This window comes from Dendrobium catenatum, unplaced genomic scaffold (genome assembly GCF_001605985.2).
Source record: "Dendrobium catenatum unplaced genomic scaffold, ASM160598v2 original_scaffold_34171, whole genome shotgun sequence".
Lineage (NCBI taxonomy): Eukaryota > Viridiplantae > Streptophyta > Magnoliopsida > Asparagales > Orchidaceae > Dendrobium > Dendrobium catenatum.
Window position 1 is genome coordinate 1 of NW_021352629.1, and position 131,888 is coordinate 131,888.

The following is a 131,888-nucleotide window of genomic DNA, read 5'->3' on the forward strand; positions in this document are numbered from 1 at the left end:
GGTCACGGATGTAGAAGAGCCTTTCCCCTTGGAGATCTCCCATAAATTCTTCTAGGGCCACAGGAGGAACAAGATGCAGCAATTTTGGAGCAATCGTGTGATCTCCCTCACACCTTCTTCTCCCTCACAATGCTCACCTTCTCCTCCTCTCTCAAACCCTAAAGAACTTCTCAAGAGCTCTCTCCCTCGGAATCCCTCTCTAGCCACGTTCTCCTCTATCTGATTCACTCGCCAAAACATTACAATTTTGACACCTAAAAACGGGCTCCAAAATCCCTGAAATCTCAAAGTAGTCGTTACTGTCATACAGTATGATATGTATGAACAGACTTCATCCTGGTACGAAGTGGTACGAATAGTTCAAAAACATTTATACAGTACGATATTACATCGTACGGTACGATCCATAACAATTCTGTTCGTATAGAACGATAGTCGGGGTGATCAAACATCATCTCTGTTCATTGTATGGTACGATTGACATCGTACAGTACGATGAAACAAAATCCAAGAGATCGTCCAGGAAGATCTTCGGGACGATTATAATTCGTCTATGTTCATCGTATTGTATGACTGGGTTCGTACAGTACGATGTTCAAATTATAATTAAGCCCAAAATTCTTGCACTAATCACGGGTTAAATTAAGTAAATATTTAAAATAAATCATACAGTACAAAGGTGTTCGTACAGTACGAGCGGCGTAAAATAACTTACTTAAGTTAAAATGACGGCTAGGGTTTTGGATTTGAACATATCGTACAATACGATTATATTCATATGGTACGATCTATTCACAGAATCATCCTACAAAGCTCTGATCGTACGGTACGAAATAACATCGTACAGTACGATCTACAGAGAAAGAAAAACTCTAAATTTTTTATTTAAAAACACTCTCCCCCTATGCGTTTGCATGGTTGCTCAGACTTTTATGCATTTTGTGGCCAGACTCAAGAAAATAAAAATAAAATAAACAATAAAATACATTGTAGACTCATACTCCTAATTTACCCATTCTTGAGTCTTCCTGTCGTCTTGAGTAGCTTTTGATCTTCTTGAAATGTTAGTACTCACGAACAATAGCAAATAAAATAATATTCAATCAATAGATAATTCACACGACATTATTTCTCATCATCAAAATCTCAAACTCGGATACATCATCAAAGAGGTCTTCCTTCAAAAATCTGGAGAATACTTCTAGTAATAATATTTTGATTTTTATCGTTCGAGCATTTTGATATCTTATTTCATCAAAAACTAAATATCTTTAGGTGGAGGTTTGGCAGATGCCTCCAAAGTTATTTCTTCTGCTCATGATGGTGATAGGAGGAGATCTGATGATGTTGCATCTATAATTACATATGATAGCTTGGCAGCGATTCACAAAAAATTTCATATGCCAAATGAGGTGCTAATTATTGCTCCAAAGAGGTTCAATAGGGTGCATGCTCCTCCACAAGGATTTGTAGTAGTATACAAGATAACGCTGCGTGCTGGTTTAAGGTTTCCTTCAGCACCCGAGTTACTTGACATTTTCAAAGCATGCAAGGTTGCCTTACCCCAATTTTTATGTAGAGCGATAACAATTATAGTGGGCTTGATAGTATTTTTTAGTGAATGTGGAGCGACACTAACCAAATTTACAAGTGATTCTTATGGCCAGATTTCATGCCAAGCTAATAAGAAATGGTTAGATTTTGTAACGAGGGACCCTTCAAAGAATTGGTGTAACTCAGTCTTTTTTGTGAAGAATGAGTGGGATCTTCCTGAAAAATGGGATAAATTGAAAGAGATGCCAAGTTATTTACATGTAAAAGAGGAAGATGTTGTGAGAAATTTGAATTTTCCTGATATAGAAAATTTTCAACAGGAACTGTACTATATTAGTCGATGTGTGACAGAGGAAAGTCTTTTTAAAGTTGACTTTTCTATTCAGTTAAGAAGATCCCATGCAACTCAGTTGAAAAAATCTGAGAAGGTTCATGAAACAACTTCTACTACTCTTAATCGTTCAACAAGCCATCCTTCAGAAGGTCAAAGAGTAACTGATTCCTCCTCGCTAAAGAAGAGAAAAATAAATGATAAAGTGATTCTACCGAGAGAAGAAGGGGGAAGCAAGGAAGCTGCACATTTTCTGACTAATGATATAGTTTCTCTTGATTCAGATATTGAGGCTCGACCCTTAAGAATACATATCCGAGAAGACGTATTGAAGCATATTTTTAGCGGGCGATGACATGCTAATGAAATCGTGAGTTATTTCAATCTCTCTTTTTTTTTGCCCCTCCATCTTTTTTTTTAACATAATTAAATTTTTATTGCAAATGATTCAAAAGATGGATCTCGAATCCAGATTTGAATCAATTTTGGATAATTAGAATAATGAATTTGTAAAAAGTTAAATATTTACAATAAGAGTATAAATGAAGATTAGATGCAACGACTAAAAAATATCATCATTGGAGAGCCAATTGATAGAATATAGACTGAATTGGCAATATTATCCACCTCTCTCTCTCTCTTTCCAAAATCAAGAAGCTAACCTTTCCCGCCATGAGTTGATTGAGGCTCGTGCAGAGATTAACCAGCAAAAGGAAGCTTTCAAAATGCTTGCATTATAGTAGAAAGCTATTGAGAAAGAGATCAAAAAGTTGCAAGATCATCTTCAAAAAAAAGAAACAACCACTTTGGATATTGAAGCCATATTATTGAAGGCTATTGAATAATTTAAGAAGTATGCAACTTATCACTGAAAGACTAAAAGTCGCATTCAAGAGGCTTATGAAAAATTATTTGATATTGAAGTGAAGGATCTAGAGCATCAGAGTCTCGAAGAAGGCTTTACTCATGGTTTCTTGAAAGGTGTTCGGTTGGTTCACTGTAAGACTGGGGTTAATATTGAAGGGCTTACCCCCCAGTCAAGCATCTGAGGATTTTTCCCTAGATTTAGATGATGTAGATATTAAAGTGAACTAAAAATGTTATTTTCAATGATGATGATGACGTTGAAATTATATGAGATGTTTATTATTGGTTGTATTTCATTTATTTTTTCTCAGAGATTTTTATATATCCATTTTGTTTCTAAAGATGTATCTTCTGGCACATATATTAATTTTATAAAATATTAAAGTTTTTATAAGTATTCAAAAGAAAGTTCTCTTAAGAATTTATGATTCATTTAAAAGAAAAAAATTATTTATTGATTTGAAAGAATTGAGAAGCAACCTTTTAGGATATTTAAGCTATCCAAGGTTGTGTTGTCAAAGCTCTACTTGATAACATTAACCTGTGTGGAAGAGGTTGGATCAAATCCATATAGTATTGATCAAAAGAAATTATAGATATTCCTTTTGGATGTTAAACCTACCCAAAGTTGTGTTGTCAAATTATTGCCTGATGACATTAACTTGTGTGGATGAGGTTGGATCAAATCCCTATAAGATTGATCAAAGAAATGATAGATATCCTTTTAGGATATTAAACCTATCCAAAGTTGTGTAGTCAAAGTATTGCCAGTGTTGAGGCCAGTGAATAGGTTGTTAAACCTAAGTTAATGTCCCACAGCTACCAAGAGGGGGGTGAATTGGTACATAAAAAAAATTATCCCTCTTTTTAACTGAGTTGAACCAAAAATAACTTTAGTGAATTTTTATAAAAAAGTTTTTCAACCACAACCCTTTTTTTTTTAAAACAGAAAAATGCGGAAAATAAAAATAGTAAAAAATAAACGACACAAGATTTATAGTGGTTCGGTCTAAACCAGACCTACATCCACTCCCCAGAGGCACCCTCTGAGTATTGCACTAATACCAATAGTGTCTCTCCTTTTGCACCCATAGTAAGGCGGAGAAGCCTTTATAAACACTCTTTCCACCACTACCCGGTGCGGCAGAGAATCGTCATCCTTTTATACTATCCCCAGTCTTGGCAGAGAACTGTCATCTTTTTACACTATCTCTAGTGTTGGCAGAGAACCGTCCGTCCGTTCACACTCTCCTAGTGTGGGCAGAGAACCCTTCATCCTTTCACACTCTCCTAGTGTGGCAGAGAACCCTATCTCCTTGACAGATCTCCTCACAAGAAATCTAGAAGGAAAAAAGAAAAGAGTGAAGTAATCTCAAATCAAAAGTAAGAAATCTTACCTTTGAACACCAAGCAAAGCCTTCACGCTCCTGTGGAAGAAATCCTTCTTTGAATGCTCTCTCTCACTCTCTCCTTGAGTTTTCTTTCAATAGGCACGAAGATCAATGACCAAAAAGATTTGGTGGTAGTCTAATTTGGACTATATATAGGAAATATAAGAAAAACTGCCCAAAAACTATAAATTTTCAATTATGTACGCAATGGATCGTCCCGTACGATCGTGGATCGTCCCATACGATCAGTTCACAAAAGTTATTCCCCCATATGTGTGTGTTGTGAATATTCACTCAATTACAATCACTCCCTCTCAATTCAAAAACATTTTTAAAGCTTTTAATTTACAAATAATTGGATGCTGAATTTGATTTGAAGTCTTCATAGTTTGGAGTTGATTTTCGTGAAATGTTAGTACACACTAGAGTAAAAATAAATCTTCCAAAAAGTGTTAGGAGATATCTATACATAAAACAATAATATTTGTAATCATCAAAATAATACAAGTTGCAAGAATGTAAAACATGCAAATAGCAACTCTCTTAATAGCCCGATGATATTAACTTGTGTGGATGAGGTTGGATCAAATCCCTATAGGATTGATCAAAGAAATGATAGATATCCTTTCAGGATGTTATACATATCCAAAGTTGTGTTGTTAAAGCATTACCTTATGACATTAACTTATGTGGATGATGTTGGATCAAATTCCCCTGTAATCGATCATATGTTGATTGAGATACAATGAATATTATGTATTTCTCAAATCAACATTATGTTTTGTATTTTATTTAGGACCAATGTTATGATCCTGTTTAGAAAAGAGAAAAATGATGATAATAATCAATCCAAATTTTACTATTTTAAAAACTAGTATAATAATTTTATGATATTAAATAGGAGGGTTATATAATAGTAAATTGGAAAATAGTTTTAATGACAAATACTGATAATATTTATGAATATTCCTAATATTCCAGGTCTGTGGCAGCATTTTTCCATCAATATCTTTTAGCTTGAATGTTCCTGATTTGACCTTGGCCGCCACAATATAAGGTCCTTCCCAAAAGGTTGAAAGCTTATTATGTTGTGGGCCTTTTCCAGCTGCTTCAAGACTATGTAAAACTAAATCTCCGACTGAGATACATCGAAGCTTCACCTTTTGATTGTAGTGTTGAGCTATTCTTTGATGGTATGTAGCAAGTTTAGGTGATGCCATGTCTCTTGCCTCGGGAAGAAAATCTAAAGAGTTTCAATGTCAAAAGTCTGAACTCTGAGGATTGGGACTTTGATATCAATCGGGATGATTTCTTCTGTGCTAAGCAGAGGTTGTATAGAGTTTCTCCATTGGAGTTCTAGCAGTAGCGCGATAAGCCCAAAGAACATTTGGGAGCTCATCAACCCACTGCCCCCCAGCCTTTTCCAAGATGTGTTTTTAGTCCTTTAAGTATTGTCTAGTTTGTAACCTTTATCTATCTATTTGCTTGAGGATGAGCCACAGTTGTATGCACTAGCTGTAAATGGAGGTCTTTACAAAATCCTGCGAAGATTGTTCGAGTGAATTGGGTTCCATTATTAGTGATGATTTTTACAGGAATGCCAAAACAAAAAATAATATTTTTCCATATAATTTGTTTTGTAATTACTTTGGTAATTTTGCTAGTGCTTCGGCCTCCACCCACTTGGTGAAGTAGTCCACTGCCAAGATAATAAATTTTTGTTATTCAGTAGATATTGGAAAAAGGTTACATTATGTCGATCCCCCATTGAGCGAAAGGCCATAAGATTTAAAATGACAAAATTTCAGTGGTTGGTAAATGAGTGATATTGTAGTGGAATTGATAATTATTACACTTCTGAGTGAACTTTAGTGCATCCTTCTTTATTGTCGATCAGTAGAATCCTTGTCTAAGGATTTTGTTGGCCAATGCTTTTCCTCCAAGATGTTCCCCACATATTCCTCAATGAACTTCTCATAATGCATAATTAGCCTCTAAAGGTGGAAGGAACTTAAGGTATGACCCACTGAAAGCTCTTTTATATAATTCTTCACCAATGATAGCAAAGTTAGCTGCATGCCTTCGGAGTAGTATTACATTTATTGGATCTTCATGTAGCACTCCTTATAAGAAAGATAATATATGATAAATCCAATAAGGTTCTTTTAACTTGTCTATTGATTGTATAACCCATGATTCTTTGATACTAGGAAAGTGTACTTCTTCGATAAACTTTCTCTTAAAAAGATCACCGGTTAGCGCTGTAGAAAGTTTCTAAAGAGTATCTACATGGGTATTTTGTTCCTGAGGTATATGAATAATTTTAAATTTCTCTATACTGGTGAGAAGTGACTTCACCATATCACAATATTATGATAATTATAGATTTTGAGCCTCAAATTCTCCTCCTACTTATGAGACTATGAGCTGTGAGTCAGTAAGGACTATCAAATTTTGCACTTCATATTCTATAGCTAGCCTCAGCCCGTCAATAAGAGCTTCATACTCATTATTAGTTGCAAGAAATTTTAGCCGTAGTCCATATTCAATAGTAGCATGATTAGGAGGGATTAATAAAACTCCAGCACTAGCACCATAACTTCTAGAAGCTCTATTAACATATAACATCGAACAAGGAGAAGAGGAATGGTGAATTAGTGGTTCATCGGAAATAGGAACAGTGCACTCAACCACAAATCTGCCAAGACTTGTGATTTTATATATGGTCTGGGTAAGAAGTGGATGTCAAACTCTTCCAATTCAATTGACCATTTGATTAACCTTCATGAGGCTTCAAGTTTTTTAAGAATACTATATAATGGAAGATTTGTGTAAATCCCAATTATATGAGCTTGAAAATACAACCTTAATTTTCTAGCAGAGAATACTAATGTCAAAGTTATCTTGTCGGCCAATGGGTAGAATCCCTCAATCTCAGAAAGAATTTTACTGACATAGTATATTGGTCATTGAATAGCATTTTCCTCTCGGACTAGCACTGAGCTTATAGCATATTAAGAGACAGCTAGATATAAATATAACCTTTCTTCTTGATTGGTTTTGACATAAGAGGGGGCGAGGTAAAATAAGTTCGAAGATGTTTGAAAGCTGCTTTACATTCACCTGTCCATTGAATTCCCTTATTTCAGGCATTTCTTAATATTTTGAAGAAAGGTAAATATTTATCTCCTAAACGAGCCAGGAAGAGAGATAATGCAGCTATTATTTCATTCATACATTGAATTTCTTTTTAATTCTTTAGGGGCACCATATCTCTCGAAGATTTGATTTTTTAGGGTTAACTTTTATACCTCTTTGAGTAACCATGAATCCCAAGAATTTTCTAGATATGACTCCAAAAAAACATTTTGCAGGGTTGAGTCATATGTTGTAATGTCGAAGGAGGCTAAAGCATTGCTCCATATAAAAAATATATTATGTCATTTCAAAAGTTTTAACCAACATATCATCTACATAAACTTTCATTGAACGGTCTATGAGGTCCTTAAAAACCTTATTCATGAGGTGTTGATAAGTTGCCCTAGCATTCATGAGTCTAAAAGGCATGACCCTATAATAATATATCCCCTTATCAGTTTGAAAACAGTTGCTTCCTCATCGGTAGGGTCCATTATTATTTGATTATATCCAAAGTATGCATCCATGAAACTTAACATTTGATGTCCAGACATTGCATCAATTAATTGATCAATATGAGGACGTGAAAAACTATCATTTGGATAAGCCTTATTGAGATCTTTGTAATCAACGCACATCCTCCATATCCCACTAGCATTTTTAAACATCATGACATTTGAATGCCAAGTTAGATAATATACTTCTCTTATGAATTTTGCTTTCAAAAGTTTATCCACTTCTTGCTCTATAGCTTGCTGGTGATCTGGTGTAAAATTTCTCTTTTTCTGGATGATTAGTTTATATGTAGGATTTATCCTGAGAGAATGCATAATAATCTGCAGGTCAATTCCAGGCATATATGCTGAACTCCATATAAAAATATCTTAATTTATTCGTAAAAAAAAATTGTATATTGTATCTTTTCTCATCAAAAAGCAAAGACCTGATATGCACCATTCTAAGTGGATCCTCTTCTAATATGGAGACACAAATTAAATCCTCCACCAAGGAAGCTCTATAAAGGACATCTTTATTTTGTAGATTAGAATTTTCAATGCTTAAAGTAATAGACGGGCGACGTTGAGCTTACTTGAGATAACAAGATTGTGCCTCCTGTTGATTTCCTCGCACTTCTCCAATCTTTGTTGGACTTTAGAATTTCATCTTTAGGTGAGACACTAAAGCAATAGATTTAAAAATTGATTACAAAGGTCTCCCAAAGATAGCATTATATGTTGATTCCGACTTAACCATAACAAATTGAACTGAATGAGTAACTTATCAAGGAAATTCCCCAAGTGTGATAGGGAGCATAATTGTTCCTTCCACCCTTACTGGATGATTATTAAATCCATACAATTATCCAATGGCAGGTTGAAACTTTTCTCTAGTTAACCCCATACTAAGAAAAGTTGAGTAATATAGGTCATCAACAGAACTCCCATTGTCAATTAAGATTCTTTTGATGTTGTAACATGGATCTCTAATACCAGTATTAATGACAAGTGGGTCCTGGTGTAGAGTATGAATCTCTTCTAAGTTAGAATCCCCAAATGTGATTGAGTGATCAGATCATTCCTTCTTTAGAGTTGTTTCCTCCGGGCTGGAGAGTAAGAATTGAGAGGATATTAAGGGTCCTCCTGTAATAGTTTTAATTTTTTCAACTATCTGACAGTTTGAATGTTGTTGCCTTTATTGATGCTGATGCTGATGCTGTTCATTTTGTCGATGTTGATTTTGTCACTGTTGATTCTGCCCCCCAGTAGAATTAGCCTCATTTTGTGTAGGTGGGTTTTGAGTGAATTGACGGAGATATCCCTGTTGAATTAGCCTTTCAATTTCTTCCTTTAATTGTTTACATGCTTTAGTTGTATGTTTGCAGCTTTGATGAAAGTGATAATAATTATCTTGATTTTAAAAATTTGGCTTTAGTGGATGGGGTCATTTAATATTTTGCTCATGTTGTATAGCCATAATAATATTAACATGAGTTGTATTTAACGGAGTGTACTCCTTCTTTGGCCTATAATCCCAATTTTGCTGAGGGGGCCATGGTGAAAGATCTTGATTCCTCTTTTGAGACTTTTGGGCTCCAGCTTCGTGGCCATTCTTTCTCTTATTAGAAGGTTATTCAAATTGTTTTTAATGAGCATTGATGGTATCATCGATAGTAATTTGAGCTTCTACTCTGTCAATTAAGTCAGCATAAGAATGAACTGTCTCAAATATTAATGAAGAGTAAAATTGACAGGGGCATAACCCTCTAAGAAAAACACCTCGTAGTAATTCTGGATCTACTCCTAGGATTTGTCGAGCTTCAGAAGAGAATCTTTAAAAATAGTCTTTCAAAGATTCTCCTTCATTCTGATGGATTCTAGAGAGATGCGATGAATCTTTAATAATTCTTCTATTGGCAACAAATTATTCAACAAAGAGTTTTGCAAGATGAGCAAAATTATGGATTGTATATCTAGGGAGTGCGTAGAACCAGGTGCGAGTTTGACCCATTAGGGTGGTAGGGAAAACTTGACAAAGAATCATATCAAAAGCTTACTATATGTGCATAATTGTTCGATAATGATCAACATGTTCATAGGGATCAGATAATCCATCATATGAATCAATGTTTGGTAGCTTGAACCCTATTAGAATAGGGTGTATAAGAATTTTGTATGTTAGCGGAGAAGATTCTTGAAAGCTTCATTGGATATTAAAATGATTCCTATCCCTTATTAGGAATTCTTCTTAGACGAGTCATCGTAGTTCATCTCTTATGACATCACGAGGAGTATCTAGAGTGGGTTGAAGCTTTTGTATGATGGGCTCTAGGTGGAGGATGTGTTGAACTAACATCATCATCTATTTCTGGATTATATTGTGGAGGAGGAGCGTGAGCTTGATGATGGACATTTTCAAATTGCTCACCCATTTTATGTTGTTTGGGATGATGGAGAGGAGCTTCATCATTTTGAGACGGCATCCTCTACTGACCTGCCTACTCCAATATTTTGAGGATCCTTTCCTGCTGCTCCTTGATCCTACGTATTTAATTTTCCAAGGAATAAGGCCCATCCCTTTGATAATTACAATGTCCATGATTTCCAAATGGGAATCTTGATGCATATTAGAGCGAGAGAATCTATTGTTGGTATTGCTTCGATTATCCATTAAAGAAATATTAGGAATGTCTCTTTCATAGACGGTGCCAAACTATTGCAGACTAGAATATACATAATGATAGAGTGAAAAATATAACGTCTTAGCAGTATATGTATATCTAGCACACCAACATATAATTAAGGGAGAGAAACACCAGGAACATTTTTACGTGGAAAGCCCGAAAAGGAAAAAACCATGGGCCTGGCCCAGATGAGAAAATTCTACTATGTTTGGGTTAGTTACAAAGTTTGATTCACTTCTTTACTTGGAAATGCTGTAATTATAACAGGTTAATAATCAGACAGAAATCTGGTTATGATTGATGAACAGATAGAAATAGCTAGTGGTTGGGAAAAGCATCAGCAAATGATGATGGTCGGCAAGAACTCTGGTGGTGGTCGAGAGGAATTTCGATGGTGGTCGGGAGGAACTCCAGTGGTGGTCAACAAGAACTTCGGCAGTGATCGGTGACAAGAGAGCGATGGTGGTCGGTGATAAGAGAGCGGTGGTGGTCAGTGACAAGAGAGCTCCCAAATTCCTCCCTTCCGTTTCTTATTCTCCTCCCCCCTCATGAAAAGACTGGGGGAAATTTATAGTTTTTTGAGAGTGGCATGGCTTATAAATATATGGAGGATCAAGGTTAAAATGGGAGTGGTTTGAATGGATGGCCAATATTGATCCCCTTGATTATGGATCGTTTATTGGTCAATTGGATGCCTTAACAATTTTAGAACTCAATGATCTTGGGCTTGTTGGATTTGTCTCATCGAGTCACTCGATTCGACTATAAGCATGTCATGTTTGAAACTCATTTGGTAATCCAAATTATAGTTTGAACCTCCCAAAAGTGCTTTGAACCCTTTATTTGGGCTCATTTGGGCTCAGATTGGACTTATTTTTGTGTCGTTGGGTTCGTCTTTTCGAGACATTCAGTTCAACTATAAGTTTACTGAAATCGGAGTGTGGAGGGTCCCCGATTTAATTTTGGAAGCTTTTAACTCAATTTTGCTTCAAGATTCATGCCTGATTGAGATAAATGTTTTATGACATATCAATTATTAAAAGTTATTTTAAGTATATAGATATACATTAGGAGTTAAATTAACCCTCAAATCTTATCTTTATAACTAAAACATTTTTGCTATAATTAAAAATAGAGAGATTATCAACTTTAAGATCTTAAACTTATCAATATTTTAATACTCACTAACATTGTTTAGTACGAGTTAATATTATTGGTTAAGATTAGTGTAGGCGTGAGTCAATGCACCTACCTTCACTTGTTCCATCTACTTTTAATGGTGTGCCGGCTGTTATGCTCTCTGATGATGAAGTTTTGAAACTTGCTTCTCCTTTTTGTTTCACTTTGGTGGATAAATTTGGCCTCTGACGGCCTAATCTGGATGTGATTCATGCTTTTTTCGGTAATATGAAATTGTTGGGCTTCTATTCGGTTGGTCTTTTAGATTCCAAACACATTGCTATTCAGCTATCCAACGATCTTGACTACAGTCATGTTTTTGCCTATAGAAATTATTTTATTCTTAACTGCCAAATGCGAATTTTGAAGTGGATGCCTTTCCTTGATGTGAAAGAAGAAACTCCTATTGTGCCTATTTGGATTTCATTTCCTAATCTTAGACTTCATTTTTTTAATGCTAAAGTTTTGTATGCTCTTGGATCGATTTTTTGCCGCACTTTGCAAACAGATCAAGCTACTGCTTCTAGAACCCGTCCGTCTGTGGCTAGGGTTTTAGTTGAAGTTGACATAACTAAGAAACATGCTAAGGAAGTTTGGGTTGGATCTAAAGCATTTGGTTATTTAAAAAAGGTGGATGTTGACAAAGTTCCTGATTTCTATAATCACTGTAAAACACATGGTCATGCGGTTTCTGATTGTTTTAAATTACATCAAGAGCTTAAAAAAGTTTCGAACAATTCCACTGGAAAGGTGGCCGCTACTGTTACTTCCACAGAGAAGGTTGATGTCTTGATTCCTTTGAATTAGGATGACACCCCTTCCACTATTGAGAAGGTTGGAAATGAAATTTTAACTCCTTCAGATAATGTTATGATTTTGGCTAATACTCCTAGCAACTCACCTAAGAGAGCTTTTCCTAATGATAAACCTATTGAGGATGGTATTGAGCTTCCTAATATTTTCATTTCTATTGATTCCATGCTTCATAATGAAGAGAATCCCAACTTCTTGCTTAATGTGGATACTAATGATAAGGGAAAGGATAGTGTGGAGGATTGTAAAGAAGGGGAATTTATCCCTAGTAAAATTCATGACCCTATTAATGTGGTTCACATTGAAAATATGGAGAAAGAGGGCTATCCCAATATTGCCTCTTAATCTGCTAATGTTGATTGTGCTTCTAAAACTAATGAGGAGGAAGGAGTCTTTAAGGAGAAAAAAAAAATGGCAAAGTTCCTTTACCTGATACACCTTATTCTACTAGGGCTCAAGCTAATACAAAAAATTCCAATGATTAAAGGGGGTTATCCCAATATTGCCTCTTCATCTGCTAATGTTGATTGTGCTTCTAAAACTAATGAGGAGGAAGGAGTCTTTAAGGAGAAAAAAAAAATGGCAAAGTTCCTTTACCTGATACACCTTATTCTACTAGGGCTCAAGCTAATACAAAAAATTCCAATGATTAAAGCCCTTATTTGAAATGTGAGGGGGATTGTGGGGTCTGATTCTAAGACCCGTGTTAGAAACTTATGTCATGTGCATAACATTCATCTTTTGGTTTTAATTGAACCTTTCATCTCTTATGATAAAATTATTAATACTGCCTCTCGTTTGGGTTTTAACATGAGCTTTACTAATAGTTCTAATAAAATCTGGATTCTGTGGAATAGTCACCTCAACATCACTATCATCTTTAATTTTCACGAAGTCGTTCATGTGCAAATTTCTTATTTCAATTTCATTTTTAATGCCTCTTTTGTATACGTTGCTTGTACTAGAATAGGTCGGATCCCTCTTTGGGAGCTTTTATCAAATTTTGTCCACCACTCTAATGGTCCTTAGTGTGTGGTTGGTGATTTTAATATCATTTCTAGTGCTAATGAAAGGATAGGGGGTAACCCCACCTAATGTGAATGCTATGAATGATTTCAATCACATGATTTCTAATTGCAGCCTATCTGATATTATATTGGTTTTTCTGGTAGTGCTTTTACTTGGAGTAGATCTTCTTTGTGACAAAGACTTGATAGATTTATCTTTAATAATGAATGTATAAGAGATTTTCCTATGACTCAAGTTCAGCACTTGAGTAGAACTTTATCTGATCATGCTCCTCTTATGATGAACATTTCTGATAATAAAATTAATGCTTCTTCAGCCTTTAGATTTCAAAACATGTGGATTCCCCATTCTAATTTTTTAAATGTGGTTTTTAATAATTGGCAAGCCATTATCTCTCCTGACAATAATATTAAAGGCATGGCTCGCCTCTGGGCTAAATTGAGTAGACCGAAATAAGTTCTTAGATGGTGGAATAAACATGTTTTCAAAAACATTTTTGCTAATATCAAGGAAGCTAAAGATCAAGTTTTGGAGTAGGACAAATTGTTTTTGGATAATCCTATTGCTGATAATATTTCCAATCTTGATAATGCTAAAATCCATCTTTTCCAATTGCAAAACCAGGAAGAAATTTTTTGTAAACAAAATATGGAAGGGGATATGAACACTTCTTTTTTCATGCTTTAGCTAATAAAAACAAAATTAGAAGTCATATTTTCAGAATGGTTGACAATCTTGGTTGTGTTTATGATTCTGATGAGTTAATTGTTAATTATGGTGTGAATTATTTTAAAGAGATTTTTAATAGTTCTACTTTAACCATCCCTATTTCGGATTCTGATGTGATCCCTAATGTTGTGGATGAGGAAGATAATCGTTTACTCACTCAAACCCCTTCGTAGGATGAAATTTGGAGCAATGTTAAAGATATGAATGGCGATTCTGTTGCTGGCCCTGACGGTTTTACTACCAAAATTTTTATTAAAACTTGGGATATTATTAAAGTTGATGTTGTTGATGCTATGATTGATTTTTTAATGGCAATCGTTACCCTAAATTCTTTTCTTCCACTAATATTGTGATTATCCCCAAAAAAGAATCTACTACTTATTGGAATGATTTCAGACCTATTAGTCTTTGTACTTTCTTTAATAAACTTGTGGCTAAAATTATTGCTTTTATATTAATGCGCATCTTGCCGAGAATTATCTCCTTCAACCAAACTGGGTTTGTGAAAGGTAGGAGTATATCTGATAACATTTTGCTGGCTCAAGAGATGGTTCAAGATATTAATGCCAAAGCTACTAGTGGTAATCTTATTTTTAAACTCGATATTGCTAAGGCTTATGATAATTTGAACTGCAATTTCTTTATAAAGTGTTATCTCTGTTTGGCTTTAATTAGTCTTTCATTAAGCTTATTAAGAATAGTATTGAAAACTATTATTTTTCTGTTATCATTAATAGTCGCAATCATGGCTTTTTTAAATATGAGCATGGGCTAAGACAAGGGGATCCATTGCCTCCTTCTCTATTTATTATCGCCATGGAATATCTCTTTAGAGGCCTTGAGGATCTTTATAGAAGGGTTCCTAACCTTCTTTTTCGTATTGCTGGTGGTATTCCTATTACTCATCTCAGTTTTGCTGATGATTTTATTATTTTCTCTAATGCCTCTATTAAAAATGTTAAAACTCTTATTCAATTTTTGTCTCATTTTCAGAATATTAGTGGCTTATCTATTAATAGGGATAAGAGTAATTTCATTACTGGTAAGTATGTGAATCAATGTAGAATCAATAAGATTAAGAGAGTGTGTGGCTTTAATTCTTCTTTACTTCCTATTAAGTATCTTGGCGCCTCTCTTTTTAAAGGCAGAAAAAGAATAATTTATTTGATAATATTTTCACTATTTTTCAAAAGAAGCTTCTTAATTGGTCCTCTAGTTTTCTTTCTTTTGGGGGAAGGTTGGTTTTGATCAAAAGTGTGTTATGTTCTATTCCTATATTTATTTTTCACTCTTCAACCTTCCTCCACGGTTTGTACTAGAATGGAAAGAATGATCAATAAGTTTTTTGGGGAGCTAAAAATAACAAGTCTTGTATTAATTGGACAACTTGGAGCAAAGTCTGTGGGGTTTACAATGAGGGCTCTTTGAATTACAAGACTATTCTTGACACTATGCATGCTTTTTCTCATAAACTTTGATTTGCTTTTAGATCTAATAGCAGTTTATGGGATCAATTTATGAATACTAAATATTGTAAAGAGCTTAATCCTTTGGTTTGTCACTATAAATCTTTCGATTCTTTTATTTGGAAAAGGCTTTGCAATATTAAATGGGAGGCTAAACAATATATCCAATGGGGCCTTGGAAAAGGTGATGTTTCTTTTTTGTAGGACAATTTTTTGGGTACGTCTTCTATTGATAGTTATCTTAATACACATACTATTGATAATACTAGAGTTTTTTCTTTCATTCATAATGGTGATTGGAACATTCCAAAACTCTTGGAGGTTGTTCCGAATGACATTGTTAAGAAAATTGTGCAAATTCCTTTACATTTACAGTGCAAAGATAAAATTCTATTCAACTTATCCTCATATGGTAATTTAAGTATTAAAAGGTGCGGGAGGCTATTAGATTCAAAGGTGAGTTTTCCCAAAACTTTGCTTCTCTTTGGCATAATAATATTTCATTATCTTACTCTATTTTATTTAGAGATGTCTTAAAGGCTATTTACCCGTGGATAATCTTTTGTGGAAAAAAGTTTTATCTTTGCTTCTAAATGTCAATGTTGTTTTAATATTGAAAGTATTAAGCATGTGTTTAATAATGGTGTGATTGCTCAAAAAGTTTGGTACCATTTCTTTAATCATGCTGAGATTGGGTTCTTTAATACTAATTGCGAGGTTGCTGGTATCTTTAAACTATGATTTTCTAAAGCCAAAGGTCATATCCATAACTTACTTCCTATTTTGATTATTTGGTACCTTCGGAAGGCCAGGAATGGCTCTAACCATAATGTGATCAAGATGGTTACTTATCAAATCATTAACAATATTAGAAATAAAACTTTGCAGTTAAACTCTGTCAATTTTATTTATATAACAAATTTTATAAACTGCCGTCAGTTATCAACTTATTTTGGCTTTAATAGTGAGATTGGCTCTTTAGATAAAGTTGATCGTGTTGTGCGGTGTCTTAGGCCCACTTTTCCTTATGTTAAACTTAACTCGGATGGGTCGGTTTGTTCTAATGCTGCTAGTTTGGGTGGGATCATCCGCAACCATAATGGTAGTCCTATTGCTGCTTTTTTCGGCCCTCTGAAACTTTGTTCTGTCATTACTACTGTGCTCTTAGGCTTACTTCATGGTTTAAACATTTGTTTAAGACTGGTTTTTGATCATGTGCTCATTGAGGTTGATGCTAAACTCTTAATCCATATTATTACTGATGAGAATGCTGGTAATCCTCACATTTTTTACACTATTAGAAAAATCAAATTGTCTTTATCTAAGCTTAATTACTATATTTCTCATATTTATCATGAAGGTAACGCTTGTGCGGATTGGTTGGCTAAACATGGCAATCAACTTAATATTTATCAATATTTTAATGTTTGTAATCTGCCTTCCCCTCTTAAAGGGCTTATTACTCTGGACAAAAGCGGGTTTCCTTACCTTCATCATGTTTGATTATCCTGTTCTGGTGTTTATGGCTCTTTCTGGCAAGTTTCCATTGGTTTCTTTTCCAGATTCTACCTGTAGTTATTGTGGTCTTCCCTATTTAAACTACTGGAAGCGTGGCAGTTTTTTCTATATTGTCTTGACTATTATTTTGTGGTGGCTGTTAAGTGTTTATTCTTTTATGCTTTGGGGTTTACCTGGGGGTGCCAATTTTCTATGGGAGAATGTTTTATGGTTGCTCTCTCAGCTGCAGGTGATTGCCATTTATTCTTGGCTGGTGAACTTGATTTTTCTGGCTCATTCTAGCAAGCTCGCCCTATCTATGAATTCGGTTATTACCTGTAGTTTTTGTGGTCTTATTTGTTCTTGTTTATGGGATTTTGGGACTCTTTTATGTTTTTTCATGCTTATTATGTTGTGGTGGCTATTAAGGGTTATCTCCACTCTGTTTTGGGGGTTATCTGGGGTGTTATGGTACGTACCTATTTTAGCAATAGGGGATTGCCAATGATTCTTGGCTTGTGAACTTCTTGGATCTGTTTTTTTCTTACCCCCTTAATTTCTATTTCTCTAGTTATGAGCTGACCCCCTTTCTGGTATTGTTGGGTTAACTATGAGGTTATTTACTCTTAACACTATCTCTGTTATGTATGATGCTCTCTTCCAGGGTATCAATTTAAATGCCGGGGGCATTACCTTCATTTTAAAGCTTGGCCTTTTTCTTTTGTTTTCTTGTAACTTGGTGACCGGTGACCTCACTTCTTTTTCCAATTGCTTTAATATTTATTTCTTACAATTATGCTTCTTTATTAATGTTATGTTTTGGAGTTTTTCTTATATGCAACATTTCTATCCTGAATTTTGGGCTCACAAATTTTGCAAGGATTTCATGACTTCTACTTTTCAGAGCTCCTTGAGGTTTGCTTATTCTGTTTATAGGAAGACTGTGATGAATGTTATTATTTTAATCTTCCTTTTTGGGGGTTGCCTCTTGCAGCCCTAGAATGTGCTTAGTTTTTTTTTTTTGTAATTCATAGTATAAGGAACCACCGACTCTTAGGTTTTATTTTGCTTTCTCTTGTAGCTCTTTTGAGCATTAGCGAGCTGAAGGTTCCTTCTAAGGACCTTGTAATCTTTTTTTTTTTGATATTAACGAGTAGGCCCCTCCGATGGTTTTAACCAAAAAAAAAAAAAAAAAGATTTTAACCAAAAATAAATAAATAAAATAAAATAAAAAATAACTCCCTATATTAAATCCCTAAACCCTAAACCTCGGCATTATGCCTACCCCTATTGGTCTTATCACCTTCACATGCCTCAATCCCATCCTTTACACTCTATTAGTCTAGTCCTTTGCCACTGTTAGTCTTGACGCCTTTGTTTCTGCTAGTCTCTTTGTTAGCTTTATCACCATAGCCTTCAAGATTCCTCTAGAAGCCCTCAATAACAAAGAACTAATAAAATCGCATGGGAGCCATTGTTGGATCTCATATGATTTGAAATCAACAGATGATAGTGAGATCTAGTGCATGAGCTCGCTAGGAGAAGGGGAGATAATGAGCTTTGATGAGCCCTTAATGATAGTAATAGGGCGTAAGATGATATAAATAGTGAAGTTATATGTGAAAGATGTAAATGAGTAAATTTTGAATGGTATGCATGAAATTACCTGTCATTTAATTATAATGTATCGAAATTGAATTAATCATAATCTAAGATATGTTTCCTAATTAAATTTAATTAGTCACATGATAATATTAAGTAGTAATATGATTAAACTTGAACTGATCATGATGTATGATAAAGATTTTACTATATAATCAACTAATAATTTATTTTTTAATGAGTAATAGATTATTAATGGTTGAATATATATGATGAAGCTATTATCTATTGATAGATAGAGAGATTTGAATATGTTCAACAATAAATAGACAATCCACTATTTGAAAATAATTTGAGAGATTCTTAATGAGAGAAATTGATCCCCACATAAGAAGTCATCTCCCTTAAGCACTTTAAAGTCATAACATATGTGTAATTGGTTTTTAATAGTCTTGTTTATTGCTCTTGATGGAGAGAGATTTGTTCTCGAAAGTGATCTTAAAAATGGTTAACCAATGAGTTGTGCTAATAGTAGTTGGCTTCTTGCACATAGCAAATGATATAATAAAAACCCATTGGAAAAAAAAAAATGATCGTCTCTTCTTGTGAAAATTACTACATTGGTAATAATTTGTAGAAAGAAAAATTTTAAGTATACTATTGTGCGTGCTATACTTGAGATTAAGAAAATAAAATAAGTTTTTTTTTTCTAATTTTATTAATTAAATACTTTTTAAAATAAGAAATTTACTTCTTTTGAATGGGTCATAACTTTTTTTTTTTGGGGGAAATTTGGGGCCTAAGCCCAATTCATTAATAAATGAAGAAATAACATGAAAATAAGGTCTGCAATCACCACAAGCCGGTGGCAATCCTCAAAACCATATCAGCTCAAAAAACAGCTGCTTAATAAAGAAAAACAAAATAAATAGGGAAAAAGACAAAATTGGAATGACTCAGAATAGTAAAACCCAAATCGAACTTCCAAACAGCAAAAATCATCCAAAGGGATGTGTGGGTCCCCTGGTTGCCAATCGACCGTCCAAGGGGATGGGTAAAGGGTTGCGTACATCATCGCCCTTCGAGATAGAAAAACCTGGTTGCCCAAAAGGACCATCCAGAATTTGCCCACGAAGCAGCAGGGTCATAAACCAGTTCAGGATCCACCGAGACAGAGAGGTGTACAGAGCAGAAACCCAATGCAGAATTATGTCCATTTGACTGTTTTAAGATGAACTGCCCTTTTGATCTTGGCAAAAATGGTGGATAGACATTCAAAGGAATTGCCAAAGAGCCTATCGTTCCAAGCTTTCCAAAGAAAATAAACAGCAGCACAAAGTAGCAGGAAGCAACGGTATTTACTGTTCTTGTCTAAACCCCAGTCATCAATGCATTGGAAAACTTGAGCAAGATTATGCCTTAATAGCATTCTACCCATGTAGGGAAAAATCTTAAGCAGCAAATTGAATGTAAAATCACATTCAAAGAACAAATGCGAGTGATTCTCCTCAAAATTATTGTAGAAAATGCATATGGGATTAACAGTCAACCCCCTGAGAGTCAAATTATCAGCAGTTTTAAGCCCTTTTTTAAAAGCCATCCAGGTGCAAAGAGAGTAACGTAAAGCATAGTGTTTATGCCAAACCATATTTTGCCAAGGAACAGCCTGAGTGTCTGTATAAAAACAGCTATGGAAGGTTTTAAAACCAGGTTTGCTTTTTTTGGTCCAGTGGCAATCCCCCTCAATGCCGGAAATAGGCACAGTTTTTATAATTTCAGCAATGTGTGCCGGTATAGTTTGAGGTAGAGACCAAATCCCATTTTTTAAAACAGAATTCATTGCTAAATTATGGGGATAGATCAGATGATCCAAGTTTTCCAACTTAAGTCTGTCAGCTATAGAGGAACCAAAACACCAGGGTTCCCAAAAGAAGGTAAGAGAGGAATTACTATTGAGGCTAAAATTAATTGAATCCGGCAAATTAGCAGCCACCCCACAAAGGAATTTCCAGAAATTTCTGGCCTTTTTAATGCCAGTATTCCAAAATGAAGAATACTTAGCTTTCCACCAATTAAAAAGATAGCTTTTTGAGTTGTAAAACCTCCAAATTAAAGAACAACCAAAGCCGTATTACAGCGAATTAATGGTAGGAATGCCCAATCCACCACAGTGTTTAGGCAAGCAAGTGTTCTTCCAAGATATGATATGAAGTTTCTTCTTATGAATGTCCCCATGATATAAAAATTTAGAGCAAATGCTATTAATCAACTTGCAACAACCTTTAGGAATGATTGTGCTTCTAATCCAATATGCCAAAATATTGAAAATAGTGTGCTTAAGGTATTGAAATCTACCAGCCAGGGATAGATTATTTGCTTTCCAGCCATCTAAAGAGACTTGAATTTTTTGGATTAGGGGTTGAAAATCAGCTTTTTTAAGTCTCTTGCTAAAGATGGGAATGCCCAAATATTTGAAAGCAGAATGGACTAAAGGGATGTTTAAAGTTTCTGAAATAGCCTCATCATACTGCACGTTATTAGAAATTAAAAGAGTGCTCTTGGAGGAATTAACATGAAGTCCAGAGATAGCAGCAAAGTCCTCAAGTATGCTATTAAGAGAAAGGGCATTTTGAATAGAGGCCCTGCCAAAGACTAGCAAATCATCGGCGTAAAGGAGGAGGGAAATGGAGACATTACCAGTTTCAATACCATGGAAAGGATGGTTAGAAGAAGCCTCCTCGAAAAAATCCGAAAGGTTATCCATAGCCAGGCAGAAGAGGTAAGGTGACAGAGGACAGCCTTGCCTCAATCCAGAAGTAGAATTGAAGAACCCTTCAAGTGCACCATTGATAGAAATCGAAAAATGGATATCATAAATACAACCTTTGATCCAGGAAACAAAGAGGGGAGGAAAGCCCTTAGCAATCATATCCTTAGCATTAATAAGAAAGTCCCTTGAGATAGTGTCAAATGCTTTGTGAATGTCGTACTTAGCACAAAACATTTTCTGTTTATCCTTAGCATTAAATCCAAGAGAATGTCCGAAGCAAGCAAGACATTATCCGAGATATTCCTATCATGAATAAAACCAGCTTGGCTAGGATGGATGATGTAAGGCATAACCTCTCTCAATCTGTTGGCAAGAATTTTGGCAATAATCTTATAAAAAGTGTTACAAAGAAAGATAGGCCTATAATCTGATATGTTGCTAGCATGAGGCTTCTTAGGAATAAGCACAATGGCCGTAGCCTTGGCTTGCCTAGGAAGAGATCCCGTAGAAAAGAAGGACCAAATAGCTTCACAAAGCTGCCTGCCAATAATATTCCAAGAAGACTTATAAAATTCAAATGTATACCCATCAGGGCCCGGTGCTGAATGATTAAGAGAGGAAAAAATGACATTCTTGATCTCATCCACAGAAATAGGGGCAACCAGTTGATGTACAAGAGAAGTGGGGAGTTTATGAGAGTGGGTGCACTGCTCCATTGTTAGAAGGAGGAGTAGTGGTGTTAAAAAGCTTTTGAAATTGCTGAATAATAGCTTGGGATATGTCTTTGTGATTGTTGAGAATACCATTATCAGTGGAGATGCCTTTAATAAGATTAATGTTATGCCTCACATTGATTTTGGAATAAAGAAATTTTAGATCATCTTCCCCACTGGACATCATTTAGCTTTAGCAACGTTGGATAGTCCAATCTGCCCAATCCGCATTTCTATCAGCAAGTTTGTGGTTGATAAGCTTTAAAGCCAGGTTGAGTTCAGGATCAAGGGGAGATGCCTGAAGTTGAGAAATGATGTTGTTCTGATTGCGTTAAGCTCATTGATTTCACTATTCAGAGTCGTGGAGGAGGCCCAACTCTTAGTTTTAATCTTAATCTTCAAGGATTTGAGCTTATGATAAAAGGAGTGGATAGGGCTGCTGTGAAACTTTGAGAAAAAATGGAGATGAGCTCATCCCAAAATTTCGGTTTGGACACCCAATAGTTTTTGAACTGAAATCTATGTTTCAGATTAAATTTAATGCCCTGCTGCACCACAATAGGCGAGTGGTCTGAAATATAAGGATCATCCACAATATAGAAGGAGTTAGGATATCTACCCATCCAGGCATAATTAACCAACATCCTATCAAGTTTGATATGGATGGGGTTATCGGTTCTCTGATTAAACCAAGTAAAAAAGTGTCCCACCGAAGAAAGCTCATGCGCCCCAATGTCAAAAATGAGATTTTGAAAATCTAAGAGCTTATTGTCCTGGAGTACCGATCCTCCAGCTTTTTAATGGTTAAATCTACAGCAGTTAAAGTCGCCTAGGATGATCCAAGGTAAGGAAATAGAGCTGGTAATTTCAGATAGATCATTCCAGAGAGTTCTCCTATCCTCCATGAAGTTGGAAGCGTAAACCACAAAGATGAAAAATTGTTCTTTGCTATTCGTAGTCACCAAACCATGCACCAGCTGACTAGAAATAAAAATATGTTTAAAACTGACCGTATTAGTATTCCATTTAAGCCAAATCCTGCCCGGTGAAGCACATGCAAAGTTATCATAAAAACCTTCTAAAGGGAAGATGCGGTGATTAGAAAGGAACCAACTATTAGAGAGGTTGGTAGGAGTGATTCTGGTTTCCAGAATGAACAACATGTCAAGGTTGAATTTATTGACTAATTGTTTGCAACACAGGGTTTTGTCTGGACTGTTGAACCCACGAGTATTCCAGGCAGCCATAGAAGGGAGACTGGTCATTGGGATTTTGAGGTTGAGGAGGTAGCCTTTTTGGCTGTTTTGGATCTTGTGGTTTTTGTGTTGACAGAAGTGGCCATATTTTGCTTTTCTTTCCCCATACTGGAACTGCCTGCAGAACCTCCACCCGCTTCAATCGAGTAATCATAAGCAAGGGAAGGGAAGGTATCACGGTTAAGGGTCAGGTTAGAGGTGGGGTCATTTTGGTCAGACAAAATGGCAAATTTGTTAGCAATAGGAATATGAGGTGACTTAGGAGGTGCAGCATCAAAAAATGGAGTTGGATTGAGTTTGGAAATTGGGGATGAAGGAGGAGATTCTGTGGTTGGGTTATTGAGGTTAGGGACAAGGGCTTGTGACGTGGAGGGGGTAGAAGTAGGCAAGGCGGAAGGGGCCACAGGTTGTTCGGTAGGGTTGGCCAAAGGAGGTGCTGGAGGTTTGGGGATATTGAGTCTTGGAGTTGGATTAGGATTACGTGGTTTGCGGCTTGAGCTTCTACCACGAGTTTTTGGGGGTTCGGCCTGAGAAGGTTGGGGATTAGGGTTTTTTGGACATGCATTAGAGGCATGCATAATGGAATTGCAGCAGGAGCACTGGCTTGGCTTCCAATCATAAAGAACAGTAAGGGGGAAGACTTTACCATCAACGGTATAATAAATCTCATTAGGTAGGGAAGAAGTACTGCAAACCTGGACGCACACCCTAGCGAAGGTGAGCCTAGTCTTGGCTGCCGTGAGCGCGTCAACCGCCAGAGGAATACCAACACAGCTTGCGATCTTGGAGATCCCCTCCGGCGTCCAACAGGAAAGGGGAAAGTTTTTAATTTTGATCCAAAGAGATATTGACGGGAACTCTTCACGAACTGGGACAAACTCCGGCGTCCACTTTTGCAAGATGAAAGGCTTGCCAAAGCAGAACCAGGGTCCACCCGTCCAGGCCATATCATAGTCTTCCCTGTTGTTGAACTTGAGAAGGAAAAAGCCATCGTCCAAGGTCAGCAAAGAGAGCGTAACCTTGAGCGACCATGTCTTTTTGATAGTAGAAAGAAGGGCTCCGTAGTATGGTCGGCGGCCGATGGAGTATCCTACCAGAGAGAGAGCCCACTCAGAACTTCCGGCGTTGAACTGTGCAGAAGTGAAGTGAGCAGTGGCGTTTTCGGTAGGATGATGTGAGATCGAAGAGGTGAACTCATTCGATACAAGCGGCTGGGTGGCGATGAGGCTCTTCCAATCTCGAGGTAAACCCGCAGAGGAGGAAGGAACGGAAGGATGTGGGAGGAGCGGTGGGAGAGTGGAGGAGGACATCCCGGCGGAGATCCTCCTCGGAGGAGCGGAAAGGGAGGCGGCCAGGGAACGAAACCCTAGCAGAGCGAAATTCCTTTCCTAAAAAAAAACCCTGTGCGCCAGACTCAATTAAATTGGGGTCATAACTTTTAATGCTCATTTTTAAACATAGGCTTCTAACACCTATTGTTCAAGTATATTATTCAAATGTGGCTATTACGTTCTTTCCTTTTCTTCCTACTATAATTTAAGAGGATTGCTAAAGGTAAAAGAGTTAATCTTCTAATTTAAATAATAATTAAAAAAAAAAAACATGCCTTGAAAGAAGTAATGCTCGTTGAAGGCTTCGATAAATGATCACAATATTGTGGTAAGTGGCGAAGAAGGTGCTTGAAATATGACAGTTCAAGCAATTTAAAAAATTTGATATTACGCAGTGGTAGAGTCATAATGGGGGCCCTGGAGGCATGGACCCCTACTAACCCATTAATATGTAATTGGAAAGCCCATTGAAAAAAAAAACTCAAACAGTAAATAAAGCCCACAAAGGGCAAAGGAAGCATCCTTTAGATTCAAACCCATCCTTTCTAGATTCAGCAAAATGCTTTTAACATGTGGGCCATGGAACTATTCATATTGCCACTTCAACAATTTTTACCTAAATTATGATAAAATTTGAAACTTCTCTTCCTCACATATATATAAATAGAATGAATATTCAAATATTTAAGATAAAATAAAGTAATCATAAATTTGTGCTTGCACTAATAAAAATTTCAAACGCATCCCTTTCAGATTCTGCAAAATGCTGCTACCATCAGGGCCATGAAGTGTATTACTATAAATATTAATATTTCTGAAAGATCTAAATATTACTTCACTATGAACTATTAAATAGAAATACAAAAAAAATCATTAAAAAATAATTAAGATTAATTTGAAAATTATTAATTTGTGCGTGCAATATTAAAATTTATGGCTTCGCCCCAAATAGTATATATCTAATAAGGAACTATCTCTCATAATACAAATATAGATATTTTCATATAAAAATATATATATTTCTTCAAATAAAAATATTTGAGGCATATTTGTCTGAATATCTCAATTATGGAGTATAGGTATGAATGAATAATTTAATTTTCAATATAATGGCTCACATGTCGGGACTGACCTGGTTGACATTGCGTGAACCGGCTTGATGTGCTCCAATGTTCTCGTTCTATGGATCCAACGGCGGTCATGACGCGTGGTCTTAGCGGGTAAGCGGGGATTGGAAATGCAATTTTTTAAGAAAAAACAAAAAGAAAACGGAGTACAACGAGCGAGCGAGACAGAGAGAGAAAGAGAGAGAGACCGCGGAAGAGCATTGTGCGTTTTTTTATTGGCTTAAATATCACTCGCGGTCGGCCGACTAGAATATTTCGCGCACCGATCTACCCCTTGGGATTTCTCCAGCGATCATCGGATCAATCATGACGACTGAGGACCGGAAGTTGGAGCCGGAGGATGACGACGTGGCATACAAAACGAAGGTCGTCCAATTTCTTGGCCGCCCCACCCCAATCGTCCTTCAGAACGACAACGGCCCATGCCCGCTCCTTGCCATCTGTGAGTTTTCATCCCTTTCTTCCTTCAAGTCGCTGAAATGTAGCTGTCAATCCCCGTCTTATCCGCTTTTACTCTTGCTGTCTGTTGGGGAGATTAATTTCTCTGCCATTGGGGGTTTGTTGTTGGAAAGCAGTTTTTATGAACATTTATTTGATTTGGATTTCTTTGTTGTCTTGGTGCTGCTCTTGTCGCGATGTTTGGTTGAACAGGCAATGTTCTGCTGCTTCGGAATAGCATTCATCTGAACCTGGATGCACCGGAAGTGCCGCTGCAGAAGCTGCTTTCTCTTGTGGCGGAGAAACTCATCGATTCAAACTGCAGCGTGCAGGTTTGATCTTATATAGATTGATTGGAGGAGGATAGTTTTTTTTTTTTTTTTTTAGGGATTTGTTGTGACGTTGTTTTGTCTACTGGGAACAGGACAAGGACGATGGATATCTGATCAACCAGCAACAGAACATTGCGGATGCTATTGATCTTCTCCCTAGGCTCGCTACTGGGATTGACGTGAACCTGCAATTCAGAAAGTATTAATTCAGTTTATCATTTCAGTTTTATTTAACTAGTGTTCGTAAGAACTGCCATTAAATTTTTACTGCTTGCTCAATGTTTTTAGGGTTAACGATTTTGAGTTTACGCGTGAATGTGCCATATTTGATCTCCTAGATATTGGAATTTATCATGGTTGGATAGTTGATCCACAGGTATTGCTCTTTATCTGAATGTACGTCGGCTTATAATTTTGAGTCTTCTGTTATGCCAACATATTGTGAATTCCTTTTACATCAGCTCTATGATTTTTGCAATTAGTTTCTAATATCTGATGTAACAATGTCTGTTCTGTTAAATGTTTGTGCACGTGCTTTTCATGTCTCTTCTAAAACTGTTATTTTATTTTTAATACAAAATTTAAGTTTGAGTTTAGTGCTTTGTCTTAGAAACCTATTTGGTGACTTCTCAGTGTCCTCATGTTGCTATAGCAACTGAATTAAGCAAGGTAAATGTTTTCCCAGGTTTCATATTGTTCAGAACCTATGCCTCTACCGTCAGAGAGTCATTCTATTAGATGGTACGTAAACTGTTGTTAGAAAATATATTTAATTGAACAACGTGCTTGTACATCTTGTGGTTTTGAGGGCCAATTTTTAATTGAAAATTGCACTTAAATTTATGTTAGCTCAAGAGTGATAAGCAATGTTGTTCAAAACATTCACATCTTAGGCACGTGGCATTGTACTTGGGCTAAGAGTAGCACTATGCATCAATTTAGTGCCTAGCATGCCAATTACTTACAGAAACATGCATTTGGGCTAACAATAGAAATCTTGTTTGAATGAGGCTTAAAATTTTATTTAATTTGAATTAATTAGTACATTCTTTGTGATTATGAGAGTATATTATAATAATTAGGAAATAAGAAATCATGTGAATTGACGAAAAATAACATTTATAATTTATGCATCATCTTTAGTGTGTTCTAACATTTAGTTTAATAGTTTTGAGTTGAATTGACGAAAAATAACATTTATAATTTATGCATCATCTTTAGTGTGTTCTAACATTTAGTTATGACGGTTTGTCATACTTTGCCTCACTGGACAAGGACAAGTTGTATTATGTTACTTCTGAAGGTTTTATTTTTTGAATTTGAGCCCATAGTTACTTCTTGAAACTAAATTTGGGTATTAAATTTCTAGGATTCTGATACTGCTGCTGCAATTGGTTCTAAATCTTACAATGCGCTTGCTGGAGAGCTGGTTGCATTTGAAGCAGGAAAGTCAGATTTAGAAAATAAGAAACCATGTGATAATGATTCTGTCGATTTTGTCGCTGCAACAACTGCAGCATTAGGAGTGCCATCACCCTCACTTTCAAGAGGCATATCTTTTGATTATTGCCAAGAATCATTGCCAGTTGATCAAAGAAAAGGTAAAGGTGATAGAGAAGAGGAAGAGGAGCTGATGAGGATCTTGAATCTGTCAAGAGCTGAAGTGCCAAGTCCTGCTAGTGATTCTATTTCAGCTGTTCCTCACAGTAAAGACGGAACTAAACCTTTTGCATTTGAGATTTCTACTAAGTCAAGTGTACAAGATAATGTGGATGATTCTGAAAATTTCGATCTGTCAGATAAAACTATTCCCCAGGAATGTGATGCATCTAGTGATTGCAAGGATGATGTATTACACACACTAGTTTCAGTAGATGATGATGCTTTACCTCTCAATGGAAATTGTGGAAGTAGCTCAGAGCAGAGAAATCATGTAGTTTCTACTTATTCTTCCATTGCCAGTGATCTAACAAACAATATAAACCAAGATCCATTAGTTCTGTCGACAGAAGCTAATGGTTCTGATGAATCTGGGGGTAGTGTGTCTTCTTTGATGACATCGACTGAGGATTCATTGACATCTCAGCTTCAAAATACAACTGATGATGATGCAAATCATTGTGTTCCAGCAGATCTCATTGATTCAGCTGCTCAGCATTCAAAATTTCAGCCCCAACTTGAAAGACAAGAACTTTTGGATGTTGCTGAGATTACTTCTAGTCTAGCAATTAGTGAACCTATATATGAAGGAGAAGACCACATTCTTGATTCTAGATTATCGGCTTATGAGGATCAAGAGCCAATCTATGAAGGTGAGATGGTTCTTGCTGAACAGGCTATTGTAGCTGGAGAAGATGCTGGTTCTATAGATTCGAATGATCAAGTTACTGAGCGGCAATGTAAGATTTAACTTTTTTAATGTCACTTAGTTGTTTGTTTACCATGTTGTTCGTTTCCTTCTTTAATATTCTTTAATCAAATCATTATGTTATTTTACATTAGATCAATTGATTAAGAGCTTTCTCGAAAGTACAGCAAGCCAATTGACAATCTATGGGTATAGTTTTATTGCCTTTTATACCAATGAAAATTTTCTATTGGATATAAATGCTGGGAGAATTATTCCTTATATTATTATTTTTTGGCAGCCTTTTTTGCTTACAAGAAGGTTTGAAGGAAAGAGAACTCTGTGTCTTTTTCCGTAACAACCATTTTAGCACTATGTTTAAGGTATGGTGAGCTGCTCTTTTAATGCGGTGATTTTAATTCATTTTACTCTCTAGTAAGTAACAGAGTAGAAGAATCAGATCAGACTTTCAATCTGATTGTGGAACCATTACAATTTCCTATTTTGCAGTTCAATGGAGAACTTTATTTGTTAGTCACAGATCAAGGTTACATGAACCAACCTGACCTAGTGTGGGAGAAGTTGAATGAGGTGAATTATATTTACTACGAATTCCTTCCTTCCATATGCACTACCATTTTCCACATCAATCCTCTCTTTTCTAAATTAAGATTTCCACCTACCAACAAGTCTTTCATTGACTTTTATTTGGAACATTTCAGTTCAATCTAATTGACTGTTTAGCTTTGTTATTGATGTTTGTTTCGTTTGACTGAAATGAAGGTCAATGGAGACACAGTTTTTATGACAGGAAACTTTACACAATTTAATGCTGATAATCAAGTCAATGACTCATGGAATGAGCAGAATGCCATCAATAGCACCGCTGTATGTGTCCTTTTGATACTTTCCACTTCATCTAGTCTATTATCAGATTACTTTAATTAACATGATTGTTTGCCACAGGATTATCTAGCTACACTTGAAGGATCGGTGCCATCAAATACATCATTCAAGTATGCTTTCAGAGTTAACTTGGACTTGACATTTTTGTAAATTTGTTATCTATATTGATTTTTTTGAAATAGTGGTGTATTGCCGTTTGAAGTACACTAAAATTTTCAAATTCTGTTTCACTAAAACTTCTGAGCATATCATCTACCTGAGCCTTGAATTCTTTTCATCCTTCTTGAAAAAATTGTAATAATGATCAACTCTAACAACAGTTCATAAAATTTTCATTTTAATTTCATGATCTAATCATTACTGGCTTGTTTTAAGTTGTTCTGACAACTTGTCCTATGCTGGAATGCACTATGGTTATGATCAATATAAATTACCATTTATCATTTCTTTTTGAAGGCGATTATTTGCACATGGTTATTTTGACTCCATGTCTGCCACATCTAGCTTCTCTTTGGATTTGTGAATTGAGGCATGCTGACTGTTCACCGTAGCCATCTCTTTTTTCCCTCCTTCCATTTTTATGCAAGCTTGTAACAGAGTAATATTTTGATGTCTTTGTTTTTTACTATTGTCTGTTCCTTCCTGCTTCTCCATTTGTCCTCCATTACCACTCCTTCACATCAAATTAATTTTTATGTGAGTTCAAGTTTCCCTTTTGGTTTTTTCTATTGCATATCATTCATGTTTAGAGTAGCCCTGTGGTATGGTTTTAAGTGTTCTACTATAATATAGGACATCTCTGTTTGTAGGTACATCAGTCTTATGCAATTCTGTACTGGTTTTTTTAAAGTTTTTTAATCGTGAATATTTTCCTGGTCTGGCATATTGCCTACTGTAGAACTGTTTGGAAACCTAATTTACTAAAACTTCATCTTCATTAACTAACTCTTTTGTGGTGTACAAGTATAGATCACTTATCTCAATAAACATTCAAATTGATTGTATGCTGGATACATTCAAATAATATCTGATTACCCAAATAATAGATCACTGTATTCCTTTTATGGAGAAAATGATCTTGGGAACAGTTTTATAAATTACTCTACTGAAGATTAAGCACTAAGCAATATAAAATTCGAAACAATTTAATGAAGTTACATTAAAATTATCTAAAGAACATAAAATAAGGGCTTAAATCGTTGTGACTGAAGTTATGCTAAGCCAATGTTAGCTAAGCTAGCTGATGGCATTCTTAAGCCTTAAGCGGGGTTAAGCAGTATTATTGGTGAGAAAATAGGAACTTAAGCTGAGATAAGCTTCAGAATATGGTTGGTTGGATTCTGGATTGAGCCCTTGTTATTTACCCACTTAATTCTGATTATGAGATAATGATGATTAAATTTTCTTTGACAAAATTGCACCATCTCTGCATAAATATACCAATTACAACTAAGTTTAATCATGGTTTAAAATTGCGCAATATGAGGCTCGCCTTTGCGCAATTCCAGTAAAAAACGCCTCGATGCTTACGCCTCGAGTTTTTTTATGAAGCTTGCGCCTCAACTTGGTTGAGGCCGGTCTTGAGGCCCGCCTCGCCTCACTGGCATGAGGCTTACGCCTCACGCTATATATATATTAAAACTTACATAAATCTTGAAGTAAATGTCCGACATTGGACTCTATAGGAGAGGAGGAAGGGGAGAGAGAAGTTCATCATAATGATGATCCAAATGAAGAACCCCTTAGTGTGACAGTGCTAATGACTTATGAGTTCTTATGTGATATGTCATTGCTATTTATTTTTGGAAATTTGAATTATATGTTAAAGAAAAGAATACTGGGATTTGGGAAAGATAGAATTTTGAGTTGAACTATATTTCATGTTGTCTTATTATTGGAATATTTTGATCTCACTTCATATCTTATGTTGTTTTATGTTTTATATTATTCACTCATTAGTACATAAAAAATTTATTATTTTATGTTTATGCAATCTTTTGATTTTAAGGCTTACGCCTCGCCTCACGAGTGAAAAACGCCTCAATACCCGAATACGCAATTTTAAACATTGAGTTTAATAAGTAGGCCAAACACATCATTTAAGATAGTTTGTATACCAAATATCTTACAGATATTCTAATATATGAGTTCATGCTCCAACAAACTTGTTTGTCAGAAAACATAGCAATTTATCTTTGAGCATTATATAAAACAAGGTCATGTTTCAACATTGTAAAATGCTCGAGGTGTGAACAAAGGAAGATTGGAGAGACATTTTGTGAGACGTCAATTAATTGTTAGCCTAGTACAATACGTTTTTCATCCCCTAATTGTTGGGTATGAGAATGGAGGAAATTAATTAGTGGATTAGTGTTTCACAATTGCCAAATGCATGAAAATAAGCCTCTATAACCATTGAAGTTGATAGATTATGCAGGTAGATCATGACTATGATTTGCAACAATCTTGCTGCATAGATTAATGATACGATTGAAATAAACAATAAATATTATTATATGTTACACTACAATTTATGTGATTTTTATCCGAGAAGAAATATTATTGAAAATAAAAAGCCCCACAAAAGGGGTGATGCAAAAATGTTCCAAAATATAGAATTATTGAAGATTGTGAGCCCATGGACAACATACCATGGCAAGAGGCACAAGTAGATTGGAACTTGGGAGTAAAGACGAATAGACGACTCAAAATTGAAACCTTAGGCCAAAAAGGTTAGAAGGTTCCACACAATGTGATAACAATGGAGGAGGGTCAATGATAATCAGCAATAGCAGAGAAACACACTAGGAAGAAACAAGGGCTAGAGGGCTAGGGAGTTCGTGAGAAGTAAGACACAAAAAATAAAAGGTAGAGTGAATGATATAAGCCGAGTTCAAATGGGCCTTTTTTTCAATGCACTTAATCCCTAAGCTCCACAATTTTGCCAAAAGATATGTCACTTATGATTTTTTTATCCTATTTAATGGGGTTTTAAGGGAGTAAGGAGGCTTAAGCTTGATGTAAGCCCTAAACCAAGATGCCTTTAATATTCTTTAATTCAATTAATAAATAAAGGGAAAAATAAAGAAAAGAAAATTAAAGACATGTTGACAACGCACATTTGTAAAAATCATATGGTTGTCATTTTTCCAAAGCATGAAGAATCCAAGCATGAATATAAATTTATATTTTTCAACAGCTTTTTTCATCTTCACCAACAAGAAAAAAAATCATTATCTCACCACCCTAGGCATGCTAAACTGAAGAAATTTTATTACAAAGCCAAGTCAACTTAGGTGGCACACCCAATATGAGTCTGGATATTTACCAGAGCAAATTGGATTGCAGGGGAGCCCTCCAAGAGGGTCGTGATGATTGAATATTTCGTAAATTTATTGAACTAGGAGGCACTCATAAATGTACTCAACAAAGTAAGTTTCTAGTATTTTTAGAAGGTTCCATGATCAATTCCAAATTTGGAGGATATTCCTGTGCATGGAATGCAAATTAGCAAGGATGGAAGACCTAAAAGCAAAATTATTATTTTGAAATACAATGGTAAAGGAGGCAGCCTAACATAGGAGTGTTCAAGGTTGAATTCAAGTGGATATTCTAATCTCCACATAAAAAGTGGAAAAAAACCCAACTCTTCTAGAGGTAGCGGGATCAACTAAAGGTGGAAATAAAGAAAAATCAAGTTAATCTTTAGATTTCACTCCATGAAATCTCTCTCTCTCTCTCCCCTATCTACTCATATCAAAAGAAAAAATTCTCAGGAATATTCTATAGCTATTTTCTGAATGGAAATGGGGATCCACTAGTGGAGCCGTCATCCCTCCCCCCCCCCCCCCCCCCACCACCCCCCCCCTCCCCCCTACACACACACCTACTCATATCAAAAGAAGATAAGTCTTCAAAATATTTTTTAGGTATTTCTTTTAAACATTTAAATAGTTCATGATAAGCATTTAAATTAGATCTTATCTTATGAAATAATTTATTTTTTATATTAGATAGGATACTTTGCTTATGTTGGTTTTTTAGTTTGTTTGCAATTTTTACTACGTAAACCTTTGTATTTGTTGTTTTGGAATCATGGAAGTTAAAAATATTTCCTTCAACTCATTTAAATAAGATCTTATCTTATGAAATAATTTATTTTTCATATTAGATAGGATACTTTGCTTATGTTGGTTTTTTAGTTTGTTTGCAATTTTTACTATGTAAACCTTTGTATTTGTTGTTTTGGAATCATGGAAGTTAAAAATATTTCCTTCAACTCATTTAAGTCTCTCCTTTTCATCCATACCCATTTGCTATGTAAACTTACTTTTCCTCCCCGTTTCTATATTTTAGGCTTTGACTTAGCATAGTACAGTTATCTTACTATTTTTTTCATCAGCTGCAGCTTTTAGAGAAGTATTTGAGATTGGTAATTATTAGTTTCTCTTTGTTTTGAGTCAAATAATGAATTTTCTCACTATTGTATATTGAAATTAGAGTGGATCTATAGAAATCATTAAAATGATTAATGGATCGATAAGGCTTCTCTGATTGTCAATTCTCACTCTAAATTTCTAAAAGTCGATTCCTTGTATAACCTGGGTTCTAAGTTTTATCTAGCACCTCACCTAAAGTCTTTTGGGCCATTTACCTTATATTCTCTATTTTGCTTATTGGGCATTCTAAATTCTGGAGTATCATCACTCTAAATAAAAAAACTTTGTGGTGATTGTATCTATCGAAAAGGCTAGACTTATAATATTTCTTTATGGATTTTGAAAACCTCCATCAACTAAAAGTTTACATGGTTTGCTTTGAAAATAACATATCTATGTAAGATATTTGATCTCTTCTAGTCCACTCGTTTTGTAATGATTAATAAAATGCATCTCATGACACCAACACTTTTGTCAATAAGTTCTCCTTGTTCCTCTTTCATAATCATTCTCTTCAATGTTTTCTGTTCATTTATCCCTTAAGATGAGTATAACATGAGAATCTTGTTCAATCAAAATACTACTTGAGTCAAATTAATGTGATAGTTACCCTTTTAATGACATATAGGCAAGCAATATTATTATTCGCAGTGTTTGTAGGAAGGGATCTTTTAGATGATTTTGTTACAATTCTAGGTGGTGTTATTTTGTGGACTTAACAAACGGACTAGTAGAAAAATTATTATCTGTCTTAGAGAGTCCATCTTTCAAATTATTTGTTAAATTAATAGCTTCCTAATTATTGGTGACATTTAAATTGCTTAATCTCTAAGGCTTTCTGATGAGCCTTCTTTAAGTGTGAAGCAGCATATAACTTATTTTTGTTATAGAGGTCTAGTTCCATCAATGAATGATTTTCTAAGACTCTTCAGAAACATTACAAGTATTGGACACCATAAAGATTTGGTCGTAGATTGATTACTATGTTCTTTGGTTTATGTGTCGCTTGATAGGTAATCCCTTATGGTATGTTGACAAATATTTTGTTATGTTTTATGCTAACCCTAGTGGTTTGGATGGTTCATCTAGATTCTAGACAATCTAAATCAAGCTACAACTATTACATACCAGTTTTTATTAAATTTTAATTGATGGCAATCATCCATGTTACGTTGGACGAAGAAGTCCTTAATGTGGATAGTCAATCCAAGAAAACATTTGGATCGTGCTTTCCTTTGAATGTTGGAGCTTCTACTTTGACCATTTTTTACAGCTAATTATAGTCATAATGTAGACCATATTTTGGGTTGCACAGATTAATTCCTATCATATTATCTTTAAGTTGGACAGTGATCATTAATGCCTTCATTTAATTTCTCTTTATAAAGTGTATTGTGATGTGCATGGGTTTTATATCTATGTGATATTCCTTATCAAAATGACCTGTTATAAGGAGTGTTGCGCAAGATCTTGTGGTTTCTATTAGGGTGATATTGTTGATAAATTCTATTTCCTGGATTAGTCACAATATTAACTCTAGCCACATTTTATCAAGGAGTTGCATCTTTGACCCAAATGCGTAAATGTGAGCTACAACTAACTTTTCTAAGATTTCATAACCTATATCATTTATAAATTGAGTTCTAATAGTTGCTTTAAAAAAAAAAGTCTCTTTCTGATTTAGAATTTCTAGATTGATTCAGTAGGCTTCGATGAATGCATGAGATTCCTTACCCAAATCTTTTTGGGTTTCAAGTGTGTTTTCTCAATGTTTAAATTTGGTGAAATTTATTATCAGATGGACCATGAATAGATTAAAGCTTATGAAAGTTTTTTTGTATATATATATATATATATATATAATGAATGCACCAAAATCTTTGGTGTAATTGCATTACTAATTTCTATTTGTTATCAAGCTGTTTTTTATTTGCAAAATATAGTGATAGAACTATTTAACTTGGGTAATAAAAAAGTTTGTGGAGAGCAATATATATCAATCATACAACACTTGGAAGCAAATAGAGTAAGATATAATGGAAAAACGGTAATCTAACATATTCGTTTTTCAAAAATGGTCACATAGGTAACACATTTAGTGCTTACGTGGGTATAAGATTAGGGACTTGCTAATAGGCTTGCAATATAATAGTAAATCTATCTAAATAAGGTCAAAGTTTATACCTTGGGAAGTGGCCATTCAAGCACCATTTTTTTGGCAAATCTTCTTGGATGATGCAATGAATTTTAAATGATGCTTCTTCGAATATTTCTTTTTCAAAAATAAATCAAATTTTTGGGAAAAGACATGAGAGGGAAGGGGGTAAAGAGTTTTTTGGGTGATAGAACAGAGTGTAGAGAAGAAAGATTGTAAATGAGAGTGAGAGTTAACAATCGTGCACGTGAAAGAGAGTCTTAATATATGAAAGGGAGCACACACATTGAATAGTTTATGAGATTTCCTTTTAGGTTTCTTGGCGGGCTATTTTTTGAATTCTTATTATTGTAGATTGACTAATTTCTTGTTTTAGGTGTGTTCACTCCTTTATAAATAAATTGTCAACCCTATTTGGTGAGAAAAAAATTCTCCTTTTTGGTTTTGAGAGAGAGAGTTAGAAATTGAGAGGGAAATAATTATAAAGGTGAAAAATTGATTCTTAAAATATTTGAATAAGGGAGTCAGATTGAAGGATTTTATGAATTTTCCTTTTATATTTCTTGGCGGACTATTGCTTGGATTCTTGTTGTTTTATATTTATTTCTTATTCCAGGTGATTAGACTTGCTTTGATAAGAGGAAAGTGATTTTATTCTCTTATAAATAATCTTATTAGAAAGTACTTGAAGATTTCAAGTAAACCCTAATAATAAAATCAAAAATAGCGAGAAAACTGCACAAATTTAATGGAAAATTGAAGAAAAACATAGTTTTATTGCAAGAATCAAACTAACAGAAGAAAAATAGCAAGGTATAATTGATCCTCAATTCGAGAGGAGGACCTATCTCTCCCAATCTCGAGATGCCGCTAGAGCCCAATACACAAACTCCAAGAACAAAAATAACCCAAATAATTTGTATAACCCTAACCCTAATCCCTCCATACTTCAAGTGTACAATTAAACATCTAGCCCGAATTACCCCTTAGCCTTAGCCGCCCCCTCTGTTGCCTCCAAAGCTATTTTAATTTGAATTCATGAGTGGGTCCCATCCCATCTAAGGTGGCAACCATAAGAAGGCGAACCATTTTGGTCCACCTCTTGTATACGTGAGTCGGCCCTTGGCTATGGGCTGGCTGGATCGGTATAGCAGGGACCAGTCTAACAATACCCCCTCCCAAAGAATCACTTTGTCCTCAAGGTGAAAGGAGTGGAACTGATGTTTCACCCTCTATAAGGCTCCTACGTGGCATCATAGTCTGGTAGGCTCTTCCATTTTATAAGGACTTCCTTATTTCCTTCACCTATTTGACGAACCACCATCAACTCTAAGGAATCCAATACCACCTCAAAGTTCTCTATCAACATCATTGGTAGCTCAGAACTCGCTACATGATCCATAATTGCCCTCCTTAGTTGTGATACATGGAAAACATGATGCATAGTTGATGTCGATAAAATTTTTAGCTGGTATGCCACCACTCAAATCCTCTCTAATACCTCAAATGACTCAAAATACCTTGGTGCATGCTTCTCATTTCTCCTGTTGGCCACAATCATCTACCTGTAAGGTCAGAGCTTTAAGAACACCATTTTCCCTACCTCAAATTGGATGTCCTTCCTATGCCCATATGCCTGTTTCTTCATAATTTGTTGGGCCCTTAATAGATGCCTTTTAAATTCTTCTAACACCCGGTCTCTCTCCTCTAAATACTCCTTTACTGAAAAAACTGGGTGCTATATCAGGTGAAGAGGATCTTTTCCATACAATTCTTTGAATGGGGTCATCTGAGAAGCAGAATGATAAGAAGTGTTGTATAAATACTCTGCCCATGCCAACCAGTTGGCCCACAACTTGTGTGCCTCCGACACAAAGCATTGTAGCTATGTTTCCAAGCTCCTATTGACCACCTATGTCTGACCATTATCTGCGGGTGGTAGGCGGTTCTCCTCTTCAGTATTGTCTCCTGTAATCTGAATAACTCCCTCTAGAAATGACTGAGGAACACCTTATCCCTGTCATATACTATAGACTCCGATACTCCGTGTAGTCTGACTACCTCCCTGATGAAAGATGATGCCATATGTATGGATGTCATAGGGGAATGAAATGGACATACTTGCTCAATTTGTCTACTACCACCAGAATCACTGTGAACCCTTCTGATCGGGGTAAGCTATCTATGAAATTCATGGATACCTCCTCCCATACCTGACCTAGTAGAGCTAAAGGCTGTAGTAATCCTCCTGGAGACATGGCCATATACTTGTTATTCTGACAGATCTCACCTCTGAATAACCCCCAACAGTGCTCCCATAGAACTCCTGGAGCAGGCGTGAAATATGTATTGATGTCCTTGACATCACAAATCTTCCCTGGTACAGAAGCATCTCACACTCCAATGAATACCCTGATTGGCTACTCCCCTTCTTCAACAAATGAGCACTAATCTTCCCCAACTCCTCATGCCGCGCACTCTCCTCCTTAATGGCCTCTCAATCTAGCATCAATGAGATCGACACTGTTATCGCTTGTAATTCCCCCATATATCTAGACAATGCATCTTTCACCTTGTTCTCCATTTTTGGCCTATATTGGCTTTCAAAGTAATACCCCAACAACTTTGACAGCCATCTCTGGTGCTCCTCAGTCGCCATCCTCTGTTCCAACAAGTACTTCAAGCTCCATTGATCTATCCTAACGATAAAATATTGGCCTAACAAGTAGGGTCACCACTTTTGGATGGCTAACACAATTGCCTTCAGTTTCCTTTTATAGAATGATTTCAGTTTAGCCCTGGCTGTCAATTCCTGGTTGAAATAGGCGATGAGTTGACGACTCTACATGAGTGTTGCTCTCAATTCATACCCTGAGGCATCTATCTCCAATATGAAGACCTGAGTGAAGTCTGGTAGGGCCATGATCTGTACAGTAGTCATGGCCTTCTTTAAGCTCTAAAAAGCTGCTGTGGCTGCCTCTCCCATAAGAAATCATCCTTCTTCAATTGTTCTGTCAGTGGCCATGCGATGCTGCTGCACCACAAACCTCCTGTACTATCCTGTCAGTCCTAAGAATCCCCTCAGCTCTCTAAGGTTCTTAGGCACTGACCATCTTAACATAGCTTCAATTTTAGCTTGATCTGTTGCCACCCCCTCCTTATACACAATATGCCCCAAGTACTTCACACTAGCCTTGACAAAACAACACTTCTTTAGGTTGGCCCTCCGTTGGTGCGCCTATAACACCTCTAACACCCTCCTCAAGTGCTCCAGTGATCCTCCTCTGATCTGTTGTAAATTAGGATATTGTCAAAGAACACCAACAAAAATCGCCTGAGATTGGGTCTAAAGACTTTGTTCATGAGGGACTGAAAAGTGGCTGGGGCGTTAGTGAGGTCAAATGGCATCACTAGAAACTCATAATGCCCTTCATGAGTTTTGAAAGTAGTATTTGACATATCTTTCATCCTATTCTGATGGTATCCCGACTTCACATCTATCTTGGTGAAGATAACTGCCCCACTCAATTCATCTAACAGCTCATATATCATTGGGATGAAAAACTTATCTGGCACATTTTCCTTATTCATTGCCCTGTAGTCTATATAAAATCTCCAACTCCCATTTTTTTTTAACCTTGGGCTAAAAAGGGCTAATACTGGGCCTCATAATTCCTGCTTCCAACATCTCTCTAATCAACTTCTCAATCTCATCCTTCTGAAATTGAGGATAGTTGTATGGCCTGATGTTGATGGGTGATATCTTTTTTCAAGATGATAGCATCCTCTTGCTCCTTTGGTGGTGGCTGAAAAACCTCACTTAATTATTGAATCAATGGTTGTATTGAAAGAGGAACCTCCCCTCCCTCTTCCAATCTGATCCCCTCCAACCTATGTAGTTCCATCAGATAACCTTCCCCCACTTATTGCATACTCCTCACCATGATTTTAAGTGATATCATGGCTTTGGAGAGCCCTCCATCTCCCCTTATCACTATTCTCCTCTCCACCACCAGCTCCATCGTCAATGCCCTCCAGTTGACCTTGGTGTCTCACAAGGTCTGCAACCACTTCATTCCCAAGATGGCATCAGTGCTCCCTAACTCCAATTAGAGAAAATTCTCTCACCTGAACCCCCTGTATGGTCAACATTACACCTCTACAGATCCCCTTTCTCGTCTCCACCTTCCCTGTACCCATCATCACTCCATAACATCCTGTATCCACCAATTTCACCCCCAATTGGTTCACAACCTAGTTGGAGATTAAATTGTGGGTAGCCCCACTGTCTTTCAACACAACAATCTCCTTGTCTGCTATTTTCTCATTCACATTCATTGTATGATTTGGAGTGAATCCTACCACTGAATTCAGGGAGACTTTCGCCATGTCCAGATACAGCTTGTCCTCCATCTCTCCCTCTACCTCACTCTCACCTATCTCCTTAGCTTCCTCGTCATCACAGACTGTGAGAACCTGAAGAGTTCAGTCCCTACACCTATGTCCTAGAGTATACTCATCACATCTGAAGCATAGCCCCTTCGCCATCTTCTCCTGCATCTCTCTTCATCAGCCTTTTGAAGTTGTCTCCACTTCCTCCTACTGGATTTTCCTTTTGAGTCTCTCGAAGATGGCCTGTTGCAGGATGCTTGGGTGCTAGAAGAGTAGTAGTCATCCTGTAAGAGTCACCTGAACTGCTACCCCTGGCTCTCTTCTCTTGGTAATTCTGATCTTCCACCAATTATGCCAGCTTCATTGCCTCTCCCAAGTCATGTGGCCTCATGACCCTCACTACAGCTCTAATCTCGGATTTGAGTACCTGCATCTCTACATGAAGTTACCTCCTAAAGCAGTCTCCGATAATCGCTCCACTCGACTGGCCAAGTGCTCAAATCTCTTGCGGTAGTCTGCCACTGATCCGTCTTGCACAAGTGCAAAGAATTGCTCATAGAAGCCCCCTCCTATGCTGGTTCGAAAACGTTCCAATGAGCTTTCCTTGAATTCCCTCCAACTCCGTATGGGTCTCTTATGGTCCCTCCACTAGTATCGATAATGCCTTCCCCTCCAAACATAAGCCTATTGACATCAATTTTTTCTCCTTCATTAGCCCATTGATGGTGAAATATCTCTCCACCTTGTAAATCCATCTATGTGTGTCCTCCCCTTAAAAATGGTCCTCTTCAGCTTCCGCACCTTTGAATCTCCTACATTTTCCCATATTCCTCCGTAATTTCCCCTTTCCCAAGTGTTTGGCTCACCCGAAGTCTTCCGATCTTCCCTTCCACACTCATACCCAAGCCCTCTTCACTTTCTCCCCTCCTTTCTCCAAAATCAGCACCTTCTTACCATAATCTCCTTTTCTCTCCTAGCCAGCACCCCTTGATACCTGACCCCCATAACCATACCTCTCTCCATACCTTCCACATTTCTCCTCCATGATTTCCACATCATTGTCCCTCCTATGAAATTCATAATTGGTAGTTATCCATACCCATCCTTGTCTCTAAATTTGTTTTTTTAATATCTTCTTCACCATCTCATGAAGATCGAAATCTGTCTTCCACTGATGAAATTCGATCTTCCACCGTTGCTTTCATTTGACTCATCTCCCCTTTAAGACATTCCTCCAACGCATCTACCTTCTTGGCCTCCATCAATACCCAGATTTTTGTAGGTTCAAAAAATCTGGATATTGACCCAAAAAGCAGCAAAAATCCCTTCGGCCAAAAAATAGCCGCTAATTTTCTAGAAAATAGCCCACAAATGGTCCCAAAATCAGCTATGATACCAATTTTTTGAAGTATTTGAAGATTTCAAGTAAACCCTAACAATAAAAGCAAAAACAACAAGGGAACTCCACAAATTCAATGAAAAACCAAAGAAAAACAACAATTTTTTTGCAAGAATCAAACTAACTGAAGAAAGATAGCAAGATACAATTGGACCTCAATTTGAGAGGAGGATCTATCTCTCCCAATCCCTAGACGTCGCTAGAGCTCAAGACACCGAACTCCAAGAACAAGAACAACCCAAATAATTTGCATAACCCTAACCCTAATCCCTCCTTCCTACTTAAAGCATATAATTAAACATCTACAATTAAACATTAAAAAAATACAATTAAACATCTACCCAAATTACCCCTTAGCCGTAGCTGCCTCCTCCTTTGCCTCCAAAGCTATTTGAATTTGAATTCATGAGTGGGTCCCATCCCATCTAAGGTGGCAACCACAAGAGGGCAGACCAGCTTGGTCCGCCTCTTGCATAAGTGAACCGGCCCTTGGCTATGGGCCGGCTAGACCAGTCCAATAGGGTCTGATCTAAGAAATCCCTCAACCAAATTTGGTGACAAGAAATTGGCCCTTTTTATTTCTATAGAGAGAGAACATAGAATGGATGTGAAGGGTAGCACACGAGAGAGAAAACAATAGCCAAAAATAGAAAGGCAAATAATTGGTAAGGGAGAGAGGGATTGTTATAGGAGGAAGAACATATTAAAGAAAATCCTTCTTTACTTAATAATAAGCTAGTCAAATCATTACTAAAAAATTTGAATTCAAAACAATTTGAAGAGAATATAAGAAAATGTTGACCTCTGTTAATCAAAACAAAACAGAGGAAATATAAAAAAAAAATCGTACCTCTTCGCACGATCCTCCCACGTCGCTGGCACGCCGGGGTCGTATCTCCCACGATCTTCTTAATGCCAAAACGAGACAATCCTTCGGCCTTATTCGGCTCTTCCTTCCCTCTCCCGCTCTTTCTCTCTCATTCTCGCTCTCCATCTCTCGCTCTGCTCTCTCGTTACGACGTCTCTGCTCCTTCTCCTTCGACGACTTCCTGTTTGATCGGAAGTCACGACATTTTGGCGGAAGAAACGACGGGAGCTCACTGCGGCAGTAACTTTCTCCCTTACGCACGCTTCTCCGGCTCCTCTCAGCTGCTTGACGTCGCTGCTTTGACGACTTCCCCCTGTTGTCGGATTGGAGGCTGCAACATTTTGATCGGACGCAACAGGAGCTAGCTCGCTGTTGTTCGACTTCGCCCCTCCTACGACATTCCATTCCTGTTGGGATCGGAAGTTACGACATCAAAATCGGAAGCAACAACGAGAGATCGTCGGCTTTGAAGACCCTTTCTCTCTCCCGAGTGCTTCTTCGGCTCCTTCCTGGTTTTCCGACTTGGCTCCTTTGGCGACATTCCTAACGGATCAGAAGTTACTACATTTTGATCGGACGGAGCAACAGGAACTCGCTACTTCGGCGCCCCCATTACTGTTCGACTTCGTTGCTTCGACGATTTTCCCTTCCCGTCTGATCGGAGCAAGCGACGGGAGCTCTTTGTGAGGGTAACTTTCTCCCCTTCTTGCGCTTCTTTGGCCTGATCCTGGCCGAACCAGAGAGAAAGAGAGAGGGTGGGTGTTTTAATTTTAAGTATAATTAATTATAATTAATTGAGTTTAATTATAATTAATTATGTTAATTATAATTCATTATAATTATTTAATTTAATTATAATTTATTATTTTTAAATGATAATTAATCAATGAAAATAATTAGTTATAATTAATTAATTTTAATTATAATTAGTTATTTTAATTTAATTAATTATTATTAATTATAATTGATTATAATTAATTAAATTAATTATGAATTAATTATTTTTAATTATAATTAATCGATATTTATCATAATTAATTATAATTAATTAAATTTAATTATAATTAATTATTATTAGCTTTTATTAATTATATTAATTGTTAAAAAAAAAGAAATCCCTTGCCTGCCCCTTTGCTCGTACACGAGCCTCAATCGTCACGACTCCGCGTCGGCTTCAAGGTTTCATTTCTAACTTAAACCCCGTTCTCGTGTTTGCAGCGGACCGCAGGAAATCATATACGCGCTCTTGTAAGCACGGTAGGAGGGAGCCCGGTGCGAAGCATACGAAGGGCGGGTAAGCCCTATACACGCTCTTGTAGCTTGGTGGGACGGTCCTCGCATCGACCTCGACACTGACACCAGCCGAGCACTGCTACGAAAGGTTGATGTTCCGAAATCCATTCTCGACGTTTGCAGCGGACCGGAGAACCGCCTATCGCGCTCTTGTAGCACGTGAGGGACCCGGTGCAATGCATACCGACGAGGAGGAGAGAGCCCTATAACCGCTCTAGTAGCGTGGTGGGGAGAGTCATGCTGTTCTGGTACGGAATATGCTGAAGGCCAATACACGCTTTGTGCATGGTGGGATGAACATTTGTACGGCCGCGTGTCTACGGACACTACCATACACGCTCTAGTAGCGTGGTGGAGAAGGCCCACTCCCCTATTTTCCCCAAACGGGGGATATGCTGGGGTGCCTGTCGAAATTTTCACTGAAATGTACAAAAAGACTGAACAATATAAAGACCTACTTGAGCAACAATACAGAGGACTCGTACTTGAACTAAAAGCATATAACTGGGGCTCAAATGAACAACTGTGGACTCAGATTTGTGGACTTTTGTACACAAGCAAAGGACCGGAACAAAATTGGATTTCTAAAGGCCAAATTAAAACAAAATCAAGTCAATACGAACATACAATTGAACTCAAAAGACCCAGAAAACTTTGAACAAGCACTTGAACTTGTTCTTGGAACTCAAACTGTGCAATATATGAGGACCCGAATATAGAACCTCAAACTCCAAATGAACTCCAACATGAATTGAGTAAGATCACTCAAAATCACTACTTGAACTAAACTGGACACAAGATGTGGAGAGTAGGGAACTCAAATTGAACTCAAGTTGGATCCAAATTTGACATGAGCAATAAGAACTTGAACTTTCAAGAAACACACAAGACTTAAGCATGAGTTGAACCTTGAACTTGGGTTGAATGGAATACATAGAATGGGCTTCGGATGAATGAACAAATCAAGATCTAAGCGCACAGTCGTCCAAGCTAACAAGTTGCAAGTAGGAGATGAAATCTCGATGCACACGAAAGATGAATCACAAACTCCTACGACATTCCCTAAAATGCTGTTGATTTGAGATGACAATACTGGAGATGGCAACCAAGGACCTTCCTACAAACAATTGCAACATCAGCAATCCCACCTGAGATTGGTGACAGGTGGGCATGATGTAGGCAACAAGTTTCTCTACGAACAGTTCCAGGAGCTCGTAGTGCTGCAACGGGTCCCCGCAAATATATAACAACCACTTGTGGATAACAACAATGGGCATATCGTAAGCACATCGAGCCACTTGGCACAAGTAGATATTCTCCTACGACGATCCTTACGAGGTCAAACAAGTACAATCAACACCCGGTTGGTGAAAGGGTGGATATGATCGCAGAAGCAATGAGTCTTTTAAACATTTTTAGGAGGTCGTAATAGATGCAGCAGTCCCTGCAAATGGATACTTGTGTGGATAACAACTGTATTGAAAGTACAATGAATCATGATGGACACAGTACGGATATCATTTACGACAGTGGTGATCAAGATCTACAAGTGCGTTGAGATCAAGGCGACTTCTATGTACGAAAAGGACACCCCCTGGCAGAAGGGGGAAAATGTTGAAGCAAATTAGAACCAAATTTCTGGTGTCTAAAGTCTCTTCTTATTATATACTCGAGAAGAAAATAGTTCGATGTCTACAATATTGAAAATGACGGTCTACTACACCAAAGATCCTGAAGGGAGTTCTCCCCAAATTAGCAAGCCTTTGACTCCCGAATCAGAAAATCCTTTCCCGGTGAATGAAAGGGGGAGTCAACATCAAGACGCACGCCACCGGATCTGCAACACTTATGAAAGCAGACAGAAGACGTGTATAAGCTTTTCAGGAAATGTTGTGCATTCAAATAACAAATGTGCACAACACAAATATTTCAAAATACTCCTACACGTGCACCGTGGTTTGTATACACATAGGTACTATAAGGGGTGAATACAATCTCACACCCGCATGGGCCCTGACGAGCGTGTTATTGATACCACGTGACGCTATGGATGCTACCGCGGGTTGACAAGTGAATTCAAGTTCGAATCTGATCCTTCTATACGGATCAATAGAAGTCGACAGATTCAAACTACGTAACAAAAATCCACGGTTGTAGCGACCGGTGTATTGTTTAAATACATTTTTTTTAGGCCTTCAAGACCTAAAATCAATAAAATTCATACAAAGGCATGAAGCCTACGAAACCCGATCCTCTAATAATAGAGAAATAGGAGTAGAACAGGGTTCAAGATATCGAATAAATATTGCGGTTACGGAGTTGACCGGATATTTATTTATGCATTCATATTCGGCTTCAGGCTGAAATCAAGAAAATTCATGAAAAAAGGCACAAAGCCTATGAAACCCGATCTCTGTCGACAGCCCGACAGAGTTGACATTGTTTCAATCATAAAAGGAAGTGACCCCAAACACCCGTGATGGCCGTGTTGAACGGAGATCTCAACGGAGGGTTCCCAAAATATTATCAAATTCTACTCAAGTGTCTATTCATAGATCAACTCTACAAACCCAAATGTATCAAAGATATTTTAAAATTGAGAATCAAATCATCAAACACTTAAAGCAGAATTCATTCACCCTCCGCAGACACGGTTTGCGAGGTGGACAATGCAAAATTTACTTCAACTCACAAGAGCAAAATGCCAGTCGAAAATATCAACTCAGGATCCATTCTCACCCAATCTCCTGCCATAAGGAACGTGGTACTGTCCCTCTAACTGGCGGTCTGCCGCCGAAATGGCACCGCGGATGATAACGGTGTATAGACGACCCGAGGCCTCTGAAACCGAGTAGTTTTGCCGCAAATGGCCACCAAGCAATACCGGTATGGCCAGAGCCAATCGCTCGCTATTGAACTCAAATCCTTGAGATATGAATCAATATGATAATGATCGATAGTGGCAAAAGCCCTCTGTACAGCTAAGGTGGATTCAAAGTTTGTCCCCTTAGACAAATATCCACCCAGTTCTACAAGGTCCTCCCTGTGACGAAGCAACCCATGGCTGCCAACAAGGATTCTTCTGTCAGGCGTTGGTCGACTATCTCCTCTGACTAAGTAGACCAGGGACCACGATGGCACCGAGGATGACGAATCATGGGATCTTGATGCGGCCTCATCCATTTTCCCACCATCCGCTTTAAAGTCAAGAATGGTGAAATTTCTATTTAAATATCAGAATCTTTCAATTCCCCAAATCCAAACTTTTTTCCAAATTCCAAAACCTCAAACCCATTGCCGCTACTATTGTCCAGATATACATGTATCTCTATACGTATCTGATTGACGACTAGCCTTAATCAAAAGTTCTCTCTCGTGATCGGGAGGGGTAATTAACTATAGGGGCTTGCGCCTATAGGAAACCAGAACTCAGATCATAAAGTCCTCGCAAAATGAGGGCGAAATCTCTGGGTAGTGTCTTATCTACAAACCCATCTGCCTTCCAAAATTTACCCCGGAACTTAGTTCGTTAAAACTCCCTCGCTAAATAAAAGAAATCGCGCGGCGGGGAGGCCGGGGCCGAATTTTCGGAGCCCACAGAAAATAATGTAGAAAGACGATAAATTTTTTTTATTACATTAACTTATAAAGCAAAGAAAAAAAATCATCAATCATTACATCAATGACATGTTTTGAGGAAATGGTTATAGTCAATTATGGTCAAATATATTATGAATTTGATTGAAGAATGGTTTTTTGTATTCTCAAGGTTTTGAAAATTAAACTAGACATAGAAACTGAAGAATGAGATGTTCAAGATTGAATTGAGATTTAATCATATGATATAATTAATATTAAAATTATTTTAATATGATTTAAATAATATAACAATAATACAATCAAAATAGTTTTACTAATCAAATATGTAATATTCTAAATTATGACACTTCACCATTGAATATTTTTAATTTGATTATAAATCAAATTTTGAGACATAATATTAATCATTTGTAAGATATTCAACTTCAAATAACAACTATATATCCAACTTGAAATTTAAAAAAATATAAATTGAAGAGGGGGCGAACTTCCTAAAACCTATCAACCTTCTATTAGAGCCATTTGATCAAAAGCAGTAGGCCAAAAAATTGATCCATATTTGAATTGTCTGATTTATAAAAAATTGAACCGGTTCAACCACCACTTTTGACCTGTTTTGTCCTGCACAAGCGGTTTTTGGATTGGATTGGATTGAATTGACCTGACGACTAATTCACGGTTGAACTATTCAGACGAGCTGGTCTGGTTTGATTTTTAAAACCACGAGTATTCCTTTAATCTATACTGTCATCCTATATTGCGAACAATTTTTGCTACTTTCTTTTTTTCCTTTCATTTCTGTTATCATTTTAATGGAAAACAAGCTCAGATTGTGTTGTAAGAATCATAATGGCCAATATATAATTATGTCCTGGCAGTTCTGATCTTCAACTAGCAATAGCACTTCAGCAACAAGAGTTTGACCAACAGCCCCAACAACCGCAACAACAACCACAACAGCAACCACAACAGCAATCACAAAGTACCCAACAGTCATCCATAAGTGGTCGTTCAAAGCTTGTCACGGGTCCTCAGGTGCGCACTTTATAACTCTACCGATTTATTATCTGTTATGCTTTTCGAACCATTTTCAAGATAATAATATGCTTCTTTGGTTTGTTTTAATTTATTGTCAAAGCTTGAGGCATAGGTAGAAAGGTTATAAAATTTGCTTTTTTATATCTTCTCGCTTATTTCAGTGTATGGTTACGTGTCTGTCATGAAACATGTTTAATCATCATTTTACATAGCATGCTAGCAAGAAACTGAATAGAAGACATGTTTATGATACTTAGCAGTTAGATTCATTTTCTGGAAATTGGGAACGGAATGGAATGTGCAAGTTGAAAGGCTAACTAGTTTTTTGTACACTTCTCTTCCCCTTTTCTTGGGTCAGAAGATCTGCATGAGCCTGATGTTTATGACCATGTTTTTTATTATTTTTTTCTCTACTTGAAAGTCCTGATGGGTGGGAGTATATTATGATATAGGTAAAGTGATGAAAATGAACAAATAAAGAAAAGAAGAAAAGAAACATAAGGGGAAGAACTTGTCAGAAAAACAACTGTCGTACTTGCCTTCCCAAAATTTTTTCAAGTTTGACATTTGATTGAAGATTAAAATCTTGGAAAGAGCAATTTACATATTCATATGAAATTTTATTAATCAATATAAGTATTTTTTTTTTGTATACCAAATAACTCAAAAAATGATCTTCACCATCTTCATACGAAGAAAAGCAATAGGAGAAAGAGAGATTCTTAAGATATTTGAATGAGGGAGTTAGATTGAAGGACTGATTGACTAAGCCGGTTATGTTAGGATATCATTTACTATCCACTAATAATAATGGAGACAATTTCATGACCAACAATCATTACAAAGAACTCGATTAATATGAAAGTTTGAAAGATATGCAGATGATTGATTGAATAAGAAAAAAAAAAGAAAAAGATGTAAGAGAATCATTTAAGCCATTCGTTGATGATTCATGATAGAAAATTTAATCTCATCATAACTCTTTCCACTACTTTGTTGTTGAGGGTTTTGTTCGAGATTACACACACTATTAGTCCTATCAATGTCATTCCCTAGCGAGATCTCATCCCTAATTTCTCATTTTGTTCTTCGAATTGTGCGCTCCGTCAGTCCTATCGTTAACGTGAGATCGTCTTCATAACCTCTTCTTTCCTGCCCATGAGACAAGGTTAACAAAATAGTAATTTTAGTTAATAATAAGATTTAAATGTTATATATGTCAATAAGATAATTTTGAGTGTTATGTTAAATATATATATATATATATATATATATATATATATAAGACAAATGATTGCATTAGGACCTGCAATGAAGCTGTAATGAGCTGTGCTATATGTAATGCCTTTGATTCTTATCATGTTTTGCATATCAAACATTAGGAACTATTTTGCATGTTTTCAGCTCTTGATTTAACATGTTATGAACAATCTCCATGGAATTGTCTTGAAGTCTGTGATCTCTGCTTATGTTTCTTGATATGAAATATTACTTGAAGATTCCTTTTGCCAGCTGAAGTAACGACAAATTGATGAGTAGTAGGGCTGTCAAAATTGGGTCACGGGTTGGGTTCGGGTCTAACCCGAAATTGAACCGACATTGTTCAACTTGAATCGAACCCAACCCGTTTTTGCAAAAGGATCGGTTTTCCGAACCTGAACCCGACCCCCTTCGGGTCCAGGTCAACTCGAACCAAATCCACTTCGAGTACATTTTACTAATTTTTTTAATTAATTCCATTTATTTAAATCTAAATCAAATTAAGGAATGATTTACTTCAAACAATTTACTATAAATCAAGTTTAATTTAATTTGAACAATAATATTTATTATTTTTTAGAAATATTATTTACTTATTTCATTAAAATATTTTAAAATTATCTTAAATTAATTAAAAATGAGTGAAACAGGATTGATTTCGGGTTTCCGGGTCAACCCGAACTCGATCCGGTTTTACAAACGGTTTGAAATCCCTAACCCGAACCTAAAATTTTAAAATTAGGTTTGGGTCGGGTCAACTATTGACACCCCTAATAGAAGTAGAACTAATATGTTACCCGAATTCTAGAAGGATACAATTGATTGATCTGGAGTAGCGAAATTGGCATTGAATGCAGCAAAGAATATTTTTAATTTTTCTTTGTCGGTTTACATCATGAATGTTATTAAAACTTTGATGGGCTCCCATATTTTTATGTAAATGAGCTACCGTAAAAGTCTGGATGGTTTGATTCAAACGAAGAAAGTGTTCTCATTACTTGTCACTTGAGCATCTTGGCTTTTTATAAGATGATGTTCTGGAGCTTTCCTGTCATTGACTTCTAATGTTACATAACAATTGCAGGTATCAAGGAACACCAATTTGACGCAGAAAAGTGAATCAAAACTTAAGGAGAAATGTACCATAATGTAAAAAATATATTTTTAACTCTTACTGTAATTGTGCTTATTGTTCATCTTGTATTACATGATGCAAGTTTTGATGTAAAGAAGAATATTACAAACAATGTTTGCAATATAAGTTGGCTATGTATCCATTCATCTTTTGATTTACATGTGCACAAAGGTCACCTTCAAGTAAGAGCCTCTTTTTTTTTTTGGTTATAAATCTCCTAAATTTAAGGCAATATTAATATATATGAAGTTTCTCAAATGAATATCACCCAAAAAAAAAAAAAAGATAAATTCTGTCCGGCAACCTTTCATTTATTTGTAAAAGTTTGAAGGTTTTATATAAATTAGCTGTAATAGTTAGTACATACAGGAATCCTTTTAGGAATGGACTGCCAAGATGGTGGTGTCCATCAAGGCAGGAAAAAGTGCTACAAAGAGTGGGTTCTTCCATAGGCAGCTCATGAAATCATCCCGATCAATTTTCCCATCATTGTCCACGTCGAACAAATGAACCAGTTGAATAAGCTACATGGAAATTAAAAAATAAATAAATAAAAATTACATAAGTAACAAGAAAAACAATTCTTTAATCGGGATTAGCTAATAAATGCTTACCGATTCTTTGTTGACTGTTGGTATCATTGATTGAAGCTTATCATGGAACTACAATCATCAACGGTGTTAATAAGAGAGTATTTTTCACATATATATACAAATGCTAAGCGGGACGATTAAGTTATATAGATACCTGCTCAATTGTTAAAATTGCACAACTCGATTCAATGTCACAGAACGCGTTAAAAGCTGTTTCACAAGCTCTCATGAATAAAGGCTGCTTCCTAACGTGCGCTGAACCGATCAAGAACTGCATGTTGCGTACAATGCGTTTTCAGTCTGATGCAAATTTATTATTATGGCCAAGGAAAAAAAATATATATTCCATGCCGAGTCTGGACATTGTCTGAACCCAAATTATTTGAAAATATCTGAATTTTTTTCTCTTATACATCGGATATGTACATGAGAAAATCTAGATATTTTCACGTGATTGAAATTCAGATGAAAAACTACGTTCAAATTCTGCACATAATAATTTCTGACAAACAAAGAACAGACGCATGCTTGTTGCTATATGAATTCATTGTCAACAACTACGTTAGTAAGTAACAGCAAGCTGAATCCAAAGTTCCAATATCCCGCCATCTTCTTTGAAGAGGGGCTTCTGGCAACAACGCAAGTGCGATTGGGGATTGAGTCGCCTGGCCTTTGAATTTTTTTTTTTTTTTGGCCCATATAATGAACTTGTACATGTAATATTTACCGATGAATGAAATAGAATTTTGTCTTGCTCGTCTTCTCTTATTTATATATATATGTATTTGTTCATTGTTTATAATTTTTATAAGATATATATATATATATATATATATATATATTTGTTCATTGTTTATAATTTTTATAAGTATTGAACTCAACTATTTTGTATGAATGATAAGTGTAGGGTGTAAATGCCATGGTAATCACCGATAGATTATTGAGAAGTTTTCTAAATTTCTCCAAGTTTTTAACTCGTCAATAACTTGGTTATGACTAAATACCTAAATCATTAATGAATGATTAACTAGCTTGACCATGGAGAAAATAATTAACTAACTCGGCCACTAAATAAATGAGAATATACCCATTGAATAAGCAATTAACCATTGGAAGTTAGATTGATTTGCACTCCATATATGTCAACTAGAAATCAATTGGTCAATATGTTCACCATAAGAATATGCAACCCTACTTTTAAAAGTATTGTAAGTAAACTTTGAATGATAGATTTATAACATTCAATTTGCAGGGGAGTGTTGGAAACCATGGGACCCACACCTTATGCACACACGAGATCCCAACCTAATTCCATGCATGGCCCATCCTTGTTGGGACCCACAAGTCAACCAATATTGATAGAGATCCTTGAGCACATAAATTATGGGTTATAACTATTTGATCAATCTACTCATGACCATATTATTGCAAACAGTGTACTCCCTCTAGCCATTGATCCTCTTGGGGGTATTCTTATTTTTCTTCATTTTTAAAATTAGCTTTGATTTATTTTTGCAAAACACTTGGTGCGGTGTGTATATATCTCCATACTTTGTATAAAAAAAAAGTAATAAAAATTCAAAATAGTTTTTTACATTTTTTTCCTTTTCTACACCATTGAAAGTTAGTTCACAAAATTGATTTAAGAAACATAAAGATGCCATCTACGGCACAAAAATTTCGTAAGTAGTTTAATGAAACCAAATACTTGCAACTACTATGGATATTCATTTTTACCTGACGAAAAGAAATAGATCCCTTCCTTTCCACATCAAGGTAAGCAAAAATCTGCCAAGAATGGAACGTACGGTTAAATATTCAATCATGGCAAAGAAATGAAAAAAAGAAAGAAAAATGCCATTAATTTACTGCACTGGCTCACAAATAACTTCAAGTGCCCGAAGTTTCAGCCATTATGCATCACATCCATGTTATACGTAATATATTTTGAACAATTATTTGGAATTTTGCACATATATTAAAATCATAGCATTTCATAACACAAATATCATACCAATAATTCTAATATTAAAATGAAAAAAATTAATAGTCAGCTCAGAAATTGTAGGTATATGCATATAATGTTTAGCAGCAATGACAGCTGTAAAGCATGCTGCTTGTTCAAGTAAAGATCAAAACTGCCATGCAAATAGGGGTTTAGTAATCCATGCCAGCTCTGACCTTGCCTTTTCACGTCTCATTCAGTTCCTTAAATCAGTGTTAACACAACAGCAGCAAACTAAGAGTAGCAGAGAACTCCTAAATGTGTCCTAAATAGTTGGTTTAAGTTTAATGATGATTACGTTCGCCTTCATATATATATAATTCTTCTTTAATTAGTGTCTAAATTTAAGCAGAGCCACCGATTCTCCTCTTCCCTTCTCCCTATTTTTGGGACCATTTTTGCTGAGTAAGATCACTCTGATGGACGAGAAGTTCAGGGTGAGTGGCAAAATGAACAGGCAAGTAGCTTAGTTGTAAAAAATTATTCTCCAAAAGCCCTTTCAAAAAGTAAATTAACTTATCCTTTTTGTTAGATACTCTTTGAATCAGTGTGAAACTTTTAGAGTTTGCGGAACCAACTAGCTGCAGTCAAGTTATACTTTTGTCTCTTACTCATCAGAAATTATATATCAAACGCAGGAAGGAAACGCTCCAAACCCTCATTCAAGTTTAGCTAATGCATGCACGTATAGCCTCGAAATTACTAGGATGCATAATAATGAAAGTTTTCTCCAATTTCAAACAATGAAAAAAATTTTATATTTATATCGTGTTGCCTGACTGATGATGATTAAGATAGGATTTTTTTTTAATATTTGCATTAAATTGGAATTAACTATTTCTTAATGTCATTAATTATTTTCATGAGGGTCATTATGTAATAAGCCCTTAAGGTTAATCTAGGCTTTAAATTATTAGTCTAATGTTATAGATAGCTTCTCATATTTTGTAAGAACCTAGTTAAAATAAATTGAATGAAAATTTCCCGTAGCCCATATTTTTGCATCCTAATTATTTTCTTTCGTACTTTGAAGATAACAATTGTGAACCGCTTCAACTTCCATGCACTAGGTGCAATCCTAGTCATTCATTTGTTAACCATTGATCTCATAAAATGAAATCTTCCACCACAAGATACTTAAGCCTATGGCCAATAGAATTCTTTCTAACTCTTTGCTGCTGTCCAGTATCCATTCAAAATTTATTCACATTTTCTTCTTCTTGTCTCCATCATTTAGATCTTATTTTTTATGTTGAACACATCACAGCATGCCATACAAGAACACGTTAATTATGGCTTCTTTCCATTCTCGTCCGGTGTCTACTTACTGACAAAAGCTTCACCACATTATTTAACACAGCAGACATGTGCCATTAACCTGCCTCAGCTCACACTGCCCATCTGGCTAGTCAACCATCAGTCATAATAGAATGCCCTATCATTGAACAAGGGCTTCTCTCAATTCTAGCTCTCTTAACTCCAGCCAAATTTAGTCAAATACCCTTGACGAGATTAATTTGATCGTGTTCAACACAAGACCTTCACTTCTCCTAATGTAAAAGCATTATAGTTAAATTCATAAATATAATCGAACTCTCAGCCTCTACATAAATATAATCCCTTCAGTCTTATGTGTGGTGTAGCTGTATCAGTTAGAGTATTAACTTCTGTCCCTAATTAAAAGTATGCCATCTCGACAATCTCTATTTCAAAACCCTAAATGCTTCATAACGCATCCACTCGTGCAATGGATTATCTTTATATTCACAAAATCTATTTTATAATGAGAACTGTCGAATTAGCATATTTTTCTTTCATTTTTTTAATGAGTCTACAATTATGTTGCATACGTTAGCATCAATTTAGTATGCATACTTTACATCAATTTGGTATCAGAATAAAAATCATGCTATTTTTCAACTTGCTTGATTTCAACATGTTCAACTAATTTTCTCTAATATCTTTTTTCTGTGACTATTCTCCTAACACCCTTTCTCGCCCACCCATGTGATCCCCCTCTTTTTTTTTTGTACTTTTTATCTCCATTTGCAAAAAAAAAAGATCATAATCCCTATACTTTTTTCTTTCCCTCTCCATCTGCTCTCTATACTATCTCCTATCCACTCACTTTTCTCTCTCAATCATCTCCTAAATTTCTTAACAAATTCATCAAAATTTGGATCCAAATCTTCGACCCTTCTACTAAAATCCCAACTCCCAACTATTAAACTAAATTTAATCCGTATTCAACTAAGTGTCACATCCTCAGCCATAAAAAACAACTCACCAAGAAATTCAAGTGTCATACACTTTTCTCTCATAGGTAAACAAAATGTTTTTTCTCCCCCTTTTTATTAACTTATCACACAAAACGAGAGTTTACTTTTCTCATAATTTTTCAACTATTAAAAAAAGAACAAAGAAGTAGGAGCAGTTTTTTTGTTACTCAAAGATGCTAACCCATCCTTCTACCTAGAAATCACCAGTTTTACTACTGTCCTCTAACAATAACAGCTATGGTAAACTACTCATTGATGACACTACATTAGGACTAATTTGATTGTGACGCATCATAAGATAATGATTTCATTGTAAGTTGAGAACATTTCGAGAGTATTAATTGTGATATCTAGAGGCATGCACAAGTTTTTCTTAGGAGTTACTAACCATTAAACTTGAGATCACAACTATGAGTGAATATTTTTTTCTAAGATAACTAAACTATGTTTAATTGATATACGAAGTGTACTTCAACTGATTAAAATATTTCTAACTTTCTTGTATGCTGAATTGATTTCTTTATATCTGAATTCTTGCATGTAATTGAAATTTACAAATAACAATTAATTCAAATTTTGATGTACTTCTTAGGATGAGGTGCATGATTTTGATTGTAATAATCAAAGGAGTCGCACAATGATGTGCTTCTTAGGATGCTATTATAAAAATCATAGTGCATCTAAACCTTCACAAGTCGTCAAAAATATTCATGGTATAGGTCCAAATGACAATAATCAAATTCATAGGTAATTGAAATTTAAAACTAACAATTGATTCAAATTTTGATATGCTTCTTAAAACATTGTGCACAATATTGTGATCATAATGTTCATAGGAATTGTGCGATAGTGTGTGCTTCTTAGGACATTATTATAAGAATTATGTGAATCTCAACCTTCATAATTACAAAATATTCATGTGCAAGGTCCAAATGACCAAAATTCCTAGTTTGAGCGTGTTACAAACCCTAGAGATTAATAGAGGGTCCTAGAGATAACTAGGAATATAGAGACCACAAAGACCTTAAAGACTAGATAGATCAAGGAACACAAACTCTTTCTAAAGATTAGAATCCCAATAATGATTGTGATGATTACGCATTTACACCATAAACATTATGAAAGAGATCATGGTATATATGAAGCTATAAAAAAAATTAATTGCTCCCATGTTTGAAGGTAGAAATAGCCTGAATGTTTTTATTGGATATAACTTAAGGAACTCTTTTATTGTTATTCTATATGCAATCAAAGAGTCTCAAATATTCCAAAATTAATGTTGAAAAACTCACATCATGACCCTACTACGACATACAAATTCGTACTTCATACTAATTATAATTGGCTGGCATGAAAGCTAAAATGAGACATCAATAGTTGAGAATTGATAAATCTTAAGTAAAAGAATCAAACTACTATTGAAGAATTGAATTCTAGAACTGATCTATAGGAAGGGGCATGGGCAATAACATCTAGGTTGTAAATGATCTCTGTCCTAAAATTTAAGGTAGAAGTATGACTCTTTCAACTAAAAGACTTAGTTGAGACTCATCCTAAAGTTTTAGAGCTGAAAAAGCAATTGTTTCTTTTGTTCATAAGTAATCAATTTGTCACTATTAACATAAAAAAAAAAAAAAACATAGTCCATCTAGGTTTATTAATTAACAATTATCCATCCTTCAATTCAATTTACACTTACGCCATATACAATTCATGACACAAAATGCTAAATCCACTAATACACAATCAAATGAGTTCTTCAACTAAGTGTGAAGAGAAAGGCCATATCATAATATACACAATCAAATGAGTTCTTCATTCTAATTGTGATTTGAAAATAGACAAAAACTAATAATTAGAGGTAATAAACCTCAACTTAATTTCTAGGATTGTCACTTGTACCATAGTCCTTACTCCTCTTAAAAGCAGAATTCTACAACTTAATCCATTAGCTATAATAACCATGTTGCTTAGATTTTATAGTTAAACTAAGAACTAAAAGATTATAAACTTCAATTATAACACATTCCTATTAAGGGGTTGTTTGGTTGCATGCAGAAGGGGTGTAAAGTATTTCAAATATAGGGATTTTGAGAATATTGGTGTTTGATTTGAAGTGAAACAAATGTAATATAAAATTTTGGTGCACTTAAAATTCACTCTCTAGTTCATTTTTTGTGTATTTGGAATTCTTCAGATTTGGGCGAGTTCCAAATACATCAACAATTCATTTCAATTGCCGCCACCCGATCACCAACCAGTGATCACCACCGTTGCCAGTCTCACTGCTGCCAATGTCGGCCACTGACCAATACTCTTTTTGCACTTTACATTGCATTCATTTTATTTAAAAAAAAAAAAATCTCATACATTCCTTTTACATTGATCCAAACAGTTCCAAAGTATTCATTTTACATTGCATTGCTTTTTAGTTAACCAAACAACCTCTAAGTGTAATAATATAAATGTTACTAGCATAAAGAAAAAAAATCTAATTCAACGTTCACAAAACAAACATATAAAGATTAGACACCACTTAATCATATATTATATTGCTCGGGGTGATGTTAATATTATATTAATATTAAATTTAGTCCAATTGATTTACAACTAGCAAAATATTTTACTAGGACTTTTTTATGTATCATAGTGCTTAAGACTTTTTATGGAATAATTATGATTGAGTTTGTCTATCTTTTGCTATAATATACAGTCTATAACTAATTATCATCACTTAATTTATTATATTGGAAAATTTTTCTATAAGCCCTAAGATTTACTCCATTATCTAGTACTAGTATTTATAATTATATGCCCAATATCCTTTTTGGACCTCACTATTACTTTTAATCTCACTTCTTTTCCTCCATAATTTTTGCTACCAAAACAAGCCATTTGACATCGAAAGTGCCCTTAATGCGAAAAGGAGATGGTTTTGTATGTCGAATTTGTATGTCGTATTAGCGTCATGATGAGAGTTTTTTAATTGGTAGAGGATCAGAGGTACCTAAAGAGATAAACGAGAGGCAGCAGCTCAGTAGGCTCATACAAGATGACCACCATCATATTGACATCCAAAGAGCCAACACTGAATACTCTTCGGGGGACTTCAAAGGAAAAGACTGCAGGAGAAAGACTTGAGGACAACTTCGAGAAGCTCACAAAAACTGAATTACAAGAGAAGATGACGAAGGGCTCTATTTCAGATGTGACAAGAAGTATACTCCAGAGAACAGGTGTAAGGACCGAACTCGATCTTTAGGTTCTTACTGTCTGTGATGGCGGGGGAATGGATGAAGGTGTTGTCTTTCCACCTTGCGGACAAGGTGAATCTTCGCGCGGGGGGGGGGGGGTATTGTTAGACCGGTCCAGCCGGTCGTACGTCAGCTCGTGCGAAACAGGCGGAAGATCCGCCTCTCCTATATGTGCAAATCGGACCGTCCGGGTCCAATGGAGCTATTTAGGAAGTGTTTTTGATGGAGTTAGGAGGTAAATTTGAATGTAGGGACTATTTAGAGATTTTTTTTTTATTGTATGCATTAAATAGTTTGTTTTTCTAGGGTTAGGGCAACTTGATTTTCGCTGAAATTTGAGATCTCGTGTTTTTTTTATCTCTAGCGGCGTATAGAGATTTGGGAGAGATAGATCCTCGTCTCGAATAGAGGATCAATTGTATCTTGTTATTTTCTTTCCGTTGGTTTGATTATTCTAATACAAACTACTATTTATCCAATTTTTCCTTTGGATTGATTGATCGTTCTAGCTGTTGTTGTCAAGATCATTAAGTTTTGTTGAGATTTTTAAGTGTTTCCTAACAGAGATCAAATAGGAAGAGATGATGTATGAGGACGAAGATGATGAATGAAGAAGAATGGGTGTTATTGCAACTCGTCTGAGGAGACAACGTGATGAATAAGGCGTGATCATAACTTGGGAGAATAAGCAATTGGATGTGAGAACGAGAGATATGGTAAAATTGAAAAAAGATGTATGGTTTTTAGTTTTAAAAATATCTTGAAGTTTTGAAAGACTTAAGATTGGATTTTTAAGTTGAGGACTAAAAAATAAAATTAAGAAGATCAAAATTTCCCCTATTATATTTGTCTTCAATAAAGATCCAATGTATTTGTATATGCATTGTTGTTTTCACATTACAATTGGTTCTATTTTTAATGATGTATCTCATGTTTCGTTTGGTACAACTTTTTTATTGTTTTATAAAGCAGATTTTTAGTATAAATTTTTTTTGAACTAGAAATTTTTGTACTAAGAAGCTTCTTTAGAAATCAATAAGAATACCATCCCAAACGAAGCCTCAATTGCAAATTCAAGGAAATTTCAAGCCTCCAAAATTTATTGGTGATGCTTCAATGGATGGAGCTTATGTAAGTCAGGGTGCATTCCTATTTCTCCAAATGACATTTCTATTAGTTGCATCTAGAAATATTGCAATGTATTCTAATAATTGGAATTACCATCCACCTTTAAGAGATTCTATGATTCTTCTTTCTTCCTACGGAATCTATTGTTGCTCCACTAGAATTCCAGTGATTTCATCTTCCTTACTCACAAGAGGAAAGTTCTTCCCAGCCTCAGGGAAGTTCTCCCCATCTATAGGAAATTGATTAAGTATGTCATCTTCTATATAATTGATGATGATTAAGGTAGATATTTATTTTTTTTTAAATTCATGTACATTAATTAGGAATTCGCTATTTTATGTAATTTATTGTTTTCATTAGGGTTATTATGAATAAGCCCTTAGAGGTAGTTTCACTTTGTTAGTTGTCAAGCTATTTTTATTAATGGGCATTATACTTTAGTAAAAATAATTATGATGAGTTGACAGAAAAATTCCTGCCATCCACATCTTCACTAATAATTTTCTCTTTCACACTTTTAAGGGTTAAGCACAAGCTACTTTGAGGATTTGTTATTTCAAGTATTTTGAGGATTCAACATCAAAACTTGAGATTTCATTATCTTAATATCCTTTCTCGTTTGTTTCTTTCAATCACCTGTTGAATCTGCAATTCCAGGCCTACAATGCATCAAATAGTACGAAATTAATTTTCTCTTTACCCTAAATCAGGTTCCATGACAGCAAATGTTTGGCAGAACCATTGGTGTTTGAGGTCCTCAAAACCAATCAGATAAGTAGTTTTAACAACATCCTCCTAGGCAACAATTTAATACAACAACAACAACAACATCAAGCCTTTATCCCACTACGTGGGGTCGGCTACATGAATCCTTTTTCTCCATTGTGTCCTATTAAAAGTCAAATTCTCGTTTAAATCTAATAAAGAAAGGTCATTCCTAATATTTTCTAACCAAGTCTTTTTAGGTCTACCCCTACCTTTCTTAACATAAGTCAAATCTAATACCTCTACTCTCCTAACCGGGTCATCGCAAGGCCGCCGTTTTATGTGACCTAGGCAACAATTTAATAATCAGATAAAATTTCAATGAAAGAAATACATAGTTGCATAATTGACGCAAGCTTGATAAAGGAACAAATCCACTAACTCAGCATTTATAATTCTGGATGATATAAAAAAAGAAAATATCATGCAAGACAAGAATCAGATTACTTAATCATAAATAATGAAGGGTGAAAATTAAACTTGCAAATAAAAAGACATATCCAACCTTCTTGAATATAAGATTGTCTCCCAGCTCAAAAGCAGTCAGAAAACCATGAATTTGAACTCGACCACTACATAAGTAAGAGGAATAAATCTTCAAAGGCGTTTTATACAAAACATAAATACGTGGGGCCATTGCATGAGATCCCTATAACAATTTATGCAAGCAAAAATAGCAAGGTTACTGAAATAATTTGACACGTATGTTACTAGCAACAAAATGAAAATTTAACGAGCATGCTGTCACTAGAAAGAAATAAACTACTAAGAAGATACAGTCAGATCTGGAGTGTTACTTCAACCTCTTGATCTGGTTATTTCAATTGTTTCCAACCAAAACCACTTTAAGGAAATAAGCAAATCCAAACTTTGTTACCCGCTTGCTAAACAAGTCAAACCATAAATATGTTACTTTCAAATAGTGATGATGGTTGATTGCCCTGGAGTTGGAAGATATAATTGGGTCATCTTAAGCTTCAACTATGTTTGGGTCATCGTAAGCTTTGTGATGATATATTTTACGATGGTTGGGTGGATCCAGCAGTGTTTGTGTGGTCATTTAGGGCCCATCATTCGTTTAGAATCATCCTGATATGGATCATATGAGGTCAACCAAAATTTGATATGAACCAGCATATACACACTGGCAACTCCATGTTGGGTTGTGGGTTGGGATAGATTAGAACCCTAGGAAAAACTAATTAAATAATCTGATGATACTTGATAACACACATCAGTTTTGTTATATGGAACCAAACGAGGACAAGCAAGCATATTTGATTGACTAGATATTTTTTTTGGCATTTCTGCTAAAACTAAACTGTAGAAATAATTCTGCGCAGCTGGAATTCAAAGTTGCATAATTGGGGTTGAAGCATGTTAAACATCAATATATTTCATTAGATCTTAAAATTGGACAAGCAAATTGTGCAAAATGGGCTACCAATAAGAAGAACCAACCAACAATCATTAGAATCTACCAAATAAGAAGAACTCCTAAATAGTTAAGATTGTTAAGACAAAAAAGTGTTCTACAAATATATAATGAGTTTTATTTTATTTTGTTCTTTTAGTAAGGAAGGCCAAGTTTAGCTATTTTATTTTAAGGTATGTATTGGGTAGACTATGTCTATCTTGTAAACTTAGTCTACCCAAGTAGTATAAATAACTCCTATTGTAATTAAATGGTATGAATGAAAAATTTCTAGTTTCCTCTCTTTCTTTCTCTCTCTTCTATTTCCCCTTGGGAGTCTACACCTACTCTAAAGATGCCTCACTTCTTGGCTTCCAAGAAGCATATCAATGATGCTCTTGTTGTACTAACCACACCTTCCCTCTCCTCTTCCTGCTGATCAACTGCGGACTCCGAAAATTCGGCCCCGGCTTTCGCCCGCTGCTTTTCTTCTTCTTCGGGGGAGTTAACGGAATTAAGTTCTGCAGTAAATTTTGGAAGGCAGATGAGTTTATAAATAGACACTACTTGGAGATTTCGCCCTCTTTTTGCAAGGATTTTATGATTTGAGTTCTGATTTCCTATAGGCGAAGCCCCTATAGTTAATTACCACTCCCGATAACGAGAGAGAAATTTCAATTAAGACTAGTCGTAAATCAGATACGTAGAAATATGCATTATTTGGCATATAGTAGCAGAATGAGCATAGGTATTTTATTTTTTTGATTTTTTTTGCTTTGTTTTAGAGGTGAACAAATGCTCCCCAACAAATGTGATACGCGTCTAAAGCGAATCACATTTGTTGTATGATGATTGACCTTACTTAGTAGATTGATGATAACATATAGCATGGTTACTTCTCGCTCTTTTTTTGCCACCATAGTCACTTTAGTTTCTAGTATTTTTATAATTGTTCACATATTTTTTTAGCGGTCATATATAGATGTAATATTTATGTCGCTTGTACTGATTGTATCTTGCTTAGATTGCACTTTATGATGATAGCATATTTAGTTTACAGAGGATCTTCCATTCTTCCCTCCTTTAACTATATTTTGGCAAGAAATTTTAAATATTTATTTGGGGATCTCGACACGCGGTGTGATGTATATCCAAATAAATATTTAAAATGTCCCCAATCTTTATGGACATTTATAGATGTCATTCATGATGCTTCTTTTGTAGCTTTAGCTTAAGTACTGAAGTCTGGGTTCCTTCTGTCCTGTGCTTTGTGCATCAAACATTGGTGGAAAGTTACCTGATTTATCACTACCGACTTGTCAAGAGATTTTTGTGCCTTTGACCCTATGCTTCCTGCTTTGGCGGGCTTGATGAAGGAGTTGATGCCGACGACCTGAACCCTTTAGGTTTGCATTAGGTCGGTAGCGCGGAGTCATCAATCCAGAGCTTTGTGCATAACGGACTTGTTGATGAGGAATCATCTTAGTTTAGCCTTAGGCTTTATGTAAACTTTAAGATGTTTTCTTTGGTCCTTTGCTTTGTTCTTTGATGTACTTGTTAAAGAAAAAAAATTTCAATCATCGCTTGATGCTTTATGGATTTATTGAAAAATTTGAAGGTTTTGGATTCAACTGATAGTAACAAATATGAGTAATATCTTGATCCTTCACCACTTGAGGAGACTTTAATCTGAGTCACTTGAGTTCATCAGATTAGGAGAGCTAGGAGTTGATAGCTCTTCGTTCTCTGGTTGCTCATATGGGAGTTCCTCTACTACGGCCTTTCTTATGGCGTGTCATGTAGATGGAGCTGCCAGCAATCTGTCTATATTTGGGCATATGCCTCTAACACTCATTTAAGCTTCAGACTTGAGCTATGAGAAATGCGCTTCCTAATACTGAATTTACTGAAGTTGATATATTTGGAGTTCTCCTTTGTGGTGGAAGATTTGGAGCCTACGCACATTCAATAGTTGCTCGCGACTCTTCTTTTCCATCGAAACTTTGATTCTTCGGTCAATTAGGAGTAGACTAAGATTACTTGAACTTATCGAATCAAATAATCCTTCGTACTTCCTACAGTCACTACTGACTGGTTGACGAAGGGGGGGTTCCTCTACTACGACCATTCTTATGACGTGTTGGGTAGATGAAACTGCCAACGATCCGACCATATTTGGGGTGTTGGATCCAACCTTTTACACCCATTCGAATCTTAAGATTCAGGCTGTTCAAAGACTTCAAGCTATCCTGGCTCGATTTGTTAGAGTGTAGTAACAAAAGTCTCTTTCTTGACTTTCAAATCTTTGCACGTTAGAAAAGATGGTGTTCCGAGCTTTTAGAAGATCACTTGCATATACTTTGAAAATAAATCGTTATATTTTTCAGCATAAAAGAATATTTGCATTGATAATTTTAAATATTTATTCGGAAATCTCGACACGCAGCGTGATGTCAACCTGAATAAATATTTGAAATGACCCTGTCTCGTATGGATATTTCATAATAGAATAAATTTAGAATTTTGAAATTTTAAATATTTATTTAGAAATCTCGGCGCATATCATGATATCAACCAAAATAAATATTTAAAATGCACCTGTCTTATAGAGGAATTTTTATTGCCTCAGGTTACCTGACGTAGAGAAACATCAGGTAACCTATAATATATCGCCACGTGCTCTTACTTTTTACCGCGCGGCCCGACGACCCAACCCGGAACGAATCTGGGATTACTATGTCCGCGTATTGCTCGGTATTGCTAGGTATTACTCGGTATTTGCTCGGTATTCGCTCGGTATTGAACCAGATCGCGGAGAAGCTGCGTCGTCTAAAGAAGAAGTACCGCAACGTCGCGGCCAAGATGGGATCCGGCCGGGGATTCGTCTTTAAGAGCCCTCACAACTACCTTCGAGATCTCACGTAACATCTAGAGCTCCACGTTTTACCGCAAACCGAAGAATCGAACAAACCAGGAAGATCGGAGCTGCGACGTCGCTGGATCAAAGGAAGAGCTTGTTCCGGTGAACGCCGCTCGGCGGCGATCCTGACAACGGTAGGCATTCTCACACCCCGAAGTAGCAAATACCGAGCAAATACCGGCGTTGATGTCTCGACGCCACCGGCTTCTCACGCTACCTGGCGAGACTCGCATCTGAAGGTCCGTCCCGAACTTAAGCGATGAAATGCCACAAATACCGAGCAAATACCGAGTAGTACCTAGCAATACCGAGCATATTCGTTCCGGGTTGGGTCGTCGAGCCGTGCGGTAAATAGTAAGAGCACGTGGCGATATATTATAGGCTACTTGATGTATCTGTACATCAGGTAACCTGAGGCAATAAAAATTCCTTATAGGGAGATTTTGGATAGACTTTGTATTTTGAGATTTTAAATATTTATTCGAGGATTTCGGCATGCGACGCGATGTGGACCTGAAAAAAATATTTAAAATGCCCCCAATCTTCTAGAAAACTTTGAAATGCATTCTAGCTACACAAGATAATTTAAAAATATAAATATAAATATGCATTGATAAATATGCATATAAAACTTTGATCAGTGTATATTACATTAGACATGAAATTTTTATGCATGATAATTCTTTAAATGTCGACCGATGATCGGCGGCATAGGCCTCTGGCTGTCAAGGTTGATAAGTTCCTCCTTGAAATACCTTCTCAATAACAAAAGGGCCCTCCCAATTAGATACGAATTTGCCACCGATTTTTTGATGTGGGATGATTGACCTTCTTAATACCATAACCAATTTTCCTTCTTGAAATGCCCGAGGATGCACCATCCGATCAAATGATTTCGTCATTCTTCATCGGTAGATTTTTAGATTTTGTTGAACTTGTAACCTGAATTCATCAAGTGTGTCAAGCTCTTCCTTTCTCAAGCAAGCATTTTGCTCTTGAGTGAGATCGTTCTGGATTGCTACCCGGAGTGATGGTAGTTCAACTTCTAGTGGCAATACTGCTTTAACTCCAAATGCCAGTGAATAAGGAGTGGCTTTGATGGGCATTTTGTAAGTTCTATGATAGGCCCATAGTGCCTCTGCCATTTTCGTATGCCACTATCTTTCATTCTTGGTAAGGATCTTCTTAAACAGTTTCACTAATGTCTTGTTGAAGGCCTTCGCTAGGCCATTTTCTCTTGGGTTGTATATTAACGAGTACTGCCCATCGATTTTATGTCGATCAACAAACTTGTAAATTTTGGTACTCTTGACTGCGGTACTATTGTTTGAGATTATGCGGCGTGACACACCAAATCTCTAGATAACATTATGGTAAAGAAATGGATTACATGTTCGGACGTAACTTATTTGAATTGAGCTGCTTCTGCCCACTTAGAAAAGTAGTCTGTTGCTGCCATAATGAAACGGTGTCCCACTGATGATAGTGGATCTATTGGCCTGATTATATCTGCACCCCAAAATTCAAATGGTCAGGATGCTATTGTAAGGTGCAGTGAGTTTGGAGGCTGATGTATAACATCATTGTGGATTTAACACTCATGGCACCTCTTAGTATGGTCAATACAATCTCTTACCCTTGTCGGCCAATAATAACCCTTCTTTTTTACTTTAGCAGCCATCTTGGGACCTAACTAATGTGCTCCACAAAGTCCTTCATTGACTTTTGTCATCACCCTATCAGCTTCCTTGGTCCCTAGATAACATAACCACATTTGATTGAAAGCCCGACGATACAACATGTCATTAACAAATGCGTATCATAATGCTCTTTTTTGAATTTATGTGACTAAAGATTTATCTGTTGGGAGTTTACTTTGTTTGAAATAGTCGATAGGGTTGCCTCCAATCATCTCTCTCCTCAACATCGAGGCAATGCAACCACGATTCTGAGCATCTACTGGTCCTACGTCTCTTGACTACACGACGTTCTTCAGGTTTATTTTTAATAATGATCAGTTGGGGAGATTGAGGATCAATCGAAGTTGTACCCTGCTGACTTGAATCTAGTATTCCCTCTGCTCGCGGGAATTGTAAGATTGCCAACTCTAAAACCCGACGGCCTTGAACCATAATTGATATATGCATCTCCTCATCGGTGTTCGTCACATCCTTGGCTAATTTGTCCAGGCAATCTGTTTTGTTATTTTGAGGAACTTAAGCTATTCTAACACTCTGTACCTGTTTTAGAAGCTTAAGAGCTTGCCGGTGGTAGTGGGCTAATTCAAGTTTGAAAATCTTGTAAATGCCAAGGACTTGATTTATCACAAATTGAGAATCACCGAAGATTTGAAGATTTTAGATTTTGAAATCGATTGCAATCTCCAGCTCTGCTATTAGAGCTTCATATTCAACTTCATTGTTGGTCCGAGGTTCAGTCAAACTGAATGAAAATCTAATTATGCTTCCCTCCAGTGCTAAAAAAATGAGACCAATGCCAGCTCGTGCCCCTGCAAGATTTGGAGATCGAGCAGGTTTAATCGATGATTTCCCCGTCAAAGTCCATCTCCCAAAATAGTAGTTTTTCATCTTCCTCGACCTGCATGATTTGCTCATCAGACAAATCATCATTGAGCGGGAAATCTGTCGGGATAGGATGCACAACAAGAAAATCTGTCAAGGCTTGCACTTCCACCGCCTTTTGTGGCATGTATGTGATATCAAACTATTATAGTATCACTGTCCACCTGGCTAAATAACCTGTCAACGCTAGTCTTCTCATCAAGAACTTTAGCGGATCGATCTTTCATATCAATGTAACCCTATGAGAAAGCATGTAATGGCAGAGTTTCTGAACTGCGAGAATCAACGCCAAACAATGCTTCTCATTTGGGAAATACCACACTTCTGCTCCGATCAATATCCGACTAATGTGGTAAAGTGTATTTTCTTTGCCTTCTTTATTGTGTTGAGCCAATAATGCTTCGAGGGACTCTTCTAATGCTGTTGTGTACAGTATAAGAGGCTTCATCGGAATTGGCACTGTGAGAATGGACGGCTTTAACAAATATCTTTTAATACTGTCGAACGCTTCCTGGCACTCTACATCCCATTTGAAGCAGACATCTTTCTTCATTAGCTTCGAAAATGGTTGGCACTTACCCAACAAATTTGATATGAATCGCCAATAAAAGCCAATTGTTCTTGTAAGGAGCGGAGTTGACAAATATTTCTAGGAGGTGACATCACAATAATTTCCTTTATCTTATTGGGGCCGATTTCGATTCCTCAATGTCAAATGACGTATCCCAGAAATTTACTAGAGACCCCGAAGGCACATTTGAGAGGGTTCATCTTCAAATCGAACTTTCTAATCCTCTCAAATATGATCCTTAGGTGGTTTAAATGATCTTTTCGGTTCATTCTCTTGGCGACGAGGCCATCTATATAACACTCGACCTTCTGATATTTTTTTTTTTATCTTCTGATGTATTAATTCATCAAAGATACGTGTCATTACCCACTGGTAGATGGTTTCAGCATTCTTCAGGCCAAAGGGCGTGACCGTATAGAAGAACATGCCGATGGGCATTCTGAACGATGTATGATTTTCATCTTCAAGTGACATCTTAATTTGATTTTAACCCGACATCCGTCCATAAATGAGAACATGTCGTAGTTGAACGTGTTGTTCACTAAGAGTTTTGATATCGGGAGTGGAAAGTCGCCTTTAGGGCACGCCTTATTAAGGTCCCGAAAGTCAATACATACACGAATCTGACCATTCTTTTTCTTGAAATGGACGATATTGGCGATCCAATCGGCATATTTTCTTCTCGAATGAAGCTCGCTTCTATGAGCTTCTTAGTTTCAGCAATCACCTATTCTTCAATCTCTAATCTCATTCTCTTCGGAGCTTATTTAACGGGTGTTGGTCAATCTAGGAACTGCTACATCAGGGGATAAGACGGCCATCTCAGCATAAGTCCATATAAAGCAGTCCCTAAATTCACAGAGAATTTCTTCTACTTCCTCCCCTTGCTCTTCCGGTAGAAGGGCACTGATGAAGATCAAGCGAGGATCTTCTTTAATCTGAGAGGATATAGCTGAAAAGCGATGGATTTCTTGGAAGATTTTTCAAGATGTCGACCATCGAGAATATTGTTTGAAGGGGTCATCTTCGGGGGACCCACTTTGATGAATTTCTTTAATGACTGATCTATAAAGGTACACACTAGTGTGGGCTCCGAAAATTCGACCCTAGCCTCCGCTCGCTGCTATTCTTGCTTTTTTTTTTGGCAAGGGAGTTTTAACTGAATAAGTTCCGAGGTAAATTTTGGAAGGCAGATGGGTTTGTAGATAAGACACTACCTAGAGATTTCGCCCTCATTTTGCGAGTACTTTATGATCTGAGTTCTGGTTTCCTATAGGCGCAAGCCCCTATAGTTAATTACCCCTCCCGATAACAAGAGAGAACTTTCGATTAAGGCTAGTCGTCAATCAGATACGTAGAGAATACGTGTTATCTGGCATATAGTAGCAGCATAGGTTAGGAATTTTGGAAATTTGAAGATTTTGATGTTTGGGAATTTGAAGGTTTTGGATATTGGGAAATTTGGAGGGTTTAATATTTAAAACTCGAAATTTCACCATCTTACACTTAAAGCGGATGGTGGGGGAATGGATGATGGACCCGATCAAGATCCCATGGTTCCATCGTCCCGGGTCATCGTGGTCCCTGGTCTACTTAGTCAGAGGAGGTAGTCGACCCAACCTGACAGAAGGATCCTTGTCGGCAGCCATGGGTTGCTTCGTCCAAGGGGACTTTGTAAACCTGGGATGAATGTTTGTCTAAGGGGACAAATTTGAATCCACCTTAGCTAACAGAGGACTTTGTGCCATATCAATCATATCTTATTGATTCATATCTCAAGGATTTAACGCCACTAAGAAGCGTATTGGATTTGGCCATAACCGCTATCTGTGGTGCCATTTGGCGGCAAAACCACTCGGTTCAGAGGGCCCGGGTCATAACCGTTTACCTGCAGTGCCATTTGGCGGTGAAACTGCCGGTTAGAGGACACGTACCACGTCCTTACTGGCAAGAGATTGTTTGAGAATGGATCTTAGTGATATTTTCAACTAGGTATTTGGCTCTTTGTGAGCTGAAGTAAATTTGAATTTGTCCACCCAGGCAGACTGTTGCGGATGGTGGATGGGCTTTGTTTTAAGTGTTGGGATGGATAGTCTCATTTTTAAATATTTTTGGGATTTTAGGATTTTTTGGATTTTTGGACATTTGGATGGAATTTTAAGTATTTGGAATGGCATTTGAAAAATATTTGTGAATCCCTCCGGTTGAGATAAGAAATCAACACGGCCATCATCGGGCTGTTCGGGGTCATTTCCATTTAAAGCTTGAACCTTGTCGACTCTGTCTGGCTGTCGACAGAGGATCGGGTTTCGTAGGCTTTATACCTTTGAGAGTGAATTCTCTTGATTGCAGGCCTTGAAGGCCTAATATGAATGCATTGAAATAAATACACCAGTTTCCACAACCGTGTATTTGTTTGAAGGGTTCGAACCCTGTCGACTCCTATTGATCCGTATAGAAGGATCAGGTTCGAACAAGAATTCAATTATTGACCCGTGCAACATCCCTAGACGTCACGTGTGTGCCAATAACACGTTCACCGGGGCTCATGCGGGTTTTGTGGTTGCATTTACCCATTTTAGTGTACCTATGTGTATACAAACTACGGTGCACATGTGGGGGTATTCTTGGAATATTTGTGAAACGCCTTATGTCCGTTTCTAAGAATGTTGCGGATCCGGTGGCGTGGCGTAGCAGCTTCTGGATCAGTTGTTTGCTGCTTTGTATAGGTAGACTGTCGTGCACTACTTATACGATTTAAACAGATAGATTGTGGTACACAAACTAATCTCCTGCTTTCGGTTGTAGAAGCTCGTAGGAGCTTATATTCTTTATGCATTCTGCTGTGATTTTGGTCTCTACAATACAGCCACTACTGCTGGAGGTAGATGTATTCATCCTTAGACTGAAGTTGACTACAGGATACTGCATTTACTGTAGTCTTTATGCATCTACCCATTAGTGGCATATGGCACATACATCTGTCTTCGTAAAAAGATCGTATGTGTTGCAGATCTTTTATCTTTACTGGCATGTAGATCAATGTGCTTGTTTGTATGTTGATGTAGATGACTGTAGTGTTATAAAACAATTGTTTCATTTGCTAAGTCTCCTTCGCACTCCTTTGCATTTTGATTAGCTCGAAGATCTCCCAAAATTCTTTGAGAACTCTATGTTATTGATTGATTGTAATCATGTTGTTATCCTTTCAACTTGATCTCTGTTTGCAAGAAGATTGTTGTATTTGTTGCAATTATTCTAGTATTGTTTGTAGGGATGTTATATACATTGCAAATGTAGAAGCTTCTGCCATCATTTGAAGTGCCACGAGCATTAAAATCTACTATATTTGTTACATATTGAATTCTTTTATCCAAGGGAAACTGTTGTATAAATAAGGAGTCTTCTACGGCGACTCGTAGGGACCTCCACATGTACTTATAAAACCACTACATGAAGTGTTGTTGTTTGTAGTAGAATTAATAAACTTGCTTGGAGTTGAAAATCATTGATTATGCATAGGTCTTCCTCTTACTTATTGCTTGTGAGTGAGATGTAGTAGGGACCTTCCTTGTTCACTATACATCTTTATCTGGTCATCTATACCCACTTGAATGATCAAGATTTGACTATTAAACCTCTATATCTTGATTGTTCATTTGAATGTCCTTCAAAAGTTTCTCATTGAGGATTGTTTACAATCAAATGACAGTTGAATTCGTATGAAGACCTCTTGTTATGTGTCCCCTATTTACATGTGAATGATTCTTTTGGAACATTGTTCACCACCTGTCATTGTAGTTCATTTCAATTAGATTAGAGTATTTCATGAATCATTTTGGAGAAATAAAAGTTCAAGTCTTTATAAACTTTGGTCCACATTCAAGTTCACCTTTGCTTGTTCAAGTGCAAGTTCCTTTGATGTATAGACCAAGTTTAAATATGAGTCCAAGTGTTCAAGTTTTTAAATCCTTTGATGTTCAAAAGCTTGCAAGTTCAATTTCAAGTTATCGTAGTCTTGTTCGAGTCCCGAATTCATTTAAAGGCCTTACAAGTTCAGGATTGATTTTAGTTCAATTTCATTTCATTGTTCGTTTAAGTCCAAATTTTGTCATTTTTGAGTTCAAACAGGTCCAAGTGCGGTCATATTTTCACCCGAAATTTTGGCAGCCTCCCGGCGTCTCCCTGTTTAGGAGAAAACTACGAGAAACTGGGCATTTCCCACCACGCAGCAAATAAAGGCGTGTATGGTAGGTGTCCTCAGATGAGGACACCGCGGCCGTGATTTTTTGTTCCTCCCACCACGCGCAATAAAGGCGTGTATGGGGTCTTTGACGGCGCCAGTTAAAAAATGCATAGTTTGCTTTCCCCCCACTCGGGGGTACTTATAAGTGACACAATTTGCTTTACCCCCGCTCGGGGGTACTTATAAGTGTTCCCGCCTCGCCGTAGGTGCCGCACCGGGATCCCATCCCACCACGCACAATAAAGGCATGTATAGGAGGTTTTCCGGTCCGTCACGAACGCCAAAGTAGAGTTTAGGTGATTGCCCGCCTTATCGTAGGCGTCGGATCGGGGTCCCATCCCACCACGCACAATAAAAGTGTGTATAGGCGATTTTCTGGTCCGCCGCATACAACAAAGCGACAATCAAAGTTTAGAAAATTCGTACCTTCATGGGGTTGTAGAGGTTGGCACGTGGATCGAGGCAGGAAGAGAGGTATCATATTTTTCTTAATTTCAATTAATCATGACTAGTTATAATTAATTATAATTATTTTTTATTAATAACAATTAACAATAATTAATAATAATTAATTACAATTAATATCAATTAATTATAGTTAATCAAAATTAAATATAATCCATAATAATCAGGCATAGTCGGAAGGAGGAGAGGGCTGCTTGCAATCGTGGAAGAGAGGAGGCGTCGGTGTCCCCGAAGGCTTGAGCTTGTCTCCCTCTTATAGACGCAAACGGGAGGCGATCGAGGGCAAAATACAGGATTTGGGCAGGATTTCTCGGAGAAGACCTGTTCGGCGCCGATTTCAGCCGGATTTGATGCATGATTCGTGGATCCAACGTGCGCAAGGTATGATTTTTAGCTTATTTTTTTTTGTTTCCTTTGGATTTAGCATGCAGATCAACAACTAGATGTCACACCATTATATTACATATATTTTTCCTATAGAGATATTGATCTCCATATTTGTTTTCTTTTATGTCGGGAGGACATGCGTCCAAGTGTCCCGCCTCGATGCTTACCATACATATCTTAATTCTTTCTTTGCTCTACCATCATAATAGATGATTGCTTTTCCCTGTACCAGGACCTTTTAATGATGGATTTTTGGATGTAGGGACCAAATGTCACGTCTTGATGTTCATGTATAAAGCTTAGTATTATCATTACTATTTTTTGATGCTGCTATAGCACTTAGACGACTAGCCAAAGATGGAAAGAGAAAACAAACCCCAGTGGAGTCGCCAGAAATCTGTGGGCTCTGAAAATTCGGCCCGTCCTCCCCCGCTTGCTTTTTCTTATTCTTCGGGGGAGTTTTAACGGAATTAAGTTCTGGAGTAAATTTTGGAAGACAGATGAGTTTGTAGATAAGACACTACCCAGAGATTTCGCCCTCATTTTGCGAGGACTTTATGATCTGAGTTCTGGTTTCCTATAGGCGCAAGCTCCTATAGTTAATTATCCTTCCCGATAATGAGAGAGAACTTTCGATTAAGGCTAATCATCAATCAAATATGTAGAAATATGCATTATCTGACATATAGTAGCGGCATAGGCATAAGTATTTTATTTTTTGATTTTTTTCTTTGTTTTAGAGGTCAACATCAGCATACCTCCTTCCCATCCATCCATCTTCCATCCTTTGCCAGCATTTCTAGCCAGTCTCCAGTCAGCCAAATGCAGCTTCCACCCGTAGTTCTTCAGCAATATTGGGCACCGCTCTTCATTTTTGCCCAAACTTCTTCCTGCTTCTGTCTCCAGCCACTTTTTCTCCACCCAAGACCTTCAAGAAAAGCAACAATACACCTATTCCAGCTGTTGTTTTAGACATAACACCCACCAACTTGCAGCTGTTGTTGTTAAGAAACAGCAAACCTCAGTCAAGCCACATTCCCTGCATTATTTCGATAAGAAACAGCATCTTGCAACTGTTTTGATACCTCCTTTTCAGCGTTCTCCGACAACCGATGCCCCCAAGACACAGAGTCCCTCCAAGAACCTATTTGGATGGTTACTTCAGCCATAATAGCCCTCCTGACAACAGCAAATCTCACCAGCTGGTAACCTGCTACATCTTGCATCTGCCGCAACATCCTTCCAACAGTCATCCGATTGTTTTTATCAAAATATTCAACAACATTCAAGGATTCAATAATTACTGGCAACCCGCATCTTGCTTGCACTGGAATAATAATTTTTCAAGTTTACATCAGGTTCTCCATTTTCTTGTTCTTTACTGAAATTTTATTATTTATTCTACACATTCTACTCATTTTTCTTTTCGTTTTTCTTTTTTTAATTTTGGTATATGTACCAATTCTCGTATAAAAGAATTTCCTCATTCATACCCAACATGAAGAATGTTGATGCTGAAGCTCTACGCTCAATGCAAAGTAATCATAATTTGCAATTTGCCGAAATCCAAAAATCTCTCCAACAAGCTGATATTCAATTAACTTCTGTTGGCACATCCATCCAACAATTTCGAACCTTCATGGACTTCATCGATAAATGTCTTAACAACTTATGCATTGAACGACCGCCTTCCTTTCAAAATCAAGATCCTGCTCACTCTGCCGGTATTCTTGGTTCCATTGGGTCCCTTCCCACTCCACAATCTATCCCAGTCTCTCTACGTTTTTCTTATCTTCAAAATAAGAAAATTGATCTTCCTCACTTTTAATGGATCTGATGTGAAAACATGGATCTTTAAAGCATAAATACATTTCGATTTTCATAATACTCCTGATTGTTATCAGGTTTGAATCGCTTCATTTCATTTGGACGATCCCGCCACTACTTGCTATCAATGGCTTAGGATGAAAGGTCAATCTCTTCCTTAGTGTGATTTTATGTTATCTTTACAACGATTTGGCCTTTCTTCTTATGAGAATTTACATGGGAATCTTTCAAAATTAACTAAAAAAAAAAATCAACTTTGGATTATCAAACAACTTTTGAAAATATTGCATTTAAAGTTCCCAATCTTTCGGAGTCTACCTTTATTAGTTATTTCATTTTTGAACTCAAAAAAGAATTACAATGATAACTTTTACTTGCGTGTCCTTTTTTTTGGATGCAATGGAACTTACTATAAGTCATGAATCAAAATTCAAGACTTCTTTTCTACCTCATCCTCAAATTGGCATAAACCAAATCATTCTTATCCATCCACCAAGTTTACACGTCCTACCTCTATCCCCTCATCCAACTTCAACCCCACTCACTAGGCCCAACCTTCTCTCACCATCCATAAACCTCCTAACCTCCCAAATCGCAAACTATCTCCTGCTGAAATTCAACATAGACGTCAACAAGGCCTTTGTTTTAATTGTGAAGCTTGGACCCCAAATTCGTTGCCCTAATAAATTCTAATTATTACTTGGCACTGACGATGGTGAATGCATGAAGTCCCCTCCTTTTCTCTTGATATTGATCATAACCACGATCTTTCTTCTAAAATTAGTTTAAATGCCTTAGCAGGACAATTTAATCCTCAATCTTTTTGTTTAAATGGCTATATTAATAATCAAAATATTCACATTTTAATTAATAGGAGTACTCATAATTTTATTCAATCCAATCTTATCCATCAACTTGCTCTTACTCCACAAGCCACCAATTACTTTTGAAGTTTCAGTAGGCAATGGCAATTTACTTTTTTGTATAGCAAAATGCCCCAATGTCACAATTACTATGAAAGGCTATCAGGTCACCTTAAATTTATTCATCATTTCCATACATGGGGCCGATGTCGTCGTGGGTATGCATTGGCTACAATCCTTAGGATCAATTTTACGAAATTATCGCAATTTGACTATGCAATTTAGTTATCAAAATCAATCCCTTATACTTTCTAGCGAATCTCAATTATCCTCAAATCCCATTTCTTTCAACCAATTATGTGCCCTCATTTCTCATTCCTCAACCATCCAATTATTCACTATTCAACCTCACCATCTAAATACCAACCTTGCACCACCTGACTCTTTAGAAAAACATCTGGATACTCTCCCTCATCCTCTTCCTACTCCCATTTGAACATTATTATATGAATTTAAATACTTATTCAAGCCCCTATAAGGGTTACCATCACCACGAACCATCGACCATCTTATCCATCTCCCTTTTTTATCCAAACCTGTTAACATTTGTCCTTATCATTACCCACATTATCAAAAGGACGCAATGGAGAAATTAGTTTCAGAAATGTTAAAATCTGGTAATATTCACCATAGTCATAGTTTTTCTTTAGCCCTAACCTTCTTGTCAATATTTAGTTGGATACATTGACTCAACTACACCGCTATGAAAGTGCAAAGTGACCTTTATAAGTTGTAATTGTATGAATAACTAGTCTGACGTAGGAAGTCAAAAGATAATTGGCATTGCAACAATTTTGCAATTGTTCCATTGTTATCGTGCTCTTGATCATCTCTCTGGCTCTCTATCTCTCTCACCACTTTCATCATCTTTCCCAATAACCTTTGCAAGTATCTCATAACAAATAGGACAAAGATATGGATTTTTTGACCGTGCCATATCTAAATTTAGAAGTACACATTGATGGAGGCTATCATTTAGTTTTGAGACCAATGTTCCTTAAATCTGACAATATTCACCATAGTCATAGAATGGGAGAGCGGGAAACCAAGAGAGGGGGGAAAGAATAAGTAAAAGGAATCAAATTTCTAATTAAACCAAACACATCCGATCACAACCTAAACAACCCTTCTATAGACTTCCGAGTAAACTAATGAATGACACAAATGAACCTATTGATAAGTGATCCTTATTTCATGGTTATCCAGACATAAAGAAGAGATGAAAATAAGAAAAAACGTAATAAAATAACTATTCAATACTAACTCTTCAAGAAAAGAATTTTCTGTTGTAAGGCATGGCAGAATAGGAAGTGAAATTGATTCATGTACACCTTAGGCCATCTTGTAGGCAAATGTAAACATACACGGCTGAAATTGTAGGCAGGAAATCATGACAAGCATAGATATATGCAGAATGGATATGGAGTTTCTATTACAGTTTGGCTCAATGGGTTAAGCACCCCTTAGCATGATAACCTCTCCTTCCTACTCAAGAAAAAACCAAGCCTAGAAGCCATAGAAAGTATTAGGAAATGCACACAAGCAGTCAGTTAACATGAAAGATCTCATAAATGGTTCCATATTATGATTTCAGGAACTAAAAATTATTAAAAACAACATGATGAGCAACACAATAAAGTTAACAAAATGGAATGAAATTACTTTGAATCTGGATTCATCAAACAAAACTGATCCATAAGCTCCAGAGCCTCAGATGTGCTTATGCTGAACGACTGCAGAAAGGTGAACAAAATTCTCAAGCTTAATGACAGTAAAACGGCAATCCCAAAAAAGCCTAAAAACAACAAACAAAAAAATGCTAAAAGAAGAATGGCGTACCTAATGAAGTAATACATTAAATATATATTAAGAATTTTACAAAAAAAATAATATTTAAACAATTAAATCAATAATTAATATATCTACTATCTATATAATGGGCGGATACGTGAGAGAAGAAAGGAAAAAAAATGTAGTTTTAGAAACCAAGTGAACTGGAAAAGGGCTAAAGTGGTGTTCATCAGAAACATTCTAAAATGTTTTAAAAAAATATATATTTAACAACAAACAAAATCATCCTCTAGCCAAAAACACAGGAAAAGTTCGTTCATTGTAGCATGAAATTTTTCTTGGATAAAAAAAGTCAATAGTGATGACAGCATGTTAGCCTCCAATTTCTCAATTTATTCGGAAGGATTAAGGTATTGGAGTGATTGGAGATTTGTTTTTAACTACTTAAATCAGATTAAAATACCATATCTTCAGGTACTCCGAACTTCAAAAACCCTTTGGCCTAAATAACCAACAATTACATGAGAAACTGCTTTACGGACCAATAAAAAATTACAAAGTTAGTTCTCAACTTTGAAAAATTTTACTTTAAAGTTTAATCTTGAAAGTTTAAGAAGGAATTTATATTCTTTTAACAAAAAATAAAATAAAAACCCACTCTACAAAGCTAGCGAATCTAATGAGGGCTTTAGGTAATGTATGGGAACTTAGTAAAAGGTTTTCTGCTGACCAATGTCAAAATATCACATCTCTGGGATCTGAACTTAATATATCCTCAAAACATTAAAAAAAAGAAGCAAAAATCGAGATAAGTAATTTTAAAAAATACCAGAAGGTTTCCTTTTATGATGGATATTTTTATTTTTCATTGTAAGGATTTGAATATATTTTAAGAGTGACTTCGTATGTATTTCTAACAATTTAAATCTGACACAAATACTCAGGAAGAACTGTCTATCCACATTGTTCCAAGCAGTCAACAAACCCTTTGGTCTACAAAACCAAAAATGATTGCAAAGGTTGCAAGATTGATGCTAGGACCTTTATGAACAGTTTCAAACATATGTAAAGTTAGATCTCAGTTTGTTAAGCTTTCACTTTATTCTTAACAAGTTTAAGGTGATTTCTTTTGTTGTTTTAATAAAAACTGTCCACTTTCCAATGTTGAAGAATTACACGAGAACTTTTGATAATATATGGGACCTAGCCGAAAGGTTTTATTCAGATTATTCTAATCAATGCCAATGATCCCGTTTCAAGGACAGCATTATACATCCAAAAATACAATAATGAAAAGTGCAACCTAGAGAGTAAGAACATTTCAAACAATTCAGGAGGTTTCTTTTCATGATGAAAAGATACCAATAAAATATGTACATAATGCATAGGCATTGGAGATTAATTACGTACACTTTCAACCCATGCCATTTCAACCAAGAAGTTAGAGCAGTTGTCCTGCCAAATGAAAACAATTGAAGAACTCAGAAAGATAATATATTGGGTTGCAAGTGTAAAATAAAACCACTCAATTGGATGATACAAAAATTTTCTTGAAACAAACATTCAAAGCATGCCGATAACAACTAGAGATGCATCAATACAAACATACATGCAAACATGCATCTATATATGAGATGGACTTATCCCCTCCTTGGAGGAACATAAATTATTCTCCTATATCAAATTTTAAACATAGCCTTGGAATGTAAAATCAAGATTGTCAATGATCCTTAACATAATTAAAGCTAGTGACACACAATTTCAAACATTTCTAAAATCATTCAAACATCCATTTTGATGCATACAAAATTTCTTGATAAATAGCTTCAATAGAATGAGAAGATATTTCGAGAGAAGGCTTAAAAATGACTTGGAATTTAAAACATAAATTACTCATGATGCTTATTTCAATGATTTTGATTAATGAAAAACAACAATTTCTATATAACTCTGACCATCATCAATTTTTTAGAATACCTGATGAATAGTTAAATTTTTTAACAGCTGTTGGAATTAAACCATAAGTAGATTTAATGTTGCAGATAAATATGAATGATGTGATTTAAGTTTGAAGACAATAAAATCTAGTGAACTTCAAGAAAACTCAGGAGAAAAATGTCAATTCTCCTCAAAAGAGGGTAAAAGTCCCTCTCTCTGCATGCATATGCGAATATATTTTATAGAACGAGCGTGTTTACGTTGAAGAAAATTTATTACCTACCCCGATCAAGAATTCATTCATTCATGAGGGTGTTTCTAAATGTGATTTGCCACAACGTAACTGAGACGTGAGTAAAATTTGGCTAGGCCATTACTCATAAGATATGGTCCACAGCCAAGCCAATAGGAATAAAAGTGATACAGGGTTGGCAATGACATATTTCATAATGAATCCAATTGTAATATGTAGGGAATATATTGCAAAGCCTAATACTAAAAAATGCAATATCATAAATTAAAATGATTAGGGATCACTTCAATAGAAAATTGCTAGCAGATTTAAGTTAAGAGTGGGTGAACATATGATTTTAAAAAAAAATCTACATACCATTTTGAAAATCTTACTAATTAGGCATATAACATGAGAAAAATATATTGCATGACGAAAAAGAAACTTAATGAAATGTGGGACGATTAAAAGAAATTGAAAATTGTTATAAGTATCTAAAATTAGGAAGATTTGTAGTAGGGAACGAGTAGGAAAATTAGCGGATACATAACTACAAAATAATACTGTAAAGGAGAATACGATTATATCTTGACTTTGTTAAACTAATTATTGATTGAAAAACCCTACCTAAATTACGAAGTGAATGCCTATGCCACCAAAAGTTTCCATCAGAAAAAAGTTGAACAACGAGGATTCATAGAAAGTATATAATAGGAGAAAAGAATGTGATGGGAAAAGTATTATTTGATCTCAAACAAGTATATATTTTAGAAATAGCAAGCACATACTTTATAAATGAGAAGATAATTAGGAACATTTAATAAAAAATAAATCAAGAGCATCACAAAAGGTTACTTTCTATTAGGAGGAAGGTTAAAAACTACTATAAAAAATTATTAGGTTAATCATGATATGAGGTTAACCACTTAGTATAAGGTATTGCAATAGAAGGAAAAAAAATCTAACTAAAAAAGCCAAAGTGAAGCTTAAAATGAATTGCTAATTGTTTTAAGAAGGTTAATAAAGAGCTTTAGGTTAGAAGTGAATCGTAAACAAGTAAAAAGAACACATACATAAAATATACCCTTTCAAAAAACATCATAATAAAAATATTATGACACAAAAAGAAAATATAAATTAGCTAAAGGAAATGCTAGAGGGTAGTAGGCAAAAGCAGGAGGTATAACTTTTGATGGTATACTCTTTTTTATTACTCTGAAAGAAAAGAAAAGGAGATAATAAGCGAGATGATGAAACAATATTAAAAAATAAATAGAATTCAAAATTGTGATTATTATAAGAGAACAAAACTTATTTAAAATAAAATAATGAGAATGGAGATGAAATAAAGGTTGAGGAACATCACAACAATATCCAAGAAAATAATTTTATTTAATGCATGGACGATTGCCAAGAGGTTATTTTTGTGTTGAGACCAATAACATAAAAGTATTGAAAGCAAAGAAAAAACACTCAATATGATTTTAAAAGGCATTAAGAAGCCTATTAATGGAGTACCATAAGAATAAACTTGGTGGGGATTAAAGGAAATAGACATGTGCCAAGAGAATATTGAAGTTAAAAATATGTGGAATGGAGCTGTGAACAGGAACAAATAATGTTTTAGAATGATGTAAGAATTCTTAAAATAGAATGGTCAAATCAATGATGAACATAAAAAATAGTACATTTTCATATGGTTTATGAATGAGATTACAACCATGATTAAAAATAAGTTTCATGGAGCATGCTATGCACTCATGACATGATTCAAATAGGTTAGAAAGTAAACAGTTGAATAATGGAATAAAACTGAAATGTAGGAGATGGAATTAGGAATTCAAGACTCACACAAATTACACGATATAGGGTATTAGATGATGTGAAACAATAATAGTCAATCAATAATAATCAAGGATTTATAGACAACGGGTACAATAAATTAAGATATCTTGAATTTACTATATAAAAATACACAGGATGCAAATAAGTGTACAAATAGTAAAGTAAGATGTCCGTTAAAATAAATAGGTTTCTCTAGAATATTCTCTACAAAAAATTTGGAAGTAAACTTCATATAAAATCAATAAAAGTTTTTGTGTTATATGATTCTTAAGGTTTAAAAAGAAATTATAACAATCAAATTAAGTATGATAGACATGAGAATGTTAAGATGGATGAGTTTTTGAACCATAGAGGATAAGGGAGATTGCTTTAGTGCTTATGTTTGAGCATTTCTTCTAATAATTATGTAAATGAATTATCTGTCATACGTATGGATTGTGAAAAACATGCTATGAGGCAATATCATCCACCTACTTTAGACTTTTAAAACCCTCAATCTTAATAGTGAATAAAGTAAATAAAAAAACAAACTAATCATTTAACAATACTTTTTTGATTTGCCTAACAATTTTGTATGACATCATTCTATCTGGTCACATCTTAACATAAAATACCAGAAAAGATGAATCTTGGCGGTGCCAGTATGAAATAATGGTTTTTATCCTGATGATGACCAGGATAAAAATATTTTTGCTTGGGCACAAAAAAATCACCTTAATAAATTCCTAAATCTCAAACTAACTTGAATTTGAAATATATTCAAGCAAATGAATAGGTGACCAAGAATACCCTAATACAAGTGAAAAGGAAGTAAAAATCGGGGTTAAACGGATGTCACTACCATTCATTCATATTATAGTCGTGAATACATGGATGAGGATAACATGAGAGAGCTTCCGAGATTTTTTTCAGCAATATTTCTCATTCCCAGTAGCGAAGTTTAATTTTGATGCAAGTTGTTTATAGTTGAGTTATTTTTTATAATATACAATAAATAAAAAGCAGATAGAACTAGTATTAACAAGATTGGAAAATCAACAATAATTCTTTAATTGAGAAATTATATCTCTATAAGAAAGTTCATAGGATAAAGCTTGTGTAAAAAGTTTAGTTCCCAGATTATGAATACATAGAAGAAAGAAATAAGACAAATATTTCTAATATGATGCACTTGATTCATCAGAAAGCGCACATCTGTGTTCATAGAACTAATATATGAATGTGGGCTTTAAAAATTCTCATATGGCTCTGTTGAATATATTCAAGTGATTATGGGTTGAATTTTTAGAAGCACAATCAATTTTTAGATAAAACACTACCCAAAGGTTTTCCCATCTATTTTAGGGCTTTATGATCTGGTTTATGATTTCTCATAGGTGCAAGCTTTTATGGTTAAGGCTATCTATAGACTCCGTGATAATTTACTTATATTAACAACAATTTGGATTAAAGGAGATAACATACCGCTACAAGCTTAAATTGAGTGGTGAGGAATGATGATAAATGATAAACACGATCAGATCATTATGACGTCTTGGTTTATTATGAACACTGGTCTACTTTGTCAGTAAAAAAAGTCGACTCAACCTAATTGATAGATCCTTATCAGCACAAATATATTGCATTGTCCAGGTGGCTGTCATAAATATAGGTAGAGAACTTACTAAAGGGACCAATTTTGAGCTGGCATTGGATAACAAATGGGCTTCAAACCTTTTTCAGTGCATATTATGGCACATGACTCATAGTCTTAGCCATTGAGGCACATTCAAACTTAGGTTGTAACTGTAATAAAGTGATGACATTGCAATTAGGCTAAACACTCAGTCAAAAGACATGTGTCATTTCCTTTTTGTAAGCTTTAGTCAAACTAAAATTTGTTATCTTGGATAAACTTGTGCAAAGGATGGTTAGGTGGCTACTTTGAGAACCAAATAATCAATTATTGCATGATTTTTTGGCTTTCATTTTTTTTTTTTATTTCTTATACATTTCTTTAAAGACCAGATTTAGATGTAAGAGTTCCCTCCGAATATGATTTATTACGATTATGCCCATCATGGAAAAAAGAGCTTGAATTTTATTTAATTTCTTTGATATTTCAAAAGCATTTTTTATGATGAGTATGTACTTCAATTATGATATTTTGATAACAAAACCCACCCATTATTGAAAAAAGAGCCCAAAGCGTATCTATTTTCGTAAGACTTTGAGTAGAAAATTTTATGTTGAGGATTCTCTTGAGTTATACTATTATGATAACCACATTCATTATCGTGATATGGGTAAAAGTATTTATCTTGATGGTCTAGAATTTAATTTTAGGAATGAATCAAACGTTCAATCATAACTTTTTGATAACCAAATGCATATTATGGAAAAAATTATTATGCCAAAACCTAGTCAACTATGTCACTTGCTTGTAGCATCAACTAAAGGCTCAAGAAAGCAAGAGTTATTTGGCCAAAGAGGAAGGAGTAGATGGAAATGGAAAAAATGTTGAATAAGGAGTGAGGGGAGCCAACCCCCATAAAAGTGCCCTGGACCACACTAAGGGCTCTTCAAATTCAATGCCTCTTGAATTACAAAACAAATATTATTATTATTATTAAATGTTTTCTTATTTAGAATTTTATTAATTATTTTTTTAGCTATTTATTGTTATTTTTATATTTATATGAGAAAATGACCAAAATGATCCCTTAATTCAAAATAATAATAGTATTTAAATAATCATATAAGTTATTAATATTTACAATAATATTTAGATAATTAAGAGTTAATATCCTTAAGATATTATTAGTTAAGTTAGATAATTAATATATGACTAAAAATTTTAAAATAATAACTAAAATTATTATTAATTCCTCATGTTAAACAAACAATTAATAACTTTTTAAATAAAAATTAGTTGAAAATGATATCTAATAAATAGTTTAATAAAAAAATTACTAAAATACCCCTATTTTTTACACCATTAAGTCTAACATTTATTAGTTTGGATGTTAGGCTCAAAATGGTCCCATTTTAAGTACTTGAGGGACAAATTGGTCCCTCAAAATAATATATATATAAGACCAACCATTAACATCAAAAAGAAAGCAAAGAAATAAAAATTACTGAAAGATAAGGAGTGAAAAGATAACAATTATAAATTAAATACATATGAACTTTAACCTTTGTGAGTTCTGATGCTCTTGTAAGGAGCATTAGATCACCATAAGCATGAGATGTCTGAACAACATTTAGGGCACTCCCCATCATACAGCTGGTCTGCAAAGTTAATACAATTAAAAGAAAAGTTAGTATCATCCTCTCTACAAATCCATGCTAATTATTTTGATTTAGGCAATTTCAATCAGCAGGCAATATGCATAAACATCTGTCTGAAGATTGAAATTGAATTAATATAGATAATTCAACATAGGTCAACTTACAGTTTAATGTGAAATAAACTTATAAAGGATCTACCAACAATATCACGTAAAATATAAGACAGACAATCATGCCAATTTAATTATTTCAAAACTATCGAATTAACTGAATTAGTTTACCTGCAGAAGACAACTATAAAATAAATCATCATTAGCATTATCCCTACTAATCGGATAATGAATACAAGCATTAAAATTTGAAAAATGAATAGAAAATCACTAACACTGTAATTCAATCAAGAACAAGAAAAATGAGTTTAAAACTCACTGCATAAGGATTAACAGGTTTCGCAATAATTTCAATTTAACGTTAAAAGTCAGGTTTAAGATACATATTGGCATAGTAATTTGGCATATACTTCCATAAACCAGTCTTGGTGATACTCACTCTTTTAGACAGTTGTAATGCAGTTTCTTCTTCACAAGGGAAAATGACAGGTAGATACTCCACCTACAAAATGTGGAAATATCGGAGTTTTTGTTAAACATTCCAAACTATAAATTAAGCAAATGCAGCATAACAGAAAATCTTTTAAGACCAATACTTCCATATCCACATTCATGATAAAATTGATGAATAAGATACACTCAGAAGAACTACTAAAACTTGCCAAAAAAGCTTGTTTGCATGAGGGAATGCACACACATGGATCCATTCATGTAGGACAACTAAGGTTTCTTAATCTAGATCTAGGATGAAATGCACAAGTTTACGTACACAGAATCAAATTCACAGTTCAAAAACTTTAAATTTAGAAAAGAAATCATCATTTTTTATGGAAACTATCAAGCATAAAAAATTAACTCTATATGATAATTTAATGATGGCCAAAATCAAAGAATTTCAACTAGAAGATTGAAACCATAAAACTAAAGAACTTGATCAAGATTACATAGCTATGAGAAAACCCAATTGTAACTATTTTGACTAAAATCAATCATTCTTGTAAACTAATATTGAATTATGTGGATGTAAAGAGAAGAAGGTAAGACAATACAAAATACATAAATTCAGTCCTTACCTATAGGTATAACGAGATGACGTACCACATAAATTGATAGTCGCAATTGCACTCTACTCAAATAACTTAAATCCAAATAGCACATAACCTCGAGAAAAATAGGAAATTTTATTAAGAAATCAATTGCACTTTTCATACCTCAAAAGGCTTAAAATAAATACAGAAAATCAAGAATTCAGTAATTTGGGTGAAGCTTATCAGTAGATAAGGCACGAATAAGATGGAAACACATGACTTAAAATACATTTCACATGATTTGTCCATTTAATCATGTACCAAAGTCGAATGCCAACACAAAATCCACATGCAACAAGGCTTGAAGGAACCACATCATAATGTTTCCACGTGTGAAGGTAGAGGACTATGAAGGTATTGTCTGGTGCCAAACATGATGGACGAGGACTCAACGAAATTGCAAGGAACAAAGGAATCACATGTAGTCATCATGATAGCAGTTTAAGGATTGGGAGTGGCTATAACATCGAAAGTAATTATAGGATCACATTTATGAGTTTCATGCCAATTTGCCAGACTTGAAAATTTAGCCACGATAAATTAAGCATTTTTATTCATCATCCAAATCTGAGAATAATTGTTACGCTTCAAGAAATATAATACATAAGTCATCACATTAAAATCTATCATATCAATGTATCTTTAGAATCCACCATTAGTAGATGATATAATTTCATCATCTAAGGTAGCTTAAAAAACAAGAAATACAGAAATTACTTGAATAGTGGTGGAAACAAATTCACAAGAAGATGGAATGACAAATCCAAGGCATTGGTTGTAATACCAAGACTCGACAAACTTTTGAGGTGATGATAATGAGTTTTCTTGGGAATAAGCACAAGTGCAATAGTCCTAACAACAAGATATTTATAACATTCCTCAAAATCTAAATTATGAATAAAATCAAGCAGGATTTTTGTTGTATTGCAGCTTAATTCATTCTTTAACTTCTTGCTTTAAGCCTTTAATGAAGCAAATGATGGTAGCATAATAATCTAGAGGCAAATAATTTTTAGTTGCAAGACATATAAACATAGCATAATATTAAAAAATATATCATAATCAACTTGTTAGTAATTTTTAAGAATAAGTTTAATATTAATTCATGGAGATTTAGCAACAACGCTTCACCAAAATAAGTTAAGCATGTCCCACTAATTTTGATTTAGCATATTAAACTCTGAGGGCATAAGATAGCTTGTAACACCTAAAAGTTTCTTCCAAAATATTAGTACATTTTGAAAATTTTGAAAGATATCTTCCATCGAAAGCAAAAGTATCATTTTGAACCTCATGGTACTCCTGTTGTGGTTGTCTATAATCATAATATACTCGATTCTGCTTAATTTGAATCAATACTGATTTTTTCTATCCTCACATTTATAGGTCTAACATCTAGCTAAAATGTTGATGCAACCTTATGATATGTTACCAATTTGATATAAGATATCTTGGGGACTAAATTAAATACAAAAAGACAAATTCATAGTCCCAAAATATTTAATTTAGACTAGAAATCACCTCTTATAATGAAAACAAGAATGTGAATAAAATTTAGTCCAGGTAATAATATAACAATAATTTAAATCAAATAATTTCAATCTCAAAATAAAAAAAAAAAAAAACCTTATCAAGAATCATGTCACAATAAGAAGCTTTAGTTTCGATTATTTTAACTAAAATTAATTATGCTTGTAAACCTATGTGCACCAACATTGTATACCAAAAGAAGGTATGCAGTGTTGGACACGGGACGAGGAAATATGTTGGACACCGCAAGAAAGTTCCGATTAAAATAATATTGGACATGCATGTCCGACAAGCGTCCTATAATCATGCATGTCCAATATTATTTAGAAAATATTTAAAATATTATGTTTTAAATTAATTATTTATTAATAAAAAATTCTATTAATAATCTTATCGAGCCATTTCTTTCGCATGTAAACCCTTTGGCTGACTCATCCAGGGCTTCCTTTCGTGCCCTCGTTAGTTGTTCACTTATTGCATATGAAGAGTTGCTGCTTCGCTCGCACTGTCCGAAGTTGTGCCGATGACTCATCTAGGGCTTTCTCTCGTACCCGTCACTCCTTTACTCCGTGGAGAAGAAGAGCTACGATGGCATCGGTTGAAAAAATGCGTTTATGAGCCAACGGTAAGAGGCTTTGATTTTTTTCTGTTGTTACATGATGAATGCTCATATCTCCACGACATTCCAGCAACCACAAGGCCCCATTTCCAACTCCGTCTTAATTTCCGTAGGCTTTGTCCCTTCGAAGTCCCGTGAAGACAGTGAGACAGCAAGCCAACGACATGTTAAGTCATAATAATTAGCTTAACACCAAAAAGTGGAAAAAACTTGATTAGTATCATTTGTGTTCTACTTATTTTTAGAGAAACTTATATGATTAATTTAGCATATCTTTGACATGAAATAGAAGTTTTGGAATGTCTAGCTCAATAATATTTTGTGATCAACAAATGCTAGTTGTTTAATTTTTTGACCTTTTTACATAATATTTTCATTTATGTTCGGTTATCTTATGATTGAAATAAATGATAATGCAAATGAAGATTTTAATCACTGTTGATCATTCTAGATGACATGATATTGTTTAAGCAAGATAACATCAAGTCATAGGCACAATTTTTTATTATTTATACTATCATCACATTGTCAATATAGATAGCACTGCTATTGATATAACTTTGAACCAAACAACCCTTATATTAAATGGAGTGCGTTTATGCAATGCTATTTTTACAATTCTTCAAGATTTAGTTGCAATTTAAAATGGATGCCATTTGGATATCAAAGCATAATCTCCTTAGTTGAATTACATTATGCATATGTGCTCTAGACAAGTAATTATGATATTAATTTATTATTGTTTGTCATTTCTAACATGATGCTATATTAATTTTTACACGTTATTTAAAAATCATAATGTCATGTCTGCGTCATACCGGTGTCCTATATTTTCAATGATGTATGTGTATCGTGTCCGTGTCGGTGCATCATAGTTGTAAACTTATATTAAATTTTATATATATATATATATATATTATATATCAAAAGAGAATAAGGTAAGAGATCACATAACACATTCATACAAGATGACTTCCTTTGAAAAGTTGTACTTTTACCATACTCAACGAGCTTAAAATTCAACAAGCACATAATTTTAAAAGAGGCAATTTTCTTTAGTAATCAATTTCACTTGTTCAAGCTTAAAAGCCCTTATATAATTACAAAAATAATCAATAATTCAATAATCTAGATAAAGCTCAACTATGGATAAGACATGGATAGTGAATAGAGATGAGACAATGGATTAGAAACAATCCGTCCATTGGATCATGTACCAAAATTGCATGCTATAAGGAAATTGACAAGTGATTAGGCTTGAAGGAATTGCTTGGTGAGGACAACATTTGTTAACAAAAAACACTCAAGAGAATCATAGTGCACTACATGTGATCAAAGAGAATTCACAATGGAATTGCATGTACAAGATTCATTGTTTCCTAAAAATCCGCACTCCAATATCTCTAAGACCTCTGATTTTTCACAAAGAACTACATAGCTTTTTAATTTAAATATTTAAACAAAACATAATAGAAGCACGGATGCATGAACAAACAATTGATCATCATGATTAACCCTAAATGTGGCATCATTATCTTATTTTTTTCATTAGAATAGGATAATTCCATTCATGCTTAGATCAATTATTGTGCACCTTTGTTCTTAACTTAGAAAACGAAAAAGTTTAAAAAGCAATGACATCAAAAAATAGAATGTGTGTTTGGTAAGGGCACTGATTGAACTCAAGACCTTAGCTATAACTTACAAGGCCCTTACCAACCTTACCAGCAAAATTGGATGGAGACAGCATAAATTCTCTGAAATTTTTCACATCCCCGTTTTTCTCTTGTGCCCCTAGATCACACACATCCAGGACTCCAAATCAAAAGGAACAAACCCAGTACAGAACTGAAGGTTTTTTACCGATACATAACCATAAAAATGCCATAACAATGCTAGACATGAAAACTATTCAACATTCAGCTGTTATTTCAACAACACCAAATTATTTTAAGGATATGACAGTACTTGCATATGATTAAGAAAGACAACTTGAAAAAATAACCAGATGTACCTCCATAAAGTTCTGAAACTGAGTGAACATCTTGAACATCAGCTTGGCAAGAGAAATTTGTCCCCTAAATTAAATTAATTTAACTAAATCATGAATGAAAGGATCAAATTTGTTGGGACAAAATTGTCAAGTTCTTACCATGACTGATCGAAGTGTACAAAAGGATATCGAACCACCACTGGCTGTATAGGAAGAGAAGGTATGAAAGCACCATTTTGAAATGAGATAAGGAACCTCCCATTTGTGGTGGTACCCTCAGGAAACAACAAGAGTCGAGGGAAGTTGTTGCACGAAGCCTTTCTCTGAATTCACGCCCTTAAAAACATGTTTCTGTATCAGATAGATAATAAGTGGAAACACCTATTTCATTATATGTAATGGTTTATATTTACTTCAGCTAAATGATCAGTCTAATATTTCCTCTGACAAAAAAGAACTAATCCCGAGTTCATTTTTCAGTTACAAAAAGTCATGTTGTTTATTATACAGATTGCAACTATAATTTGACACGAAATGAAAGTCCATCAGTGAAATAATTTTGAAATTAATACAAAAAAAATCCCTATAGAAACCAAAACAGCATTAAGCAGACCTTCACAAACTCTAACAACTTCAATATTTTTCTAGCGGTACAAGCCTCTGCCTCATCTACTGCAGAACTCAGATGAAAACATAGAAACATTTTATTTGGTCATCAGAACATTTCATTAATGTAAGTTTTGTTGACATGAGGTATTGAACACAGGCCAAAAACATTCCTTCGGCTACAAGCAGGTTAAATGGATTATATAATATCAATTGTTTTTATCAAGAGTTGTAGCATAATATAAAATTTTCAATAAAAGTACTACGTACTTTTCAGCTTACATATGCGTACCATCACATTGAAAACATTTCAATCAGTATCTTACACAAATAAAAGAAAGAAGAGAACTACAATTATGTTTTACAAGGTTCATCTTCTGCATCTATCGCTGACCTCCAATTCCAAAAAGAGCCATTCCAAATCATCCCAGTTAAGATTAAAACCAAATTTTGCCATCAAGAGTTTTAACATAATCATAATAACAAACTACAAATAAAAAAGAAGTTTTCCATGGCCCCATATTCTACTTCTCCACAATCAAAAAGTTTTTATATCAATTCTTGGACGAGCACACTGTTTCATCTGCAAGCTTATGTCAATCAACAGGAACCTAGATATCAGATCTTCAGCTCTAATATGTTTTTTGATATACTAAAACATAATATGTGATTTTAAGAAGATAATTTTGGCAAACAAACACAATTCTGCTAATAACGTCAATAAAAAGAAGGCTTTCCATAAAACAACAAATTAATATTAACTTTCCAAAAGAAAATTACATTAGAAGGTTTTCCATAAATCATCAAATTAATATTAACTTTCAGAGAATATTCAATTAACATGCATATGACCACTTAACAAAGAAGTACAATGTGCGAAGATAGAGGGACAATAAGAATTGTTGGTGAATGCATATTTCTAGATCACATTATTGGAATATAAAAAAAAAAAAAAAAAACTCGTGACATTATGCTAAAGGTTAGTAAAGCCTGATTCTAGTTTAAGACTCATTCCTAATGATGATTCAATCCACACTCCATGGATCCAACTATGGAATATTCTAGGGATATATTTCATGGGACAATTCTGAAGGTAAATTTAAATTGCTTTTACTCTTCTATTAATACCCTAGAAATTTTAGCTTTTGAAAGACGTTCTCTCTTATAGTTGTAATCTAAGCAAAATAGTGAAATCCATTTTTAATGCGGATGCAGGAAGAATAATCTCCAAATCACATAAAATCACAATGCTTGTTATGATATTGTTGTGATTTTCTTTCATTTCGTTCTTTACAGCTGATGTCAAAGCCTGATTCTTGAAATGCAATAATAGCGATGGAGGTGAAAGTAAAAAAATCAACAATTTAACAAGCGTGATTTTGATTTATGTGGGATGTCAACGAAGATTACTTGTATTCAAATAAGTTCATTAATATCTTCTTTGAGAGTAGCCAAAGTCAATGTGAAATAAAGATTGGGGATCCTAAACAAACAAGCCCTAGGAGTGATTCTCGTTACGATCATACAGACAACTGCATCCAATAAAAAAAATGAGAAAGCTATGGCAGGGATTGATGAAAATGCCACCAGGTGTAAATGAGAAATCTGCAACATTAAAATAAGGTGGATCTCATGGCACGTTTCTTCAATTCGATGATGTGTTGGGATCCTAGTAAAACTCACATAAGCAACATGAACTAATCACCGACTCAATTAAATTTTGTGGCGAGTACAAATAAGAATTAATTATCGAATGCTGGACCAAAGAAGACCATTGCCCAGCCCCATCATTAAGCATGTCAAACTAATTTTACCCAATATATTTAGAATTATAATCAAACAAAAGGCAATGAAGGATGTCCGTCAATAAAAAAAAAATCATGAAGATTTGTAAGAGATTACATGAAAATTTTCTTTAAGAAAAAAATAATTTTCTCAGCTAAATTATAAAAAAATAACAAAAATATATCAAAATCCATAAAACAGTTGTTCTATGTTACGGTAGATCTAAAAGAGAAGCATAATCCCCAAAAAATGAAAAAAAAAAAAAAAAAACTTTAACTTTTGATGAATAAAAAAAGTTCTACCTTTATCTCATTCACGGCATTCTTTCTGGATGATGGCGAAAACCGATCAACATATATAACCTATATGTATAAGAAAAATATCAAATGAAAAATCCCTATAATTAACTATGCTTGCTGACTGCTACCAAGCTTAAGCCCCAAAAAAAAAGTAGAGCCATAAACATATACATCCTGATTACATAAGCTTACCTGCATGGCTCTAATAATGGTGCCAACAAAGGGCAGGGTATCATGTGACTCAGAAGCAACAATCGTCGGGAATAGTTCATAGAAAAAGAATATGGGTTCAACATATGAAACATGATTAGAAACAACAACAGGAGCAACCTCTCGAGAAGCAGGCTTTCCAATACGATTAATCCATTGATACCTGATGGAGATCCAAAGCAAACCATCAACTTCAAAAAAATCGAAATAAATATCCAAATGCAGTAATTCAAATGGTAAAAAATTGAAATTGAGAGATTTAGACTGAATTATTCTATCATAAATCTAGAAACCTCAGAAAGAAAATGCATGTATAAGTATATAGAAATTTACAAACATGCTAGAAAATAAACATGATGACATAAATTAGCTAGATGGTAAATTGCAACTACTAGACAATCCTATGAGTAGAAAACAAATAGTGGAATAAAACTTCCATTTTTTAAGGTGATGCTAAATTATTCATGTCAAATGTGTGGAAATTAGCCAACAGCTAATTAAATGTTGCACTTAATCATTTGATTAATGAAACTGAATGAGGAAAATATCTGTATCTCAGTTCCGATTCTATGTACAGATATTCTAGAATGCACCTTACAATAAAAACAAATAATCAGCGTATACTTTATTCAAAAAAAAAAAAAAGTTCCTGTACAAAAAGCTACAAAATTTATCTATAGAACCTTCAGATTTTACCAAAGCTTACATGAAAATTGAAAGTTCGTAATTTTTTTATTTAAAAAGATTAAGACAAATTTCCAATATCACAAACAATCAGCTAAATGAAAGGAGCCTAGACAAATTGTTTATGTCAACAAAAAAGGGTCTAGCATCTATAGCTGATAAGAAATACTTGAGTTCGCTAGTAACCCTAAGATAATACTTGAGTTCGCAAGCAACCCTATCGCAAATTGGAGAGAAAACAACAACAAAACTGCTGTTTACAGCAGTTAACAGCCACAAATAGTGAAAAACAGCAAGAAATTGAGTAGGAATCTGAAGAAAATCAAGCCAAACACTTGTATTCCACTAGTAGATGAAAGAAAATAATAACCATACAACATTCTTCAATTCAAGAGGAAGAGAACTCTCCAAAATCTCTAGTCTAGAAGACTAGAGCCCAAGCCTCCAAGAAGATCCCAAAAATCAGCCCAAATTCAAGATGAAAACCTAAATCCCCACCTTTTCCCCTCTTTAACACCAATCCCCATACAAAATCCCTAAATTCTATTCAAATTTCCCCCTCTTCCATTCAAATATTCCCTCCAACACTTAAATTAAACCCCATCATGGGCCCCAAGGCTTTCCCCCCTCCAACACTTGAATTTGTGGGGCCCGCCTAGAGTAAGGAGCCTAACACTAGCCCAATCAAAAGACATGCACTATTTGTTTATAAATTAGTACCAGACTGGTCCACCAACAAGTACTCTGAGGTACTTCAATAAAAAGTGCCTCTTTGGGAATTAGAAAAGACAAAAGTCAAGGATACCAAATTAGGTCCTTTAGTGCATCAAGAATGTGTAACCACGAGTGGTCATAATGCAATCATGGATGAAGATGGCAATGGAGTAGATCTACTAGAGTCTCTAGAGAAAATTGTGGTGTGAAACTGAAGGCAAGATGCCACGATGAGGATCTTGAAAGATATGATTGTGAGATATGTGAGGTTGTGGAGCAAGTCTTGATGTGGCAATGACTGAAATAAGCGAGATTTTGATACAAGTCTAAAAGGAGACGACCATGGTGCAAGTGAGATTAGTGCGTAGGTTTTATAAAGATGATTTTGGTGCAATACAATGCATGAGTAAAGGAGATGATTGCAACATAAGGAGGTTGCAGCGTACGCCTTAAGAAAATAGTCACAATGCAAGCAAGGTTTTGATGCATATCTTACTATGGCAATAGCTATAGCACAATTGAGGTGATAGTGTAAATCTTGAAGGAGATGATTATGATGCAAGTAGATTGATTGGAAATCTAGAAAGAGATAAACATGACTCAAATGAGATTGCTGCATAGGTTTGAATGCATCTGAATGCATCGAAAAAATGTTTATGCAAGCAAGGATTCAAAGCAACTCTACAGGTGATGATCAATACGATGCAAACAATTAAGGCTGTCGCTTAGGTTTATACTATATGGCACTGGTGCAAACAAGATTTTGACATAAGTCTAGAGGCGACGAAAACTAAGGTGTAAGCAAGGTTGCAGCATAGTTCTTAAAAAAGATGGTTGTTGCACTAGAAAGGTTGTACCACAAATCTACAAGGTGACGAGTATGATGCAAATGCAGTTGCAAGCCAATTGATAAGAAAATAAGTGTGATGCAAGGTACTTTATAGTGTAGGTCAGTACGTAGCAATGACTACAACACAAGTAAGGTTATAATGTAAGTATTAAAGAAGACAACTATCACACAAGCAAAGTTACAGTGCATGTTAAAAAAATAGTTGATTAGGGTTGTGGCCTTCCGATAAAAGACAAAATCTCAGTCCCATAGATATAGGCTCTCAAAGATGATCTAACAGTTATCAAGGGCGAACAATCCAAATAACAATTCATTAATGCACTCCCAAGTAAAAAGAACACAAAATTACAAGTTTAGTCGCCCCTAGGTCCTTCTAGATCCATCTGAGTGGGTAAGGATAGGAGTCCAGACTCATCTCAAGTCCGAATCTTCTAACCATACTCATCGAGATCAAATTCTTTTGACTAACCAATCAAAGATAGTATTCAAGGAGTCCTACTACAAATAGCTCTACAAGGTGGCAAGCTCGAATTCATTAAATTCAGGTGTCGTATTTGGCTAGGGGAGTCAATTTGGGTTAATGGGTTAAGTTTTGATTTCACTAGAATTTAACTCAACCAAAAATGGCTTGGTCCAATTCCCACCATTGATTATACGGTCATAATTTCTTACTCAAATTGTACTCGATGTAAGTCTAATTGACCTAAGCCTGACGCATGTGACCCGTTTATTATATAGTTTATACAATTCTTTTGTGTCAACATAGTGTAGTTAACTTAAATATGACACGTTGAGGAAAATGAAGGTAGCTGCCTTGTTAAGGTGATGATGCATTTTAAAAACAAAAATTAAATGGGTTATCTTCGAGTTAATTTAGGATTTTTGAATCAACCTGAATCCAACCCAAAAATTAAACGAGCCTACATTTTAGACTCTAAGCTGACCTTGTACAATTCGGGTCAACTTGAACTTGAATGTTTTATTCATGTCCATGACGAGTTGTCATGTTGACCATTTATTAACACCCTATATTCGGCTTTTCTCCCACATTTTAATCAAAATAGTTGAGTTAAAATTCTACTGACTTTCCAAGCTAAAGATAGCATTGAACACCTCTTGATTCACTTGGATCCACGAGGTGACCATCTCATGGCATTTGTTAAGGTCATGTGTTGAATTCAACGTTTCCCTTTCGACATTGTCATCCAGGAAAGGCTTGAGTCATGCTTATCTTAAATATTTTATGATTTTTTTTAAATATAGTTTCTTGTATTTCAAATTTTATTTATTAAAAGAATAAAAATTGAATATTTTATTTTCTCTCCACATCCCAAATCAATCACCCGTACTGAATATCTCATTCCCCAAATATTCTCATTTTCATTTCTATCTAGTAGGTAATGACTAGGGTTTAACAACAACACCTGACACCATCTCAACATTAACATTTGACATTGTCACAATATCAACATTTCAAAATCATCTCAACATTGAAGTCTGACGTTGTCATGATATTGACACTCAAAGCCCGTAATTTCGACACCCACAACTACGACCCCGCGTCTCCTCAAGAATTCATTTTTGTTCAACGTCGTCTCAATAATAATGTTCGATGTTGTCTAGACATCAATGCCTGATGAACAATGCACAACATTGATGCCCGACTCCCAATAGTATTATTCTCCCTCCTTGATACTTGACACACGACATCAATGTCCAACTCTCGACATCCTAATATTAATTATTTTAAGCATAAATTATTGTTAAATAATTTATTATTTCTCAGTTATTCTTAATAATTTTCTTATTCAATTTATAAACACTATTTTTAAGATATAAAAATTATAATACGATGTTCAATCCATATTCGTGTCTTAAATCTCAATTAATGTGTTCCGTGTCTGTGTCGTTATGTCATAGCTTCCTATCAATTCTTAAGACAATTATGCTTGTTTGATCGAGATCTTTGGCATGAAAGAGTAAGAGCTCATTAGAGATGTTCATAAAAAATGATGATACAGAGTCCAACCCATATTCGTGTCATAAATTTTCGATAAATGACTTATCTTGTGTCCGTGAAATATCATGTTTGTGTCGTCATGTCATAGTTTCCTATTAATTGACAAGGAAAATATGCTTGTTTGATCAAGATCTTTAGCACGAAAGAGCAAGAGTTCGTCAAAGATGTGCAGCGCATCTTTTTCATGTTCTTTGTCAACAAAAACACAACTTCCAACAACCCACCAATCAATAAGTCTTATCTTATAAAGTCTATTATGTAAACTTGCCTATTCTTATCATTATCACAATTCAAGCCACTTTTTCAATCTTTCTTGTTCCTAATCCATTGGGAGAATTCCCATCAAAACATCATGTTAAACTGCCACTAGATGATATGTGTCACCTCTGACGAAGATGAGGATTCTACCAAGCCAAAACATGCTTGGTGAGCTTAAGTCAAGTGAAAGAAGCCTTCACTTAAGGAAATACTACCCATAAAAATTGAACTGGGTTTCATGCTGATCCACATGGGCATTGAGGTTCTCCACATTGATAGAACCATCAAATGTAAGATTGTCAATTCAAGGCTTACCTTAAAGGGCTGATGCAATCCTTCAAAAGAAGGATAAAAATTTTGGCCTCTAAGTTATTTTCTCTTTAGCTTCTCATGGTCTCTGAGTTATTTTCTATTTAGCTTCTCATCGTCATCGAAGTAATGTCATGCTTAGAATCAATTTTCCATGTATATTGGTTTTGGAGCCAAAATACCAGGATTTAAGCCTTTACCTTGAAGGCCTAATGTCATCATTTGGAAGAAGGATCAAGATCTTAATCTTTGAATTATCTTCTTGCTAGCTTCTCCATGTCGTGATTGCAATATCTTCCTCGAGAACAAAGTTTCTTGATATTTTGGTTTTCGAGCCAATCTGCTTGTTTGGAATCTCCATTATCGTAGCTATTTGTTATCAAAGTGCAACTTAGTTGGCCACGTAACTAGAGATTCTCCTTGCAATGTTGACATCTCATCTTCACATTGCTTCTTGAAGTATCTAGGATCAAGTATGAGTCTCTCTTCTTTATCCACTTTTCATCAACATCATGCACCGGCGTTCTTTCAAATCATTGCAAGGATACCAACAAGCGATTCAATGCAAAATATCTGATATGTTGGCATTGCTAGGATACCAAAAGGAGATCCAACAAAAACATTGAACAAGCATCAAAGGAGTGGGTTTTTAATCTGAATTTTTAGTTTTGGAATAACAAACATAAAAGTTGCATGAATATAAGAATTAGTCAATATATGAGAAAAAAGATGTTTCATTAAGTCACCTCTCTGACTCTCTAACTCTATGAAAGCTCACTTTTTCGCAACTCTCTGCTACCTAATATTATCGAGAGGCTATGGAATGAACTCTCTCTCCAAAATACAACTAGAGAGGCTATGCAATGAACTTTCTCTTCAAAATACAACTAAATAGAAGACAAGTAGTTAAACCCTTTCTCCTTATATATAAAAAGAATGCAGTTACAAACAGATAAGCATTCATGATGATACGACAATGAATTTGTGCCATAATTGTTATAGGCAATCATAAAGCTCTTTTGGGGGAATTATGATGAGGCAGTACCGCAATCGTGGATCACTAAAGTTAGACTATCATTATTGCTACTCGACAAATAATATATGGCCACAAAGTCACTCGACTCTTAGGCACTTCATCATGAGACCTTTTATCAAGTTTCCTCTCTATCTCAAGACTCTCTACTTTAGAAAACAATGTTCTCAGGATTCCTCTCTCAATAACATCTAAAATTTCTCAGGATTACATTAAGCATCATTGATTTAATCCTATTATAATTGAAAAATAATTACATAGTAGTTGTGGCATGACCAAAGAGTTTTAAATTACAATAGAATTATATCAAGAATCAATATTAAATCAATATCTTTTTGTATTGGTTATAAAAAATCTTACAAAGAATATTCAAAGGGGAGTACCATAATTTATGTTTTTTACATATACCTAGTCTTAATCAGAAAGGCATCGTTGAGTCCAGTAAAACGTTAGTACAATAGATAAAATATTTAGAAGATCGAAAGTTAGAATTAGCAAAACAAAAATTGAGCATATGATTGCAATTTTAGTGGGCATGATCTTAACAATTATCAAATTTTACAACAAGATAGCGTGATAGTTAATGTGATAATTTAAGCATCTTTGATCAATTATATAAAAGAATGGAGGGTTAAGATTAGGTGGTTAAAATGAAAAAAAAAATGTCTCAAGACATGCAATAAGAGGATACACAGAGATTTGTAGGTAAAATTTAAAAGACAACAATTACGCAAGTAGTGCTATATGGATTAAAGTTTTAAGGATAAAAAAGTAATTAATAACTATGTTTGAGCTTTGAGAAAATAATTATAACTAAGCATATTATAAAAAAATTATATTAAAGGAATGATGGGAGTGGCATATACTAAAGATAATGTAGTTGGAAATAGGTGTAGATGATGTAAACACTTTAATTAAAAGAATAAAAAATGCACCCATAGGCAAGTAGATAAAAATTAGTGGTAGAAGGTTGGAAAGAGAAGGTGTAAGCCTAAGGTAATGTGTATTGAAATTATTCAAAATGATTTGAAAAGAATAAATCTAATATTTAAAAAGTACTCAATTGGAATGAAGGGAAATGGAGAGTTCATAAATCCAACCACAAATAATTGGGATATAGCTAATGATGACAAACAAGTTTATTGACTTCATTATCTACTTAAAGTTAAGTTAGTCGTACTTTCAAATATGCATTTGATATTTTGTTGTGTCAATAGCCTTTTTTTTTTTCTTATTTGAGGTGGTGGCAATGACTTGGCCCGCTAGGATGCCCTAAGAAATTCCAATAACATAGTCATGGGAAGCATTAGACAAGCAGCTTCATGATAAGAAACTTTATATCTCCTATTTACAACTAAAGCTCATTTTGCACTTTTTTCCCACACACAATAGAAGCAATCCATGCTAAATTAAGCCTTAAAAGAATGATGTTATTTTCTAGCTTGAGTACTGTTTGCTCAACTTATTATCACTTCATTTTATATATTAATTCATAACAATTTGCACAAATTTAAAACATTAAGGTTTTCAAATGTCAGAATTCAAAATGCAAAAGTAGGGACAACGAAATAGGCATGGTTTAGCATAAAGCATAAGATCATTTCTTAGAAATTAAAATGATAAAGTTTGCCATCCGATTGATGATGATCAAGATCGATAGGATTTTATTAATGCATTGAATATTTAAAGTTATTAGGAATTAATATTTTTATTAGTATCATATTTTTATACTATAACATCAACAAGAAGAAGCCTTTATCCCACAATGTGAGGTCGGCTAAATGAATCTTTTTTCTCCATTGTGTCGTGTTAAAAGTCAAATTCTCATCTAAATCTAATAAAGAAAGGTCATTTCTAATATTTTTCTAACCAAGTCTTTTTAGGTCTACCTCTACCTTGACATAAGACAAATCTAACACATCTATTTTCCTAACCGGGTCATCAGAAGGCTACTGTTTTATGTAACTAAACCATCAAAGGCGGCTCTCTCTAATCTTATCTTTCACTGGAGTTACTCCAACCTTTTCATGTATATGCTCATTTTGCATCCTATCTCTAAGAGTAAAGCCACTCATCCACATGAGCATCCTCATCTTGATGATGCTCATTTATTATCACCATAAAGCATTGCAGATCTCACTACCATCTTATAAAATTTTCCCTTTAGTTTGAGAGAGACTTTCCTATCACACAAAAAGCCCAATGCATTCCTCCACTTTAACCATCCAGCTTAAAATTCTACTAATAGTATCCCCATCTATTTCACCATCACTCTAAACAATAAATCCAATATATCTAAAAAGTGTACTCTTATTAATGACTTGATCTCCCAAAGTCACAATCCCCCCACTAGATCTATTATTGTATCATAATTTTATGAATGATTATTTTATAATTAGCCTTAAAAGGTCATTTTGATTTTTAGTGATTAGTTTATTTATACAAATAACTCCCTATTCATTATAAAAATCATGTGATATAATGCACAAACTACTTTTCAGTTGTAGTCTTATGAGATTTCATCCCCCATATTAATGATCGGCATTCATTCTTCGTACTTTGAGAATTTAGCATCATACCTTAAAGATTTAGCATTTACTTGAGAATTCAATATTTAATTATTTTCTTAATTATATTATCTACCAATTTTGTATTGCATTCACAATTTCATTGAGTACCCTACTTCAAATTGATATCATACCAAATTTTGCATTATTTTCCTCTAATTTTCATCGATTTCTTGTTGTTTTCCCCTTCCTTTCTACAATTTCCCACAATTTGTTAATAATTACAATAATTTCCTCCAATTTACTTATCCTCTCTTGCTATATCCTTCTACCCATGCATTTCTTACCCCATTTACCATTGATTTTTCTTTTCATTAGGTTAGGAATCGAAATTCATAATTTTTTGCATTTTCTATCTTTTCAACTGCCTTATTGCTCTCTCCTTCCCTGAAACCCATATTTCCATATTTTTTTCTCAATTAATCTACCTTTTCTCTTCTCCACACATCTTCGAAAATATTTTCTCAACAAATTCCTAAAAATTTCAAAAGAAAATAAAAATCATTTAAAAGTAGATTAAATTTTAAAATTCAAGTTAAAATTCAACATTCTTAACCACCCAAACATCTTCAAATCTCTAAAAAAGTTTCTTAAAATCTCACCTCAAAACTGGCCAGCAAATCCAATCTATAAATTCCATCCAATAAACCATCTAGACTATCCAAAATAATTCAAATACAATATTATTAGTCTCAGGGGGGTTGTCTTTTAAGGATGTATGCTCCTTGTCCCCAATCCCAAAAACTTCGCCCCATACAACCCCATCTCATAACAAAACAATCAATTATTTATGGTATACATAACCAAGCATCCCAAGTTGTACACCTTTTTCCACTCTCATCAATTTATCCTTTCTAAATAAACAAAAGTATTATCTCTATTTCACGACAAAAGGGATGGTTTTATATAATCCCCTCTCTCATGCATACTAATACCTCGTTACTATCTCTCTGCCTTCAAATTTATGAAATTTGTGGTAAGGCTTATTGTTGCTACCTACAACAACAAATAAAAAAGGTAAAACCATAAAATGATCGCAAAAGTCATTCTATGTCTACCAATCGGTAGCATAAATTAGCCTCTATGTTGCTTCCCTTAATATCTAAAGCACTAATACAATTGTTTTATGCAAACAATAGAATTCCTACATCATCGATAAAGCATCAAAGTTCCACAAGAGGTGACACTCCTAAGGAATCGGTAAGACATTGCATCAAAGCTGGAGTGTGATTATGCTATAAACTAAGATCAAAATGTCATCCACATCAAAAAATTACAGGTTCACTAATGGAATAAAAATTTGTTCCTATATAGCCTTTAGTCTTATGAAGAAATTCCATTACACTCACTCTTTGTAAGAGTTTTCTTCACCTTGAAAGAAGTGTTGTCTGTGTTATTCAATTGATGATGATCTAGAAAAATAGGAACTTATTGATGTATTTGAATTTTAAACTTAAGAGGAATTAGTAGCTTTTATATTTATTACCTCTTATTTTCAAAAAGATTGGCTGATTAATTTCAAGAATAGTTTGAATCTTTAGTGCTCTCACTATAGAGGATTACATCCCCTTATGAATGTTTAAGAATTGACATATCTTCTTCTTTCTCTAAAGATTTGCACCTTGCCTTGAGGATTCAAAACATCCATTGTCTTAAAGAGTTAACAATAACTGCTTGAGAATTTGCTATTCAGCATTTTTTTTATTGTGCTTCATTCACATTTTCTACTGTTTTCACAATTTTGCTACACACTCTGCATCAAAAAAATTCATATAAACAAGCTATAACAAAAGAATCCTCTTCATACATGGTTGTAGTACCCGTCCATTCTCTTATTATTTGAGCTCCAACAGTGACATGAAACAAGTATTATATGTAAGGGAATACTGCCGATTTCCTCACTTATTTGGGATTATGAACCTTCTGTAATATGCACTTTATTCTTCTTAAGACCTTTAATGCTCGACACTACAGGACCTCTTCAGCACCCCACTTATGCATGCATTCTTCTGATCATTATAGATATTTAATTCTGGTGACAGTTTTTTAGCCTTCATAAAGGATGCGATTTATATATATTTACAACCTATTAGTACTTTATATCTGATTTGATTAAATCTTTGTTTCTAGTTATATTTTGACCAGTGGATAACCATATCTAACTCTCTAAATAGCTGGTCTGCTGTAAACATATATGATTTAATATCTTTGATTCTGTTCCTATGTAAGAAACTATGAAGAAATAACACTTGAACGGAGATAACAACTCCAACATACACCGGATACCGTACACTTTTGGTTGAGTATCTCACATTCCTCATTCATACTTAGGCATATGCTTTCGGGGTAGAAGTTCTTGGATACGCTAAAAAGTTTAGTACATGCCAAGTACAATAACACCATAGCTTATATGTGAGAAAAAGAACTAAGTCATCGCTCCCATTTGCACCGCAAGCGTACTAATCTTGTTGTGCTGCCTTACTTCAAAAATTATTGATCCACTAATTTTCCCCATTATCAAGCAAATATAATATTTGTGTGATTGAGATCAATTAAATCACAACCTTTATGAAATTGTCCACTTGGATCACTCAACAAACTCTTCAAGAGAATGATTCTGTTTATTCCATGTCTAAAGGCTCAATTAGCAAGGTGTTTTTTTGCAAAATGCAACTTTGAATGCAAAAGCACGGGCTAAGGCCATCGCCAATCAAACGTGAAACAAGTGTTTGACGTCCGCCGCCAACTCCACCTGAACTCAAATTTCAGTTGTATTTTCGCGACATGAACATTGTCGCGCTAATATTGGGCATCGCATTGTTCACAAATGCTTTTTTTTTTTTGAAAAATTAGAAATGACAACAAAAATACATAATGAGAACTAAAACTAAAAATAACTAGTACATAATGAGAAATCTAATATAATTTTCATTTTATTTAATAAATATTTATTTTATTAAGTGAGTATTTGTATTCCAAATTTATTGAGTTTGATTTATTTATTTTAAAAAAATTATATTCTAATTCAAAAAATTGATAGATATAAGAATATGATTAAAAATAAATATAAAAAATAGAAAGAATAGGCACAAAATATTCTTTTTGGTCTTAAGAATTATAGTTCGGTTGGAGATAAAGTTATTACTTATATGGGAAAATGAGTTTTTCGGTTGGAGATGATAGGAGCTAAAGTAAAGGCGGGAGGGATTGAGAGAACTGATCGATTACCCGAATGAGAAAAGGATGCACCGTGCGCAGATCCTCGTGACCCACATGAATCGGCATCTCCACCGTGGCATTGGTCTTTGCCTATCCTTCCAACCGTACAGAGCTATCTTTGTAGCCAGGTAACCCAATGCGAGCGCAAGGCCAAATAGCACCAGTCGCGCGAGTGCGATCGGCAGGCAGACCACTACCTTGCACCATTCGTAGACGCCCATCGACGGCGTGTGGTTCCGGAACGGATCTATGGGGGTAGGCGGAGGCAGAGAAAACGCCGGCGCTCTGATAAATTCGAACGGATTCGATTCCTCCAACACCGTCGCCGCCGCTCCGTCACACTCCCTCCCGCGATCATCAGCATCGCCGACGACGTCTACGATAACCTCGCCCTCTCGACCTCCCTCGGAGAGCAACAGGGCTCTGAGCTGATCGCCGGCCGCGGTATCTTCCATCTGAAAGCTATTGCGATGAGGGCGCGCGAGGGATTTGGGGGGACGAGTGAGGATATTAAGATCAGTCGATTTCGGGCGAAAGCGAGACGGACTTTGTTCTGATTCCGGGCTTTTAAGGGGTTGGTTTGATATCGGCCTCGGGTTCGAGGGACGCCACGATAGCGGTGTGGGGCCCGCTGTCCCCTTCGCGACCTTATGCTATTTTGGAATCGTGCTTCCGCTGAAAGGTGTTGTAGGAACATTTTTACATTTAATTAATGCGATGTCCTCCACTTTTTACGGTTCTAACACGCCAAAGCATGTGAACGGCAGTAATGCATGTATGGATGGACATGCTTCCAATGCTACGGATGCTGAAGTTGAGTCGTTTGAACCAACTTTTAACAGGCAAACGGAATTTTGATTTGAGATGTCATGAAAATTGAAAAATTGTTTTTATTATTTTATTTTTTTAATATATATATATATATATATATATATCTAAAATGGTTGAAAATACATATTTAATATCTAAATTATTCTATTTACTAATATACCACCTAAAACACTCATTTTAAATCTATCATAGCACTCTGTCTTCAGCCCGTTCACCCACTTCGTCTTTCACATCATGTAATCTCTATTTATTCCTCTTTCCAATATTATGTCGTGACTTCTCGAGAGATTTCGCTCCACTGTTTCACACGCCAGGTATTTTCTTAGGTCGGCAATGTAAGAATTTTTTGTTTTTCTTCTTCTTTCCAGTTATTTTTGAAACATATTTAACCTCAGTTTTTACTTTTTATTGTTGATGTTCATCTTCTCCATTAGTTGTTTAGGGATTACTTCTCATGTCTTCATTCACTATGTTGTGTTTGTAAATTTAGATATGTACAATAGGTGTTTGATGAAATGTCAATGCAATATCTTTTGATAGAATCTGAAATGATGTATTTTATGAAGGTGTATTTTATGAATGAATGAAATTTCAAAACAATTGTTTGCTTCTCATGTCCTCATTCCAATAGGAGCTGATGTTTTTTTTTTTTTAAGGTGTATTTTATGAAGGCAATCTACAATGAGTTCGAGTTCCTCGGCAATAGCAATCAAAAAACTGAGTAATCAAATATATTATCATTGCAACTTACAATGTACAATATATACATCTCACAATTACGTAGTAGAGGAAGAAAGTTCTACAGATGCTCCCGGAATAGATCAGAAGATAATTGCGGTTATTTTCGAAGGTGTAATGAACTTAATGAATTGTCATATGATAGCAATTATCGAAGTTGAAATGTTGCTGAAAGCAGTACAATACATGTTGTTTTAGTTAGAGCCGAGCTGCTACAAATAAAATATTGGTTGGTGAATAGTGATTATCCTAAATTTTATTGTAGCATTCACTGTAAGTAAATGTCGCTGTGAGTAAATATCACTTTGAGTCAATGTAACTTTTACACTATCAATATAAGCATGAGTCAATGTAACTTTTTTGTCAATCAATATAGCCTTAAGTCAATGTAACTTTGATATTTTGTTATGTGAGTCAATGTAATTTTTAGTTAATCAATATAATTGGATTTCTATATTACCATTTAGCAAAAGCATTCTATGTTTTGAACTACAGGCATGTTGCCAATTTCAAGTTTTAGTTAGCAAAAGCATTCTATGTTGTTTCAGTTAGCAAAGGCATTCTATGTTCTATATAGAATTTGTGTCAACTGTCAACAAAGGCTTTCCTATTTGTGATTTGCTATCGGCTGACTTGATCACATTTATGGACAAAAAAATCACAAATACGTTGGAATAGGATTAGCAATCCCACTTAAAAGGGTTCAATTTGCGATTGATAATATCAAGATCAAATATGAAAAAGTGGTATCTTCCTCCACCTCATAACACTAAAAATACTCAAGTTGATTGTAACTTCAACAAATATAAAGTCTTTCAGTAAGAAGTAAGATAGAATGCAATATTTAAGAAGTACTATTTAAGATAATTTAATCAAGACAATAATTATAATCAGCCCGTCGAATGGGTAATTTTGAACATCCATCAGCCTGAATATCTTCTCCCTCAAAACTTATATGTTCCTTGCAAGTACTTCTATGATGATCCCAAAAATTGCATCGACCACATTTATGACTTGTTTTCGATTTCTTTGCACCTTCTAAGAAGTTCTGAAATCATCCTTTTTTTTTCATCCACGAGGCCTGAGTGTAATAGGTCTTTGGTCATCCACGAGGCCTGAGTGTAACAGGGGGACAAACGAACTTTCCATTAATTGGTATAGACCACTATTCCTTCCCTTGGATGCATTGAAATAGCTCTATCATAGGCCAGTCTGTGCCTACAAAAAGTGTTGTTGTAAAGACAACTAGCATTACCATAAGAGGAAATTGAAGAAGATAACTCACCTATAACTGTAATAATGTTCATACACATATGTGTGCTATAAATTGTGATATTTTGTTCCAATAAATGATGCAGCATACACACAGGATAGTCCGGTTAACTACCAAAACCCATAACTGCACAATTGATTCTCTATGTCCACCTCATGACACTCATAACTCCCTTCAACCTCAATTATGATTGAAGTAGATTGTCGTGTAATGAGTTTTTCTTTTCTTGCTGTAACATCTCTAATATACTCCTCTACAAAACGAATAGGAGGCTCATTCCAAGAATAAGAGTTTAACTTCCATAAGAATGTTGTTCCATCAACATTTCTCTTATCATGTCGATGAGATTTACCACGGGCTTATTCCTTGCCTCCTCCACTCATGAATTAAAGGATTCCGCCATGTTATTTGTGTTGTAATGATTCTTAATATGCTTTGAGAAAGTTATTTTTTACCACTTACATGTAAAAGAACTTATATAGGAATGAACGTCTGGACTAATTCAAAAGATTTCTTCTAGCTTAGCATTAAACTCATGTAGGCTATAACAATTTTTTGCAGTCCACTCCAATTTTTGCAATTTGCGACTATCATCACAACAAAAAAGTTTTTTAATGTTCTTCCAAATATGTCTCATACAAACTAAATGATCAACATTAGGAAATACAACATTAATTGCTTCACTTAACCCTTCTCCATATTTGATATGATGGCTAAGTGTTTTATATCAACACTAAAAGCTTGAGACAAATTCATCATAAACAACTTTCAACTTCTATTTGATTCAGATTCTGCAACGGTGAAAGCAAGGTAAACAGACTATTATTCCCATTCAAATAATTCACAGATAGTAGAACTCCTAAATACTTGGATTTTAGATGGAAAGCATCAATGCCAATTAAATTTCAACAACCAGCTAAGAACCCATCAATACAAACTTTGAAACTGACAAAGAACATCTTAAATGCTTGGTTTTGGTTTTCGCATAGGTATGTTATATGTGACCTCAGATTCTTAATGATTAACTCTGACCATAGTATGGGTAGCCACTTATAGTTATCATCTATTTAACCAAATGTTTGTTCTTGTGTTAATTCCCTTGAACATCATATTTTAATATACGAAAAGGATAGAACAAAAGTGGTCTACAAGTAGCTGTTGATTGTAACTTTCTAACTTTGAATGAATGATAATTTGAACATAACAAATTACATATTCTCCATAGTCATCCATGATATGTGCATACATCAATAACTCTTAACTTGTCACTAGCTTTAATCTTTATTGCAAACTTTTCTAAAATTATTTAGAATAAATAGCTTGTTTAAAACTTAATGAATCATAATATCACGAACCAACACATACAATATGTATTTCTTCAACCTGAGCCGTAAAGGAACCATCACACAAACCATCTACAATTATTTCATTGTTCACACTATTGTTTACAATTAAATCTTGCACATTGTCATACTTAATGTCATATGCATGACCCTTATCTTCTTCAAGATCTTTTACTACAACCACCACCTCCATTCTATTGCTATCATATCAACATGTAAGCATGTCTATTTACATTTGTATCACTCCTAACCGTCATGTAAATTTTAGGTGATGTGCCATCAAAATAATAGTGTAAATTGTATTCATGACCCCTAAGACATCAACAGAGTGCTTCAATTTACTTTTTCAATAATAAAAAATTAATTTAGCCTCTCAAACTTTAAAGTTTTCTGACTTCCTCCAACATATTTCATCCTAGTTTGACCCTTATCCTTAATCCAATATCCTCCATATTTGAAGACAATAGAGCACAAATTATTGCAGTCCATATCTGCAAGTATAGTTTTTAGCGTCAAAGGTAATAAGCAAAACATATGTTATATTGAGATTAGAATGACTTAAACTATATACTTTGCCCAGTGTTATGTTGTTAAATAACACCACTTTGAAATCATGTAGTATAAGTTTTCCTAATCGGCTGCTATTATGAATTATTCATGTTATGATACAAAAGCTGGAGGAGAAATTTGGGAAAATCCTAATTTTTGCTCGGCTTGTCTAGCATATTCTTTATAAATGTTGAAACTTTCATAAGCTAACATATTAGCTCCACCAAAATTTATAGCTTCCTTTCCATAGCATGTGGAAAAAAATTGTTTGAAAATCATTCATAGTGGATTTGGTTGTTCTTAACTAATGTTGAGGGGAAATATGGAATGCTTTAAATCTAAGGTAATCAACTAAATAGAACTTTGTATAGAATAAAGCCAAATCTAAGGTAATCAATGAAATCTTGGATTGAGTTTTCCTCTGCATATTCTACAACGAAGGAGCAATAAAATCCCTAAAGTCAATGGGAGCGATTTCGTGATGGCAACATTGCAAATGGGAGAAGACTAACTGCGTGGGATTCTCAAAATAGAGAAGACGAGCAGCATGGGAATTAGACATTTGGATGATACAACTCAGTTGTGATATCTTCGAGCAGCCTGGAGAAGACGACCATGCAAGAGAGGGGGCAGCTCCATTATCAATGAATAAGAGAGGAGATTCTCATGCTCTTTTAGGTTTTCCTTTTGACGGGAGGGAATGAAATGTTTTTTTTTTAATGATAAGGCTAAGGGTTTTGAGGTGGCAGAATAGTAATAGGTAACTTTAGGTATTAAATAAGTAAATATTTTAGTTTTAAGTGTTAGTTATGTAAAAACCCCAAGATTTTATTTTAATTATGGATTAATTTCTATTTCAATTATAATTAAAATTGAATCTGATACTATTCAAATAAAGTTTGAACAATCTCAATTAAGATTGAGACCTTGTAAAAAAAATTCAAGTCATATTAGAATATTATTCAAATTATATTAACACGAAGGGAAGTTCATATATGATTTGAATAAGATTTGTTTATAATTTTAATATAACTACTATATTATTTACAACAATATATAATTATAGCTATAACAAAACACAATAAGACGCATAATATCATTGCATGACATAATAATATAAAATCATAATAAGAAACCTTACATTAATAAATTAAGTTAGAATATTATTATAGTAACAAGTTGAGTACAATCATAGTAGTTATAACCTAATGGATAAAAACACTAAGAGTATGTTATACATGGCTATAGCATTTTTGTAAAGGTTAGTATGTGACTATTATGGGAAAAAATAAATTTTTTGAAAGTTATTGTGGATGTTATAAATATGTTTTTTTTTTAATGTACAACTACTTTCTTAAAACTATCACATATTAGTAACTCTAGTTGTAAAAATAAAACTTTTGAACTCTGAAATTTCTAAAAAGTGGAGAGAAAGGAGTAGCCAAATGGGTTTATAGCTATCATCTCAAAAGCAAAGCAATGAAAAAGCTATCCCAAATGGACCTAAATAACATAATTGCAACATTTATAACACAACACCTATTTGTGTGTTAGATGGGTGTTTAAGTACTTAGTAATGATGAAGCAAACATGTTTACTTTTAATATAATACTTAGGATGCTCATCAATATCTTTATAAATTCTCTAGCATTGTCGACATATAAGACAGTAACAACAACATCATCAAGCCTTTATACCACTGTGAGCATTGGCTACAAGAATTATTTTTCTCCATTGTGTCCAATTAAGAGTCAAATTTGCATTTAAATATAGTAAGAAAGAGATCATTTTTAGGACTTTCTAACCAGTCATTTTAGTTATTCCTCTACCTTTCTTAACATAGGTCAAATCTAATGCGTCTATTATGCTAATCAGGTAATCGGGAGGTCAATGTTTTATGTAACCAAATCATCTAAGGCAACTCCCATTAATCTTATTTTCCACTAGAGCTACTCCAAACTTTTCACATATATAATAGTTTTACACTATGTCTCTAAGTGTATCGCCACTCATCCACCTGAACACTTAACTTAATTTTATGCTTCTCTTTTATTGGACAACATTCTCCACCATAAAGTATTGCAAGTCTCATGAATAACTTATAGAATTTTCCCTTAAGTTTGAGGGATACTTTTCTATCATACAACAGGCTCGATGCATTCCTCTACTTCAACTATCCAACTTGAATTCTACTAATATAATCCCCATTTATTTCATACTACTTTAAATAATTAACCCCATATATCTAAAATGCGTACTCTTTTTAATAATTTGATTGCCCAAAGTCAAAATCCTCCAACTATATCTATTACTGCTAAAATTACTTTGAATATACTCAAATGAAGACCTTTAGACACTAAGGTTGACCTCCTTAATTCAAGTTTTCCTTCAACTACCTCTCTGGTTTAGCATGTTGATATATACATCATAAAATTTTTGTTTAATGGGTATGAATGGGATTTCATAAAATGTTCTCTTAAAATCATCTTGATTCAAAATATTCCCACTATATAATAGTAGGGGGTCTAAGTTTAGAACATCAAGATGAAAATTGAAGAAGTAATAAAAATTACATTTTTAAAAAAGAATTGCCTAACAAAATTGTCTAATAAAAAAGCCCACATTTGCATTGAACTTCAACCACAGGTTCAAATATGTATTAGTATAAATTTTAATAGTAATAGATGTTATGTCCTTGCTTTTAATAGTCTACATAATCATGTTAATTTATTCAAATTACCAAAAAAAATTTTACTTCACATCCAAACTTTATATGTGATCCGAGCAATGTAATAACTCTTAAAAGATATAATTAGAGGTATCTGCATAAAAGATCAAATATACTTATGGACTTAGGATAATGAAACTCTCATTTGATTAACAATGGCATCTAACATAAATTAAAAATTTCAAAGCACTTAATATACACCCATGAATACCTGTGCAAGTACACATTCATAGGTGTCTTGTAGGTTACATTCAAGTCGAGCAATAAGAGAATGTACTATACTCTTAGAACACCTCATTTGAAGGACTCGCTTGAGAGTTGGAAGGAGCTTAACATTAGAGTACGACATATCGAGATCGGTCACATCCTCCAGGCAGTCACCCCATCCCTAGGGACAAATGACCTTAGAAGTTTATCTTTCAAGCAAATAATTCTGAATCTACAAAGCTAAAACTAAGACTCTCATACTCAAGGAGCTATCAACAAGCATAATCATTTCAAATATTTCCCTCTCACATATACTTAAAGATCACATTCTAATGCTACTTGCCTTACTACCTCAATAGGGAGACCCCAATTTTTTCTAACTGTAGTTGGATAATGCTTTCCCTCTCCCATCGCAACAAGGCACCTACTGACTATCATCTGATCATATCTAGCTCACCTTTTCCAGTCATCAACTAGCTCGAAGCCAACAATATATTATTACAGACTAATGGGATAGCTACATATGAAGCCTTAACTCATGTATATTTTGGAATATTATAAAAGGAGGAGCAAGAAAGGGAGAAGTGATTACTGACACTTTGGGGTAAAGGAGCCTTGAAAGCTTCATTTTTCTTCAACAAACCCTTATTCCTCAAAGAAGCTCATATAGGGAGAAACATGCAAATAAAGTTAAAGATATGTTATATTTGAAGTGATATTCTTAAATCATTATCATATTATTTCTTGTATATCTTGTACTCTATAGTGACTAACTCCTAGTTTAATCGATCTTATATTTTTGTCTTAGTTAATAAAAAATTTATCTAAAGTTCATGCCTCTCTCAAGCTCACATCCTTTCTTCTTCTTGTATACAAGAAACTTATGACATTCTCTCCAATGGATCTTAATTAACGTGTGACATAAGTACAATATAGCATCATCCATTGAATAAAATGGGATTCAACATTCTCTCAGGTATGGTGAGTATATATATCGATGTTAGAGGCAAGAAAATCATTACGTACGAACTAGCCAAAAGCCTTATAGGACACCATGAATCATGAGTATACAACTCACTATAAGTTGCTAGTTATGGAGGATCATCTCTTAATGTCCATTCAAGACATCATTGTCATGGATAATCATGCACATATAGTGCTTAGCACATCGAAAGGACCATTCAATTCAATACTCGCCAGGATCCATCAGAAGATGCTCACACTTTGGATCCAGTCGCCAATCCCACTCGCCTCCATGTGAGATATGATAACTCCAACCTAATAGCCAGACAGATTAAAGAGACCGAACCAAAGCTGACCAATGTCTTTTTTAAACCGATCTTTAAAGTGAAGTTACCAGTCAAATTCATGGTACCCCATATTGAAGCTAATTGAGGAAAATCTGATCCTATGGATGACGTATGAACTTCAAGTCCATGGCTCCATCCTATAAATTAATAATGCCCTTCAGTGTTGTTTCTTCTTCACCATTCTCAAAGAATCAGCGCTAAGGTGGTTCACTTACCGACCCAGTGTAGTTATCATCTCCTTATTTGAGTTCAAGTGAATATTTATTGCATAATTGTATAGTGTCAAGATATCACTTAAAAGATTACAGATCCCACTAAAGATGGGAGAAGAACCAAGTGAGTCACTAAAAACTTTTATATTGCAATTCCAAAAAGAAATGCTTGATGCCAAAAAACCTTGACCCGATAATAGCTTGGGCAGCCCTGACTGAGGGGCTAAGAGAGTTCTTTTGGATATACATTGGGTTTGTAGTAACCACAAACACTAGTAGAAATGTTGGAACTCACCAATAGCCATGTTAACATTGAAGATTACAATAAGATGATTGAACTCATCACAACATCTTCATGTCATAATCTCATTGAGAGAAGACACCTTCTTCCAAAATTATCATAAAAATATTCTAACTCAAGCCAAAAGGAACTAAGCACCAAGTTTCTGGCATGAAAAAAGGCATCCTATTCCCTATGATGCACCTCCGCACCCAACATTTCCAAAAGATAGAATTCCACTTGTACCAAAAATTGAAGACGTACATACAAAGGTTTCTTAACGATCATAAGAGCATCCAACTTATACTCCATTAAGAGTATTTATGGACGATGTTATAGAGGCCATCCATAATAAGGAATTCTTTAGGTGCATTCCACCTATAAAGATTGGTGGTGCTTGTGACACATCCTATTATTATGCATTCCACAAAGATCATGAGCATGATATCGATGAATGCTAACACCTTTAGATTATACTTGAAGAACTAATTAAAAATGAAAAAAATTCAAGGAATTCATGCAAGCTAATCCGGAGTAACCACTAGGACATACTCTGCTCAAATAAGCTGCCAATAAGCCAAGGATAGCTTGTTCTATTCATATTACAAGGGCAGTTCCCACAATTGCAAGAGAAGTCCGAAGAAGCACCCCTACACCTTAAAAGAATCTACAAATTTCTAAAGTTAATACTGACTCAAATGCACAATCTATCAACAACACATTAGTTAAATTTAGTAGCAAGGATTAGCTAACTAAGGGAAACCCTCTAAAGGAAGCCATAATCATCACTAACCTAATCTCCAACTATCATCTCAATAATATTCTAATAGATATATGGATTTTAATAAATATAATATTGAAAGTCCTCTTTAATAAAATAGCTATACTTTCTTCTCGATTTGTCCCTACTATGATGCCCCTCTATGGATTCTAAAGAGAACATAAGGAGATTGAAAGCATAATAGCCCTACCAATTACTTGGGGCGAGGGAGATCATTTGTACATTACCATGGAAAACTTAATCATAGTCAATGCCTCGGCCACTTACAATGCCATATTCAACATATGGTTACTGAATGCTTTCTAGGCTGTAGTATCCATATACAATGTCGCCATTAAGTTCCAAGCATAAGGAAATGAAATCACCATAAGAGGGGACATGACCCAATTGCGTGCTTGCTACATACAAGTAGTAGGTCCAGCCAACACTTATGAAGAAACTCTACAATTAGACATAAAACAAGGCATGAACCATAAAAAATTTAAATACTTAAGGAATTATGTATAAAAGGAGATCAATCCGGAAGATCCTTCAGGATCAGCACCTCTTTTAACAAAGAGCATTGAGTTGAGCTAACCTAAACTCTTCACGAAAACATCAAAGTGATCACATAGATAGCCACAAAAATGCCAAGTATCAGTGAATAAGTTGCATGGCATTGACTAAAAATTCAAAAGGGGGCTCTGCCATCAAATAGAATATCAGAAAAATTGCTACCTTACTCACTAATCCCATCCAAGAGGAAGTAGGAAAGCTACTCTCTACTCATTTTATTAGAGAAGTTTAGCTCCCATATTCAATCTATAATGTTGTGATGGTTCATAAGTTAATAGGTAAATGATGAATATGTGTTGATTTTACTAATTTGAACTTAGCATGTTCCAATGATTGTTACCCACTCCCAAGAATCGATTCCTTAATAGACTATGTGGTAAGTTATCCCATAATCAATTTTCTAGATGCCTTCTCAAGCAACCACCAAATCAAGATGCATCTTAAAGACTGTAAGAAGATTATCTTCATCACCGCAGAAGGTCTATACTACTATAAGATCATGCCTTTTGGCTTAAAAAATTTAGGAGCAACCTACCAGAGAATGATGGATAAAGTATTCAAAAAGAAAAGGAAAAGATATATATATATATATATATTATATATTATATATATATATGACCTCCTTATCAAAATAAAGTCTCTTGATTAACACATCAAAAATCTATGAAAAAGTTTCACACTCTTAGTATGTATAACATGAGACTAAACCCTATGAAGTGTAAAAATCAAAGTTAATCCTGATTAAGTGTAAGTTCTTCTAGACATGAAGACACTGAGAATTTCTGTGGAAGTCCAATGAATTACTAGCCAGATCATCGGGCTCAACAAATTCATCTGTCGAGTAGGAGAGAGATGTGCCCCTTTATTCAAAAATCTTAAGTGTGCAAGAAAAATTCTTCTGGGAGATGATAGTGAATCCTTCTAATAAGTCAATAACCTTCTCACCTTGCCGCCAATTATCCAGAGCCCCGGCCAGGTGAAAACTTACTACTATATCTTAGAGTAGGCAAAGATGCTATCAGTTCTATACTCATTTGAGAAGAAGGAAAAATAATAACCAGTTTATTATGTCAGTCACATGATTCGAGGTATTAAACAAAGGTATCCAATCATGGAAAAGATAGTATGGTCTCTAATCATCTCGTCTAGAAAGCTGTGACCCTATTTCCAAGCCTATTTTATCCAAGTGATGATAGACCACTCTCTTAAAGCATTTCTTACCAATCCTAATCATTCGGGCTGACTACTTAAATGGTTGGTTAAATTGAGTGAATTCATTAACATATACACACCAAGGATGGCCATCAAAGCACGAATGATCATAAACTTTCTCTTTAGCTACACCTACTAAGTCATGAACATGGAAGCAACCTTACCTTGCTGGACATTATATATGCATAACATATCAAGCAAGTAGGAATTAGGTATAGGCATTATCTTGAAAAGTCCCATCAAAATTGTCATCACGCAAGCTATGAGCTTCAAATTTCTAGTTACTAATAACCATAGTTAGTATGAAGACTTACTCGCGAGAATGTATTTCACCACCAAATTAGACGTCACTAACTTTAAAGTCTACTAAGACTCCCAGCTCATGGTTAATCAAATTAATGATGAATACAAAGTTAGATATGAGATACTCTTTAAATGTCTACTTTAAGTTAAAGTCAAAATTAGCAGGCATAAGCATTTTAAAATCATTCAAATCCCTAGGGATCATAATTAGCTCATCCACCTCCTCTCTAAACAAAGAAACATTGGTGAATAACCAGCCAAATGGCTCTCCATACCTACCATCATCCAAGAAGAAGTAGCATAAGTATAAGCTAGCTCCTTAGCTCCACACTTCATGAGCTGGATGGATCCTCACATATAATACCTCAAAAATAGTTCATTTGACCCCAAAAATCTATGATGATTCAAAGCTAAGGAAGTCAATTGCCTAATAATAGTTGATTGGTGGGGTCTGCAGAGTAAATTTTTGAATTGAATAAAATCTATGGCTCTATCACCACTACATAGTGCTAAGGTTATCTTTAATATAAAAATAACATAACCCCACTTAATATACATAAATATAGGTTCCAAATCAAGTAATATAGTGATAGAGTTGAGTATCAAACCCACGAGAAAATATGCTTACTTGCAATAAACCACTGCTATTTACTCTAACTGCAATAATTACCCCACTTAAATAAAAATGATAATTTTTTGATATTCTATCACTAAATAAAATAATAAAAATATTAGATACAATATTTAGTTAAAGTATTTTAGATTGTTGAATTTAAATTGTATAACTTTCCTAATGAGACTCTTTATTGTAATGTGATCCAAAACAAAGGTATCCCTAGATCTCTATCAAGCTTGTAAGGGGTGAAAAAGATATATATTGACCTCTTACATTTATATTACCCCCTTAAGAACCTAAAATACTTTACATCCTATATTTAGGCATGTAAACACCCTATCTCAATACTCATAGTTATGCTTGCAATCCTTCGTTAAGAGTATACATCACACTAAATTTTAACTACACCTATGACCACTATGTGTATTTAATAAAGAGAAAGATAACATTGAAAACAACTTTTAACATTAATAGAATAAGAGTTTTCATTAGTACTCAACATGAATTTTACATAATCAATCCAAAATAAGGGAATAAAGCAGGCATAAGCTAAATAACAAACAAACCATTTTCATTAAACTCATAAAAAATGAAAATATAAGAGTGATATCACTAGGAAAGATTAAAGTATATCCTCTATAGCCTTTCTCCGTTAACTTACAGAGTTGCTTCAAAAAACATTGGCTAAAAACTCTAAATGATTGTATATTGTACTTCTCTAGCCTCCCTTAGATTTTAATCTAAGAGGTAACTAAGAAGTACTATAAAAGTATTGAATTTTACACAAATAACTAAACTCCCTTACAAACATAATATCACAACTATTTATAGAAAAAGGCATATGGCACTACAACTATTGAAATAATGGCACCGTGGTGACTTTAAAATGAAATAGTGCCTTAGCATTGGAACTTTTGCACTGTTACAATACTCATTGTGTGGATCATTTATTTAGTGAGTAGTCATATCTTTTTACTAAGAGATCATGGCCTTGGAAGTTATAAATGTAATGCCATGGTCTTATTGACATTTGAGCACTATGATGCCCAAGTAGAAAAAATGATACTGATCATGGAAATTGTGGTGCCGTGATATTTTAAAATAGAAAATCTAGCACTGCCAAGCTGAATTCCTAATGTCGTTGTGTTGATAATACTATGGAGATGTCTGTGTTTCCACTATAGTGCTGATAAATAGAGAACTCGATGCCATAATGTCAGAGTTGGAGCACCTTGATGGTATTGAAGGAAGTGTTGTGGCATTATTTCGTTGGACGCCGCAACACTATTGACTACTTAGAATTTTCTACCATCTTTTAGTTTTTTCTCCATAAAAATAACTAAGATAATATATTTTCATTGAAAATAAAACACATAAAATAATATATATTTTACACTTATCAAAATCTCCACAGCTTAAACTCATGTTTGTCCTTAAGGAAATAAAGAAATCTATAATTCTAATTAATCAAATAATCAAAATTAAATTGATAATTTAAAATTACTAAAATATAGGATAATATATCACAGTCTATAAGTAGTGGAAGTGAATAAAGTTATAATTATAGTTTGAAAAATACTAATAATTATCCTAACCAGTCTTCCTTATTTTTACATAATTTAAATTTATATGTTATAAATATAATCATTAACTTTTGAACTCTGAATTGAATAATATAGCATAAAAGATTAGAAGTATTTGTAGTTAAAATTAAAATTTCATAAGTCCACTAGTATTTGTATAAGTTCTCTTATCTTTTCTTTGGTGAAATGAAGAATTTCTTTTTGTTGGCAGTGGACGCCCGACCTGTCTACTTGTTTAAATACAAAGACATGTATATGCTCTCTTTTTGGTATGGATTGTTTGATTTGATGATTTTTTTTAGTCACCAGGATCATATTTCTATGATCTATACTTATAGCATTTTCAGAGCCTCTGGAGCCCCTATAGTAAAATTGTTGGTAATTTTTAAGAATTTGGATCATATTTTCTTAATTATTTTTTACATGATTAATACACCCATTTTTTTAAAAGCTAAATTTATAATTAAGCATATTTTACTTTATTCAAGGCTTTAAGAAGAAGTTTATGTTGATGTATAAGGGTTGGACACATCTCTTAGTTTTTTTTTAGAAATTGTAATGTTTTTCCTCAAAGTTTTTTAAAGACCTAAAATGTATATAGTTTAAGGCAACATAAGATTTAATGTTTAAAAATAAGGGGCAACTTATATATCATAGAAAACTAGTATGTTGGACATGAATATTGAAATATATTTGAATTAAAAACTTTGGATTTAAATTCAAAAGAATATAAACTCTAAATTTTATAAATTTATAGTCAAAATGAATTTGTCAATGAAGCAAACTTCACAATACTAAAGTGAGTTGATATGTCATAACACCCCAATATGTCCCATATATAGGTAGGCCACATCGAGTTGAATGGTGATGGACTAAGCCTAAGATTATAGTTTAGTGAACTTTTCATATTTCTTTAAATTAATAGACTATAAAGCTTCTAATATATTGCCAAAATAGTAAAAAATAACTAATCCATAAATTCCTTTTTCTTTCATTTATCATCAAAATGCTTATACAACAACTATACATTATGGTGTATGTATACTGACCTGAATAAATAAAATAAATAATATCAATGATGGTATGAAAATTAAAAAAATTCTATACAAACTCAGACAAATCAGATCATAAATCCTCAGCTACTAGACTGGCTCTTTTTTCCTTTTGCTGACCTAAAATAGTGTGCAAAATATGTGTCAGCCAACAAAACTCAATAGGTCGCACTCACCAATATAAACTTTTAATAAATAACTAAGTATACATTTAAATTAAAATAAGAGTATCCATTCATAAAGCATTATACTAGGCAAAATAAGACTTGTAGATAACTAAAATAAAGTAGACTATACACTAAAAATAAATAAACAGTATGATTAATAAAGATGGCTTTTGGTTGTCCTAGGATTCATTCCGTATGAACAAAGGAAATATAATAGATCATACTACACAATCTCTAGATCGTATTATATGATGTGATGAAAAATTGTGAACTTTTTATTCTCTTTCATATTGGCCGGGACTAGTTTTAAACTGATCATATTGTATGAACTAGGATCATACCATACGAACATTGATAGCTAGCTTGAAATTTTAGGGTTTCTTAAAGCCTATTATAAAAACAATTCTTTAACCTCTTTCTAAATAGTTGTGAAGAGAGGAACGTGGCTAAGGATGGAACTCTGAGAGGGAGCTTTTGAAGAAAGTCAGGGTTTATGAGAGGAAGGAGAAGGTGAGGTTGAGCGTGAGGGAGGAGTGTGAGGGGTATCACATGGTTGCTCCAGGCTAGCTACACACTTGCTCCTCCAATGGCCTTTTTGAGTCTTATACGAGATCTCTAGGGAGAGAGGCTTCTTAATCGGTCCTCAAGGTTCTTTGCCTTCTCCAAGAGGGAGAAAAAGGAGTCAAGGTTCTCTTCCTGTAAAAGAAGTTTTGGTTCTTTTCCACATCGGGTTGGTGAAAGAGAGGTTTAAGGGCTTCTCCGCTTTACTGAGGGAGAAAAAGGAGAGTCACTTTGCATTAGTGTAATACTCAGAGTGGAGGACTTCGAGGAGTGGATGTAGGTCAAGATTTGAACTAACCACTATAAAATCAAGTGTATTCATTCTTATTTTAATTTCTACATTTACTTTATGCACTTCATCTTAGCTATAACTGCTTGATAAATTTCTTAGATCTATATTCTTTTGTGATAATTAGAATTTCATCATCACTAGTTTTTAAGGAATATTTTAATTTATTACATTCTGCATACAAAAATTAAAATTACTTATTTCTAAGTGTTTCGAAAAATAAAAAAAATAGTACTCTTGCCTAGGATTGTTTTAAAAGCACCAATTCATCCCCCTCTTAGTGCTTCTTGTACTTTCAAGTGGTATCAGAGTGGGGTCCAAATAATAGTATTTTATAAAACCTTGAGTTAAACAATTAATGACACATTTTGGTATTTTGAACACTATGAAGGGTTATTCAACAACCCATCCACCTTTATTTGAAAACATCCCACTTGATTTCTAAAAAATTTGCATGACCACATTTCTGCAATCCATTGACTATAGAATTTGACATATGATTCAAACTAGTAACTCACTTCGATTTCATACTATTAATGGTGTTAAAACTGATATTCTTTTAATGAGTGGAGTAATGAGGATAGGGTACTTGTGCAGTTGAATGCTAAGTATTTGAATTATTTCTTTTGTGCTTTCAAATATGAATACTATATGCGAGTTTTTACATGCACTACCGAAAAAAAGATTTGGGATAGGTTGTGTGTCACCTACGAGGGAACCAATGAAGTGAAAAAATCTAGGCTAAACATTCTTTTGCAAAACTATAATTTTTTTTGGATGAAAACTAACAAGATTGTGTCTGAAATGCATACGAGGTTCAAACAGATAGTAACATCCTTACATGCATTAGGTAGAGAATTATCTAATTCTAAAAAGATTAATACGATTATGCATTATTTTCCTAGCTTTTATGATGAAAAAATAATTGCAATTATTGAATCAAAAGATTTAAATGTTTATTCTATTGATAATTTGCTTGGATCACTCATTACCTACGAGCAAGAGGCGAGTTAATGGAAAAATGATGCACGAGAAAAGAATAAGGAGAGAATAGTGGCACTAAATGTAAGTAATTCTAATAGTAACAACTCTTCAATAGATAAGGATGATTAAATATCCTTGATGATGTGCCAGTTCAGGAGCTTTCTGAAAAAAAAAACAAAAATATCATCAAAACAAATAGAGCAAAGGTAAAGGTCACAAATCTTCTAAAGTTTTGTCTGATATAATTTTCTTTGAGGGCAGGAAGCCAGGACACCTTCAAGTTGATTGCCCGAATCTAATGACTCACCCGATAAAAGAGAAGGGTGAAGAAAAACTAATGTACAAAAGGGGTAAGCAAAAAACACAAAAAGCCTTTTGGGCTGACTCTGCCTCATAATCATTAGAAGAGGTAGTGGAGGAGGTAACAAATTTGTTTTTATTGGCTAATGATAATCTTGGCCAATTTGATTAAGATGAGGTATGTCAACTCTCTTATGATGAATTACTTATTTTTTATGAAAATATTCATGATTCGTATAGGAACCATAAGAAAATGCATACTAGTCTTATTACTAAATTTTCTACTTTCAAAAAGAGCATTCTAATTTAATTATTGAGCACACTACCTTTGATAACAATCATATGCCTTTATTAGAGACGTTTGATGCATTAAATAAGAAGCATATTGATTTATCTGATGCACACAATTCCTTGAAAACATCACATATTAAGCTAAAAAAAGCATTTAATGATTTAGATAGCAATGACCATGCATTAAAAGTTGAAGTGGCAAGCTATAAACATGCAAATAAATTTTTACAAGCAAAAATTACTATGCTGAAAAATAATAAGTTACCACCTTCATTGGCTCAATGGTGTAACTCCTCAATGTACCATGTATCACATAAATCTTGAAAGAGGCACCATCACACACATAGGCTAATGAACCTATTTCCTAGTGTTAAGTGTTACTATTATGGCATGTTAGGACATATATTCCATACTTGTACCATTTACTAAATGACATATTTAGTGTGGAGGCCTAAATTTCATTCATCATAGTATAACATGCATACAACTCATTCATTCAAGCATTAGGTGGAACCCAAACTCACTAGAGTTCCAAAAACTAACCTTTGAATGACATTGTAGGGGTGCTATCACAAAAGGATATATGAGAGCATTTGGTACTTAGATAGTGGCTGCTCGAAGCATATAACTAATGATATGAAGCAGTTTATCACACCGGAGGCCAGATCAATAGGCAAGGTGACATTAGGAGATAACACCACTAGGAAAGTGGTGGGATTAGGTATAATTGGAAACTCTAAACACTTTATGATTGAAAATATTTTGTTGGTTGATTGTTTAAAGCATAATTTGTTAAGAATTAGTCAACTGTACGATAAAGGATTTGATATAAAATTTCTTTCTAATAAATGTATGATTAACCTAGATGATAAACTTGTGTTAGAAGGAAAATGAATGAACAATGTTTACATGTTAGACTTAAATTAAATTGAATACTTAAATTTCTTGTGTTTAAAAATAGTAATAGATTATTTTGGCTATGGCATAGGAGACTATACCATGTGAGCTTGAAAATACTTAGGAATATCACTCAGAAAGGCCTAGTTAGAGGCATACCGATGTTAGACTTCACTAAGGACCACCTATGTAATGCCTACCAACTGGGTAAATAAGTAAAGCCATCATTTCATTCAATGAAAGATATTAAGACAACTAGGCCACTAGAAATTCTTCACATGGACCTATTTGGATTAGTTAGTACAACCAGCCTAGGAGGGAAGACTTATAGATTTGTGATAATAGATAACTTTTCTAGGTTCAGTTGGTTAAGATTCTTAATATATAAGAGTGAGTCATTTATGGAATTTAAAACAGTCTCCACTTGGATTCAAAGAAAATTAGGATATGAAATCTCAATACTCTATAGTGATCATGGTGGAGAATTTAAAAATGATAGGTTTGAATCCTTTTATCAAGAGATAGGAATAGAACATAACTTCTCTGCCCTTAGGACCCCTCAGTAAAATGGAATAGCTGAGACAAGGAATAAACATTAGTTAAAGCTGTTAGGGCAATGCTAGCTGAATACACTGTCCCTATATATTTTTGTTCAGAAGCAGTGAATATTTCTTGTTATATTTTAAATATGATGAATGTTTGATCGAAACTTATTAAGGTGCTCGGTATGAAACTAAATTCTTACCACTTATATGTTTTTAGATGTAAATGTTTTATCTTAATCAATGGTAAGTCACCCTTAGGAGGAAGAGAGGCGAAGAAGCGGAGAAGCAAAGAGAGGCGTTCTTGGCTGAGATCAGAGAAGCGGATAGCGCAATTTTGGTAAATCTTTGATAATCGAAGGTGCTCTGTTGGCCTGGTATGTCTGACAGAGTCCCTTGGTGGGAATTTTCTTCTTTGTCAAAATTTCGATTGACTAAAGATGTTTTTTGCGGAGCAAGTAATCTCAATGTGATTTTGGTGAAGCTTTGGTTGGTAGAGGTTCTCCATTGGCCTAGCGGTGCTAACGATTTCTCTTGGTGTGGATGTTCTTTTGAGTTTTTATTTGATTTGCTTTTGTCTGAAGAAGAATTTAGTGTTACGACTGATTTGAAGTCAATTTTGGTGGAGGTTTTCCTAACGGTGGTTCTCCATCGGGGTGGTTTGGATATCGTTTGTGCTTGTTGTGTTTCAACTGGTGTTAGATCTGAGTTATTCTTGATTGATTTTGGTGAAACTACTTGTCTGAAGGTGATTTTTGAGGAGTTTACTCGTTGGTTCGATGTTTCCTACATAAATTTTTGGAATGAATTTTTTTGCTTGGTTTACAATTCATTCTAGATTTCTTCTGGTTTGCTACTTTTCTTGATTCCAGATTTTGTTTGATTTTTTTCATGGTGTGTGATCTCTTGATGCTTAAGAGATTGTTGGTGTATGGATGTTGGGATTGTAGAGGTAGATTTTTCTATTCAGATGAACCAATTTTTAGATTTTTGAAGATTCTTGGAGATAATGTTTCTACTGGTTATGTAGCTTTTTGGATGGCTTTGATTGGATTTTCTAAGGAAGATAGTTCGGAAAGATGTTCTGGTGAAGCCAGAATTATTGAAGCGATTGATCTAATGTTGCTTGATCAACTCTTGTTTGTTGAAGACATGGAGGAAGTAAATATTACTGGTTTTTCACTTGCTAGGGTGGTGATTATCATTTCATATGGTTTTGGTAGTGTAGAGGTCGATTCTTGGCCTCCTAATGTAGGAGTCAGTTTTATTTCTTTGTCGACTTTGTTTGATTTGTCCAAAGTGGTTGTTGTTGGACGCATTGATGATGGCTTAAGGTGGGATCATATTCAAAATAAGCCAATGGTTGCTACTTCTTTGATCTTTATAGATCAAGTTGTGGTTGTTGAAGACTTGAAGGGAATGAAGATTTTAGAGTTCCAATTTGTCAGTGGAATGACTACGATGAAGAGTTTTTTGGTTGAAGTTTGTAATGATGATGAGGTTGTTTGGCCTCTTTTTTTTTCAGTTTATTAATGTTGTGTTTTTGCATTATGGTTTTAGAGTAATGGAAGTTGAGGTTCTACTAGTTGACATTTTTTATCTACTTGGAAACTCTGGGATACTTGCAAACCTTTTTTGGTTGTTTTAAAAATTTGGTATCCCCAACACCCCAACTAGTTCAAAGTGAGGATTAGTGGATCATATTTCCATTATGTCTTTTTATTATTTTGCAAATACACATTTTCTTTTCTTTATTTGCTTTTCTTTAGGACTTCATTTCCCTTTGTTTGTAAATGGAAGTTTTTTAGTTTTCTTTCTTATTTAGCTTGTAATAGTTTTTTCTTTCTGTTTTAATGCAATTTGCATGTCTTAAAAAAAAAAAGTTACCCTTAGGAAAATTTGATCCTAAATCATATGAAGGCACCTTCTTAGGTTATTCATCTATAGGAAAAACCTATATAATCTTTAATAAGAGGACCTTAGTAGTAGAAGAGTCTACCCATTTGGTATTTGATGAATCAGATTAGACCTCTAAACCTAAACTTGAAGAAGAAGAAGAAGAAGTTTAGGTCATTTAGGGGAAGAAACCATTACCATAGGAGATAAGGTAGAACCACATGAGCAAGTGCCTAGAGATTGGAGATATTCTTCCAGTCATCTTAGAGATTTGATCTTAGGAGACCTATCTGAAGGTGTAAAAACTATGCATGGACATAGGAAGGAGGTTAGTCATTATGCATTTATCTCGATGATAGAACCCACCAATATAGATCAAGCCTTAGGAGATGAATTTTAGATCCTAGAAATGAAAGAAGAGCTAAACCAATTTGTTAGGAATGATGTGTGTGAATTAGTCAAGAGACCTAAGGAACAAAGTGGGCCTTTAAAAATAATATGAATGACTTTGGAATATTAGTATGAAATAAGGCTAGAATAGTAGCTAAGGGGTATAACAAAATTGAGGGAATAGACTTTGAGGAAACCTTTGCCCCTGTAGGTATAGTAAAATCCATAAGAGTGTTATTAATCTTTGCTTTGTTTAATGGATGATATAACCTTCCTTAGCTAATCTAAATACATCAAAGATATTCTAAAAAAATATGAAATGGAAAATGCTTAGGCTATGAACATTCCCATGAGCTCTACTATTCAATTAGACAAAGATCCAAATGGAAAATTAATAGATTAGAAAAAAAATATAGGCAAATAATTGGATCTCTTCTCTATTTGACTACTAGTGGACTAGACATTATGTTTAGTGTATGTCTCTGAGCCAGACTTCAGGCCGACCCAAAAGAATCTCACTTAACTACTGTATAGAGAATCCTTAGATACCTACTAGGAACCCTAAACATTGGAATATGGTATCCTAGACACAACACTTCTTTTGAAATCATAGGATATTCAGATTTTGATTTTGTAGGGTGTAGAGTAAATAGGAAAGCACATATGGAACTTATCATTTTATAAGATAATCCTTAGTTTCATGGTCTAATAGAAAATAAAATTCAGTAGCTTCTTCAAAAGCTAAAGCAAAATATATAATAGTAGGGAGTTGTGTTGCTCAAATTTTATGGTTAAATAATAACTCTTAGATCTTGGACTACCTGTAGGAACCAACCCAATTATGTGTGACAACACTAGTGTAATCTGCATATCCAAGAATCTAATTCAACACTCTCGCACAAGAATATAGACATGAGGCATCATTTCATAAGAGATCATGTAGCCAAGGGAGGTATAGAGTTGCATCATATAGCTACAAGAGATCAATTTGTATACATATTCATAAAACCACTAGCCTATGACACCTTTAGCACCTTGAGGACAAAACTGGGCGTTATATATATTCATGCTTAATCCAAGAAAATGAAAAATAAAATAAAATATATTCTATTTACAAATAATTCGACATATATGTTTTGAACTTGCATATATTTATTCGTGTACTCATTTTAGTTTATTTGTTGTTGTTCATTAAATTAAACAAAAAAATGTTGGTTATTCTTGTATGTGTTTATTCTTATATATGTTGTTCATCATTTATATTAAAAATTCAAAAAAAAAAAATCTTTAGTTTAAGATGTTTCCTAATCATTACACACACATCTCACTAAATCACCCAAATTCTTAACTTTTTGTTCTTATCGTAATATATAATACGTAGTCATATTGTTCAATCTTCACAAATGCATATATCACAACCCTTTGTTTAATCAATGATCCATATTAGCTCACTGATATACACATCATATTGTATGAACCTTTGCTCATATTATATAATCCATGTGGTCACCAACCATTGAGAAATTTAATCCATTTGGTATAAAATTATTGACATTCATATCGTATGATACCTCCCTTCATATGGTACATTACACGTGTCAAACTGGAGTGGGAAAAATTAAACTCGACCGGTATGACAATAATTCCACTTTGTACTATATAAATAACCATTCATACTATACGATACTTTTCATCAAAGGTCATACTGATGACTCCTTGGGACAAACAAAATTCCTTAAGATCGTCTAATATGATACTGATCATACTCTACGATTTGACTACTTTTTATGACAAGTCATTCAAACAAAATTAATGCTATAATCATAATGTATGATCATCTTCATACTATACGATTAGTAAAAAAATCTATAAATTGGAGGGTTTGTTTGATTTAACTCTCTCAACTTCCTTCCTTCAAACTCTCATCCTCTCAATACTTATGTCCAATGGCCAGTGGAAGCAAATGCATCAGACTGATCCAGGGGAGCTTCTCCTCTTGATGTTGTGATGATCAGTTTCTCTCCATCATTGATGAAGTTTCCTACCATAAGTTCAAAGAGGCAAAGATCTCCCCATCTCGCATATTAAACCAACTAGCCTTGAATTTTGAGGTTATGAACCTTTTTATCTCCACCACTCTCCAATTTCTTCTTACCTTGGCCTTCCCCTTTAACTATGAGCTCTTATATGAATTCTTAGCAAACCTCACAATAAATTTAGAATACACCACCTTGACTTCATTTGTCTGCAACTAAATGTAGAAATCACTAAGGAACATCTAGCAGAACTCATAGGACTCTCTATAAAATGAACTTGTCCAAATCTCTGATTTCAAATGAGTTTGATTGAACATCCATTAATCTACTGCTTAGGAATTTGGCCTCTAACCAACACCAACCCCTTGTCCAATCTCTAACTCAGAATGTCAGTATCATCCAATATGTCCTTCAAACATCCATTATACCCAAAGCTAGGGATCGAATGAACATAACCCCTCTTCTATCTGTAGTCACTTATTTAATCATTTTAGGTACCAAATTTGATGAAGCTCAAATGATTCTAGACTACATCCATAACATGACTACTATTTGACATCCAATTGCCCGACATAAACAAAATATTACCTTAGGACTATTATAGGGTACATCCTCGACACCAAATACCAACTCAATTTTCCATTTCCACCTTATAATCTTACTATCTTTTATACAGATGCCTCCTTTTGTATTCTTTTCCATTGAGGGCAAGAGGAAATTGAGCCAAATTTTAAAATTAATTTTTAATTATTGGTTGGATACCACCTTTGTTTCTCACTGAGGTTGTGAAGTTTATTTCATCTTCATTGGGGCTAATTTAATATCTTCATAGGCCTGGGTTACCTAGTGGTACCCGGCGTGATTAAGTGACTTAAATTAATTAATGTTTAAAAGTTATTAAATTTTAATTAGGATTGGTTGATTACTAATTTTAAGGTTAATTAAATATTTCTGGAGTTTTAAAATGATTTTCAAGTCTTATGAATTTTCTAGATTATTTTAATCATTTAATTAATGGGTCAAATGTTGAATTTTTAATTAAGCTTAAATTCTGGAAAGTTTATATTTTATTAATATATAAGACCTTAAGATGAGTTGTTAGACACTATGTTTGCTGGATTTGGATTTTCCTACATTTAGTTATGAAGGTTTGAAGTTTTAAGTTGAAATTTGACTTAAGTTTGACCAAAAGTTGTCTTTTTCAAATTTAATGATTTTCTAGAGTTTTGATATTTTTAATAAATATTAGGCATTATTATGAGTTGAATGCAATTGAGTTTGAATGATTTGGAGTTTTCTTGAATTAGTTATGAATTTTTAAAGTTTGAGTATTTATTAGAATTTATTTAATTGTTTAATTAGAAGGCTTTTTGTGATTTTGCTCCAAATGAATTCCAAACTCCTTGAAATCAACTCCAAAGATTAATAATGACCTAAGGAAAGATTTCCAAGTGTTTGGGAATTTTCTTGAAATTTTATTTATTATTAATTAAATAAATTAATTAAATATTCAATTTCAATTAAAATTAAATTAAGTTCAGATTTTCTATCAAATTAAATTGGTTTTAATTTTCGTTGATTAAGGATTCAATTGTGGTCAGTTAGAGGTGTTATTTGTATTTTTTGGGTTTAAAATTTGATTTATTATATTTTTTGGATGTTTGAATGATTAATTAAGGGTTTGAACTTAATTAAGTTAATTAAAGGGCTTAATGACTTTTTAAAATTTCTTAAAATTTTTCTATGGGCTTAGAGTGTCACTAAGTTAAAGTGTTCAAAGTTTTGAGTCATGAGGATGTGAATCCTAATTATTGCAAATTTTTTAATTTCTCTAGATAAAGGTCTTTAATTATTTTCCTTATTGACACTATGTTATAGGTTTGCAATCAATGTTATTCTAACCCTTGACACGCATATAGATGTACATATAACATTCACAATCAAATCCAAGATCTAGGGGAGCCTTAAAACTAGGTGAGTGTGTCCAACCTACACAAAATCAAAGTACATTTTGAATATTTGAAAATAAAGCTCAAATAATGAGTAATTAACAA

At 34.6% G+C, this 131,888-nt stretch overlaps 2 protein-coding genes across 2 annotated transcripts; one reads left to right on the plus strand and one right to left on the minus strand.

Moving 5' to 3' along the window:
- Window positions 1–26,120: 26,120 nt before the first annotated feature.
- Window positions 26,121–51,734, plus strand: LOC110113051 (uncharacterized protein YGL082W). Its single transcript, XM_020845471.2, has 12 exons — window positions 26,121–26,416; window positions 26,626–26,744; window positions 26,837–26,943; window positions 27,033–27,120; window positions 28,114–29,143; window positions 29,247–29,301; window positions 29,393–29,474; window positions 29,602–29,682; window positions 29,875–29,979; window positions 30,058–30,107; window positions 49,022–49,178; window positions 51,526–51,734. Exons 1-12 carry the CDS (start codon window positions 26,281–26,283, stop codon window positions 51,592–51,594), a joined length of 2,079 nt encoding a protein of 692 aa, XP_020701130.1. The 5' UTR covers window positions 26,121–26,280; the 3' UTR covers window positions 51,595–51,734.
- Window positions 51,735–51,866: 132 nt separating this feature from the next.
- Window positions 51,867–106,455, minus strand: LOC110113052 (lysophospholipid acyltransferase LPEAT2). Its single transcript, XM_020845472.2, has 14 exons — window positions 105,918–106,455; window positions 94,237–94,417; window positions 94,048–94,107; window positions 91,514–91,677; window positions 91,376–91,439; window positions 86,564–86,626; window positions 85,919–86,014; window positions 80,137–80,181; window positions 78,598–78,668; window positions 62,106–62,172; window positions 53,907–53,957; window positions 52,324–52,440; window positions 52,191–52,238; window positions 51,867–52,100 (listed from the first exon to the last, which is right to left on the minus strand). The coding sequence occupies exons 1-14, from the start codon at window positions 106,361–106,363 to the stop codon at window positions 51,954–51,956; spliced, it is 1,620 nt and encodes a 539-aa protein (XP_020701131.1). The 5' UTR covers window positions 106,364–106,455; the 3' UTR covers window positions 51,867–51,953.
- Window positions 106,456–131,888: the final 25,433 nt, after the last annotated feature.

Excerpts from the sequence above, each read along its gene's own strand:
- LOC110113051 (XM_020845471.2), top strand. The coding sequence starts at position 26,281 with ATGACGACTGAGGACCGGAAGTTGGAGCCGGAGGATGACGACGTGGCA. Across the intron at positions 26,745-26,836 it reads ATTCAAACTGCAGCGTGCAG|GACAAGGACGATGGATATCT; the intron begins GTTTGATCTTAT and ends TACTGGGAACAG. Across the intron at positions 29,144-29,246 it reads TCAAGTTACTGAGCGGCAAT|ATCAATTGATTAAGAGCTTT; the intron begins GTAAGATTTAAC and ends ATTTTACATTAG.
- LOC110113052 (XM_020845472.2), bottom strand. The coding sequence starts at position 106,363 with ATGGAAGATACCGCGGCCGGCGATCAGCTCAGAGCCCTGTTGCTCTCC. Across the intron at positions 86,015-86,563 it reads CATTACAACTGTCTAAAAGA|ACCAGCTGTATGATGGGGAG; the intron begins GTGAGTATCACC and ends TTAACTTTGCAG. Across the intron at positions 78,669-80,136 it reads AAATGGCATGGGTTGAAAGT|TCGTTCAGCATAAGCACATC; the intron begins GTACGTAATTAA and ends ACCTTTCTGCAG.